The sequence below is a fragment of the Teleopsis dalmanni genome, chromosome 1, assembly GCF_002237135.1.
Source record: "Teleopsis dalmanni isolate 2A chromosome 1, ASM223713v2, whole genome shotgun sequence".
Taxonomy (NCBI): domain Eukaryota; kingdom Metazoa; phylum Arthropoda; class Insecta; order Diptera; family Diopsidae; genus Teleopsis; species Teleopsis dalmanni.
This window is the reverse complement of record NC_051846.1, coordinates 147,429,906-147,538,012: the sequence shown is the minus strand read 5'-3', so window position 1 is coordinate 147,538,012 and position 108,107 is coordinate 147,429,906. Positions and strand designations below refer to the sequence as shown.

The 108,107-nt window shown below is 29.4% G+C and overlaps 13 protein-coding genes and 1 long non-coding RNA gene across 16 annotated transcripts; 6 read left to right on the top strand and 8 right to left on the bottom strand.

Moving 5' to 3' along the window:
* The first annotated feature begins 6,616 nt into the window (after nucleotides 1-6,616).
* Nucleotides 6,617-7,574, top strand: LOC119667593 (farnesol dehydrogenase-like). The gene is made up of 2 exons (XM_038076900.1): nucleotides 6,617-7,263; nucleotides 7,334-7,574. Exons 1-2 carry the CDS (start codon nucleotides 6,688-6,690, stop codon nucleotides 7,508-7,510), a joined length of 753 nt encoding a protein of 250 aa, XP_037932828.1. The 5' UTR covers nucleotides 6,617-6,687; the 3' UTR covers nucleotides 7,511-7,574.
* Nucleotides 7,575-18,341: 10,767 nt separating this feature from the next.
* LOC119669270 lies at nucleotides 18,342-26,172 on the top strand. 3 transcript variants are annotated; one of them, XR_005251589.1, is made up of 6 exons: nucleotides 18,342-18,621; nucleotides 24,229-24,482; nucleotides 24,630-24,874; nucleotides 24,971-25,174; nucleotides 25,232-25,706; nucleotides 25,789-26,172. It is a non-coding gene; the product is annotated as an uncharacterized LOC119669270 (long non-coding RNA). The 3 variants fall into 3 exon arrangements; XR_005251588.1 differs by having other exon boundaries at nucleotides 24,630-24,899; nucleotides 25,232-25,711; XR_005251587.1 differs by having other exon boundaries at nucleotides 25,232-25,711; nucleotides 25,789-26,171.
* Nucleotides 26,173-33,226: 7,054 nt separating this feature from the next.
* LOC119669269 (farnesol dehydrogenase-like) lies at nucleotides 33,227-34,092 on the bottom strand. Its single transcript, XM_038079097.1, has 2 exons — nucleotides 33,482-34,092; nucleotides 33,227-33,421 (listed from the first exon to the last, which is right to left on the bottom strand). The coding sequence occupies exons 1-2, from the start codon at nucleotides 34,055-34,057 to the stop codon at nucleotides 33,245-33,247; spliced, it is 753 nt and encodes a 250-aa protein (XP_037935025.1). The 5' UTR covers nucleotides 34,058-34,092; the 3' UTR covers nucleotides 33,227-33,244.
* A 3,100-nt stretch (nucleotides 34,093-37,192) lies between these two features.
* LOC119669267 (farnesol dehydrogenase-like) lies at nucleotides 37,193-38,244 on the top strand. The gene is made up of 2 exons (XM_038079094.1): nucleotides 37,193-37,829; nucleotides 37,894-38,244. Exons 1-2 carry the CDS (start codon nucleotides 37,254-37,256, stop codon nucleotides 38,068-38,070), a joined length of 753 nt encoding a protein of 250 aa, XP_037935022.1. The 5' UTR covers nucleotides 37,193-37,253; the 3' UTR covers nucleotides 38,071-38,244.
* Nucleotides 38,245-43,408: 5,164 nt separating this feature from the next.
* Nucleotides 43,409-44,343, bottom strand: LOC119669266 (farnesol dehydrogenase-like). The gene is made up of 2 exons (XM_038079093.1): nucleotides 43,712-44,343; nucleotides 43,409-43,651 (listed from the first exon to the last, which is right to left on the bottom strand). Exons 1-2 carry the CDS (start codon nucleotides 44,285-44,287, stop codon nucleotides 43,475-43,477), a joined length of 753 nt encoding a protein of 250 aa, XP_037935021.1. The 5' UTR covers nucleotides 44,288-44,343; the 3' UTR covers nucleotides 43,409-43,474.
* Nucleotides 44,344-47,136: 2,793 nt separating this feature from the next.
* On the bottom strand, nucleotides 47,137-48,029 carry LOC119669268 (farnesol dehydrogenase-like). Its single transcript, XM_038079096.1, has 2 exons — nucleotides 47,415-48,029; nucleotides 47,137-47,353 (listed from the first exon to the last, which is right to left on the bottom strand). The coding sequence occupies exons 1-2, from the start codon at nucleotides 47,988-47,990 to the stop codon at nucleotides 47,177-47,179; spliced, it is 753 nt and encodes a 250-aa protein (XP_037935024.1). The 5' UTR covers nucleotides 47,991-48,029; the 3' UTR covers nucleotides 47,137-47,176.
* Nucleotides 48,030-54,455: 6,426 nt separating this feature from the next.
* Nucleotides 54,456-55,459, bottom strand: LOC119669265 (farnesol dehydrogenase-like). The gene is made up of 2 exons (XM_038079092.1): nucleotides 54,795-55,459; nucleotides 54,456-54,734 (listed from the first exon to the last, which is right to left on the bottom strand). The coding sequence occupies exons 1-2, from the start codon at nucleotides 55,368-55,370 to the stop codon at nucleotides 54,558-54,560; spliced, it is 753 nt and encodes a 250-aa protein (XP_037935020.1). The 5' UTR covers nucleotides 55,371-55,459; the 3' UTR covers nucleotides 54,456-54,557.
* Nucleotides 55,460-57,525: 2,066 nt separating this feature from the next.
* Nucleotides 57,526-58,441, bottom strand: LOC119669263 (farnesol dehydrogenase-like). Its single transcript, XM_038079091.1, has 2 exons — nucleotides 57,816-58,441; nucleotides 57,526-57,756 (listed from the first exon to the last, which is right to left on the bottom strand). Exons 1-2 carry the CDS (start codon nucleotides 58,389-58,391, stop codon nucleotides 57,580-57,582), a joined length of 753 nt encoding a protein of 250 aa, XP_037935019.1. The 5' UTR covers nucleotides 58,392-58,441; the 3' UTR covers nucleotides 57,526-57,579.
* Nucleotides 58,442-59,336: 895 nt separating this feature from the next.
* On the bottom strand, nucleotides 59,337-60,272 carry LOC119669262 (farnesol dehydrogenase-like). The gene is made up of 2 exons (XM_038079090.1): nucleotides 59,645-60,272; nucleotides 59,337-59,584 (listed from the first exon to the last, which is right to left on the bottom strand). Exons 1-2 carry the CDS (start codon nucleotides 60,218-60,220, stop codon nucleotides 59,408-59,410), a joined length of 753 nt encoding a protein of 250 aa, XP_037935018.1. The 5' UTR covers nucleotides 60,221-60,272; the 3' UTR covers nucleotides 59,337-59,407.
* Nucleotides 60,273-61,853: 1,581 nt separating this feature from the next.
* On the bottom strand, nucleotides 61,854-62,693 carry LOC119666410 (farnesol dehydrogenase-like). Its single transcript, XM_038075689.1, has 2 exons — nucleotides 62,082-62,693; nucleotides 61,854-62,030 (listed from the first exon to the last, which is right to left on the bottom strand). The coding sequence occupies exons 1-2, from the start codon at nucleotides 62,655-62,657 to the stop codon at nucleotides 61,854-61,856; spliced, it is 753 nt and encodes a 250-aa protein (XP_037931617.1). The 5' UTR covers nucleotides 62,658-62,693.
* A 4,350-nt stretch (nucleotides 62,694-67,043) lies between these two features.
* LOC119666409 (odorant receptor 74a-like) lies at nucleotides 67,044-69,566 on the top strand. The gene is made up of 6 exons (XM_038075688.1): nucleotides 67,044-67,393; nucleotides 67,499-67,954; nucleotides 68,056-68,155; nucleotides 68,220-68,321; nucleotides 68,432-68,611; nucleotides 69,498-69,566. Exons 1-6 carry the CDS (start codon nucleotides 67,044-67,046, stop codon nucleotides 69,564-69,566), a joined length of 1,257 nt encoding a protein of 418 aa, XP_037931616.1.
* Nucleotides 69,567-86,942: 17,376 nt separating this feature from the next.
* LOC119666408 (uncharacterized protein K02A2.6-like) lies at nucleotides 86,943-88,259 on the top strand. Its single transcript, XM_038075687.1, has one exon. It carries the CDS (start codon nucleotides 86,943-86,945, stop codon nucleotides 88,257-88,259), a length of 1,317 nt encoding a protein of 438 aa, XP_037931615.1.
* Nucleotides 88,260-88,298: 39 nt separating this feature from the next.
* Nucleotides 88,299-89,042, top strand: LOC119666407 (uncharacterized protein K02A2.6-like). The gene has a single exon (XM_038075686.1). It carries the CDS (start codon nucleotides 88,299-88,301, stop codon nucleotides 89,040-89,042), a length of 744 nt encoding a protein of 247 aa, XP_037931614.1.
* Nucleotides 89,043-90,653: 1,611 nt separating this feature from the next.
* LOC119669260 (BTB/POZ domain-containing protein 9) lies at nucleotides 90,654-96,258 on the bottom strand. The gene is made up of 7 exons (XM_038079088.1): nucleotides 96,063-96,258; nucleotides 95,492-95,976; nucleotides 95,096-95,203; nucleotides 94,504-95,034; nucleotides 94,146-94,377; nucleotides 93,866-94,080; nucleotides 90,654-91,179 (listed from the first exon to the last, which is right to left on the bottom strand). Exons 1-7 carry the CDS (start codon nucleotides 96,214-96,216, stop codon nucleotides 90,985-90,987), a joined length of 1,920 nt encoding a protein of 639 aa, XP_037935016.1. The 5' UTR covers nucleotides 96,217-96,258; the 3' UTR covers nucleotides 90,654-90,984.
* Nucleotides 96,259-108,107: the final 11,849 nt, after the last annotated feature.

Here is a 108,107-nt window from a genome sequence, read left to right as displayed (position 1 = left end):
AATCTGTATTTAGATTCTTTCTATCACGTCTAGATTCTTCAAAACAGTTGAATGTATATTTTTGCTATAAAGTCGTAATTTACCTACTGCTCAAAAAGTATCCGGATTTTGTTGTTTGTTAACTACTTTTTAAGTAATAGACCTTTTTCAAAAATTTTTTTTTTTGTTATGTTAGTACACCCTTTCTTGACATATGATACAAATTTCAGCGCCATCTGACAATTAGTTTGTTTACAGCAGCTGTTAATGTGAGACTACCTCAAGTGCATTTAGCGATTTTTACTATGGAAAATTCTTGTTGTACGCGATTTTTTGACCAAACACGGCACCACTGTCATCGCTCAGGCACCATATTCGCCAGATCTGGATCCGTGCGAGTTTTTTCTGTTCCCGAAACTCAAATTGCCCCTTCGTGGTAAGCGTTTTAAGTCGATTGAATCGATAAAATTCGCCGAAGGAACTAAAAGCCATACCTTCACGGGCCTTTGAAAAGTGTATGAAAGATTGGGTTAAGCGTTGGGTATTTCATTTATATATGATATATATAGTATACATTATTTTCGTGATGTAAATATATGTATATAAATAACGTGGTTAATAAATATGTATAAATAATAATATTACGAATTAATAAATCTGATGGACCTCATCTTATAACGCAAGACGATTTAAACGATCTAGTGCGCGATTTAAAGTTGTGCAAAAAGAAGAGTGAAATCTTAGGTTCACGATTAAAGGGTTGGAAATTGTTGGATCCAAAAACTAAAATTTCTATGTATCGATCTCGCCATGACGAATTTATATTATTCTTTTCTCAAGAAAACAACCTTATTTTTTGCAATGATGTTCTATCTGTTATGGATACTCTTAATTTTGAATACAACGATGATGATTGGCGTTTGTTCATTGATTCTTCTAAGGTCAGTTTAAAGGCTGTTCTCTTACATAATGGAAATGAAATTCCCTCAATACCGTTAGCCCATGGAACTGATATGAAAGAAACTTACGAGAATATGTAGTTTCTCTTAAAAAAAATTCAATACGAAAGATATAAGTGGAAAATTTGTGGTGACCTAAAAGTTATTGCAATTTTACTAGGCTTACAACTTGGTTACACGAAATATTGTTGCTTCATCTGCGAGTGGGATAGCAGAGACAGAAAATTACATTACTTGAAAAAAGATTGGCCACAACGTAAAGCACTCGTTCCTGGAATCAAAAATGTCCTCTTCCAGCCTTTGGTCGATCCTAAAAATATTCTTTTACCACCTCTGCACATTAAATTAGGACTTTTTAAACATTTTGTTAAGGCCATGGATAAAAATGGTGGTGGTTTTACTTATTTGAAGCAAAAATTTCCTAAAATAAGTGAGGCAAAAATTAAGGAAGGTATTTTTATTGGGCCACAGATTAGAGAACTGCTGAAGGACTCGGAATTTCAACAGCAATTGAGTTCAACAGAAATTAACGCGTGGAACTCATTCAAAAATGTAGTTGAGCATTTTTTAGAAAATATGTTAGCTGAAAATTATCGCGATCTGGTGGCTAATCTAATTGATTCATACCAAAAAATGGGCTGCAATATGTCTTTAAAACTTCACTTCCTACACTCTCACCTGGACTTTTTTCCACCAAATCTTGGCGCCGTTAGTGATGAACATGGTGAGCGTTTTCACCAGGATATTTTACACATGGAAAAATGCCACAAAGGAAATTTCACTAACATGTTAGCAGATTACTGCTGGACACTAAAAAGGGACTTACCAGATGCTCAATATGCCAGAAAAACATAAGTAAGTACCATTTTTTAAATTCACGATTTATTTGCTGAAACCCCTTGAATCACCCGTTAATCTGGTTGTCTAAAGAAAACTAGACGTGATAGAAAAAATCTAAGTCCAGATTTGGAATCAGCACGCAAAATACCTCTAGGATCACTCAATAACATATCTAGGATAAAAAAAAAATTTTTTTTTGTTGACCTGTGTAATTTATTGAAATTTGGCTGACGCTGTTTCGAGTATTGTCAAGTACTCATCATGTGTGCACTTAGGAAATAATCCATTTTTTTTACTTAATTAGTTTATAATCCTTATAAATTATATATAACATATGTTAATATATATATAATTTAAGTTCTTATAGATAAGTGGTTATTTATAAATTATTTTATAATCATTATTATAATCGCTTATTACATTTATAGGTAATATTTTAGTAATATTAAATTCTCTAATTCTTATTCTCTGATTCAAAAATGTAATTCGATATTAAACTAACTCGAGCGGCTGCTACCAATCAAGGACTTCAATTTGTTGATCAAGATTTCTTTATAAATATAAAGTACATTTAAAGTCAAGTAAATAATAAATACTCTGAAAATTCACATTAAAGAAATATAAAAAAAATTATTTGATATATTTTATTGATTGCAAAATTCTATATATACTTAATGCATTTTTTTTATCAGCTTTCAATAAGTTATGAACTCACTTTTAATATTGAAACTTTTTGCGAAATGCATAAATCATTGAAATTACTTACTTTAGATACTTTGTAGTATAAATTTTGCTTTTTAAATGATTTATGTATAATATTGCAACTTAAAGGGAATAAACATTTTTCATAAATTAGGCAATAATTTATATATTAGGATTTGACTGCATTTAACAGAAAAAGGATATGCTGACTTTTAAATGGTCAAAAGGACATTTTAAGTGATAAATTTCGATTTTTCCGCATATGCAAAAATTTGAAAAATTTTCCATATAAATGATTTATGATTCGAAATATTATACTTTTGTATAATATACAAAATAGATAATAAATATGTAACAAATTTTTCATTTATTTGAAAATGGAATAAATTTATTTTTAACGACAAAGTGTTCAGAAATCAAATGTTAAAATTAATTTTAAATATTAAATAGCAAAGAACTAATTATTAATAAATAATAAAAAAAATTATTTTAAAACTATATTGAAAACACTATTATTATGTTAAATCTTATTCATTAATAATATATAATATATTGTATTATACGGTTGCAGGGCTTAAAAAATAAAGTTACTTTATGAAATCGTTTTCTGAAAAATAGTTCATCACATTTTTGTATTTAAAATGAAAATTTGAAAGAAGGTACTTTCAAGTGTGTTTATTATTATGTTGAAGCAGTTTTGATCTAGTGCACTTAAGCACTTATACTCTTTTTTAACTCGAGGTATTTTCAAAACCCCTCTTTACACCTTGACTAGATTATTGTTTATCACTTCATCAGACTAAGCAATAATTGACCTCAGATCTGCATACCTCCCCGAGAAGCCTGTAACCATTTTAAAATTTGATAACGCGGTGTTGGTAAGTCTGTTAGTTTTCGCAAATAATTTCAAGGCTCTATCCTTTATGTATTTGTTGATGGGATCAATCTTGATGTCTCTGAGGATGTCATTCGTCCTAATGTACCATGGAACTTTGAAAAGTCTTCTCAGAGTCTGGCTTTGTGCAATCTAGCTGGTGAATAGTAGTGTTTGAAGCTTTGCTGAACACTACACAACCATATAGAAGTGACGGACAAATTATTTGGTTATATATCAGTTTTCTGTTCTTAGCATTGAAATTTTTATTTCTGAATAGCGGTTGGAGGTATTTATTTTGAAAGGAAATAAAAAGTAATTTATGTTATATTTACAAAGCAGAAAAATGAATAATTATATTATTTTTTATGCGATTATCAAAATATAAAACAGTAAATCGCAAATCCGATAGGATTTATTCATAAAAAATCCTTAATCATCTATAAATTATTGATAGTAGATGAGTAATATACACTGTTTATTACATACGGATAATTAAACCAATAGATATTTCCAAAGACCAATAACGATGGGTACCTGGCATTATCCGAAACAGCTGCATGATCCGATCATAAATTCACATTATCAAGAAATTAGTCCATTTCATTTAGAAGTATAACACTAATTTATATGTTATTTAATGCTATGTTTAGACGACCGTACTTAACTCTATACATCTGCAGCAATATATGACATTTTTTATACAAAATCCATATAAAAGTTGTGCTAAATAGTCTAAGTGTAAACATAATATAAAGCTGTTGTTTATTCTCTTTTGCGTGCATTTATTCCGCATAACTTTGAACTTTGTACTACTAGTTTATATTCAAAATAATTACCTTTTAAATAATTGAGATTTTATTAGGACCCAAAGCAGGTCAATTTTATTTAAGCCAAAAAAAGTTATATAAACTGCAGATGTAGAAAAAAAATATTAAGAATAATATTAAGAAATCAAAGGTCAATAACATTTGTAGCTTTTGATCCAGACATTACTCTCAACTCCAGCTATCATGTCCGCATTAGTGATGATAATAGTTATGACTTTATATTAAATTTTTTAAATAAAGTAATATTAAATTGGTTTTTAAGTATATAAATATATATCATATATCAAGTAAATTATCTTGTACTTTAAACTGCACATGTCATTTGTTAACCAATATATTGGTTAGATGGCTCCGTGTTTTGCTTGAAAGTCAAATTGATGTCGTTGTGAATAAACAGAAAATTCAGACTACAAATTTGATCTGGATGCAAATCGAAATATATATTTTAATCGTTTTTAAAAACTAGTTCCGATCGCGTACCATGTGAGAAACTACATATCTTGCTTGATTAGGTTCTGATTAGCAAACTATAGATGCTTTTGATCAAGATCTTAATAGTAGGAAGTCATAATATTTACTTTATGGTTAAATTAAAGGCACATCTGTACTTTCAATACGGATTTTCATATTAATCCGATACAGAATTTCAATTTCGATAAAGGATTCCATTGAGTACTGAAAAGACTACCATATATACACTATATTATAGCTTTCTTAAACAAAACTTCCAGTTGGATAATATGCTTAGCAAAATCCTTGTTAATTTTTGAATTTTTAAGTCTTTTTACATGTTCACGTTCGAATTGAGTCTTTTTCGAGTTGGTGCATCTGAGCACTTTTACTCTTTGATATCTATGGATTTCTGACAAGTCCCACCCTTCTCACAGACTTATTTATGTATTCCTCAAAAGCTTCGTTATTATTCCATGACTGATCTAAGATCTGCTTACCACCTCATGCGGCTAGAGATTATTCTGAGATTAGACAGTGTTAAGTAGGGCAGCCTGTCGGTTTTCGCGAATAACTTCAGGGCTTTGTCCCTTATGTATTTTTTGACTAGGTCTATTCTAAGGTCTCTTAGCATGTCATTTGTGCGGATGTACCAAGGCACTTTGAAGAATTTTCGGAGAGCCTGACTTTGAGCAACTTGCATCTTCTTGTGACACCTCTCAATTGGAAAAAACTTATTCATAATATAGCATCGAGAGTATATTATATTACAGTTATAGAGTCTATTTTAATGACATGCTAAATTTTCTTGGCTTTAAATTTATTAAGCTTGTGTTCTGTAGTTAGTAGTAAATAGTGTTGTTTTTAGCTTTCAATCATATAATTTTTTCTGACCTATTACTGTACTATTTTCCGACAAGTAATCCAAAACAAAATGCGTGTAATAATTGTATTAGTGTTTCTAATATTAGCTTTAATTTTACTATTTTTTATTAAATTGAGTAAATTGCTAGCAATAATAAATATATAATTAATATTAATTTAAACAAACAGCTAATAAATAACATTCTTCAACTACAAAAACTGTTTATGTTGTATATTTAAAGTTACTATATAAGAAGTATATACATAATCGTATACATTATTTTTTATTAATTGTATGTATTGTTATTATGCTTATTGTTGTTTAAATTTTAAGTCATTATTCTCCAAATTCCCAAAAATAAACAATACATACATAACTTTTTTTGGCTTTAAATGTTAGATAAGCTAGTATTCCGGCTGAGAACTTAAACTTTAGTGTTTAAGTTTTTATCCCAATTAATAAAACTATTAGAATATGAGTACGTAAATATGAGTATTAGATTTTTTTGAACCATAACACAACACAACGATTTCAAAATATTTTGAAATTGTACGCCCGTATATTTTCTGGTATCACAAGCAATAATATTTCGCTCGAGATATTCTAAAGAGTTCTAGAAGAATAATTCTTTTAAAAAATTTAAAGCTGAAAGTGCACATTTGTTCACTACTTAACTTATTTTATGAAATTTTTGCCAAGTCATTCTAATGAGCAACAAACACTAAATTTATTACTAAAAAACCATTTGTTGACCATTTGTTTTTTCATAGTGTCATCTTCCACCTAAAGTTTGTTTTTATTATGAGTCTCTGAACACACAATCTCATTATGTATTGAATAATATAAAGCAGAGAATATTTTCTCTTCGTACTCTTCACCCAAAAGAGTCTATGGTAATACGCGCTCGGTGAGATCTATTTTGCCTCACACTTTTAACATATCTATTTTATAAAAAAAAATTTTATGGTGAATTGAAAATAATTCTCTGCGTTGACATATCAAAGAGCTATGGAGTAGAAGAACTACCAGGAGAGAAAGTTTATTGAAATTTTGTCAAATTTTCTCCGACAATTTAGCTTTTCAAAGTTTGCAATCGAATTTAGTGTTTTCGGTGGTATTAAGCAAGCAGGTTGGTTTGTGAATACGTTTCAACACAACAAAAAAAATTTAAATAAAACAAAAATAAACATGGACCGTTGGCAAAATAAAGTAGCTGTGGTAACCGGTGCCAGTTCCGGTATTGGTGCTGCTATAGTCAAAGACTTAGTCAATGCTGGATTAATTGTTGTTGGTTTGGCACGTCGTGTGGAACGCGTTGAAGAACTGAAAGAACACGTGCCCAAAGAAAAACAACAAAATTTACATGCACGTCAATGTGATGTATCGAAAGAGGATTCGGTTAATGAAGCATTTGATTGGATCGAAAAGAATCTAGGTGGTATTGATATATTAGTGAACAATGCTGGTACTTCTAAACTAGGAAATTTATGTGAACTTGAATCAAGTTTTGTGCAAAATGTTCTACAGACCAATGTTATGGGCGTGGTATATTGTACTAAACGTGCATTCAAATCAATGAAGGAACGTAACTTTAATGGACATGTTTTAATAATCAACAGTGTTTGTGGACATTCAGTTTTAAATACTACGATTGCTAAGTCGCCATCAATTAATATATACTCTGCATCTAAATATGCTGTGACTGCTATGACAGAAGTTTATCGGCAAGAATTTAACAACTTGGAAACCAAAGTGAAGATCACAGTATGTTGTATTAGATAAAAAATTTTTGTTTGTTTTATTTTAATATTCTTATTATAAACTCTTCTTACAGAGCATTAGTCCTGGTTTGGTTTCAACTGAACTTGTTTCAGATGGCTTAAAGCAGAGAATGGCTGATCGTATATTACAGCCCGAAGATATTTCTAATGCAGTTTTATTTGCTATATCAACACCGCCACATGTACAAATTCATGAGCTGACCATAAAGCCTGTCGGAGAAATTTTTTAACCTTAGAAAAACCAAATTTTTAATAATTTTGTGAATAAAACTTTGAAAAGATTTTGCGTATTTATAAAAAATTAAATAAAAAATATTTATAAAAATTTTTTTTTTATTATTTTGAAAGCGATGACTTCAACTTTATCTTTTAGTAAAGATAACAGCAATTAAAAGTTATACATATTATTAAATTTGATAATAAAACGATAATTTATTTTTATGCACTTTTTGTATTGAACATAAAACAGAGAAGTTCTTAAATTACATTTAACCACGCGACCCTAATCTAATCTTTGACCATTTTTTTGGCTAAAGCTTTGTTGTAGTTTTTATATAAAAAGCTTATATAATAGAGAACATATAATTATCAATGCTTAAATGTATTTTGAGATACCGAACGGTGTATTCATTATGAAATAAATTTGGCATTCTGATAACCAAGTCTATTTTAAAATTTCGTTTTCGATAAATGTTGATTTTATTATAATTCTGCCGGTTACAGTCTTGCTCTGTTAATTTATTATTTTTTTTCAAATTAATTTATAATTAATATATGTGTATGCCCACTATAGTCAGTATTAATGTTTGAATTATTTATTTAAAATGCAGTGCTTATCTTTAATTAAATGAAATGGAATGGAGTTGATAATTCAGAAATATTTATATATAAAATTTTTCTTTAATATACATATTGTTCTGTGACTACATGTACTTGTTTAAAGATAAATAATTTTGTTTTTATTAATATAAAAAAAATTGGTGAAATAAAAGAGAAATCACTTATAAAAAGTTTATTATAATCTGGTTATTTCAAAAATTTCGTATTAATATTAATGCACTCTTATATTGGCTGAGTTAAATTTTAATTATTGCATATAAATATTTTCTACAAAAACCTTATTATACTTTTCAAATTATTGCATGGCTTCGGGCTTTAAATTTTAACCCGAGCATTGTTTAAGATGTAGTAATAGATAATAAATATGGTATCTAAATGTTTTAGAAAAGTTTTTTCTTTAAGCTTTAGTTCTTATTTTACTACCTAAAATTCAGGAAAAATTTAAATGCGGTTTCAGTTTAATTTCTAATAATCTTTAGTTTCTAACATCCACAGTCAGATCATATTTAATAAAATTATTCATATGTGTTAGACGACAGTGAACTTATAATTAAATGTGTATATATAAGCAGTTAAAAGATTATGTACGATAATATGAACTGTATAAGTTAACTCTATTCATTTAGTAACTAGATACTGTCTGCAATTTTTAATGTAATGTATAATGAGATTAGACTTAGATTAAAATATTGCTTATTTTCATTTGTATAGTTCCATCCAAAAGTGATTTCTACTACAAAGTTTGAGTATGATACTACACTCATATCTACACTAAAGAAAGTTATAGAACATGGTCACATCAAAAGGTTGAATTTAATATATCATTTAATCCAGATTAACATAAGTTAATTTTGTAAAAATATATACCTTGCAATTCATTAAGTACTAGAGATCTACTACTAATACTCTGGAGATTATTTGAATAACGCAGTGATGATATAAAAAAATTCCTATTATACGTTCTATTTTTATAAGGCAATAAAAGGTTTAACAAGCATTATTTTAAAGTTGCATTCATCACTCTGACTTTTTCGTTATGAAGTCTAAGCTATTCTTGTTAAATGTTTCTATCTACAAAATTGGTGTGACTGCTATTCGACCCAAACATTATATCATTAGATCATATGTTTCAATCATATCAATTCATTTGCTTTAATAATTCACTATACCAATAATATTATTGTTTAGCAGCAATAAAGTTTAAAAAACAAACAAGCCATTGTTGCTAATTTATATAGCTGTAGTTTACGCGTTTATTTTAATTATTTCTTACTTATGAAAAACCAACATAAATTGTTTATTATTAAATTTTATTATTAAACTTAATACATCTTAAGTTTATGTTGAGTTTGTGTGTTACACATCAGTCCATCGCTCAAATTTGACAAGGTTCAATTTTCGAGACTTGCAATTATAATCGGACAATTCAAATAATAGATGTTTTCAAAGACAACTGATAGTGAATATTTAGTGATATTGGAAATTGCTGCATGGCTAGCCCAAAAATTAACTTAATTCGAAAGGTTTTTGAACAGCAGTGAATTGCAACAACAAATATTTAGTATTTTTAATTAATTGAATTTTTGGTTTTGACTATTACGACTAATGAACTTTTAGGGTAATATTTCTTATATTAAACTATATTTCATTATTATTTGAGACTACAAGTACCTAGGCTTGAATTTAAACTCTGCCAAATTTAAACTCAAAGCCAACTAACCCACAACCTTACTTGACGTATATGTTCTTACTTCAAGTTATGTTAGTTTAGCCTGAGAGATCTCTGACAAATTCACTTCATGTGCTATATTAGAACTATACCATAAACCAGTTTTAGAATAATTGAATTAATTAATTATAGTTATTTTTAATTGTTAAATTTCAGTACTACTCATTTTGTAGAAGTATAATTTTTTGTGTGTTTTTCTATTAAGAAACTAAACCTGAAGAATAGTTTCATTCTTCAGATTTGACTTTAAAATAAAATTTCATATTAAATAACAAATAACACTATTATTAATAAGTTGGCTAACGGACACTGACTCGGAGCTTCAATTTTGGCAGGGCACGAGTTCAACACGTGGTACTTGCAGTCTTAAATTATTACTTACAAATAATTAAATATAAGATATAATTCTAAAACCACTGATGGTGAGTATTTGGTAATATTAATTAATAAATATAAAAATTTCATTGCTGTAGTTAACTACTATTCAAAATATCTCTCTGTAGAAAACAATAGTTTATATTAGGAATTTCTTTCATCAAAACGGATGATAAAAGTCAATTTATTATTTATTATTTGTTATTATTATTTACAAATTTTATTTATTATTATTATTTATTTTATTATTAATGATATTTCGAATATAGTTTATAGTTATCTTTAGAGTATTGACTATCAACTATAGGCTTAAGTCGATGTATCAGTAATGATAAAATATTTTTAAAACTAATTTAAAGCTTTAAGTGTTATTTAACATCATTAGGCCGTACAAGAGTACATAAATTTGGTTATTAAAACAATATATTATGAACAAAATTTAATAAATGTTTTATATAATCAAATCACACATAATTCTAATTAATTCTTTTAATGTTATTAATTATTTAATTAATAATTAATTTTATTTTCAAGAAATTATTGATTGATTTAATATTAATTATCATTTGAAGCGGATAATAAATCGAAATTAGGCTAAAATAAATCAAAGTTTTAGTAAAAATATAATAAATGTTTACTTTAATTTATATCGATGCTTATATCAATTAAAATTTATAATAATATACAAATTTTTAATTTCTCTTAATATTTTTCGTCCTTGTCGAATGATTTTTGAACAAATACAATCCCCAAAGAATTATTCAGGGTATTATACCAATGCTCTAAAGATGACTGCAGACTATAGTTGAAATATATATTACTGTCACAAATACTTCAACTAAAGTCTGCAGTCTTCTTTACGGTACTAGTATAACACCCTGAATAATACTTCAGGGTATTATTATTGTATTTGTTAAAAAATCATTTAACAAGGACGAAAAATATTAAGAGAAATATTGTATCTTAATTTATTTCTATATTTTTCTAATTTTTACAAATCAATTCATATTAATGAAATTAATTAATTTCAACTACTTAAGTAAATTTTTTATTAAGGTTTATTTATAGTTTCTACATAGCATTGTTTCTATGTAAATGTTTTTATAAGAATTTGAACACAGAAATTTCTATATGGCCACACAAATTTCTTGCATGCGATTTTCTTCGCAGTCCTATGACAAAAAATATATCTCAAATAAATGCAACTCTGAGAGTCCTATCGTAAACTTATTCAAAGGACATTTCTCTCTTGAATTGAAAAGCTTCGGAAGTTTGCAGTTCTCGCAAAAAGTCCTTACTCTCAACATACAAAAACTAAACTGCTGTGCGTAGAGACCGCAATTACACACCGGCATTTTTTTCTGTCTAATTAAATATGCCAAGTCTTTGCGACACTTTAAGATGAGATTTCAAATAATTACAGGATTGAAACGTGAAGAAATTCAAGCGAGTCCGTCATAAATTGAAAACAAGGCGCCGTTACGAGGCTTTAAAAGTAAAAGGCGCGGAACTAATTGAACATAATGACCCTTTAAATTAACAATTGCAACAATATGGATGCTTAAGGAACTGCGGAAGAAACTTTCCATTTATGGCGAAGAAGTAGCGAGGAAAAAGTTTAACTGCTTGAAGATTTGTGTAAGTAATAATTTAAATTTTACACAAACCAAAAGTGAATCGGAAAAGGTATTCTTGCCTTACTCGTCTTATGCTCATGCAAGATGAAGTAGAAAAGCTTCTTCTTCTACATTTTTAGCATGGAATGTGTTGGTTGAATAAATCATTGAAAAATATACGTGAGTCCTTACTATACGAATAAGAAAAGAAATATGGAGCTTTCCGCTTACTTTACTTTATTTTTTTTTCACTTTTTTTCACTGTGTCTTAATTTTATTACATTTCTGCTCGCATTATTTGTGTCTTCTACAGTGTAATTTTCCATTGGGAATGAGAGAAACAAATTTAATATTATACATTTCTTTGCATTATTTCATTTCCATTTAAACAATAGCCAACGAGCTTCGACGCTCCTTGGCTTTAAGTAGACATTGGTACCATATGGTAACATATTTTATGCAAATTAGCTATTTCTTTCCTTGCCTAATTGGTAATAATTTACGCAGTCATTAAGACAAACAAGGATTTTATAATTGCAAGCAAACTGCTTGCAAGGAACCCATTTCAATTATTTCCACGGCTTCCAAATTCAGAACAAACTTTAATATATTTAAAAATGTATAATTAAATACTTAAAATTTTAGTCATATGAATATATTAAAATTTATTTATATAAATTATTTATTTTTTTTTTTGTATCTTTATACAAATGTTTTTAGTTTTTTTGATTCATTATGAATTTCTACAATTTACTGCAAAGTGATTGTATCCCTCGGCACTTGAATGACATTATGTTTTGCTGCCAAAATGTCCTTTTTATTCCCACAAAAGTAACCTAATTCCCAAAACATAACTTTTAAACATAAAAATAATAAAATGAAAATAAAAGTTAGAAATGTGTTTAAACAAAGTGAAAAGTCATGCTAACATATTTGCAAATCCACTTGAAGACGAAAGAAAAAATGCAAATACTAAAGGTTTCGGCACTCGAATTATACAAACGCACACCACAACCGACTTTTGTACACATAATAAATGCGAAAATACACAATGAAATATACTCAAACCAAACGTTTCGGGAACAAGTAAAAAAATGTATCTAACCGGGCGCAGACCTAAAAATGCCACTAAACACAGGCGTCAATTCAGCATCTCAAATTGCCGCTACAAAAATACAGAAATGTTAATCAATTGCTTAGTAGGACTCTAGCACACACACACACAGACACACGCAAGGAACATGCAGGACGAACGGCAAATAGATGAGAACAAAAATTGCTTTCAGTCGTAAAAAGGTTAAATATGCTGCTATGTGTACTAAATTTCCACTAATGAAATACTATGACTTCTCTGAAAGGGTACACATTGAAATTCAAAACATATACGCCTCAAAACCAGAGGCAATTTCAACCTTCACTGCCAATAGATTTTGGATTTTGGCCCTTTTCACACACAAATGGCCAATAAAATTTCACTGTTACGAGGCGCTGCAAAATTCGATCGAAATCAAAGGAAATTTGTGGACTAGTGGACTAGTGACAGCGACTGGGAAAGAATTACGATTTTTAAAGTGAGTCGCAGCATGAAGTGGAGAAGCGTGAGTATACCTACCTATTGACAACACTTGGCATTACTAACAATTGCGAAAATAGAATTCTATAAAGCACTCTATTAGCAGTTAGTTTGTTAAGGAGTAGATTTAAAACTATCAATTATTGACCAAACTGAATTTATAAAATCAAGTACAACTGATTTTTAATCGATTTCAGAGCGCATTTTTATTTATGACCAAAAACATTTAATATAAGCATAAATATAATTTGGTAATTACACTTAATTGTTTATTAATTCAAGATTAAAATTAATCATAATTTTATATATCTACGATTTTAATACAAACAAAAATTATGTAGCATATAACCATTTATAAAAAAAAAACCGATAAATTAAAACTGATTTAATGAAAGCTTAATCAAGTATTTACAAACATTTCTGACTATCTATCTATCTATCTATCTATCTAATTAAACTATGTATCAAAATGGCTAAAAATATGAAATATAAAAACAAACTAGAATAAGTCTACATAGACGAGGAAGCATATACTTTCTCTTAGAGGGAGCACTCACAAGGTTGAGCTTCAAGGCTAGATAATGAAGCTAATAATTATGAATAATGAACTTATAAGGAGAATACTGCCGATTGTGATCAAATACAGCTAAGAAAATTGAAGCTCTATAACACTTAAATTGTGTTATAACTTTTAAAAACTTTATTTATTCTTCAAAATCTTAATCATCACCTTCAAAGTAATCCCTTCATAAAACAATACAATTATACCAACGCTTTTGCTAATTCTTATAATAATTAGTCTACACTGTGTACAGAAATAAGGTTTTTATTACCCCAATTGTGTGGAAACGGGGACTCGGGGCTGGTACCTTGACTAGCCTGGACTACTTAGTAGCCTGAAAACAATTGATGAATTAATTTGTCGGAAAGACCTTAAAACCGTGTAGCTCATGGGTTTTTATTTCTTTTATTGTGTTAAAACAATGTCTTAGGAAGGGTCTCCTGAATGTAGAGATTAGCCAGAAGTCATCCAATGCTATATCAGGTGAATACGATAATTGTGGAATGATATGATTTAAATTTTTGATTAAATGCTCTCGAAAAAGCAATACAGTATAAGATATTGCGTTATCGTAGTGCAATTGTCGCACTATAACTTTGACCTCTTTTTCTTCAAGCAGCTTTACGTAAATAATGTTCAAATATTATCCCTTCTTATCAGTTTAGCCGAGTAGAAGGAAAAACACCATACTATAATTAATAACACTTGAATTTGATTGACTTTGGGGCTATCTTTTCTTGGCAGATTTTGGTTTATTTGAATAGATCCAAGTCTCATCTCCAGTTAATATACACTTCATTTTAACCAGATAGTAAGAAAAAATTGTTTGAAAGACTTCAACATGACGCTATTTTTCTAAAAAATTAAGTGTTTTTGGCTCTCTTTAAGTGTAAATCATCTTTCAAAATGGTTTGGGCTCATCCAAATGGCATATTCATAGTATCACCACACTCTATGGTGATTTTTGTATTCTACAACTTCTCTGATATATTTAATATAACAACAACCTTAGCATAATAATTAAGTCATCTAATTACTAATTTCAGATAATTAGACAAATTTGTAGCATGTGACCTTAGCACATTTCCTAAAATTTGTCTTACTCAAGATAATTCACAAACTAACTTTAAAGTAGAATATATATATATATATACTATATATGTTACATATATATATCTTGTTTATTTTAATGATATTTCTTCTTGTTAAAACGAATTTTTGTCATTTCTTCTAATTGCGACACAAATTTAGTATTCAATCCAATTTATAGAGGACTTTATGAATCGATTATGCTAAATAAATAATTGTATGAAAACCACCATTCATAATATTTTTTTTATCTCGATATCTATTGTTATTATAACTTTTCAAATACAATATATTCTATATGCCAAAGAGTATTCAATATGTGTTAATTGACATACCAAAGGTTATTCCCTAAGTCTAAAATTTAACTTATCCCGAAAGTTAAGTTACACTAGAGACCTCAAGAGTGGCAATATGTTACACCCTTTAACTATAATTTTTAGTTAGTTTCTTGCTCTTTTATAAAATCGTAGTAATCAAAATATTGTAATCAAATATGTAAAAACTGTTTTATTCTTGTTTGTACAAATTATAAGAATCGAACCGTAACCAATTGCGATATCTTTACTTCCTTGCAGCATCTTGCATTCTGTCCTTTCCATGAACTCGTCTCAAATTTTCTGATAAAAGACTTTATACATTTCATGCAATCCCTTATCATACAAATTCTAAACTCTTTTTCGGTTCTTAAAACCAACATCGTACCGCATCACATCGCAATGGTAATTTATTTAATATTCCGCACGTGAGTTTTTCTCTTCGTTTTCAAATTTGTCGCTTGAGTAAGTTTTCATTTGATTCGTAAGAACCCTTTTCTTTGTAGCTAACATAAAGCAAATCTTGTGCTTTAAGTTTGACTTTTCTGCAATTCCGATAAAAATTATTTTATTTCCGTAGTCGCCCTGACCCTCACGGTTACACACAACAAAGCAGAGCGCAATGTCCTTTCTTTAATATTCACTTTCAGTCAAAGCAAAGCAACTCTGCGACATCGAAGTTTAATGGGAGTTGCTTAAGCGATGGGGTGGAGTACGATCCAAAAATTTAAAAAATTTACTCAAGGATACAAGAATAATGCAGCGAAACACAATATGTGCCATAGTGTATATGGAAAAGCTATTTGTGTGTGCGCGTCATGGAACAAAACGACTTTTGCGTCACAAATGGATAATGTGCGCAACGATGTGGTTGACTTACTGCATCTGTCGCTGCTCAGCCAGTTGCCACCGTTGCTGGAGTGGTAAATGAGGTTGATGATACTCGTAGAGCCCACCTCTTTTGTTGCTCCTTTTAGCAGCTAGTTTTGCTCAAAGCAAACCCCAATTGACCTCGTTAGGTGAACGTTTAAAATTAGTGCACAATGCCAAATGCTCTTTGCACCATTAAAACCAAAAATGCTCAAATTTATCAAAAATAGTAAAGAAAAATATTTATAAAAATGGATTAAGTTCCTCAGTGGATTCTGTGCATTAATTTATGTTATGCATGATTTATGTAAAAACCTTCTTCCAGTTTAAGCTCAAATATCTATTGACTTTATCAACGATTACATATTAATCTAAAAACTTTTATGCGGTATCATAAATATGTTTTACTATAACTAAATATTTTATTTTTATTACTTTCTTAAATGTTTTTGAAATGAGCTTTATGATCCATAAATCAAAAGTGGTACTGTTCAATAAGCATTCTAAATTTTTATAGTAAAAGCGTATTAATTTTTATATTTAATATTTTAAGAATGCTAAGTAATAACTTTCCGTTTAATATTTTCTTGAGGTAGCAATAAAAATAAATCAACATAAAGTTTTATATAAAAATTTTAATAAAAATTAGTTTCCATTAATTTTATTCTTATATAGTTTTCATGGTTATTAACGTCGACTGTTTTCTAGTTAAAGCATATTTAATGCCTTCAGAATAAAAATTCACAGATGACATTATTCATAATGCATTTTATCTCTTACAATAAAGTTCTATTAAACACAAAAATTAATACTGGCAGTGGCCGCTGATAAAGAGATAAGGAGTTCTTTATTTCATAGTCCTTACTTGGCAACACTACTTCAATGGCAAACGCAAATAGAACTGTTATCGAAGATATTACTTGTTTACCTTAAGATTGCTATTAACCACTGATGGATGCTCGAACAAGAGCGTTTGAGTTACTCTGAGTATTAACACTCATTTCGTTGGCCATATTTAGTATCACTGGTTTAGTGGCATATACAGCGGAACTGACATCCAAGGCAGAACTGTCTTTAGAACATAGATTGCCATTCCATGGAACAACTAATGTGACCAGTTCTGAACAACAGAGTTTAGATGGCATTATTTTGCATTAAAATTTTTTCAATAATGAGTCTCTATTTGTTACTTGGTTCTTTATGTTCTATATCTCAAACAAATAAACTTCAGTGCTACACATCTGAAGACATTGAAAATTTACAAGTAGTTATTAAAAATTCATTGCATCCATAAAAATTTAATCTACGATGTGATATTTGTACTAGTGCTTATTATAGATCTATACTGATTTGAAAACGACTAAGATATGACACAAACTATAAATCTTGACAATTTGTTCGCTATTATTGAAATGATCTAGAGTGAATTAAGTACTGTGATATATTCTGTGAAGAATATTGGCATGAAGTGGGATACTGCACCTAATGCCAAAATCCAAACAATATATAAAATTAAAAATATAGTCAAAAGTTCAATTAGAAGTCGATTTTTTTTTTACGTTTACTTTCGCAGCCACAAAATGCAGAATGCTGATCATGAAGTAATCATTTTTCGAAAGAATAGTTCGCCAAATCTACGGGCCAATCCAAATTGATGCAGAAACTTTTGAAAGACGAACAAATAATGAACTTGAAGAACTACTAAGAAACGAAAATATAGTGAAATACATATATATAGTTAAATACCTTAAGTCGCAAAAGCTGTAATGTAGTAAGAATGAGACCGGAGAGACAGGCGATGATAACCAGGCACAGAGGTTGGTCAAGAACAAGATGGGATGAGAACGTGTATGGCGATGAAAAAATGATTGGAATACTAAACTAGAAGAGTAACAAAAGATGAGGACCATTGGAGGCAAATCGTTAGGGAGGTCAAGGTTCACTCTGGACTTGGGATCCAAATAGGAAGAAGAAGTAATCATAATATCATTGACTTTTTAGTTTTATATTATATAAAAAGTTAATTAAATTATTTTATTTTAAATTTAATTTAATTTTATTTATAGAATTGTTGCCTTTCGGACAAAATTAATTTAAACGATTTAGATTACTTTTCAAAATTATTTGTGACAATTGTAGCTTTATACCACTAAAATGCTTCGTAATATTGGGAGGGTTGGGTTGGGTCTTTCCTATAATTCCATAGAAAGTGCTAAAAGAAAATGGCTTTGGAACATGCCAGAAAAGAATATTGATGAAAAGACCTTAAAGCAAATGTCACCAGACGTTAAGGATAAGCAAAATTTTAATATTAGTAGTCTTAAGATTGTATCTCAAGACTCTAACTAATATTTAAGAAAATATTATAAAATTGTAAGTAAAATTCAAACTTATTTTTCCACAGCTGATATATATTATTAAAAACTCAATAACAGTTTTGCCCTGTGCGAAAAATTTATCAAATTTTATTTTTATTTATTATCATAAATTTACTAGTTATTACAATTTAATCAATTTAACAAATTTGGTTTAAATTTGATTAATTATCAATTTATAAAATTTATCAGTTGGAAGATGACTAAATTAAGCATATAGATTTCTTTATTAACATGATCATAAATAAGAAATGAAGATGATAGTCAACCTCCTTAAAATCACACTCGATTATAGTTAAAAAGATAGTGTCAGAGAGGACAATTAATATGTTTTTATCTTAATTCCATGGAACATAGTCACGAGTTGAAACTGAATAGGATCCTAATTTGAGCAGCTTGATCGCATATATGATAAGTTCCTGTAACATTAGTGGGAAAAAACAATTGATATCAATCAGTTGACAAGTTAAATAGCCCATGTTTGGAAGAAGACCTGATATGTATTAACCAGATATATCAATTACAAAATGTCATCGATTCAGAGAGCTTAAATGGAGAGTAATTTGGAGGTGTTAAACTAAAAAAAATTAAATTTTTGCATCGAAATATGCAATAACTCATATATGGATTCATTACATGACTTCGGAATGAAAACAGGAGTCAACTGAGTGGATAAAGTCATCGAAGGAGATCAAATGCGCAATAATCTGCTGTTAAAATTATGGCATTCATGTTTTGACATGCGCATAATGTTATATGTGTCGGCTACCTTAAAAAAAGGAAAACTCCTCAACTAATATTTACTTAGTTTGTAGGACAGAAATCGGCAAATAGTGGCCTGAAATGTCAAAGAAAATATGCTGTTTCATCAGGAGAATGCTTTCGCATTCACTATTTTCACTAGATGTGGCCCCAAAGACTACTATCTGTTCGCAGGTCATAAAAAATGCTCCAAGGAAAAGTTTTATTTTCTAAATCTTCAATACAAGAGAGGTATCAAAATATTTGAGAAGCACGAAATGTTCTTAATAGCAATTGTTCTTAATAGGCATCTGTCAAAAAAGTATTCTTTTATAACTAAACCTCGCAAGTTTTTAACTGATTTTAAAACTAATAGGCAAATAATATGTTATTTACTATTATTGAATTTAATTATTTTACTGTAGTATCTTATATGTTAGTGCCCTTCTTTAGCTAGGTGAAGATCAAAAATCTTTTTCTTAGCGACCTGGACCCTTTTTCTTAGCGACCTGAACGAGCTGTTATCCTGCAATATTAGGTACTTAGCAAAATGCATATGTTAGAACTGTCAGGTTGGTTTACCTTTACTTATTGAGCGCGTCATCTTTTTCGACGTTGGTAGTACCTTCTGCTCAAAGAATATCCGGATTTTCTTATTTGTTAACTACTCTTAAGTAATAGACCTTTTTCAAAAAATTTTGTTATGTTGGTACACCCTTTCTTGACATATGGTACAAATTTGAGCGCCATCTGTCAATTAGTTTGTTTACAGCTGTTAATGTGAGACTATCTCAAGTGCATTTAGCGATTTTTACTATGGAAAATTCTTGTTGTACGCGATTTTTTGACCAAACACGGTGCCACTGTCATCGCTCAGGCACCATATTCGCCAGATCTGTACTCAAATTGCCCCTTCGCGGTAAGCGTTTTGAGTTGATTGCATCGGTAAAAGAGAATTCGCCGAAGGCACTAAAAGCCATACCTGCACGGGCCTACGAAAAGTGTATGGAAGATTGGGTTAAGCGTTGACATATGTGTATCGCTTCAGAAGGAGCATATTTTGAAGGAGATAAAATAAATTTGGAATAAAATTTAAATTTGTGTGTTTTATTTACAAAATCCGGTAGTTTTTAAGCAGAAGTTATATTAACCTTTTAGTTTAGGTACGAACTTACGCTATTCCTGTGGTACCATAATGGGTCATTATTTCAGTTCAAGTAGGCTATCTTGGATACAAAAGTGGCAGCTCCAACCTACCCTACCTACCAATTGTAGTATCTGAGATAAATTATAATAATCAATTATATCTGCAATAAGTTTTACGTTTTAATTATTTAACATAATTTAAATAAAACAATTTTTAACTTCAAGAATATCAATCAATATCAGAATTGACAGTTGAATTGTGACATTGCAGTATAATTGAAATATTTTAATTGATTTACGGCTTTCAACTTGAGCTCATGTATGAACTTTAAGGATTTCTGCACGATGTATATTTTTGTTAAAGAAAATCATAAATTTTTATCATTAAATTGTGAAAGGAAACTTTATTATGACACATGTGAGTTTTCTGAGTATATTTTCTTTTAATGTAATAAAAATATAGCAGAAGTGAATTTTTTACTTAATAAGAATTTGGCAAATTTACTGAATCTGCGCTTAATTTTGTGCACATAAATTATTCGAAAAGTAACAAAAAGCCGAGCCGCATGAACAAAGAAAAGTTAAAAAACAGGAAAACAGAAAGTGAAGTGAAATTATTAATAATAGGGATATGGAAATGAGGATAGGGAAGAAGTAGGGAATACAGATTATAAGGACAAAAGGCAAATTTAATGGCATTGAGCACATCATTTTTATTTGGGTCATTCCAAGTTATTTGACATAAAATTTTAATGCGCACATAATACGGTGATTAACGACATTTTGTTATCCTGACTGCGTGAATTTCTTTTCCTTTTGCCTTTCTCAAAAGATGCTGTCGCTCTAATAAGTGCCAAAGTAGCACAATTGAAAGTCCCAATGAGAATACCGAATACAAGAAAAAAACGGAAACTAAGTAAAGATGTCAAAATCTCCTTTTGTTTGTAAAGAAAAGATACACTTTTTTTCCACTAAGTTGATTATATAGCTAAGACATTTCAAGGATCACAAAAAAAGTATCCAAATTTTTAGAGCAAAAAAATTATAAAAAAATTATAAAAAAATCCTTAAAAATAGCTAAAATATTTTAAAGATATATAAGCCAAAAATTATGCTTTACTGCGTTTGCGGAAATATTCATTTAAATAATGGAAAACATTTATTTGTTGCAGATTTTGTATTATTTTCAGTTCCATTTTTTTATAAAATTAAAATGCATCATTTTTCATGGTCTCATTAAAGCACTTCATTAACTTTTAAAGTATTAAGAGAATTCGAGGATTCGAGGATTCGAGAATACGAGAATTCGAGAATTCCGCGCTTTGTTTGTGCGAATCCTGTTTGACTAACATCCTTGAACTTTATTTAATGCCACATAAAAAGTTGCCACAACATCGCAACAATGTAAACAAATAAAATTGTATAAAAATGCAAAATGTGAGGCAAAAAATTAAGATCGCATCCTTCACCAGAAGGATAACAAGAGCGTAACAAGTTGGTTTGTTATTTTTATGCTTCTTCTTTCTATTCTTATATTTTTAAAATTTCACGTTTTTAGTTCCTCAGTTCTGAACTATTTTGTTGCTTTGTTTCACAATAATTTTGCTTTCCCAGCTCCAATCTTGTCCCTTTCGGATTGGCTTCTGTTTTTCCATTAACATTGCAACAGTTTTTTGTACTTAAGTTGCTTGCGTTGCATGGAGATTGTTGCACGAAAGCTGGAAAAGCAAAACAAGCAGCGCGAACAAATGATGTGGGCGTGTACTTCTGGTGGAATAAAGTTAATTGTCGCCTGGTTAAGATGTTGAGAGATTCAACAATTGTGGAGGACCGCTTTGTCAGGCGGCAAAATAATTTGTGCTCATTAATTTTAGAATTTAATTGCAACTTTAGCTTTATTAATACATTTTCTTCCACTTAACATTATTTTAGTAATAAATCATTAGTAAATATAAAAATCTAATAGAGAATTTTTACACTCATTAACAAAATAGAAAAATAATTTAACCCATTTCCCGCCACATTTGGTTTCATTAAGAAAATTGTAAATTTTCACATTTTTCTGATATTCAGATTCTTAGAAAATTCTGGTCGATTTTTCGAACAACGACTACTAACATAGACTTTTATTATTTAAGTTAAAGCAAAAATTATTGAAGAAAACTACGATAATTAGTCAATATATATACAAAGAAATGCTACAAGTGCAGGAATAATTAGTTAAGATAATAACATTATAAATGTGCAAATCATAGATTTACATAACCAAGCCTACAGAGAGCCTACCAATAACGACCTCAGGAACCAGTGCTATCTGTTAATGGATTATATACCCCGTTTCATACAAATCCCAAAACTTGTACACTAGAAATATGGACCTATTCTATATCTGTGTAAAGGCATTGAGTGTTCTATATCTATACCTATTCTATATCTGTGTAAAGGTGATAAGGTGATAATTGTTATAATATAATCATACACCATCCAAAATTACATAACCTATATAATAAATATATAATAATTATCATATCATATGATAATAAACTAATAATAGTAATAATATAGTGGTTATAATATCATATTGACAGTACATGATATAATTGTTAAATAAGATATAAACTAGGATAACTATATCAGCTATATCAACCACTGGTCGAAAATTCGACCGCTTGGCGGGAAATGGATTCATTAGAATCTATTCATTAGAAAAACATTAAAAATGACTTACGAAAGAACAACACGACTTCAAAACTATATAAGCTGATTAATACTGGATTCACACGAGAGTTTTAAGCCAATTCGGAACCACCGTGTCGTACACCACATAAGTAGCTTTGAATATTTCTTAATATTCAAAGAATATTAAAAAAAAATTTTTGGTTAACCAGAACTTCAATTAATTAAAATAATATAAAAAATAAAGTTTTTGTTGTTGTAGTTCATTACTGTTTGAAAAAACCTCTTTAAGAATGTTTTATATTATTTAAGTAAAGATAAAATGAGAGTAATCTTTTAAATAAATATTAAACTTTTCTCAAACTCTTTTATCTAAAGTTGTTTTATTCTACTATTTACTATGAGAATTTCACCGTAAAATTATAAGTCTGAAATTACCTGGTACTTAATGGGTTAATTGTACTTTTAGTTGTCAAAAATATTAAAATGATATCAGAAAATATAAAAGCAAAAATATAGATTCACACGACAAATTATTGTAATTTGATTAACAGATTTATCATACCATATGTCCGCACTTTTTAACTACTTTCACAAAATATATCCTTTGCATATATGATATATATCAGTTTTGTTTCATTTTATTTGGAAATTTTATTAATTCCTCAAAACTATTCATAATAGCATAAGTTCGTATTGCACAGTACTGTACTCCAGTGAACTAATCAAGTTAAAATCAATTTGATTTTGTGGAAATTATGATTCAATTCAACTATCAAAAATCTTTTTGATATGAACTTGTTTTACTATCAAAATAAAGTATAATTTACAATAACAGCTAAAATTATAATCCAGACCCTCGTGTGAATCCAGTATAAGATAAATTTTAAAAAGAAACGACATACAGTGATTAATAGGTATAACATCACACAGATTATTTATTTTAAATTTTATAATTTTATAATATAATTATAATTAATTTTAATTTTTATAATTCTTTTAATTTTAGAAGAATTTACTACACTAAATATTCTTATTTCAGATAGCAGAGAATAGAGACGTCAAACTACTAAACTACAGAATATTTTATATTCTCTGCTTTCACGGACAAAACTTTGACGTCTAAAACACATATAGAAGTATATGAAATGTTGACGAAAGTTTCAATACCTGGAGATCAAAGTATGAATTGTCGCGAGAAATTCCCTGTTTTCAGGAAGAATTCTTTGAGGACCGGACTGATGACTCTATCATTCAGTGAGCTGAAGCGGCAATAATACACTTACAAGTAAATAGGTAAGAAATTTAATACTAAGAAAATTCTAAACTAAGAAAAATAATTCCACAGTAAAACTATTTTATGATTGATTGAACAAGACATTGAACAAAAATAAAAGGTTCGAACAAAAGAATACAACTTTGAAATATTATTTTTACTTTTAGTCCATATCTGGCTGAACATGGCAGATCGAAAGGTCCGAGCTAAAAACTGCGACTTTATTGTATATCTCCTAATTTAATAGACTACACTTTGGTGGTTTCTATGTAATCTGTTATGTGCATCTTGAGTACATTGATAAGAAATATTGATAAACATTCTTAAAATTGCAGAACATAACAGAAAAGGTCTTCGCTAAAACCTGTATATCACTGCAGACGTTTAAATTTGGTAATAATACATGCACAAGGTAAAAAACATGCACATAGACTCCGGTATAGTTGATACGATTAAAAATTTTTACTTAAAAAATACATCCCTGGGTAAAATATTGCTCTCCTTTTAGGAATCAAATTCTGATAACTGAGCTGATGACTAAATTATTGCCTCTAGCACACGAACAACTATATTGGTCAAAAATATTCATGAACACTATTCATCCACAACAGCAGATGAGAGGATGTAAGATGTGTGCTATGAACTATAAATTATGGCAAAAGCTTTAATTGACGAGACTTTAGACAATTATAAAACATATGTAAATATATAGGTAAGAAATGTATACATACAAACTCGAGTAACTATAGATGACAATTCAAATTCTTAGCTTTCAGGGACAAAGCTTCGACAACGAATCTGTCGAATAACTGGCCAACTAAAATACATGTATAAATCTAGCGGTAAAAAATGTTGACATGAACTGCATTGTGAACTGAGCATAATAGGCTAAAACCCACATACCAAACAGTACACACCATTGGAGAAATTGGAAAAGAAAACTTAATGCTTTCTGCTTTCACAAACTTAAGGAAATTAATTGAGGACCCAGGCTCCGATGACTATAGGTGGCACGATGAAAGATCTACGCCGAAACTAATATATTTAGAGAACTTCAATACTACAGCTAGTATAATGAATAGTAGTAATCGTTTACGAAAACGATCCTTAGCAAATACAAACACGTTAGGGCACAACCTTGTTGGTAACACCCTCAAAAAATGTAGCTTAAATTTCGTAAGTGAATTGTAGACAATCAGCGGAAGACAAATGACGTAACTTATTTTTTTTATGAAATAAATTAAGTAAGGTATTAGTAATATATTTAAGAAATTACTAATAAGAAATTTAAAAGCAAAATAATTACTACTAATATTTTATTTTTAGACGTGACAAGCGAGATATAAAGCCAGAAATCAAACTTCAACGCCTGTATGGGACCTCATAGGATAATTGGACAGTATGTGTTGTGTAGCGAGTGTTTATATGGTATATTCAAAAACAAGGCAACACTTTTAATATATTTAGGAAGAAAAACGAGGAAGATGACGAGTACTTCACACATCTACAGTTATATGCAGATCGGTAGACATCTAAGCCAATAGTTACCACATACACCTAACTAATAAACCCATTAAAATAATGCAAATCTATAACAGATGAGTTACAAAAACACAACTCAACCTCAAACTAATAATTTCGCAAGTTGGTGATGAAAATAATGAAAACAAAATTGCATTAACAAAATTATAAATATATTTGAGAAAAAAAAAACAATTATTTAAATAAATTATGCATGTTTTAACAAATAATATCTAAGTGAACAAAATTTGTATGATTTTTTACCACACTCTCTAAGATAAAGTTGGAACGGTTTAAGTAAGCACTTGTAATCAATTTTATATCGTAAAGCCAATTTTATGAGCCTATTTCTCAGCATATGAGATCTTAGATCAATCACTGAATAACCACGAAGATTATGATGAATACTCAAATTAGTCAATGAGATAGGTGGAATTTTTTGCCACTATCTCTAAGAAAAAGTTGGAACGACTTAAGTTTGCACTTCTAATCAATTTTATGTCGTAAAGCCTATGAGATCTTAGATCAATTATTGAATAATCACGAAACTTAAGAGGAATACACAAATTAGTCAGTTAGATGGGTGGGACTCTGCAGAAACCACCCAGCCATCGTAGAGTAAAAGTGCCCAGATGCACTAACTCGGAAAACGCGCAATAACGACGACGACATTATTGTATTTTTCAAGATATTCTCTTAGTTTTATCAGATAATAGTGGCCCCTGTTGGATGTATGATCACAAGACACTGCTGTAACAAGGGTTATCATTATTATATTAAAATATTATCATTATATTTTAATAATAAATGTAAATTTAATTAGTTTTATATTTCAAAAAACTACTATGTTAACCTCATAAAATTAATAATAAAACAAATTTGAAACTTATAGAAAATAGTGTAAATTGCATATAAGACCGCATATGGAGATACATTTCTATGTAAATAAAGGAACTCTGAGATGATTGATATTTTGGTTATATGTCATATGCAATAGCTGTGGGGTTAGTTTACAAGTTGTATTCCACAAAACACAGTAAAGCAATTTCGTCTTGAATAAATTTCATCAACAAACAATTTATTTCGTTTTAGTGAAATTCTTCAGAATTTATTATTCATATCATTGTCGTTGGTTACTTCTCCCTACGTGTTCAAATATTTGTATTTGGAAATGCTTTTTGTTTGCTTGATGCTTGTAAATACGAGTACAAAATTGCATTTAGATGAAGTGCATTTAAATGCAAAACCTCTTTGTACCTAGCAACCGCCCCATGCAACCACTTTCCCTAGTGAAGTTCATTAAATACTGCCAAAGCGTATGCAAATGCGTAGAATATTCGAAATTAATTGGCAAATAATTCGTGGAAGTACTTCAAAACCATACATAAATACATTGAAAGTAAATTTAATATTTTTCAACAATAAGAAATATTACTTGCAATTGATTATTGCGGTTTCGTAAATTAATTTTAAGCAAAAATATCTCGAAACTATATTGAGATATATTGAAATTAAGGGAAGTATTTTCCTTTTATTTGCATAAATAAATTCAAGACAAGGCAATTTCATTATCAAAAACTTGCGTGTGGATATGACGGATCTTTTCAATTACATGAAAATTAAATTACAAAATACATATATGTACTTTCAATAAAAATCTCTCTTATATGATTCCGTGGACTTAGTCATCTATAAGTCGTGTTACCTTTGCAACTCTACGTAAATATTTCTAACAGAAACTGTTAATATTCTGAAAGCGTCTTCTGTTAAGACGGATATGGAGTTCCAAGAAAAGGAAGTCTTTATTCACTATGACAGTCAGACAACTATCAAAACTATTTCAGCATTTTGCATCTCGTCAGAGATAGTTGACGAATGCAAGCGCCGTATTAACTTATAAGGTATTAAGTGACAGTCACCCTAAAAGCTCTGTTGTAAATCGGGGTGGTAGATATTATATATAAAGATATATATAAAACATCTATTACAAAATATACCAAAACAAGGTATGAAATCTAAATGAATGAACTGTAAGATACAATACTCTCCAGAATTAAAGAGCAGTACAAACCTTTTTAATAGATGGGAAAATATGCTGATATCTGCTCGCTTACATACCAAATCATTTCCTCTAACATTAAAAAGTGGACTTCCACTATTTTCAAAATAAAATTAAATTATAAGGATCAAACTTTTTTTTCTAATCAAATAAAATTTTTGATTGTCTTTGAAAATATTTATTACTTTAATAAGTCCATATATAATTGTTAGAATATAACAATTAACCTAAGCCAAGTCTTAAGCTTAAAGTTTTAAACCTGCCAAATTAGAAGCAGTAACTTTAAGTTTTTTAACAGAATGAACCAAAGTTGCAAGAACCTATCGTTGTACACATTTTTAGTTTTTTATTACATACATATTTCTAGGTTCTCGAAAGATAGCAATGAAAGCATTTGTTGTTTTTGTTATTTAGAACAAATTTAGAAGCCACAACTTTTAGAAATTGTTAATAACTAAAAATGATAAAACAAGACAGAAACCATGTTGGAATGAAATTTTTTTTATTAGAATCTGATAAACAATTTCATGGCATTAATTTTGCTATTGAATACGATTTCCGGTATATTTCCGCCGGGGATACGAGTTATGTAGTCTATTCGAGAAATCCAATTTTTGTCTACGTTTTGCAATAAATGCGGCTGTATGGCATCAATGGTGACATGAATATTAGCTTCAAATGCTTCAAGAGTTGCTGGTTTGTCAACATAAACCAATGGCTTAACATAGCCACATAAAAAGTAACCGAAAGGCGTTAAATCGCACGAACCCAGGTGTCAATTAAGAGGACCACTTCTGGAAATAAAGCTGTTACTAAATTGATTTCGGAATAAATCAATTTCGGAATAACCAAATGTCTAATTAACAAATTAATTTTGAATAATTAATATGCATTATTTTCCACACATTTTTCTTTCAATATTATTCTTTCAATATAGACTTATAAGCCCAACAAAAATTTCCAGATGATGATTAAATATTTGACAAAAATCTAACCCGCTGTCATTACAGGTCACTACGGTCTGAAATATCACCTTCATAAACTACAATTATCTGCTAACTCGGAATGCAGATTATGCCTCGAAATTGAGGAAGCGACCATGCACATTCTTTGTGACTGTCCACCTTTAATAACGCACAGAAGAAACCTGTTTCATAAAGAATTTCTGTCATCAGAACAGATTAAGAACTCTTCTCTAGATTTAGTTCTAGACTTTATTCACAAAGCTCTAAGGGGCTTTGTTTAATCAATAGTGAAACTGGTACAATAGGTCTCTTCTGGCCGCAGTACGCAGTAATTTTCACGTCTACTCTTTTATTATTATTATTATTAACCCGCTGTAGAATTACCCAATTAATAAATAAAATTTTGTTGTAATTCACTATGGTTCAATAAATCTCTCTATTACTAAAGTAGTTTTCCTTCGTCATAATTGAATTTAAAAAGTATGTTAAATTAAACGATTTTTATTCATATGTACAAAAGTTATAAACTACTTGAATGAATTAATGAACATTTACGTCGACACATGATTTTTATGGTACTAGTGAATGCTGTACAACATTAAAAAATATCTTGTTTAAGTATTATATATATTCAAAAATTATAATGTTTAGTTTAGATTCTGATTTAAAACTTTAAAAAACTTCCTTATAAAATTACAACTAAAAGACAACACAATTTTAAGAAGCATAAAATTCCTAGCGTGTAACGTAATTTCAATTATGCTTTAGGACAATAATTTTTCATCCAAATGTGTAATTACAATTACGTCAGATTTCAATTCGATAGTACTTTGTACATTTTTTTCGTTTTCTCAATACTTCAACGACAACTGTCACTCATGTCAGATTTCCTACATATTCAAAAGAGTTCATTACTGCTCACAAATTGTTGACCAAAATAGGACGTCAATCGATTTAAATGTCATCTGCCGTACGGATGAAAGCTCTTCCTAGACCAGCTGCTTACATCCTACACACTCCTCTTTTACCGAAGGCATTTTTATTCGATTCAAAGGAAACAATTTTGATAGTTGAATACTGCCAATTGTTGCCAAATATGTGTGATCAGTGTTCATTGCTCAGTGTAGGCGTTTGGTTATGAGGTTTTGTGCCTTAAGTAAATAATAAAGCACACGTACGCATGAATGCTCAACCAAAAGAGCTCATAAAATCCCAAAAAAAATATATATATATATTTTCACCAAACTCCTACGATTAGACAATGACGTTGAAAATGAAAATGACAATGTCGACAGCTTTACAGTGCGACCAATACAACAATTGCCGCAAAAGTGGAGTGAATTCTAAGCAGAAATAGCAATAATGACGCGACGAGTTGGGAAATAAATCTAGGACAGTCACCACTGCGAAGTTCATTGTTTATTGTTCTGTAAAAACAAAAGAAATACGTTTGCCAGGCAATGAAATGCTGCTGCTTTATTGCCATTTCACTATTCGAGAGCAGCTGATGCAGCTGTCGCGCTGTGCCAATATTTACTAGATTGACATATTAGCAGTGTTCCGATTGTGTGTCCACACAGCATTTATATAAATAAAGTGAACTCCAACCCGAAATGCACAATTCTGCAGTATTGTCTGGTTTTTTAGAGGCGATTAATCATTACTAAGATTTTTTTTAAATGGTGTACTTCCTTCATAGTCCCTGATGCAGGTTTTTCTTGTCATCGAAAAAAGTTGATAAATTAATTAATCATTTCTATATGTCATATGAATATTATTATTTATGAACACATAGAGTTGTCTATTCTGTTTCTAAAAATAAACGTAATGAAGACGTACTTTTAGTAAGTCTTTCGGATACATTTTTTTAAGCACTAAATTGCTTTAAATGTGATGGACACCATAATTTAAATATTCTTCATGGAACATCGTACAGTACTAGAGGCTTTTAAGATATTTTTCTATGACTTCTCGACATAAAACTAGCAATAGCTGGACTTTGTTCTTAAAAAGTCGAGTGTTTGGCGATAGTCCACACACATATAATCTCTTTTGAGTAAACCCATTAAAAAAAGAGCAGAATTCCAACAGTGATAATTAGCCTGATCTTGGTGGAGGATTTACTTCACAAAAATTTGAATTGCATATCCAGAAAATGGCTTACGGTACAAAGCCATAATAGGATGTATTGTATAACTTCTAGTACTGTACTATAGAACCACATCTTGCACAGCCATATCTTAGTCTGTAAGAATAGCAATCAAATTAAATGATATGCATCATATCTTCATCATAATGTAAGAAATGCGGAGCTATTATACCTTCAGACCAAATGGCACACAAAGGAACAAGTTTTTATATATGAAATACTTTTTCGTCTCCCAGATGAGACTTTTTTTTTTTGTTGACATAAACACCAAGCAAAAAATAATTTACATCACTTAAGAAAATTCGATCCAAAAAATTATAAACATTTTTGTTTAATGCCCCACATTGTGAAATGACAAACCTTAAACTGAACATATGCTGCCTTTAATGATGGTCCGTTTTCTTTATGTCACTAAAATAGTGTCAAATTAATACATATAAATGAATAACCAATTATTATAATACAAACAATAATGTATAGTACATATGTATACAAGAAGGTAAATGAAATGAGTAAAAGTTGTCGAAAAAAACTGCTATTAAGGATGTCAAAATATACACACTATCAAATATCAAGCTGCTTTAAAACTCTCAAGTTAAGTCTAATTTACATTCAAGATGATTTCTTTTTGCTGCACATCATGCCTATATACCAGTCAAACATTTCCCTACTTTGAGTTTTCGGTCACAGAGATATTTTCGTCAAATCCAAGGCATATGTGCTGGCCAGAGATATGATTCAGGCAATCATTTGGAATATTTGAAGAAAGAGAGTATACCGCTGGCATCAATACAAAAAGTTGTAGTAATCCATTTAATACAAGCTGGGAAAACTCAAGAATATACAAGCACATGTAAGTCAACCGTTCTATTAAGAAAAAAACTGAGCAATCTCCTATAGATGACCCATAAAGATACCAGTCTTGTGGTATGTTCGTTGACCAGTCACAGCCATTTAGAAAACCATGCTAGAAGATTGAATCTGCCGTTTAATTAATCCTTTTGCAGCAATTGAGGGCGGTTGCGATGAATATGCATCACATCTAGATTGCTAATATCCATATAATTTGATTATTTATTATAATAAAATTATTCAATTATTTAATTATTTATTATTAGTGAAATGATAATTACAACTTTTTAATACACTCTAATAAATATTTGTTGAAATCTACTATCAAAATGATAGGCAGTTTTAGATACAGAAGTTTGTACAATGATATCACTTGCGTAATTTTAAACATCCAGTTGATAATTATTGTCAAAATGATATTACAATTATTTACACATATTTTTAAATAAAATATATTTTAAAATAGGTTGATTTTATATAATTTAGAAGATAACTAAATGAGAAGTTAAGAATAAAATCAAATGTTAAAGCTATGACTGTGGGTTTAAGTAATCAATCTGAGTCATATAAGTAATCAGGAAGACGATCAGGAAGATACAACACTAAATGGAAAAGACCAGTGATATGTGAATTACAACGCAGTTCCGAGAACTTGCTTTGGTCCTATTCTGTATATAGGAACGATCAAAATATTTATTATTTAAAATCATAGCTTTGTCCAAGTGGTAGTAATAATAATAATAACAAAATATTACCTGAAAATGGTTGTTGATAGACCACAAAAACACTTGAAATAGTTTGCTGCATTTAAAAATTAATTTTTCTTTACGAAACCACTCACGCAAAAAAAAAGTTTGATAAATACTAATAATATATTGATATCAAAATAAAACCATTGAACAACAAAAACGTTATAAACAGATTTTAAAATAGATCTAACTATCAGCATGACTAGACAAACTTATTTCATAATAAATGCACCGTCAGATACACAAAAAATATTGTAAGTTAAAATATGTACATGCGTTTTCATCTCTTTTTCAGTAGACTTAGATACAATACCATTGCTTTAAAGACTAATTAAACGTCACATAGCATAATTAACAAAAACACAATTATTACTTTTGATGACGAAATTTATTCAATACTTATTTATTTACTTCAATATCAACAATACTTGAAATTAATATTTCAATGCATTATTTTTTGCTTATTATCATCAATGTCCATCCAAACTTAAAAAATTTCTCCTACAGGTTTAATAGTCAATTCATGAATTTGCACATGTGGAGGTGTAGATATTGCAAATAAAACTGCATTAGAAATATCTTCAGATTGCAATATATGATTAGACATCATTTCCTTATATTGTTCAGGAACAATCTCCGTTGCAACTAATCCAGGACTAATACTCTATAAGAAAATTATAAATTAATAAAACTTCATCAAATTCAATCTTCTCATAAAACGTACAGTGATCTTCACTTTAGTTTCCAAATTATTAAATTCTTGTCGATAAATTTCTGTCATTGCAGTCACAGCAAATTTGGATGGAGAATAAATATTAGTTGATGGCATTTTTAAAATACCAGTATTAAATACTCTATGACCAGCAACACTGTTCACTATTAAAACATGACCACTGAAACTGCGTGCTTTCATGGATTTCAATGCTCGTTTTGTACAATATACCACACCCATGACATTAGTCTGTAAAACTTCTTGCACTAAATTTGTTTCCTGCTCACATAGATTACCTGCCCTGTAGATACCAGCATTATTTACTAATATATCTATTCCACCCAGATTCTTTTCAATCCAATCAAATGCTTCATTCACTGAATCCTCATTGGAAACATCACATTGACGTGCATGTAGATTTTGTTGCTTTCCCGCAGCAACTTGTTCTTTAAGTTCCTCAACGCGTTGTACACGACGTGCCAATCCAACGACAATTAGTCCAGCATTGACTAAGTCTTTGACTACCGCAGCACCAATACCTGAACTGGCACCGGTCACCACAGCTACTTTATTTTGCCAACGTTCCATTATTATTTTTCTAAGTTTCCTTTTAGTTATTTACTTTACACCGACGAAAGTAAAATTGATTTAAATTTAACAAAACCCAAACTATTTATAGTTTATTTAATGATCATACATAATGAATGCTATCACTGATTGCATTATTAGCTTCTAAGTGGATATTATATTGAGCAGTACTCTTAGAGTAAATTCTCTTATTATTTTGAAATCGTTTTAAGAGCCCGCTAAAGATTAGCTTGGTTCTGCTTATAACAGTGTAATTTATTTTTCTCAGGCTTCTGTTTATTTAAGAGAAAAAATTGAGTAAATAAAAATCTAGTAAATAGTTTATAGCAGCTAATCTTAGGCGATACAACTAAATTAAATCACGGAGTACAAATTGTTCTACTAATAAAGTGTTATGAAGAGTGCAAAGCATCTTAATTCTATCATTTAAAAACACTGTCAATACAATAGATACCGTCCTTGAGAACCGGTTGTTATTATCTTGTGTAAAATTATATAAATTATATATGTTTATATATTCCCCATGCAAAATGTATCCGTAATTTATCAAAAAAAAAAAAATAAATAAATCTTTCCCACCAATCATCATACTCAATTGAAATTTATTTAACAATTTCAGATGTTTTTAAATAAAATATGCAGACATATGGACGAATATAGCCACGGTCTTCAATGGTTTTGTTATTACATTACAAATATTTTAATGAATTCCATACGCTATAATAAAAAGTATAGAATCAGATTTTCTGTATTGTATTTTCTTCTCAACGATCTTTAAGCCTTTTCTAGTTTGAAACCAAAAAAATTAGCTTTCGCTTTGCTGAAGAAAATATAAAATGGGTATTACTTAGAGGTAATCGAATTTTATGCTTAATAATAGAATTTGATGTAAAATTTAATTTTATAATTAAAACTTATTTAAAATTCCTCATTAGATGATAAAAACTCACTCTTATTAAAAAATATTTGAGACAAGTATGAAAAGTCATATAAATATATTAGAATTTATTAATTCGTACTGAAGTTTTCATACAAAAAATTGTATCTGAGTACTTAATTTACATACCAATATTCTAATTAATCTATCTAGCTTTCAGTAGTAATACATAATATATAACGTTGATTATATAGCAAGTTTCTTAAAAGCTTGTGTTTACCAATGAAAACATATTTGCGCCAACGTCGTGTATCTGAACCATAATTTATACAGCGACTATATTTATACACTTATTATATATCTTAAGTATATAATATAGTATAAAATATAACCATCTAACTTGAAGTCATATAGTCAAATTCATACAATGTTATAGTATACTTATAATACTTTTTGTCAGAGATGTTATTTGTAAAGGCTTGATAACAGTGTTATAAAGCTTTATTCGTAAACCTTTATTGAAGTTTAAATAGTGTTATAAAGCTGTTAGTAAACATCAACACTTATAATGACTTTATAGCTTCTACAATGACAATTTAATATGAATTTTTATTTGTTAAATAATTTTTAATCGCTACTTATAATTAAATAATACATAAGGATGCTATAAGTGTAATTAATGAAATTGTTAAGTGCTTCATTTAATTTTTTTATATAAATAAATGCGACTAGTGGAGTAACATTAGCATGACTTTCTCAGCATTACGTACCTAGATTAGGTTCTATACATAAGAAAGAACAAATCCTGTAACAAATAATACCACAATAGTATTGAAATTTAACAATTAAAAATAAAAATATAATTAATTAATTAATTTAATTATTCTACAATTGATTTATGATTTCGTTCTTATATAAACACAGCAAGTAAAATTGTTAATAAAAAAAAACTTTCATAGTAATAGTAACAAAACTCCAGAAAAATGTGCGAACATAAAAAAGTTGAGTACGGCTTCGGATCAGTTGGTTAAGGTGCGCTGATTCTGAGCTTCACATTTGGCAGAACCCGAGATCGATTCCTGGTACTTGCAGTCTCAAAAATAATTATTTACGAATAATTAAATATAAGAATTATTTCCAAGACCACTGATGAAGGGTATATGGCAATACTCGAAACAGCTGTATGATCAGCCAAAAATTCAGTTAATTAAAATAATATAAATTGAATTTCTGTTGTTGCAGTTCACTTGTAGTTCACTGCACTAAAGTGCACACACTTTTTGAATGGTACGTCGAAAAAAAATTACCGCTATTTTAAAATTTATAAACAACGTATAGATCCTTTTGTGTTACGCTTCGAAGAGATTGAACTGATATAATGGTTTCCAAAAAGAAAATTAATCAACTTGGTTGATAATGATTAATCCCTTGTTAAAACACGCTGAAAGTTTTGCAATAGTACAACAAAATCGATTTAAGTAACCAAGTAGATTAGGAAGTTAAATGTTTAATAGAGCCTTCTGACTATTGAATTATGCGCCCTGGGTTTGAAAAACAAAATCAGTTAATTATCAACACAATTCTATTTTGTACAGTCGAATTTCCAATCTTTGTGTGTTGGAAAATATATTATAATCAACATAATACCAAGATAAGGCATTATTAAAAACGATTTTATATTATTTTAATGTCAATCAAAAAATTGAAGATGGAATAATTATGAAAAAATTAGAGCATGTAATAATAATATTAAATATATTCAACAAGTTTTCTTCACCTGTCAGACTGTGTTGTTGCTTGGCTTGTGTAGTTTAAGGTCATGATGTGTCTATTGCAAGATAACCTTTTCAGAGTAACATTTTAGAAAGGTAAAAAAAAATATAAATAAGATCTGCAAATTTTAAATCTCACATAAAATAATAATATATTACAACAAGTAATCAATAGATTTCGAAACTTAAAGAAGCTAAAGAAATCATTGAATTCCAAGATAGTCTACATAAATCATATAAGCTAAAGTGCTAGACGGCACTATCTCCATACAATAATATATTAAAATAAAATGAAATAAAAAATTTATACGAATGTAGTACAAAATTTATAACTCTTAAGTTGCTAATTTAAGATTTGCTCCACTGTAAAAAAGAGTACATACCTAAAAATGCATTATATGAATAACTACAAAAACATTATAATTTGTGAATTTTGAACTCTACACTCAGACAAAAATTTGTATATATAATGAAGCTCCGATGCAACTACATTTAGTTTGAATTTTACCGGTATAAAGTGAACTAGTTTTTTGTGCGAAAAGCAATAATGGAACGTTGGCAAAATAAAGTGGCTGTGGTGACCGGTGCCAGTTCTGGAATTGGTGCTGCTTTAAGCATAGACTTAGTCAATGCTGGATTAATTGTCGTTGGATTGGCACGTCGTGTACAACGGGTTGAAGACCTCAAACGGCAAGTGACTAAGGAAAAACAAAGAAATCTACACGCACTGCAATGTGACGTTTCAAAAGAGGAATATGTCAATAAAGCATTCGATTGGATTGAAAAAAATCTTGGAGGAATAGATATATTGGTAAATAATGCTGGGATTTTTAGAATAGGCACTCTGTCTGAAATGGACACGAATTTAGCACAAGAAATTTTGCAAACGAATGTTATGGGTGTGATTTATTGTACTAAGAGAGCAATCAAATCGATGAAAACACGTAATTTTAACGGTCACATTATATTGATAAATAGCATTGGTGGACACACTGTTCCAAATAGTAAGACCTCAAATGTTCCATCATATAATATGTATTCACCGTCAAAATTCGCTTTAACTGCTATTACTGAAGTATACAGACAGGAGTTCAATAATATGGGTACTAAAATAAAGATTACAGTAAGTCTATAATCATTATAAATACACATATAAACGGAAATATATATTATTACGTTTCTCATAGAGTATTAGCCCCGGATTAGTTGAAACAGAAATTGTTCCAGAACAAATGAAACAGGCAATAGGCGATCATATATTGAAATCAGAGGATGTTTCCAGTGCTATTTTGTTTGCTATATCAACTCCACCACACGTTCAAATACATGAAATGATTATTAAACCCATAGGGGAAATAATATGAGCACGTCTTTATATATATACATCTGTCAACTATACTTATCAATATTAAATGTAATTTTATAGTTATATATCTATGTTATCAGCTAATTACATGTGTAATAATAAATTAAAACACATGTTTAAAAAACAAACCTGAGAAACACAAAAAAAAACATTGAAATTATGGTTAATTATATCAGATAAAGGCTTGTATAATTATAGTTATAGATAATAGCTTTTACTTTTACTATTTTAAATCAATAAATAAAAACTGTTTTAGTTTAATAATATATGATGTATGTGAAATATCTGTTATCGACGTAGCGATGTAGTGATGAAGAGGTTGCATTGCAGAAGCAATATTTTGTAGTGTTTTCTCATATTCATATAAAAGTACGTATTCATAATAATATGTATAAAAATTACTGTAATATTAAAATTTTGCGAATTCTCTGAACATTAAATAAAATGTATTTATTAAATTGACCTTGACAATGAAATTTTAAAAGATTGAGATACCTCCACTGTACAATATTTAATTTTAGTTTATTTGGCGGTATTTCTATTAAGAGACTGTACTCTCTTCAGTTTCTTTTTACAAACTACAAAGAAACCACTATCTCAAAAATGATTTAATGTATCTCAGTTTTAAATTAATTTGTAATATCTTTGAGGAATTTTTAAATAGATAACACATGTTCATTTCAACAATGAAATTTGTTTATTTTAATTTGTAGTGCTTTATATTTATTGCATATTTTATTAAAGTTTGAACAATTTTTTAATTAATTAATTAATATTAAATATATTTAAAAAAAAAAACTAAAGTCATGCTCTTGTAGAAAATAGTACTGAACTGATAATAATTCCTTTATAAACTGTCAGTGCAAATCTACCTAAAGAAGAGTTAGCTTCTTATTTTATACATTTAAAAGAAATTTTAATAGAAAATTTAGAAAACATTCAATTTTTTTAATTTGATTATATATACTTCTCATATATACTTCTGATAAGATTTTTGTATAAGGTTTTTTGTAAAATTTTCCTCTTCCTTATTATAATACTACTTGGGTACATTTATATTAGATTTCGATCATGAAAAGATGTACTATAAATCGTTATTTTACTTTAAATAAATAAATTACTATGTACCTTACATTAAGACCGAAAAGTTTTCGGAAATTCTCATTTAAAATTCGCGCGCTGTATATTTTTCGATATTTTAAGTTTATGTAGTTTGGCAGCACTGTCCTTAATTACTATGCCAAAAATGAGCGCGATCTGTCAGACAGTTCGTTTACGGCAGCTGTTGAAACCAGTTCACCTCAGTAGGGCGTTGCGAAAAAAACAATGGAAAAAAATATTGAACAAAGAGTTTGCATCAAATTTTGTGTTTCGAACGAAATTTCGTGTGCAGAATCGTTGCGAATGCTACAAAAGGCTTATGGGGAATCAGTTTTATCGAAAACTCAAGTTTATGAGTGGTACAAAGCCTTCCAGGACGGTCGTACGACCGTCGAAGACATTTCGCAACGCACTACTGAGGTGAACTGGTTTCAACAGCTGCCGTAAACGAACTGTCTGACAGATCGAGCTCATTTTTGGCATAGTAATTAAGGACAGTGCTGCCAAACTACATAAACTTAAAATATCGAAAAATATACAGCGCGCGAATTTTAAATGAGAATTTCCGAAAACTTTTCAGTCTTAATGTATATCACAGGTGTACCGGTATAAAATGAGCATTTTTTGGTGAAAATAAAACACTAATTATTAATAGGAAAATAAAAAACATTTTATTCAAAGTATTGGCCATTGCTTTCTACACATTTTGACCACCTTTGTGGATACCACGCCAAAAAAATTGTTCGTCTTTTAAAGTAAACCAACCAGACACCCAATTTTCGACCTCCTCGTAGGAATCAAAGTGCTTTGTCTTCTTGCCGAATCGATCTGGTTTTGCAGTCGATGTTGATGGTTGTCCCGGTTAACCCATGATTTTTTCCGTTTAGGATTCTTAAAATAAATCCATTTTTCATCGCCAGTAACAATCCGATGCAAAACCGATTTTCTTTCGTGTCTTTGAATCAAAATTTCACAAGTGTTTTTTCGGTTTTCCATCTGTCTTTCATTCAATTCATGTGACACCCATTTTCCACACTTTTGGATCTTTCCCATAGCTTTTAAACGGTCAGAAATTGTTTGTTGTGCAACATTTCACATTTCTGCCATTTGCTTTTGACCCAAAGTGTCATCTCCATCCAATATCGTTTGCAATTTGGCGTCTTCAAACTTTTTTGGCGGTCTTCCACGTTCTTCATTTCTCACACCAAAATCATTATATCTGAACCGTTGAAACCATCTTGTTGCTTCTGATAGAGCATGATCACCATATTCCTCGGCAAGCATTCGATGCGACTCTGCACCACTATTCTTCAAATGAAAACAAAAATTAATGCTTACCGCAAATCATCACTTTCTGGTACAAAATTCGACATTTTTAACACGATGAAAAAATATGATCTTGTCTGTTCAATGACTTGATGTACACTAAATATATTTCACACATGTCATAGCAAACAAACAAAAAAAAATAAAGGCTCGTTCACAACAAATGTTCCCTGTCGGAACATTTGTTTCTTTACGCTCACTTCATACCGGTACACCTAATATACGACTTGTAGTTTATGGTCTTATAAAATAACATATCCCCCACATCTGTATCTTCAATATCACACTAAAGAATCAAAAATCAAACACCTGCTATGATCAAAATTGCTAATTTATATCCTCCAAGCGAAAAATGAGTTGAATATTCAAAATATTTTGACGAAAAAAAAATATATATACCATAGAATTACCATATTTAGCGGTTATTTAGCGATTCATATGGTAAAATGAAAATTTGATTTAAAATAAATTTAAAAATATTTTAATACTGTAGTAGTATATATTATTTAGAGTAAGTATTTAGTATAAGTGTTTAGTTCATAAGTTTAGTAATTAGTTTATCATTGTAATATTACACATAAGAAAATGTACATGGCAACTCTAGTTTGTCAAGTTCAATTGATGTGTACCATGAAAATAAAGGAGTCAGTATATGACTGACAACCGAAGAGGTGATGCGTTTTGTATTTAGAATTGCTTGACTACAATACTAATTGCAAATCACATATAATACTCATAATACTAATAGTAGTATTCTATTTCATTAAGTTCAGGTTGTTAATAGGGTTTATATCAACTAATTTACACTTAACCTAATACTGCACTAGTTGACAATACATAGATTACTTTTTATATAAGTCCAGTAGTTGTTTTAATTATCTGTCGCGTCTAAATTTTATTATTTTATACTGCACAAATGTTGAATTTAAAACAATTTTTTTTTTTCAGAATTACTTTAAAATTTAACAAATATAAACAATTTCTTCCACAGTATTAATTATTAGTTTAAATATTTACATTATGTGATAAGGTTGATATTGCAATATAAGATCCGATATCATTTCCAGTAATTGCTTTGAAGTGAGTTCAGTTGAAGATTGCCTCTTTAATGAGTGGATTGCACGGCAGGCAATTTTACAAAGTTCAATTAATTAATAAAGATAAAAATAGTTCTATTACTAGTGTTGGTCTTGAAATTATTTGACTTATAACATCAAAATATGGAATCTTACATCTCAATTTTTTGATGAGAATCAAATATTTTTATAGTACGCTTTTAGACTTCAAAATGTTAAATATTTTAAAATAAAATTGTAAATCGTATAAAAATAATATGAAAATGTAATGTATTGTACTGGGAGTTTTCTAGAGAGAATATAAATCTGCTTTTATATGGTGAAGAGAGCCCTCTCAAAAAATAATACTCAAACATATTGCAAAACTTTTTAAATTATACACCAGCATGACATTGCTAAAATAATATTAGAGAATTATTTTTTTTTGCAAGTCATTATAAAATAGAATTAATTTTTAAGTACCCATAAATTAAAATATTTGATTTTGCTTTTAGATATAAATAATATATTAAAATTAATTTGGTGAACACTATAAGAGATATTTTTTTGAAATAAACTTTTAAGGCAATGAAATCCATTCAATGGAAAAAAAATATGCTGAATCATATAAATTAGACATCACAACATATGTATATAGTCATAGGCAATGATTAGGGAAGATTTCTATAAACACAACACATTTGATATTTTAAAATAAATATTTTTTAAATATATTAAAATTTGAACTTATATCAAATTTTAATTGTGTAAATTGTATTAGAAATATTAATATATCAAAAGGGATTTTTATTGAATTTAAAATATATTATGATTGAATGTTCATTTTAGCGGTTTCAGTTATTGAAGAGGTTTTGTCATCATTGGCGGAGTCTTTCTTTATAATTTGTTTATAATCCCAGAACATCTTTTAAAACATGGAAAAAAATTAAGATTTTTTTGAGCAATGGTTTGATGTGTGATACACGTAATGACATCTTTAACCTCTTCAAAAAATATTTCCATTTTAACCTTACTAATCTACTGCTAATAAGCTTCAAGTACACAGGATTTCTTAAATGGAGAAAAGCTAATTTAACTACAGAAAATATTGAGAATTTCAATCACTTTGAGTGTATCATAGAGAAGGACAGCGGAACTTTAACGAATATGTTATATATTTAAATATGATAAGCCCGCAATACATCATGGCTTAAACAATTTCATTGAATAACTTCAGCATACGAAACATTCAAGTCTATTATTGCTTGAAAAGAATGTGGGGTCTATTTTGAAATACTCCATACATTAACAGTGAGTAAACTGATTTTATATAGAAATAAAGAATGTATATATATTGGATATATTATATATATCCTATTTTGAAATACTCCATACATTAACAGGGAGTAAACTGATTTTATATAGAAATAAAGAATATATATATATTGGATATATTATATAAAAGAAATAAAGATGTAAAAGAAAATAATAAGACCGCAAAAATTTCTAGGCGATCAGATATATACTACATTACATGGACCGTACATGGACGGTATAAATTACAAAGCAACTCCGCTGACAATCGACGCAGATGGAGAAAATTTATTTCGTGTTATTCTGTATATAAGAGCAATCAAGATTTTTATTATTTATAATAATACTTATTTAATAATAATAACAAAATGTTAGAAAAATAAAAAATTAAACTGGAAAATGGTTGTTAATAAACTACAAAAACACTTGATATAATTTGTTGCAATTAAAAATTAATTACTATTTACAAAACCAGTCACGCAAACAAAAAATTTTGATAAATAATAATAATATATTGATATCAAAATAAAACCATTAGAAAACCATTAATGATAAAATTTATTAAACACAATAATTAATTTTTTTTTCATCAAAGTCTATCCAAACTTAGAAAATTTCTCCTACAGGTTTAATAGTCAATTCATGAATTTGCACATGGGGAGGTGTAGAAATAGCGAATAAAACTGCATTGGAAATATCCTCCGCTTGTAATATACGATTGTTCATAATTTTCTTAAATTGATCGTTAACAATCTCCGTTTCAACTAATCCAGGACTAATGCTCTATAAAAAAATTACAAATTAATAAAATTTCATTAAATTCAATCCTCTTATAAAACGTACAGTGATCTTCACTTTAGTTTCCAAATTATTAAATTCTTGACGATAAATTTCTGTCATTGCAGTCACAGCAAATTTTGATGGAGGATACATATTATTTGATGGCCTTTTCAAAATACCAATATTAAATACTGTATGCCCTAGAACACTGTTTATTATTATAACATGTCCATTAAAATTACGTTCTTTCATTGATTTAAATGCACGTTTGGTACAATATACCACACCCATAACATTGGTCTGTAGAACTTCTTGCACTAAATTTGCATCAATTTCACATAAATTGCCTGACTTAGAGATGCCCGCATTATTCACCAATATATCTATACCACCTAAATTTTTTTCAATACAATCAAATGCTTCATTCACTGAATCCTCATTGGAAACATCACATTGTCGTGCATGCAGATTTTTTTGCTTTTCCTTGGTCACATGTTGCTTAATTTCTTCCACGCGTTGTACACGACGTGCCAATCCAACAACAATTAATCCAGCATTGACCAAGTCTTTGACAATAGCAGACCCAATTCCAGAACTAGCCCCGGTCACTACAGCTACTTTATTTTGCCAACGTTCCATTATTATTTTTCTAAGTTTTGTTTTAGTTAACACTTAAATTGTTCACTTTACACTGACGAAACTGAAACTGCATCAAATTCAACTGCAGCTAAAATATTTATAGTTTATTTAATGATCATACAATATTAATGCATTATTAGCTGCTAAGTAGATATTACACAGAGTAGAACATACTCTTAGACTGAATTCTCTTATTTTGAATAAGTTTTAAGAGCTAGCTAAACGATAAGCTTGATTCTACTTATGACAGTCTGAGACATTTTTCTCACTCTTCTGCTTAATTAAAGTAACGAAATGAATGAATCGATAAGAAACTGAATTATGGGCCGGTTAGAAAGAACCAATACTAAACTATATGGACAATTTTAAAGGATTAATTTATAAAAGCTTCCTAGACTATACATATGCATATGTAACATATTGCAATGGATTTTAAATCGAAAATACCTAATATCTAATGTCTCATATCGTTTGCTTGATATTTGGTATGAATATATGTCCAATTAACTAAAATAAAGTTTATTTGAACCATTAGAGTATACAGAAGCTAAATGTAAATATTATGCCATTTTTTTTCCGTGCCATTTTTAATAGCAAATTGTAATTAGTAAATAAAGTAGAAGATCAACTATGCTTTTGTTTTCTTTTCTGTATGCTAAACCTCCGTTAGGAACTTCCTAAACGACTTGAAAGGTGACATTGTTATACACTCTTCCATGCCCAAAAAAACGTGCACCATAGCTCCATTTTTTAGATTTGTTTTAGAGACAGCACTGAGGTGGTAATAGAAAAGCTATTCGACCAGTATTTTGAGAGTTTCAAGCTGCAATGAAGTGAGTCTAACTACTCGAAAACCAGGAACCAAGTTATGAACTTTTCTTGCTGAATTTGGAATGAAATCCTTGTTATTGGATATATTTCAATAAGAAACATTTACTGTAAATCGCAACATAAAATCATTAAAAAATCATTATTCGGAATATGAAATTTTTTAAAAATGGTCATAAATAAATAAATAAAATGAATATTTATAAAATTATAAAAAGTTTTATATGTCATATTCCTTTGAGATGTTTCACTAGGGACGAAGATTTATGCAAAATTATTGCTAGGACAAAATATGGATATTTAGGTATACATATTTAAAAAGGAAGAACTACAATGATAACTTCAGATAAGAAAAAATTAAATCTTGATCCAGGGTTACAGTTTACATGATTACATACAGTTTAAAATTTCTCTATAAAATTAACTAATTAAATACTTAATTTATATCAGACCCACATGTAAGTTCAAATCAAACTGCAAGAATATTATGTCAGTCAATAAATATTAATTGCTGTACATATATAGTATGTTGTGTGGTAATTTTTAAGAATATAATAAAAATAATTTCGAAAAGAAATCTTAATATCAAAATGACTATACAAATTTTTCCATAATTATCGCGTCATCAGCTATCAGTCAATTTCGTTAAGTATTTTAATGTGCGTTCTCGAATTTTCTCGACTGAAATATGTTTATCAAACTCACAATACTTGAATTTTAAATAGATTAATTTAGGGTCATAATATAGTAAGTATTGTAGTTTATTTAGTTTCAATATGGAATCGACATACATTGTCTATTTATAGACTTTAAGCAAGCTTTTGATAATGCCAATAGAAAACAGATAAAAAACTAAGTACTCATGCAAGGCATACCGAGAAAAATCGTAAATCTCATACTTATGACTTTAGAAAATATAGCGGCAAAGGTTGCAGTCTAAAAATCTTACTCCGAACACTTTGAATTAAACACCGGCACGCAACAGGGTGATGCTTTGTCAGCAATGATCCTCAATTTAGCCATCAACAAAGCATTATTGAACATTGAAGAAATAAATCATAATAGCACAGGAATAAATAGAACAAAATAACCTTATTAATATGCGATGGTCTAACATTGATTACTTAAGATAATTAAAGAGGAAGTCAAAAAAACAGGAATAAAAATTAGCTACATAAAAACTATATACATGTTAATATCAACCACACAAACGACTTCTAGTACCCTAAGTATTAACACCTATACAATAGATGGTGTCAGTAGCTATAAATAGCTAGGCGTCGTATTCAATGAAAAAAATATTGCAATAAACACTCTTCAGGACAGAACTCAAGCTGGTAGAATTGAATAGATCTGGTAATACTATGGGTTGAAGAGATTGATAACAAGCAAAAATATATCACGAAAAACAAAACTTGAAATGTACAAAACATTAATCCAGCCGGTGGATTGCCGGCGTATGGTTGCGAAGCATGGAGATTTACTAAAGCTGAAGCGAATAAAATAACAGTATTTGAGAGAAGAATTCTAAAAACAATTTTTTCACCTATGGGAGAAAACGGAGTATAGATCATAAGATACAACCAAGAACTAGAATGACTTGTAGAACATGACACAATCAGCAAGTTTATAAAAATGCAGCGTTTAAGGCGGCTCGGTCACGTTTACGAATGCCGGAAGCAAGAGGGCAATACAAGATATTCTGGAATGACATAAAACCAACAGAAAAAGTAGAAGGTCAAGAAAACGACGGAAAGTGTCGATAATGATAGAGTGGAGATAAATATAGGGAACTGGAAAGGGAAAGCAGAATGTTGTAAGACAGGCATAGGACCTATACGAAATCTATACCAGAGATGATGATTGTAGTTTGTTGTATTGTTATTCATATATTTATCTCAATAGAAGCAAGAACCTTAAATAACTTAACTGCTATTAGCAAATAAAAAATTATAGAAATAAAATCATTTCGTAATAAGAAAAATATATACTTTTTTGATTTAAAGTTTTATTTAAATGTACTTCAAAATTACACAAACTTTACTTTTTGTTCATGCTTTATTAAAACATTTCGCCTACAGGCTTTATAGTTAACTCATGAATTTGCACATGTGGAGGTGTAGAAATTGCGAATAAAACTGCATTAGAAATATCTTCAGATTGCAATATACGATCGGCCATCATTTCCTTGTACATATCAGGAACTATTTCCGTCGAAACTAATCCAGGACTAATGCTCTGTGAAATAAAAACAAAACTATTATTTATTATTTAAATTTAATTAGCTATTAGAACCTACAGTAATCTTCACTTTAGTTTCCAAACTATTAAATTCCTGTCGATAAATTTCTGTCATTGCAGTCAGAGCATATTTTGACGGTGGATACATATTACTTGATGGTGCTTTTAAAATCGAAGTATTTGGAACACTATGACCAACAATACTGTTTATAATTAAAACATGTCCATTGAAATTACGTTCTTTCATTGATTTAAATGCACGTTTGGTACAATATACCACACCCATGACATTAGTCTGTAAGACTTCTTGCACTAAGTTGGTATCCAGTTCAGTTAAATTGCCTTGTCTGAAAATGCCTGCATTGTTGACTAAAATATCAATTCCACCTAGATTCTTTTCAATCCAATCAAATGCTTCATTCACTGAATCCTCATTGGAAACATCACATTGACGTGCATGTAGATTTTCTTTCTTTCCCTTAGCAACTTGCTCTTTAAGTTCTTCAACACGTTGTACGCGACGTGCCAATCCAACAACAATTAATCCAGCATTGACTAAGTCTTTGACTACCGCAGCTCCAATTCCAGAACTGGCACCGGTCACTACAGCTACTTTATTTTGCCAACGTTCCATTATTATTTTTCTAATTTTTATTTTAGTTATTTACTTCACTCCGACGAAAGTGAAACTGATTTAAATTGAACAAAAACCAAACTATTTATAGTTCATTTAATGATCATACGTAATGAATGCTATCACTAATAGCATTATTAGCTTCTTAGTAGGTATTATATAGAGTAGTACATACTCTTAGACTGTATTTTCTTAGACTAAATTCTCTTATTTTTAACTGGTTTTAAGAGTCAGGTAAAGAATTAGCTTGATATCACTAAAGACAGTCTTGTATAATTTTCCTACTCTTTTGCTTAATTAAGAGTACGAAATGAATAAATGGATAAGAAACTAGGAACTGAGCAAACCAATGCTAAACTATATGGACAATTAATTTTCAAAGGATACGTAGATTAAAACCAGTCTGTAAATGAAATGTTTGACATCTCATATCGTTGATAAAAATATATACCATTTCAGTAAAACAATAAATTTTATTTGAATCATTAGAGTATTTAACAACTAAGTGGGCATGTAAGATATATCCGTACCATTTTTTGTAGCAAATTGTAATTCGTAAATGAAGTGGAGGAAGATCAACTATAATGAATTATCAAGAAAACATTTTTTATTCTGCATTTTTTCTGTATGCTAAAATCCCATTCGGAACTTCCTGATCGGTCTGTATACTGACGTTGTCTTTGCCTCTATTATGTCTAAAGCAAGTTGCATCGTAGATCCAATTTTTAAATTTATTTGAAAAATGGAACTGATGTGTTAAAAATTATATCCATCTTCAAAGAGCTACTCTACTAGTATTTCGAGAGTTTTCAGTGGCCATAAAGTGAGTCTGACTAATCGAAAACGAGAAACGAAGTAATTTGGAATGAAATCCTGATTATTGGATAGAAAAATTATTACGAAGACGTAATAACACATATACTTTTAAATGACACATTTCTTTGAGTTTTTTTTGTCATGGAAGAGCAAGAAATTTAAATGCTTTAATTTTTTTTTCAACTTTTTACTGGGCACGGATATTTATGCGAAAAAAATGCTAGGAAAAAAATCAAAAGATATACTCCATATTCAAAAGAGGAAAAGCATGATGATAACTTAGAACACAAAAAAGTTCAGTTTGGGTTTATAGTTTCCATTTTTCGAAACGAACTTTAAAATAGCATTTAGTATAGAAACAGTAACCTACATAGCGACTAGAGAACATATAAACCTTTAAGTTTCCATATAAATTTATATAGGTTCTTAATTTTTATCTGATTTATGCACATTTAGAACATATAATAAATATATGTCAATCAATAATATTAGTTGCTAACCTTAACCCCTGTGTGACTATTTTTAAAAAGGAAATAATAAAAAATACTTAAGTTTTAAAACAGATTAATTTTGAATCATGTTATACTAAGTGTTGTAGTTTATTATATTGCTAATCACATAATTATCTCAATAAGAGCAAAAACCATAATTAAGTTAATAGCTATCAGTATATAATATCTATGGTTATAGCTTAAAAATAACAGAAATGTAGTCTTTTCGTAATAGCAAAAAAAGTAACTTTTTTGATTTAAAATTTTATTTAAATGTTCTTCAAAATTAAACAAAGAAACAGACATATTACAATATTTATTATTTGTATTGAAAACAAATACTTTTTGCCAATCCAACAACAATTAATCCAGCATTGACTAAGTCTTTGACTACCGCAGCCCCAATTCCAGAACTAGCCCCGATCACCACAGCTACTTTATTTTGCTAACGATCCATTATTATTTTTATAGTATTTAAGTGAATAAGCTCTTAAATTTTGACTTTAAACTCTCATATTTGAAACTGAATCAAATTAAACTAATTTTGCAATCTCAATTTAAGAGGTTTCTCTTATTTTTCAGTAGTTTTTGGCTCTTAGATACTTTTCACGGTGACTGTGCTATTTTCGAATTATCCCACGTTAATACACTACAAAATATTAGTCACTCAACTTTTTAAGTGCTTATAAACTCGGTAAAATTATTATTGTATATGGCTTATCAGTGAAATTGATAAAATTCAGTATGTTTAAATCTACTGAATTAGTTAAGAAAATAGTAAATTTTAATAAATGCAATTTCGTCCTATGATTAGAAATGGTTACGATTTCAAAATTTAAACTAACTCTAAAAAACACTACTTTAAAGTAGTCTTCTTAATATATTGTTAATATCAAGTCCATGGCTTATATTTTTATGGGCAATCGGTTTGCAGCTTAATCCAATCTCTAAAAGCCTATTCCATATCATTGCCAAAATTCACAGCAAAGTGACTCTTTGACATTGAGTTTAACGTTTGCGTTGTTTGTAAGTTGTCTTCTGCGGTCCTCTTAAGGATTCACCTGATCTGCTTATAATCAACACTAATTTTTGGTAACACAACGGCCCAATATTTGAGCTCAAGTGGTCTCTAGTGTATAAGTCTGCTACTCTAACCTTACCTAATCGATGTCTAATGAATGGTATTGTACATTATTTGTATATAAAATAAAAATTTAAAAAGTTTAGTACAGTATAGTTGCAAACAAATAAATTTCTTGGAAGCCTAAATAAATTCGCTTTCTAGCAGTATGCAGATAGATCAACTCAAGCTCATAAAATAATTATTCAAATGATATCAAAGACAAACAATCTTAACAATCTTAAAAACAAGAAGCACAATAGCTCCTACTTCTTTATCAGCTTAATTATCCTAGATTTTTTTATTGAATTTTATTGAAGCATACATTGGAATAAAAAACAACGGACTGCTAGCTTTTGAGAGAACAGAAGTCTACAACAATAATTGATCGTTTCTACGAGTATTATTCACCGGACCTAACAGATCACGGATAATCTGTGACAGAGAGTCAGAGACGGAAAAAAGCCAAAATGTAAGCTGCTGAAGACATTTAAATTTCTGACGACGACACGAATTTTCGATATAGCACTCTCTTCTTGACCTCAGATCTGTTCTACTGAGATACACTTTACTGTAATTTAACGGTTACATCAGCCATTTAGCCTGGCTATAATTTAGATTGCTACACCAATAGTGAGTTCTTCCAGCTAATGTACTAAGGCATATGTCAAGGTTATCAAACCTTTAGCTGATTTTTTATAACTAATCGGTAATTGCATGCAAATCAATAACTATTATACCATATATGATCACTATATTATTTATATGATGCAGAAGCCCTATAACAGCTTATGCAAAAATCTTCAATACTGAAGTACTTAGATATAGCTACATATATTTAGATATATATATATAATATATATTTTTTCAAAAAGCCGTGCCAATCGAATCAAAAGTTATTGATATATCAAACTCATAACTTTGTAGCATGGAAGAAAAGTTTTAATTTTCTTTTAAGACCCAATTATTAATAAGAAAAACTGTCTTATTTATATATTTAAAAATATTATAAACAGCGGAACCTTAACGTACAATTATTCAGTTATTCACAAACTTTAGATTACAAATAATTTTAATATATTAAGCATATATGCAAAAATGTAAATAAAGGGCATTTAAATCTATATATAATCTGTATTTATTCATTGGTGAATGACTTCAGTTACTAGAGCAATAGAATCAACTTATTCAACTCATTAAGTTGTATATGAGATATATATAAGTTATATTAGTTATATATGTGAAATATATATGTATAAGTTATATACACATAATATTTGAACTGATAATTTTCAATTTTTATAAGTTCACTATTGCTGATCACATCCAAATCACTTTAACAAATTTTTTTTCTTGTGAATTATTAAAACTAAATTATTTATTTTGCAAAAATATATATAGCAAAAAATACTATATAAATTAAAATAAGATTCATTATATTATTAATTAATATATTATTCATTATATTCAAATATTTTTAAATAATGCATATTATTATCAACTACATCTTATTTCCTGTAATCAGAGATAAGTACTGCATTTCCAATTAAAAATTGAAACAGTAATGCATATTCATATCTTATTAATAAATTTATTTAAATAAAAACAATTAATTACAACAGCAAATATATAACCGGTATCATTATATTAAAATCAACAATTGTTGAAAATGAAATTTTAAAATGGACTTGATTATCACAACGTCAAATTAATTCCATAATAAATGCACGGTTCGCTATCTCGAAATAGACTTAAGTATTGATAATTATGCGTTCTCCAGTAAATAATTGTTTATTTATACTATACAAAAAAAATTATGGTTTTATTATAAAATTTAATAATATACATTACTTGTAATTGATGTTATCGTTAGATACCAGCATTATTCACTAGTATATCAAAGTAAGCCAGATTTATTTCAATTCAATCAAATGAATAATTAACCTAATCTTCACTCGAAACTGACGTGTATATAATGTTGTTTTTTCACCTTAACCACTTATTCCTAACCACTTATTAGATCTTCAACACATTGACACGATGTCCCAAAGTCTTTGACTATTGTAGCACCAAAACCCGAACTGGCTCCGGTCACTACATTTACTTTATTTTGCTAATGTTTCATTATTTTTTTTTTTGATTACTATCTAGGTTGATACATATCATATGTATCATATGTACATATCATCATATGTATCATATGTAACATATGTTTCATAACGTTTTCAAGACGGTCACCTAGATTCTCGAAGCACTTCTTAATTTGTTCTCAATGCGTGTTAATTCGATCACAGTACTTTAGTAAGGTAGGTTTCAATAAAGAATAGATTAAACAACATATTTAAATCTATACGCGAATCCTGTAAATCATTCAATCAGAGCAATATAACTAAAATCAAGCTTGTGATTTTACATGAATCTCTAATCACTTTGCAAATTTCTATAGTCTATAGCCAACATAAGATTGAATATTTGTAATCAGACATACAATATGTGTATAAAACTTTCCAGTTCTTAAACAATAAATCCAGGAATGCTGACCACAAGTAACCTAGACAACGTCCATAGTAACGTTTAGTATGAATTTCAATTTTAAATATCTATATATCCTAAATATATATCCTAAATATATATATATAAGTATGTATACATATATATATATATATATATGATTAACTAAAAATTGCTTTTTATACAATTTTGACTTTTCAAAGTATATATTGCTTGACTATATCTGATTAATTTGAATAATAGTTGTGTGTGAATTTGGATATTTCTCTTTCTAACAATAACTTATTGAAAAGCATAGTCAAGATTCTTATACTTCGACTTCAGTACCAACAGTTATAAATTAAATTCGATTTATTTAAAAATTGTTAAACTATTTAGCGAATCAATATATAAAGACAGATAGAAACAGATATTCATGAATCATGTATCTTGCCTATTAATTAATAAAATATATATTTTTATGAAGTGTCCAATATCTTAACAAGTACATATTTTATAGCCTGCACAAAAAACAATAAAATAGTTAGACTGTAAGACTATTCCTCGTATAAACGATGAATATAAAACATTTGTGTTTATTTTGAATTTGATATGTAGATGCAGAATTGCATGGACATAAAAACAGAAGATATTTTTAAAGTTAATAAAAAATGTTTATTTACACAAAAACACATGTAACCATATGTTTTTATATTTTACATTTCTCATTATTTTTTTTATAATGAATTAAATAATAACCAGAATTTATTGAAAATTTGATTAAAGAAACACAAAGTCTTCTTTGCCGCTTTTGTCAACCCATCACTGGGTTCGGAGATCTATGTGAATTTGTGCTAAAAAACAAAGCTTAAGCATATTCAGCTATTCAGCACATATAAAAAAGTAAAATATAATAATTCTGGAAAGGAGAGGGCTTAACCTTAATCATTAGCCTCCTTTTTAAGAAATCACATTTAAAAATAACATTTTTAATATCAAAACAGTAACCTACATAGCGACTAGAGCACATATAAACCTTCAAGTTTTCATATAAATTCATATAGTTAGGTTCTTAATTTTCATCCGATTTATGCACATTTAGATTAAATAAATAAATATGTGTCAAACAATATAAATATTAGTTGCTGTAGTTAATCACTGTGTGATCATTTTTGGAATATTCATTAAAAAAGTTGTAGGAACAGATATGAAAATCACAATGACTACACAAATTTTTCCATAAACATGGCGTCATCAGCTATCAGTCATTTAAGTTAAGTATTTCAAGCATTCGTTCTCGAATTTTCTCAACTGGAATATGTTTATCAAACTCACAACACTTAAGTTTTAAATAGATTAATTTAGTAGCATATTATAGTAAGTATTGAAATTTATTATATTGCTAATGACGTATGGTATGACGTATAATTAAGCTAATAGCTTTCAGTATACAATATCTTTGTCTTCAACTATAGCTGAAAAATGACAGAAATGAAATCTTTTTGTAACAACAAATAAAACTATTTTTTTTATTTAAAATTTTATTCAAATTTATTTAAAAATCATACAAACGAACACTTTACGAACACTACAAACTATTAGAATATTTTTTATTTAAATTGAAATTAGTTACTTCTTGTTTTTGCTTTATTAAAACATTTCGCCTACAGGCTTTATGGTTAACTCATGAATTTGCACATGGGGAGGTGTAGAGATTGCGAATAAAACTGCATTAGAAATATCTTCAGATTGCAATATACGATCGGACATCATTTCCTTAAATTGATCAGGAACAATCTCCGTTGCAACTAATCCAGGGCTAATACTCTAAAAAAAAATTAAAAATTAATAATATTTCATTAAATTCAATCTTCTCATAAAACGTACAGTGATCTTGACTTTAGTTTCCAGATTATTAAATTCTTGTCGATAAATTTCTGTCATTGCAGTCACGGCAAATTTCGATGGTGCGTAAATATTGCCAGACGGTGCCTTAAGTATGGTACTATTTAAAACTTGATGACCAACAATACTGTTTATAATTAAAACATGTCCATTGAAATTACGTTCTTTCATTGATTTAAATGCACGTTTGGTACAATATACCACACCCATGACATTGGTCTGTAGAACTTCTTGCACTAAATTTGTATCAATTTCAGATAAATTTCCTTGTTTGTAAATGCCAGCATTGTTGACTAAAATATCAATTCCACCCAGATTCTTTTCAATCCAATCAAATGCTTCATTCACTGAATCCTCATTGGAAACATCACATTGACGTGCATGTAGATTTTCTTTCTTTCCCTTAGCAACTTGTTCTTTAAGTTCTTCAACACGTTGTACGCGACGTGCCAATCCAACAACAATTAATCCAGCATTGACTAAGTCTTTGACTACCGCAGCACCAATACCTGAACTGGCACCGGTTACTACAGCTACTTTATTTTGCCAACGGTCCATTTTTATTTTATTTTTTTTTTTTTGTGTTGAAATTTGCTTGAGATATAACTTTATTCACTTTACAACGGCGAAACTGAAACTGATTCGATGTAAATTATTTCCGAAATATTTATACCTTGTTTTTGTGTATATCTAGAGAGATTTTCATTTATCTCATATTGCTGTGATTTGTTGTAAATACATACTACTTTTATACTCATTTTATACTCATTGTCAAATAGCAGCTGGAACAAAACGTTACTCTTACAATGTCTTAAGCGCTTATAAAGTCTATGTAAATTCTTTCATCATTGACCTGAAACTCTTTAGTCACCGAAGAACTAACCTCTTTAATGGTGGAAGTGAAATCTTGAAACTTATAGCAGTCTCACGTATTTTTCCTACTCTTTGCTATCAAGCTATTAAAATTCTCTCTTAATTGATCGAAATTTATGGATCTGTAATAGAGCTTTACTGGGATTTCCTTTCCCATGATTTTTCAAATGGAGAAAAATTTTGTTTAATAAATGTATATGGCAAAAGATTTAAATTTCAATCATAGCAATCAAAAGAGCAGACTTTTTTGAAACAGCATTGTAAACGATTTATATATTTCGTGTCATTTCATATATGATCCCATGTAAATAAAATTAATCAGATATGCGTATATGGTATTTACTAAATACACTACTTACCTGCCTTTGTCCAAAAATATTGTTACAGAAAAACTTGAAACAGACATGAATTTTTAGAACATCGTTAGTGATTTAAGAGAGCATTTAAGAGAGTACTTTACAATTTCTCTGATATACTCTTCAGTACTATATTTGTAATATCTTGAGCGATTGCTGAATATGGTTTACGTCAGACAAAAGATAACAATGTGCATAGGTATTATGAAATGCGTGCACCGCAATGTGGTTATAGATATTTTAATCAATTTTTTTTATGTTTAAAATATGTCTATTTTGTGAAAAATTTAAGAAAATTTTTAGACTCTAGACAGCATTATGTTATAACTACTACATATAACAATGTGAAGTGTGGCTAAAAATTAGGAAAGCTATGTGAAATTTAATGTATTTTATTTCATATAGTTTCTTGCATATATATGTATATGTATTTCTAAAAATAGGTTTTCTACAGAAACTAGTATATAAACTTCAGACATATATAAGCCATACTCAAATCTGGAATAAACTATATGAAATTTTGTCTATCAAAAAACAAATAGAAACAAATTAATAATCTAAATGTGTAGCGTTTTCAAAATAATCAGAATCTAATACATAGCAAAATATTTAATCAGTCATAAAAAATATATGTTTTAATAAAAACGCATTTTATTTTATAAAACTAAATTCTTCAGCCAAAAATATTTATACCGAAATAAATTATTTTCAGTGAGATCAGCGAGTAAACAGTACGCAATATCATTGAACTGGGTTAGATACAACTAAGCAATACATTGAACAAAGAACAGAATTATTCTCAGCAAATTAACAAACTGATATCATTAAAAAGAATTCAAAAACATGTCCACCATAATTTTCTAGGAGCAGTACAGTACAAATAGTAATCTACAAGGTGCTACGAAAAATCCAAACTAACCGGGCCTAGCGACACTTTATCATGGACGTAAATTCTGGACGTAGCTAAAATCGAAATGGCAAAATTCGTTTCGGTGCTGAGAGATCACTAACCATGGAACAGCTATGTTGGAGAGTGTGTATCTCTTTCAACTATAGGTGAGGAGTTGCGAAGAGCAAAATGAAAATGAAACAACTGAAATCATTTTTAGAAACACCTAAGTCTGGCAAAAGTAAAACACTTCGCCGTAGACGTCTAAGAAATCAGAAGCCTGGCAGACAGCCTAAATATAGATTCTCAAAATATAATCCCATTTTTTAACTGCATATTTGGATTGTAAAGCTACGACTTTTACACCAAAACGCTGTCTATGCATTGGAAGGGCAGAAGAGTTAGCTAATCGATACTAAAAACAGCCAACTTTTAAGAAGATAATCCTAAACAACCTATTTCATACAAATTAGACATTGTAAATATGGCGCATAAAACAAATATTTTTATTTCATATAATTTCAGTTTTATTTAAGTATATTTATAATTTTTTGAAATTAGTATTTCACTATAAATATTACTATATATCTTTTGTTATATCATTCTCAACAAATAATTATTTCATTTATCACATATGATTATTTTAAACTTAAAGGACTTCTCCTACCGGCTTAATAGTTAACTCATGAATTTGCACATGCGGTGGTGTGGATATTGCGAATAGAACTGCATTAGAAATATCCTCGGGTAGCAATGTACGACCCAACATAGTTTTTTTTAACTGTTCCGGAAGCATCTCCGTTGAAACTAATCCAGGGCTAATACTCTGTAGAACGAACACAATTTTTATCAATTTTTTAAAATTTGCAACTTATTAGGACCTACAGTTATTTTAATCTTAGTTTCCAAATTATTGAATTCTTGCCGATAAACTTCTGTCATAGCAGTCACAGCGAATTTCGATGGCGAGCATATATTACTGGATGGTGATTTGAGAATTGCAGTATTTAACACGTTATGACCAGAAATACTGTTTATTATTAAAACATGACCATCAAAATTACGTTCCTTCATTGATTTGAATGCACGTTTTGTGCAATATACCACGCCCATAACATTGGTCTGTAGTATTCCCTGTAATATATTTGTGTCTAATTCACATAAATTTCCTTCCTTATAAAGACCAGCATTATTCAACAGTATATCTATGCCACCTAGATTCTTTTCAATCCAATCAAATCCTTCATTCACTGAATCCTCATTGGAAACATCACATTGACGTGCATATAGATTTTGTTGCTTTCCCGCAGCAACTTGTTCTTTAAGTTCTTCAACGCGCCCTACACGACGTGCTAAACCTACGACAATCAAGCCAGCATTGACTAAGTCTTTGACTACCGCAGCGCCAATACCCGAACTAGCACCGGTCACTACAGCTACTTTATTTTGCCAACGTTCCATTATTGTTTTTCTGATTTTTGTTTGAGATAAGATTTCACTTGTTCACTATACACCGACGCAATCGAAACTAAGTCGAAAGTATTCAACTACAAAATATTAATAGATTATTTTGTGATTTTAATTAAAGAGATTTTCTCTTATATTTTTGCCATGCTTTTTAGACTTTTTAGTTGATTTTTTACACATATTTCTAGGGTCTCATGTGGACTTCAAATCATAAACCAAATATTCTACCATTAGAGAATATTATATTTCGATTTCTTGAATGAAATGTAAATTTAATGAAAATTCTTCTTTTATTTGAACGAATCCATCTCAAAACCCAAGTAAAGAACAAGTTTTTTTAACGTGTCACAGTGTAACGGATTCTTTCTGCTCTTCAGTTTAGTTAAGAGAACGAAATAAATAATCAGATAAGAAAGTGACTAGGAATAATTGGAGACAATATTTAACTGTGTGAATTGTTATCAATTATGAATTTTTTGAAGTTTGCCAGATTAAAATTAGCCTTGGCCTTTCAAGGCAAATGCAAATAACTTATTTTAAGCCTGACAGTGCATCAAGCTTATTTGATACAAATAAGTGCTTAATTGATTAATATATTCTTATAAAAATTTTTAAAACCATCTACGCGTATAATAGTTAAATAAAAAAAATTATTTTATATACTGACAAGACTCTATTTTAACTCTGTGATTATATCTGAAGAGCATTCTTTGCAACACTATTGTGATGTGCGAGAGTTCAGACGTCAGTTTTTTATAATAACTACAATGACGTTTGGAATTGTTTAATCAACGTTTAAATTATTGTCAAATTTTTTAAAGACAAACAAGATATACTTATCACTAATGAAGCAGTAATTTTTTTAATCTTTTTAATTTTCAATTTTATTTGATACTATTTTTAATTTATTACAGTAAATGCTTTTCACTATATATAAACATAATAACCATTTGTTCTCATATTAAGAACAAATAATTTAGTAAATATTACTTTAAATTTATTTTTTAAACTTAAATGATTTCTCCTAGAGGTTTGATTGTTAACTCATGAATCTGCACATGCGGAGGTGTAGAGATTGCGAATAAAACTGCATTAGAAATATCCTCCGCCTGTAAAATACGATCAAACATCATTTCCTTAAGCTGTTTAGGAACTATATCCGTCGATACTAGTCCAGGACTAATACTCTGTAAATTCAAAACAACACATATATCTATTATATACATTTAGTTATTTGTAAAACTTACAGTAATCTTCACTTTTGTTTCCAAGTTGTTAAATTCTTGTCGATAAATTTCTGTCATTGCAGTCAGAGCATATTTTGACGGTGGATACATATTACTTGATGGTCCTTTTGAAAAAGCACCACTTGCAACCTTATGACCCAGAATACTGTTTATTATTAAAACATGTCCATTGAAATTACGTTCTTTCATTGATTTAAATGCACGTTTGGTACAATATACCACACCCATGACATTGGTCTGTAGTATATCTTGCACTATATTTGTATCAATTTCAGTTAAATTGCCTTGTTTGTAAGCGCCAGCATTGTTGACCAGTATATCTATTCCACCAAGATTCTTTTCAATCCAATCAAATGCTTCATTAACCGAATCCTCATTGGAAACATCACATTGACGTGCATGTAGTTTTTGTTGGTTCTCCTTGGTGACTTGTTCTTTAAGCTCTTCAACGAGTTGTACACGACGTGCCAATCCAACGACAATTAATCCAGCATTAAGTAAGTCTTTGACTACCGCAGCACCAATACCCGAACTGGCACCGGTTACCACAGCTACTTTATTTTGCCAACGATCCATTATTATTTTTATTATATTTTTATGAATAAACTCTTAAATTGTTCACTTTAGACTTTCAAACCTGAAACTGAATAAATTCAACGAACTCCAATGTTTTTATAGCTAATTTTGTAATTTTATTTAAAGAGCTTTTCTCTTATTTCTCAGTGCTTTTTGTGCTCTTAGATAATTTTTGTGATGACTTTGCTATTTTCGAAGTAAATCTTATTGAAAATATTACTCACTTGATTTTTTATTTAGTTTTAATAAAAACTGTTATAAGAATAAAAATTTTAAAATTTATTTTAATCTAATTATGAGTTTAAAATTATTAACAGAAATTATAACTTCAAATAAATACAATATTTAAAATATATCACATATAAGAAGACTTTTCAAAGTTCCATGGTACATTAAGACGAACGAATTCCTCAGGAACATCAAGATTGATCCCATCAAAAAATACATAAAAGATAGACCCCTGAAATTATTTGCGAAAACTTACAGACTTACTAACACCGCGTTATCAAATCTCAAAATAGTTTCGGACTCCTCGGGGAGACATGCCGATCTGTGGTCAATTATTGCTTAGTCTGATGAAGTGATAAACAATAATCCAGACAAGGCATAAAGAGAGATTTTGAAAATACCTCGAGTTTATAAAGAGTAAAAGTACTCAAGTGCACCGGCTCAAAACAGCTTCAACATAATAATTTTCACATAATATATTATAATTAAGGAAGTTTAATATGTAGAGAAGCACACGTCTGTAGTTCCTACAGTAATATGTGTTGTATTTGATCCGATGATCTAGCTGGCTTATGATTTAGTTCTAATATTGCACCGTATCTAAATTTCATTTCATTAAACTTTCATAGCAAATTACCAAAACTCCAAAGTGCGAACATACAAGTCAAGTATAGCTTTCGGTCAGTTGGCTAATGAACACTGTCTCTGAGCTTCATACTTTGAAGAGACGAGTTCAGCCCTTTATACTTGCAATCTCAAAAAAGTATTTAATAATAATTAAATATAAGAAATAATTCAAAAGACCACTAATGATAGGTATTTAGAAATACTCGAAACAGCTGTATCAAAAACAGCTGGTCAGCCAAAAATTCATAAAAACTTTTGTTGTTGCAATTCAGTACTTTTCGAAATCTCTCTATTAAGTACATTAGATTCTATTAAGTAAAATAGTCACTTTCTTCATAACTGAAGTTAAAATTCAAATTTAATAACTTTTAAATTTATGTTATTAAGAATAATTAATTCATACTACATAAATAAAACCGGTATCATTATAATAAAATCAACAATTATCGAAAATAAAATTTTAAAATAGACTTGATTATCACAACGTCACATTTATTCCATAATAAATACATGGTTCGCTATCTCAAAACATTTTTAAACATAGATAATTATTAGTTCTCCAGTAAATAAGTTTTATTTATGAAAACAACAAAAATAATCTTTAAGCTTTTGCTCAAAATTATAGTCAAAGACTAAATTAGGGTCGCGTGGTAGAATATAATCTAAAATCGTCTCTGTATTTATAATAAATATTTTTTATTATTTTTTATAAAAAACATTGTAAACTGCTATAAAACAGAACTTTTAGAGTTTGTACATAATTTTACATATTTTTAATCTAAGATATTTCTCCAACAGGCTTTATGGTCAGCTCATGAATTTGTACATGAGGCGGTGTTGATATAGCAAATAAAACTGCATTAGAAATATCTTCGGGCTGTAATATACGATCAGCCATTCTCTGCTTTAAGCCATCTGAAACAAGTTCAGTTGAAACCAAACCAGGACTAATGCTCTGTAAGAAGAGTTTATAATAAGAACAATTTTTTTATCTAATACAACATACTGTGATCTTGACTTTTGTTCCCAAGTTGTTAAATTCCTGTCGATAAATTTCTGTCATAGCAGTCACAGCAAATTTTGATGGTGCATACATATTAATTGATGAGGATTTAAGAGCTGTAGTATTTTTCACTCTATGACCAGCAACACTGTTTATTATTAAAACATGTCCATTAAAGTTATGTTCCTTCATTGATTTGAATGCACGTTTAGTACAATATACCACGCCCATAACATTGGTCTGTAGAACATTTTGCACAAAACTTGATTCAAGTTCACATAAATTTCCTAGTTTAGAAGTACCAGCATTGTTCACTAATATATCAATTCCACCTAGATTCTTTTCAATCCAATCAAATGCTTCATTAACCGAATCCTCTTTCGATACATCACATTGACGTGCATGTAGATTTTGTTGTTTTTCCTTGGACACGTGTTCTTTCAGTTCTTCAACGCGTTCCACACGACGTGCCAAACCAACAACAATTAATCCAGCATTGACTAAGTCTTTGACTATAGCAGCACCAATACCGGAACTGGCACCGGTTACCACAGCTACTTTATTTTGCCAACGGTCCATGTTTATTTTTGTTTCTTGTTTTTTGTTTTTTTGGTTTGAAACGTATATATGGACTTATGTGTTTACTTAACACCACCGAAAACATTACTAATGAATTTGTATCAAAACTCAAACTTTTAAAAGCTAAATTGTGGGAGAAGATTTGCAAGTTTTTATTAAATATATGCTTCTGGAAACTTTGATAAGTCTTAATGTCTGTATAAAAATATTTTTATTCACTTTATTAATGAATTCAAAAAATTTAAATATGTTTATTGCCGAGCTTTTGGACCTTTTTTAGTTGTAAGTTATTTAAAACGATGTAAAAAATATTTAAATGAAAACACTCATTTTATTTGTTAATATCAAATAAGAACTTTAGTTCATTAATTTAAAACAGATGTTTCAGTCTACTTCGTAAGCCAGCATCAGTATCGTATTTTTTTTTTGTTATTTTTTTTATTAATTAATATATTATTATTTTATGATTATTTTTTTATTATTTATTATATTATTCTATTAACAAAAGTAAAAACATTAAAAATCATATCAGATAAAATTATAAAAACCAAAATGTTAAATGACAACCATTGTTCTTCTTTGTCAAATTTTGGACCGGTGAGTAGTAAATTTGTCCCAACCTTCTGTGCCAGTCTTGTAAGTTAGTTGTTGATCATCTGGAACGTTGTCAGTTGATTATTTTTACATTATCGAAATAAGTGGAAATTAAATAACATTTAATGCACTGTTTTGTTAGAACGGTTTCTTGATCAGTATCCTATCTACTATCTATGACTTTCCAAATCATTTTAGTGTACAACGATTCTCGTTCGAAGTTTATTTTCAGGTTTGCTAACATATACCAACAGGTATCCAAGTTTTTATACCAAATAATGTTCATTAATCTAATTTATTAGAATTTTTGTTTTGGAAAAAAGTTAGTTTGTAGCCAGCTCCGAAGCTTCATACATTAGATATAATGTATGAATGTATGATATGGAGGTAATATCTGACAATATCGTTCAAAAAATTCAATATCGTTCATTAATAATATTCGTCCATTTGAAAGAAAGGAACAGTGATGCAATCAAATCGGAAATAAATTCTGTTTACGACAACCTAGCCATTGTTGTATCTCGCTAACAACAATTACATATTAGAAAGCTGAATTTAAACATGGTCACTCGAGTGTGTTTGATGAGGAACGTTCTAGTCATTCAAAAGAGGTCACAACTGAAAAAACTCTGAAAAAATCCAGGATATTATGTTGAATGATCCAAAAATAAAATTGCGTAAGATAGCAGAAATGACAAACATATTATATGAACGTGTATCGTATATCTTATATGTGTACTTGGGCATGAAAAAGATTTCGGCAAGATGGGTGCCGTGTTTGCTTACAATTGACCAAAAACGACAACGACTTCGTCAATCAAAACATTGTTTTAAAATGTTTATGCACAAACTAACTGTGAGCGTCGAGTAGTAACATTGATAAAACATGGATCCATTACTTCACTCTTGAAGAAAAACAACAAACCGGAGAATGGGTAGAGCCCGGAAGTAGTGCTCCCAAACGACCATGAGCTTAACGATCAGCTGGAAAATTTTTGGTGTCCCTATTTTGGGATTTAAGTAAAAAAATATTCATAGACTATTTGGAAAAATACAAAAACAATAACATTAGACTACTATCGCATATTATTGTATTGATTAAAATGAGGAAATGAAGTAAAGAAGTGACCATATTTGTCGAAGAAAAAAATTTTGTTTTTGCAGGATAACGCACCCGCTCACACATCAATGGAAAGCATGACAAAATTTAATGAATTACGATACGAATTGCTTCCTCATCCAATGCATTCTTCAGATTTGGCTCATAATGAATATAATATGTTTCCAAACTTTAAAAGAGGGCCCCAGGGCAAGAGAAAAGTGATAAAGTGGAATAGGAAACTGAGGTATATTTTGGAGGACTTGATAAATAGCATTATTTAAAAGATATCCAAATGTTGAAAGATGGTTGATTTAAATGTGTCGAGCTGAAAGGGACTATATTGAAGCATAAAATATAATTTTCCAAGCAAAAAATGTCTTTTTATTACTTAGGCCGGGAACTTATCAATCCACCTAGTATATAATGAGCCCAAAAATGCACTTAATTAAAAACGTAAATTTATAAATTTTATTTTAATTTAATTTAAATTAACAAAAACAAACGTTTAACAGAATTTTTGAACTTTTGATAGTTTAAATATTAAATTAAAATATTAGTCCTTAATTATTATTAGATTTTTCTTTTCATTTTTCTTCAACAATTTTATATAAATTAGAAGAAGTATTCTCTTCTCTTATTTGCCAAACTTTTACCACTTCACATTGCCTGCCCAGAACTATAAAATTTCTTGTACGAGTACTACTCTATGGAGGGAAAGTTTTTAACTCAATGGTCAAAATTATCTTACAAATTGTATTTCCGTTAAAGGCTACCACTGCGTTTCCGCAAGACGAGCTACCGAACTGAAACACACTGGCTTGCCTTTGAAACACTTGAATTCAAGGATGAAAAGAGTCCAGATACTTTTCACTGAACGCACATTTGAATAAGTTTAAGTGATTTGACTTAAATTTTAAATACTTTACAGTAAGTTGAATGCAGATGCGATTTTACTGGCGAAGTTTTGTGTTATATGCAAATGTTATTAGAGTATTCCAAATGGAGTTCCCTTGTAAGAAGATTAAGTAAAGCTTATGTATGTTATGTATGCAAATATTTGATATAATTTGTGATTTACGTCAGAGTATTAATTTAAATAATAAAATCAAACTTTTCTATTTATGGTAAACATTAACAGTGCTTGAAGAAAATTTAAGTTATTGCAGAAGATAAGAATTTGTCAGAAGATTTCGAGCGGCTGTGGTACCAGAAAATATCAATGCAGTGCGAGAAATCATTGAGATTGAATCTATCTTCATTACCAGAAGATAGAGGCGTCCTTGGGCATTAATGGGACCTGCATACATGCAATTTTAAATACACATTTGACTGTCAGAAGTATATGTTCCCGTTGAATATCCCATAATTTGACAATCGCTTAATAAAGAAAACGTGTTTATTGGTACGAGAAAATGCTGAAAAAATACAGCCGAGATAACTCAAAACACGCTTCTGACATAACTATAGGTGACAAATCATGGATCTATACCTATGAGCCCGAAATAAAACAGCAATCGACTGTTTGGGTCTTCCAAAGTAAGCAGAGCCCGATTTGCTGCGGGCGAAGCAAATCCAACAAAATGAACGCATGTTTTATCAGATAAACCGATCATGTCGAAACTGTACCACTTGAACAACATAGAACGTAATGTTCTCGGGAAATTAAAGAAAACAAGCCGTCGAAGAAAGATCAACCTCTACCACGTCCATGCGAGCTGCCACACATCAGCTCAAACAAAGGAATTTTTGAGCATTCAAAACGTCCAATTAATAGGTCAACCGACTTACTGTCTCGTCTACAATGACTTCTTATTCCTAAAAATTTTAAAAAAAAATACGGTCAGACAGGCCACTGACTATTTGAAACCCTGATTTTGGAGATACCAACTTTCGAGTAGCAAAACTGTTTCGAAGATTGATTCAATCGAATGTAAAAACATATTGATCACTGATTAATCACTGTATTTTTATTGTTAGGAAGACAAGCAGACAAGAAACGTACTAAACAACAGAAGAAACACGCGGATATGAATATGCGGAGTTTAGGAACATTATTCTATAAAAACTTGCGTCAAATGCAGTAGGGTCGTTGAGAAAACCCAAGCCTTTATTTTTAGACTTCAAACGTTTGCTAATTATCTAGAACTAAGGACGGTTTGCACGTTATGAGTTTGAGTTGAGAGACGTTGAAAGACAATTTCAATGAGCTCGAGAGGCAAAAAGGAAACGATTTCATATATCATGTACCAAAGCGAAATATCTAAACATTTTTATCCCTGATAAAAGTATTAAGATATGAAAAATAGCATTTTATTATTAGTGCTATTGGTACCTTAATCTAAAACCTTAACTATTTCTGAAACATATTACTTTTTCCCATCGTCTTTAGTTGAACTAAGTACAAATTATCATATTCTACTCATTCCCAAATAAACTAATCAAAACAAAATATGCATGTCAAAGGTATTCATTCAACTAATTAAATATTTAAGTATATTTATTAATTAAAATAAAAGCATTCTTAATTGCTTTGAATTACTAATTCATTTATAATTCAAATTCCCTCATTTAATTTAATAGTCAAATTAATTATTTAAATCGTGTGCGTTGGAACTATTTTGAAAATTTCATATAAATATTTGTGCATAAATGCTGAAACTATTAAAAGTGTCCAGTATTTCTATCAAAATATGGGTTACTTCGTGCCTATATTAAAAAATAATAAGCATTTGGTATATCCACTTCAGTTCAACGGCTACAAGTACAATTTCATTTGGCCACTGACTGAAAACTCGCCTTGGTGGCAGAGATGCCTCAAAGGCATTCTCATCTTAATTTCACTCTGCTTTTACGTATTAACGATTGCAGGAGAATATACTTTCGTTCTGGAAAACGGCAACAATATACCAGATTTGGCGGATTGCCTCAGCACAACGTTCATGGGTACACAATACATTTTCCGCATCTCAGTGTGGGTTAAGAGGCAAAATGAGATGCGTGCCTTGTATCGCCGTTTTTATAAGCAAATTTACTTCATCGAGTGAGTTACTAAAAGTATCTGCACCTTGTGACGTACACATAAATGTATATGAGTAAATATAAAACAAAGTTAATTTGCATTCTTTTAACTTTATTTGGCAAGTAGCACAGAAGATGCAGATTTTAATAAGGAAATTAAAAATTACACACGTTTCGTTGATTTCTTTACCAAACTCTACTACGTGCCAATGATGCTGCTCTATATGATGTTCGGCTATGAGTTTTACACCCAGGGTATGGCTTCACGAGATAAACCCCACATATATCGCATGTCCATACATTGGTACGATGCACAAGCGCCGATGCCTTACATCTTCACTGCCGTATATTCGGGCTGGCTGTGCTGGTCATGCGTCGGAGTATGGGCCGCAGATGATTTTTCACTCTGCGTGATGCTATGCCACGCCAGCTACCGTTACAAAGCACTGCAGAAGAATTTGGGCAATCTGCTAAAGGAAGTACGTGAAGAAGCTGCTAAGTGTTTGCAGCCAGCAGATCAATTGCATACAATATTTCGCAGAAAACTATATCAGGTGCTTAGCAGGGAGCAGAAGTTGAAAAGGTAGCGTACAAAATGTTTTCCAATAATTGAAAATTATTACTCAAGATTAAATGAAAATGTTGAAATAAACGCTGAAACGTGCTTGCCATATCAAATTTCAGTTTCATTGATGAAGCCAAACAACATTTCACATACGCAATTTTCTGCTGCCTCTTCTTCGGTGTGCTGTTGCAGTGCGTTGTACTCTTCCAGCTCCAAAGCGTAATATGCAAATAATTTATCTTATTTAATAATTTTTTATTGTTTTATTTTAATCAATTTTAAGTCCACGTTCGGTGTTGGTTGGCTCAAATACATCGCTTGGTTGATATCGCAAGTCTCTGAGCTAATTATGATTGGACATTTTGGGCAAATGCTCATGGATGAGGTATAATTGCATTATTTTCAGAAAACATTACTTCATAATTAATTAGATTAATTAATTTTTGTGTTTAATTAATTTATTCATATATGAGTTTTTTATCTCAAATCACATAGGCATCAGCCATGCAAAACAGTTACTATATGTGTCAGTGGGAGAAATTGCTACCGTATGGCAATCAACTAATGAATAAGTCTCTTATGCTGGATATTAGAAGTGCAATACAGAACGCAGAAACGCCTGTCGTTTTTGATGGCCTACGAATGTTCGCACTATCCCACAGCACTGTGGGTACCGTAAGTTCTACAATTTTTTAATATATAGTTAAAGTCTCCTTTGTTTTTGCGAAAAAAATGAAGTTTATTAGTGAGCAGAGCACCATTATCTGTTATTGACATATTGGCTGGTACGTTTTTTACTATTGGAGAGAACAAAGCAAATAGTAGTAACCAAGTCATATGGTTACTCTATGGATATGGATATTCTATTTTATTAGAATCACTGAATTAATTAACATGAATTGTCATGTTATAGCTTCAAATAATGAATACTGAATTATTGTTCAATTTTTATTCAGCTTCTGTTGCTAAAACATTTATGTAAACATATAAAAAACATTTCCTGGATTATTAACCTGAATCACGCAGTAATCCACATTAATCCTTATTTTAATTGAACTGGATAAGCCAAGTGCATATATTTTGCCAGATATTCACATATCAGACTAATTCAATACTTAAAAACAACAAGAAAAATTACAGATTTCTGAGTCTAAATAAATCTGAGGTCACAGATTATTCATTGATTCCTAACTATATGTGCTTCTGTAAACTACCACTTTTCGAAGATAAAATTCCCCGACACCTGCAGATTCTGTGAGGTGCAGAGTGAAATTATATGCTGGCGCCCTGCGATTGCCAGGAAATAAGTCCAGTACCTTTATTCAACTTTCGTTAATGCAATTGAGGAATAAGTTCTAGAATTGAGAGATATTATTAGGTCTGTCAACTGACTTAATTTTGTAGACGAGTTAACTTAGCATACTCTAGGGATAGCTTAGCACACTCTAGGGAAAATAGCTTTTATAACCAACAGTATCCCATAATCACTTCTAGGAATAATAAAGAATATTATATATATTACACATATTACATTATTAAATAAGTTTATTTATTTTTACAGGCTTTACGTTCGGCTATGTCATACTTTATGTTTCTAAATACCATGAATGATGCTGAGAAACCCAAATAAAAAAATTAACAAAAATAACCACAAATAAACAAAATAATTATAAACATTAATGTGAACAGAAATACGAGTATATATGTATATAAATACATATTTGTTAAACTTAATGTTAAATTAGTTGTAATTATTAATTTTAAGCATGAATAAATTCATGACGTATGAATGTTTATTATTATGCTATAGTGTTTCATTATAATGTAATATATTTATGTAATTTGTAGAAGAATACGCTAAATTACCTTGAACTTTTATAATATACCCAAGTTTAAAAAGAACTTATCAGAGCGTAAGATAAAACTTATCGTCAAGATAATTAAAGCAAATTAGTTTATACAAAAATTCATTTACTCGAGACAACGAAGATATAATAATATTATTATTTTGTACATTATTTTCACATTATTTTGGTTGTTATTAATTTTACATATTAGAATAATATAAAACATTCAATTAGAATTTATTTTGCCATCTTTAAAATAGACCCCATCGTAGAAAATATAATAATGTCATAATAAAAATTGTCATAAAAATGGGTAATCTGTTTAATAGTTCTGCTCTGGTAACACTGTTTCAGTGATATTTCTATAATTATATATTAATATTACAAAAATGTAACACAAACTATAACGTATTTCCCCTACTCCTGAGTTTTGTCCTTTCCACAAGCAAATAGCATACAAGACCAGCAAAACAATTTATTTAAATGTTCGCAGCCTGTGATCCACTGGTTTTTATGGTAAATAGCTGTAGAAAAACGGCGACTTACCACAGATTTCGACATTTTTACATCAGGTACGAAATTCTTCATATCTGGAGTTGGTCTATTCATTTTATGAATTAAACCCTTTTTTTCAGAAGATCGTTTAAAAAAAGATATTTGAATCAAATCTTTAATCACACATGAATCCATTTCTAAATATTACTTTTAACTTCAAATTTCTTTAATTTTATTCTTTACTTTTATCATTTGCTAGTATAAAATTGCAATAATGACTTTGTTTTTGGTTTATTTCCAACCTCTACACAAAAGCAAGAAACTCTCATGCATTCATTTACCCTTTTACTTTGTATTTACTAAGCGCGGTTCAGTTTTTTTACTGAACCATTTGCTCATATAAAACGGCAACCGTGACTTTGATTGTATTTGCATGCTTTGTATGAACTTGCCGTTCAGTTTAGTTGACTGAACCTTTAGTCAAATGTAAAGCGATTTTCGCTCAGTCATTTTTTTCTCTTTTGTATTTACTTTGCATAACATTGGAGGTTCATTTTTTACTGAACCATTTGCTCATATAAAACGGCAACCGTGACTTTGATTGTATTTGCACACTTTGTATGAACTTGGGGTTCAATTTAGTCGATTGAACTTCTAGTCAAATGTAAAGCGATTTTCGCTCAGTCTTTTTTTATCTTATGATTATTTTACGTACATATTTTGTGGGGCTTGTCTTCTCTTTTATTTTTATATTTGTTTGTATATTTTGTGTTTATTCAATATTGAACATAGTCCCAATGTGAATGGTATTTGATTTGCATGCTTTGTAAGCAGCGCGGTGCAGTTTTTATTCTGAACCTTAGTATATTTTAAGAGGAATGTATTTTCTCTTTTATTAATTATAATTAATGTTGGGTGTAACTAACATATGTATATGTGGTTTTGTTTGTATTATACGTTTTGTGTTTATGTTAATATGTTTGGAAAAGTTACTATAAAAAATGATAAGTACCAAAATAGCGAAATTATTTACCTAATAAAAAAAAGATCTAAAAAGGAAGCTTTGTTAAGGTGTTCAGTGAACACTCTGAACCATTCGACGCCTCGCCTCTGCTTATCACTACAGCCAAATGATTACTAAATTTTTTTTAGACTCAAATTCAAGATTACGATATGAAAGATATGTAGTTTCAATAGAACAATGTCATAACCTACAAAATGTCATAACCAGTGATGTACAAAATTTTAGAAACATTTCCAATTCGATATTAGATATTAGATACTTTTCAATTTTAATTTTCAAATGGGCAATTTATTCAAAAAATTATTTTTTGATGAATTTAGTAAAATTCTTTTTAAAAAACGCTTACAATTATTCCAAATATTTAAATTAAATAATAATATTTAATAAAATTTATTAAGTTTTTATTTATTTAAAATTAAATTTTATAAAGAGGTTTTCGAAAAGTAGTAAACTACAACAGCACAAATTCTTTTTTATATTTAATTAATTAAATTTTTGGCTGACCATACAGCTGTTTTGAGTATTGTCAAAATACCCATCATCAGTGGTCTTGGATATAATTCTTGTATTTAATTATTCGTATGTAAATTTTTTTTGAGACTGAAAGTACCAGGAATCGTACTTGTGCCCTACCAAATTTGAAGCTCAGAGTCAGCGCTCTTTAATCAAATAACCCAAAGCCGTACTTGATTAAATTTTATATAATATTATATATAACTATTATAATATATAGAATAGCATGGCGGGGGTATAAAGTATATTTTGACATATTGTTGTGGAGGAAACTTTTTTAGATTTTTATGAATCAAATCAAATCTGGGATATAACTATATATATAACGTACGTATTAATGCAAAAGACTGAAAAATTATTTAAATGATTATTTTACTTATTATGCACAATTTTTTTTATTCTTAAATAAACAATCACTTTCTAAGCAATAATTTCTTTTGATTTCTGATAAATATATTTTTTATACAAAATATTTACTTATTTTACTAAACAAAATATAAATCAATGAATACAAGCATAATTTTTATATAATTTTCACATATTTTGAGTTAACGTCAAAATATAGTCGCGGTATTCAAATAAAAGGATGCATAAAAGCTGTGAGGAAGTCAACTTCCTCTATTTAATATTCCGTTATGGTATCAGTGGAATATTTCAGTTTTATATTTTGTGCAATTTTATTGATTCAAAGTTAAAATTTCTAAGGATATTTGAAATGTTTACTATTATATAGAGAAGGAAGTGCACACAACTGAACGGAGTTTCCTCAAATGATAAATTCAAGTAATATTGTAATATTATACCTGATCAGCAAATTGTTGTATAGATTTTCCAAAAATTTTATATTGAAAAATAATACTTATAGCTGCATATGTATTGAATTAATTGCAATAGTGTATGCATATGTAATTATCATAATTGTAATTGAAATTAAATTAAATAATTAGTAATAAAGACAATAATTATAAAAATATATATGTGCTAGTGTTGTTATCACAAACAAAATCGCTTATAGAGATTCTTGATCCAAAATGATTTAAGAATTACATGTAAATATAAAAAAAATAACTTAAGAATCACGACTGGAGTCCCGACAAGGACCTGTACGCAACTAGAAATTTACGTAAGAACTGGGAACGTACGTTTTATAGATGATAAAACATGACCGACAAGCACATGTTTGTAGTTTACACAGCTATAATGCGTATATGATATATACGCAGACATGTATCTTATAACAGACGAAAAAATAAAACTTGGTAAAGTGTATCCAATACTACCATTTATCAAAAAACCTGACTTAGAGAAACGCTCCAAATCCATGACAGGACGCAATAGATCTCTTAGTTAAATAGATCTGAGTGTTAAATTCCCTACTTTTATATCAACATATATAGAGTGAATATCCTCGCTCTAAATTTGAAACAAATTTAATGCTCGAAAATTTCATATGCTTTATTGATTTCTTGATACAGATACTGATATTTATACTGAATTCTGGAAGCTCAAAAATCAATATAAATATTGGCATAAAATTGGGTCTCCTTCTAGAAAATTTAGGTATTTATATTTGTGGTTATTATTCAGATATATTCGGTAACTCGATAAAGTCGTAATTATAGACATATCAGGACATAATTTTTTTTGGCAAAAACACTAGGAGACTCTAATTACTGAAAAGTGTTAAGTTCAATCTGAAATTTAAAGCTTTTGAAAAATAATAAATTAAGAAATATTAATGAAAGTAAGGAAATAAATAAAAAAAGAATGTTCTAACTTAAAACTTATTTATTCCATAATTATTTGTTCAGCTGCTTTGGCAGTTTTATTTTACAACTTTACCGAGAAAGAATTAAAAAGCGGTCTGCACGTCTAAATGTTTATCACTTTGATTACCTTACCGAATATCGAGTTACCGAATAACGAGTTACCAAATTACCAAGCAACGTCTCAATATCCTTTATGCTTTAATGTGTATCAATGTTAGACACTAAAGCATCTTAAAAACAAATAGAAATTGCTTCTATGTTAAAAGAATTAAAAACAATTTTAATAACATAATAAAATTTAATTTAATTTTTATTAACATTTCACACAATTTTAAGGAAAACATAAAATTTAATTAAAGTACTCCACACTCATCAGAACACTTTTCTTGTTAATAACGATACATGAAATCTAAATTGAATTACTCTTCATGGTTTTGTGAAATATTGAAATACTTTGCGAAAGTTCGAAATAAAAATATTAATAATAAACTATTTTTATTTATTTTTTATATAGCTTTTAAAAAAAACATACGTGTTACTGAAGTTTATGCATTTGAGTAAATTTTTATAGAACATATCTACATGTTTGCAATATTTAATTTCAAAGTTCGTGTGCAATTAACTCACCGTTTACACTTGCAAGACTTTAGCAAGACTTGTGTTGATAAAAAGAACAAATGTGTGAGGAGTGTATGTAAAAATCTTGCTGACGTCTAGCAAGTATAGACGTTATCTAACTAAGCGTTTTTGTTCGAACATAAAAGTTTTGCCAAAGTTCAGTCAATGTAAACACTTAATCTAGGTGCTTATGTTGATATAATTAAAAGATTATAATAATTTCTACTATTATAATTGTATTACTAATATATTAAACGTTTAAAATATATTAGAGCTATTAATAATAGAATATAGAATAATAGAATAATAAAGCAAATATGTATACTTTTTTCTTGATTAAAGCAAAATTCCATTCACTGCACAAAGTCTTACTACTTTACTTTCAGTCTGCAGGCATTTTATCTATTGTTAAGCATGTGTCATAGAAGTAATAATCATAAAGAAGTCCTTTAACATTTTCACAAGTTTTCTTTCTTCATCAATTTTATTTTATTTTTTTTTGTTTTTTGTTTTCTGTTTTCATTGAACCGCAACTGCTCAAAACAAGTGCAAAACAAATTAAAAACTCTGAATAAAACAAAAGATTTAAGCAAACATGAAAGTCGCCGCTTTGTGTTTTCTTTATATTATTTTTTTTTTGTTGTTGTTGCTTTTGCCTTTATACTCGTACGAGTCAGAGCCAAGCAATTCCCAGCTCATACGCCGCAACCTTTTCACAAACCGCCACTGCATTGCATTTCAGCGCATCTCATGCAGTACGCAATCGAATACCAAATAAAGGCTCTGCTGTGACTTGAAGAGAAGCAAAAGAAGCAGTACAAGTCATTTATGTGTGCACTTCTTTTCTATTTTTCTGACTCTTTTTATATTGTTTCACTTTCTCTTTTTTTCTTTGCAATTTATGATGGCCAAAGGAATAATAAAATGGCAAATGTTCGTTGTTCTTTTGTGGACGCGGCAAAGTTAAGCAATCTGAACTAAGGTTAAAAGAAATTACATAAAATAAATGACAGATAAGGCAGCGATCCTTTCGCATATAAATATTATGAATCATTTTGTTCCGTTAATATCCTTTCTTATCTTTGTAGTCTATATTGCGTATATTGCTTGGAGGGAACTTTGTAATTATCACTGATTATATGAAATACACATTAATCAAAACTTAATGTTACTCTCATAATTATTTCTTAGCAGTGTCTATTTAAACCTTTTGTTTGTATAAAAATTCATGAGTTTAAAATTAAAGCTTATTTCTAATATATGCAAAAAATTTATATATGATATAGGTTGGTCAAATAAAATATAGGAAGTGCAATTGACTTCTTCAGCATAAATGCGGGAAATAATTCTTTGGTCTAAGAAACAATCATAACAATTCAACGGCTTGGTCATGTCGTGCGAATGGAAGAATGTACTTCAGCTTATACTCCGGCTATGAAACATCTACACGACCTGAAAAATCAAAGGGTGGACAATATTTTATTATTTCACCTACTACAGTTTCGAGAAAATCAAAGTTAACAAAAAGTAGACTATATTTAGAACCAAATATGAGAATGATTGTCCTATTTCATTATTTCACCTATTATAATTTTTAGACATAGTGACCCAAAATCTTTAGTATTTCTTTCTAACTAAGTTATATTTCACCTTCTATAGGTTTAGAGTTATTCAAAGTTATCAAAAAGTGGACTAAATCCAAATTTGAGAATTATTGGTCCTATTTCATTATTCCATCTATTATAATTTTTCAGATATACCGACCCAATATATATCTTCAGTATATCTTTCTGACTAAAGTCGAGCACTAAAACACGTAAGGACAATTAAAACGATTGACTGGCAGCAATGCAGGCAGTACGGCAAGCAGTAATGTAGGCTCATTAGCTTTGTTTTTGTAATTTTCATGCATGACATTTCCACCTTTCACACTTAATACCATTCACACAAAGGTGCCTTCAAAAAAACTGCGGTTATTAGGAGCTAAAGAAACGACAAACTAGAGAACAAGTAAATGACATTGTGGTTGTTGTTGTAATCATTGCCAATATGAGTTGTCGGTAATTTTACTTTGTGTATGTTTGTGTATACATCACTTGGACAAAAAGGAAAAAATTTATTCAAAAATAGAAAAAAAATAACTTATTTTCTTTTTGAATGAATAATAAATTATTCCATTTCGATATAATTAATATAGTTTATAATATTTAACATTTATATAATTTATTTATATTTATTTTGAATTATAACGCCTGGTTGCTTTGTGTGTCATGTAAATTAATAATTAAGAACAATAATTGTTGTTAAACAATTGTTTAATAATTTATGTTAAATATATGCAGATTGTATATAAAAATCATTTTATTTTAATAACCTAAAATAATTTATTCAGAAAACATATAACATAATTATTTTAAATTGAACTCACCATTAACACTGCAAATTGTCAAAATGTCAAGCGCTCATAATGCACTGTGTGTAGTTATATATGTATGTGTGTGAGAACGAAGCACAAAAAAAATAGCAATAAAAAAAATTATTTTAAAGCCACCATTTCATTTCATTCCAATCCATTCCACAATTTTTATTAATGCAATTAAAAATTGAAAATCATAATATTTAATTATTCTGCAATTATTCATTTTATCACAATTTAATTCAAACAAAAATGAAATATTAATTTTTATAATTTGAACACAAATAATTAGCACATTTATAAAAAACAAAATATATGAAGTTTTTTTTTTAATAAAGTAACGGAACACAACTGTAGCACGGGCATTTGATGCACGATGATCGAAATTGAACTAAAATTGATTGCCTTTGAACATCTTCTTTTCGACGACTTTTTTAAATAATCGTATGAGTAACGGTTTTTCAACTTGTTTACGCTTATTTCGTCTATATAGTACAATACACAGAGTTGCATTTTTATATAAACAAATTATTATTTTAATTTTTAAGATAAAAAAATACAATAATATATATAATTATTTACGAAATTATAATGATTTTAAAATTATTTATTATTTATTTATTTATTATTTATAATGAGATTAAATTTATTTTTTAACTGGCTATAGATCATTTTTTTTCAATATAAAAATTAAAAATCCTTTGATGTTTTTTAATTAATTGTATATTTCGACTCTCTTTGAGAGCCATCATCAGGATCATGTTCTATAAAGATAATTATGATAACATTAATTTTGTTTACCTAACAAACAACATATACACAGCAAACATACATTATAAATATATTTATATATATTTAAATTTAAAAATTTTTTAATTTATGTTCTAGAAATATATATATTGAAATATTAACTAAATATTAATTAATATTAATTAAATATTAACTAAGAATTTAATATAATTGTTACCTAATGAAAATAAAAATTAATATTACGAAATTATATTAAATTATTATTAAAATTATAAAATTTATATTATAAAATTATTCTTACGGTAATAATAGTTAATAAATATTAACTAAGAATTTAATATAATTGTTACCTAATGAAAATAAAAATTAATATCACGAAATTATATTAAATTATTATTAAAATTTTAAAATTTATATTATAAAATTATTATTATTATTAAATTATAATAATATTTACGAAATTATTTACGAATAATTAAATAAATAAATAATTAAAATAGAAATTTTCCAAGAGTGCACTGATGGCAATTCTCAAAACAACTGTATGGACAGCCAAAAATTAAATTAATTAATAAATAAAAAATGTTTGTTGTTGTAATTTAATAATGTATTAACTTTTAAAAGTAAATTGCTTAATGAACTTTTAATAGCTCTATTTTTAAAAAAATAAATAAATAAGATTTTTAATCCTTAAAAAAATTGTTTTATAAGCCCTACTATTAATATTATTTTAACTGCCGTTATTATTATTATTATCAATATTATTATTATCAATATTATTATTGTCAATATTATTATTTACAATATTATTATTACTGTATTATTATCGATATCATTGCTATTATCAATATTTTTACTATATTTTTATTACAATTGTTATTGCCGTTATAACCATTAAAAATGGTTTTTACGGGGCCAGGACGGTGACAAAGCTCCAGTTAGTTGACTGGTGGTTTGGACACCAAAAAAAGAGAGATTAAATTGATTGATGTAAAAATATAAACAGCCAGTGTTGTACAACAATTAAATTCAATAAAATGATATTTTTTGTTTAATTTAATTTGGGTTATTAATAGATACTGCTCAAATTAAGTTAGTGAAATGCCGTGATTTAGATCACAGTCAGGTACAAAAATTATTCTCAAGTTTTAACCTAATAATAGAACAGATGTTACTGTACAAATCATACATATGTATTACATATATTTCTTATAGTGCTTAAAAAATGCACTATAAAGCTGCATTAACAGGAATATTAAAAAATCAGAGGTGGAAGAGTCCATATAATGAAATCCGCCGATATAGGTTTATGTATCTCAAACGTTAATATTAAAAATTATTAAATATTGTTTCGGACATTTTTTTTTAACCAAACATCTTTTTATAAACAATATTTAAAAACAAAAATTTGTGTTTTAATTAATTAGACAATTAGCACATTATGTAACCAATATTAAAGAAAATAATCCTATAAAAGTTATTCTGAATGGCTCGATACATAAATCATGTTCCCAGTCCAAAAGAAGGAATGAAGTGTTTATTAATACAATATAAATATGATTGGTGAATTTGTTCCAATCATTCTCCAGTTCTACTTGATATAACTTAACTGTTAAACCTTAAACTTAATATTTGAGTTCCGAACGTTTCGGCAAGCTCAAACTTTCGGGTTCCATAACTAAGGTATTGTACTAAAACTAGAAAGAACGTTTATTTTGACTTTACTCATGGTTTAGAGTTATTGAAGCAGGTTAGATTAGACTAGGTTAGACCGGCGATCCCAGGAAGATTCACTTAGGCCTATAAGTCCATTGTGCTACCATATTATTAAAAACCCAAGGGTTAAAACCATCTAGAACCATTGGCAAAATTTATGAGGCTATTTAAAGGGAGGTCCTGAAGTTCGCCAAAATCTTCAAAAAAGAAAGCCTCAAATATGTTGCGGAGGCGCCGTGTATCTGCCGGACAGAAGCAAAGCATGTGGGAGATACTTTCATCATCCTCACCACAACTGTGACAGATAAAAGGAGTTGAAAAGGAGTTTTTTTAGCGTGGTTACCTAGAATACAATGCCCTGTAAGTAAACCTACTGCAAGAATTATATTTCTACGGAGTATGTCTATGAGAGAGTTCGATTTTCTTCTATTGGTGTGTGGCAAAACTGAAGCATTTAACTATCAATTATTTATTTCTGAATTCCCACAACTATATAGTACAATTTTCAAACCTATATAAAATTAAATGTATGAACATAATAAAAATTGTGAGTTCAGTTTCAACATCTATTGTTTGGGAAGTTTTTGATATAGTCAATCGGTTTGTCGATCTTATCTGCCTGGATTAAGAAAATAATGAGAGATTAGTTTATCGATTTTCTGAAAAATAAATCGCTAAAACGTTTTTGAAATATCGTTATGATTAAGAATACTTATAACTCTATCTCATTGGTCGACAAGCACTGAGGTGGAATCCACAAGTTTCTAGGCGACCCCGTGCACCGACTATGACTTGAATGAGAAGAGTGATACGTGAATTAAGGAAACCAAAATAATTATTTTTTTATATTAAAAAAAATTGTTAAATTGATAACAGAGACTCTATGGTCCACATAGAAGGAAAGAATCACAAATAACTTGCTATTTAATCATATAAGTCATATAGTGAATTTGTGATAAAATTAGGAGTATGAAATTGATCAGATATAGGTAGAAAAAACTTAATATTTAATTAATATTCTTGAAATGCTATAACTTATTTTTTTTGTTTTTATAAACCAACACGTCATAAATATTGATCCTCTGCTTGACAGAGGTCATCCATTTTTCTCATTTAGAACTGTGTTATGTAAATTTCAAATGCCAACGGCTAGTGCTAATATTATTCCATATACTTTATATGGAATAATAATTATTAAAGATTGAAATTACATGCCATAGTGTTCCTAACGACCTTAACCATTCATAATTGCCGAGTACATTAATTACTCTTCCGCTCAATCGAAATGCAATCAATTTTTATCGTTCACGACGCAATCGAAGAAATTCTTTAGAAAAGTCCACAAATTTCAATAAGCAATTTTATTTTATTATCCTTGTCTTAATGATTTCTAAATAAAACCTCAGAAATAAATTATTGTGCAAATTCAGCACTGCGGAAACGGATGTGCCAAATTAGTCAACTGCAGAATAAAAGAAAACTATGAACATCGATGACGGCTGAGAGGATATGTGTCAAATTTTCCTTCATGTCCTACAGACGAGAATATGCAGCAATTTTGCTTAAACAAGGTGAAAAATTGAACTTCCTTGTTGGTCATATTATTTCCACATGCATTCCTTTTAAATTTTCCTTGATGATTTCAGAAAGGAAACTCCTTTAGATGACTGCAGCAATTTTTAGTCTTCAGCCAAATAGTTTTAGTTCTAGAATGTGTTCTTAATGTTTAACATATCTTATAAAAGTGACTTACAGTCAAAATGACAAATCAAATGCCTATGATTAATGCAATGATTAATCGCTTATAAGCACTAGTGGATGCATCAATAATTTACACTATATTTCGAAGCAAACAACCTAAAAGTCATGTATCAGAAGAAGGAATGAGCAAGAGCGTGCTAAGTAGTGAATCAGACCTTTTCTAAGCCAGGGGCCTTGAACCACACTAATATTTGACCACAAGCATTCAGATATTTCTATCACAGCACTCTAAAACCATAGCTTACGTTACCCTAGTAACAAAATCTACTATTCATTTAGCGCTAGATCTTGTGCAATAACCCCATCCTTTTCACCCACTATACTTCTCTCTATATACCCATATTTTTTAGCTTAGACAAATCTAGACTTTCTAGTACTAAAGCTTTTTATTTCTACTATCATCTCTAATTACTGGAATAAAGATTAAAACATTGTCCTACGAACAGTAGTGAAAATATCCTCCATTTATTCCTAGAGGTAGTTCTGATGGGTTTAATTCTCAAACTGTGACTGTCGATACTTTCCAACTACCCCAATACTATTGACTATCTGTTAGTCAAACGGATATTTAACTCGTCGCTCCATTTCTGCTCTTCAAATAATAACTCTCAATATACATTAAAATGTCAAGATTTTCAAATAAATATATATATTAACACTGATATTGTGAATAACCTTTTGCAATGAATGTCGCTTAGGGTTATATTATATTAACAGTCATACTATATAACGAGTTGTCATGGGTATTTTCCGCTCATTTTAGTCGCGATCAAAAGACACATTATACAGAGATTCATATCGTAATTATCAGTTTTATAGTTTTACTTCCATTTTAGTAGTATTACTTTGGCCCTAAGTTTAATACTATCAAAACACAAATATTATCTCATAAAAGACACAAATTCTGACCAATGTGCTAAGGCACAGGAAGCCTTTCCACCGTGAACAAATTTAATTTAAATCATTTTTCTTCTCTCATTGTTAATTTCAAATTTGTTGTGAGTATGACTGTCTGCATAACATAGCCCTAAATGAGTGTCAATAATAATGATGGACCCTAAGCCTTAATAAAACATAGCATGGAAATATAAGTGTATATGGTAATTGATCAAACTTTTAAATTTTAAGAGAATCTAAAATCTGAAACGACTCAGAGTGTCTCACAGTGTCGCAAAATTAAAATTAGACGCTCAAAATTCTGTGTATTCTTAACCAGTAGAGAAATTCAAAGAAATTTTCTTAAATACAGTTTTTGAGATGGAGATCCACAAAATTGTTCTTACTAATTTCCAAATGTTGAAGCTTTACAAAATAACTGAATAAAATTATGTAAAATATGAACTTCAATAAACCTTATATATAGTAATAGGAAAAACCAAGAAATAATAATATAACAACATTTATTACTTTATTAACATTTAATTTGTTTATATTTCAAATTTCAAGGAAATCGATTCATTAACAACGAAGTTATCACACATTATGTTCAGACGTATACCTTTGTGTATGCCTAGTATCGCAACTGATATTGCTATAGAAACGAATCTCTCCTTCAATAATCCCTTGTGAAGTTAGCGTATTTGGGAAATCGGAATAGACCGTAAATTACTATATGTTTATTTTTTTTTTTTGTAGAAAATGACTCATTTTATGACGAAGAGAAACTATTTAAAAGTTAGAAGGGTTCGAATAGAAATGAAGCGATAACAACAAAAGATTTAAGTTAAATGAAGTGCTTTTGGAAGCACTTTTATTAAACCATATTCAAAATGTATATAAGGCCATTAACACATGTTAAAAAATGTAAAGGCATTCAGTTTAATATAATATTATTGTATTTTGGTTAACATCACTGCTTGGTGAAGACGTGTTCCATTCCGTAATTCAAAGTACTCTTATAGTAAGGAAGCAAAAAGTTCATTTTAAGACAACTGGGAGATGCTACTTCCTCTGTTTAGTGTGTGAAAATCTACGAAAAAAAACTAAAGCAACTGCAAACGTTGAACAAATAAAGTGCTTATTACAAGCACTTTTATTAAATTATATATGAAATGTATATTTTATATAAAAAATATATATATTGTTCAAAACAAAAAAATCATATAAAATATAACCAACTTTGAAAATAGTCGCGAAATGCTACCCGCTGCGGTGCAGGTATAAAAGCCTGCAATAAAATAGAACTGTGCTTCTTAAAATCACTTTTTAAAATCATGTTCTTAAAGCCCTCAAGTCAGGAAGTGTAAAGATATTGAATTTAATATAATGTACGTTGGTTAATTTTTATATTTCATTATCAAAAAAGTAGACAAGTTCGTGACAATATCTACTATTATAGTTGGGAAAAAAAAAGTTGATATGACACATACAAAAGTGCATGGAAATGACAATTTATGCGTTTGAATTGCAAAAATTTATAATAAATCATAACTGCAAACGTTGAATAATGTTTTTTGAGAGCACAAATTTCATTATTGCGACATCCTTACAAAAGCATATCTGAACCATAAGTCTAAAATTGCTTATATCACAATGTCTTAAGATCATCGTGGGTGCATGCTGTGCTGGGTAATAAATCTGTGATCAACATACGATTAAACTGTTATATCTCGCTACAATACTTGACAAGTCCGACTATAATCTAATTATGTAGAAAAAGTTGTTTGCAAGAGTAGTTAACAAATATGGACATTTGGAGTTGCTACATCCAGGTACTGCTCTCTATTTTGTGATTACCTATAAACTTACTACTGAGCGCTTCCATACTTTTTTTATACGCGTTCTCAATCCCTGTTTGACTACTTCAATGAGATGTTTTTCCGTTTTCAGTTTTATACTTTAATCCTTAATATTAAAATCTACTCCTTCGAGTATACTCTTCAAGAGTACGAATACTTACTAAATACCCATCAACGTCTACAATTAACTTAAACTATATTTTCACTCCAAGCTTTAAAAAGTAATAAATTTCAAATACTTATGCTTCACTTCCTGCTTAATAAAATGTGATTTTAGCTGGAAGTCTTTTACAGTTCAATAGCTGGTATTTTTCACAACTCATTCCTAAGAGGTGGTTTTAGTGGACTTTTCTACCCTACAACAAGAAAAGATGCTACTGCCAGCATCGTTAAATTCCACTAGTGCAACTTCCTTCTTTCACTTTTTAGCATTTCTCTCAATTTTATCTGATAATGGTTTTCAGGTTTGTATACTTTTTACTGTTTGTAGTTCAGATATCTCTGTCCATACCTTCTATCGAAAACAAATTCATTGCGATGATGACTACTTAGTATACTCTAGGTCTATGTGTCCATATAGGGTTAGTAATTCTCAACAATTATTTAAGTTTTTTGTCATACTTGAAAACTTAAACTAAATCTTCTAAAATAGTCAGCTACTGTCAGCACGGAGAGTTCCCGCTATCATCTTAGGAGTTACAAGCCAACTGAGATTAACCTAAAACGTGTTACAAATATTTAACTAATGGCAAGCATTAATCCAATTATTCCATCTATAACTCTACTAATATTAAGCTGATGAATAAGTTCTTGTTATCTTTAGCTCATCGATACATTTACAGGCGTTATAATGTAGCAGACGATATACTCCGCACTTATCAACTGCCTTCTGATATGCTACTGACTATGAAGCACAACATCCTCAGTTTTTACCTGTGGATAATATTGCCCAATCTTACTTCCAATTTGATTGTATAATTTAGGTTACAAAAACCCTTCACTGATTAACTTTTTATTATATAAATCTTAATTTCCATTTTTCCCATTTTTCCATCCATTAATGCAACACAACCCCGTTTTTTTTCATTTGGACCTCTTTCTCCTCAAAATCGTGGTTTCGTCACAATATGTATTGTTTTGTATCTGCTAGAAATAGTTATTGGTCCCTTCAAAATTGTGCGATTCACTCCTCAAAACCGTGGTTTCATCACGATCCTTTAATATACACTGTTTTGTATCTTCTAGACATACTTGCAGATCCCTTCAAAATCGTAGGATGTAACCTCGAAAATTATATCAATTATGTGCTAAAATCGCAGAGAGTATACCAAATTCTCTATATACGTGTATATATAAGTATATATACTATACTATTTAACTTCCATTCCGATAATATACCGCATCGTACCAGTTACTCCCTTAACCTAATCTAGATAATGTGAGTCTTCATTATTTAATTTGAAGTTAAAATTTTATAAATTTTTTTTACACAAACAATTTCCTGCCATGAAACGCAAAAAAAAAAAACTCTAACCAGTGTTGCCAAATATTTTCACCTCGTCAAGGCGTTAATAAACGGTAAAAGTTCAACGTCTGTTAATAAACTTTGGCAGCAGCCTTTGGGCACAAAGTGGCTCGGTTATATACAAAATGGATGAACTTTGAATTGGAAATGCGAACGCGTTCAGATTGTGTGCCAGTGAAAGTTGTGCTTGGCGCCTTAAACTCCCTTAAGCGCAACGGATTTATCACGTTCTAACAACTCAGTTAGAAATCAAGCATCTGCAGTTCAGTAGCATTCCGAGCAGATAAACCAACAAAAAATCAAAGGAAAATAGTACAAAGGATGAAGATACATTTTGGCAGGTTAATAATGAAGGAAGATTTTAGTACTCGTAGCTGGCATATGTGTGTGCACTCATGTTTAAACAATGGCAGATAAACAAAGCGTTTAAGGTGTTCCTTCCTCCTTCCTCCACACTTCCATTTCATATCTATTTTGATGGTTAAGTATGGGCAGGTATATTAAATTATCTAGATTAACCTAAATCATGTCAAAAAGTTACATGTGAAATAGAATGTATGAAAAGAAGAAAATAAAAAAAATTATATTCACAATTTTGATGGCAGAGAAAGATACATTTAGTAGATTGGAGGAAAATTAATTTAGGAATAAAAAGAACTAAAATATTTTTATTACATTTCAAAGTAAAATTTAATAACTTTATTAATTAAAACTTATAATTAACAGTGGTATCAACCATACACACAAATTTTAAAGAGAAATAATGATAAACACACATAAAAAGTGCATAGTTTTGAACCTGCGATTATGGAACTAATATTCATCTCTAGTATATATAGGTTCCCTTCTTTAGACACACCTTTCTTTCTTCAGTACACATTTGTTGGCGATAACGTTGTGCATTAACTATTTCGCCGGCTTTCAGTAGATCATAATACACAATACCGCTCTAGTCCCTCCAAATACAAAGCGTGGTCTTTTGTCAAAGTTATTCAGCCTTAATTTTGAAAGACTAGCTTTACCAGGTGAAAAGCTCGTTTTTTTTCGCTTCGAGTTTTCAAAACAAATCAATTTTTCGTCACGATTTTTCACTCTCTTGTGGTCTACCAGAGAGCTTACTGTCTTTCACATATAAATCACCATTTTTAAATTGTCGAAACCATCTGTCATATGTTTTCATCGAACGATCGTATTCTCCATATGTTTCTACCACCAAACGATGATATTCAATTGCTTTTATTTCTTCGTTAAAAATAAAAGCAATGCATTCCGCAAATGTAGTTTTGCAGTCACAAAATCCGGTATGATCACTGAATGATTAAAGAAAATTGAGTCCACTTGTTGGATTCAACTCGACTCTAGTTTGATGTCAGCCAAATAAAGTAATTTTTCTGTTTCTTTTTTTAACGATGATCTGGATGGTCTTTGCTCAAACAAACGGATTGTTAATAAAAATAATAAGTAACACATCAGATATGTCAGAACCTTATTTGTTGCTTTATTTTTTATCTTCCGACTGCGACCTTCAGACACCTATTTTGATTTTCTACAATTTCTTCTGCTTAAACTACTCAAAAACCACTCACGGGTTTTAGCAGCAAGGATACCCCTAACATTTCAGTTATAACTTCTCTCTTTATTCCTTCACACAACAATGATAATACATAAACCAAAAAAACGTTAACGTAGTTGTCATTTATATCTGCTACCGGCTGTTTGTCTTTTGGCAACAGATGGCCATGCGAACGCAAAATATAGTTAGTATTATTCACAGCCACAAAACTTTACTTCTCGAGTTCGCCCAGATCCAAAAAACATTGAAGCAATCAAGACAATGCCTGCGCCAACCAATCAATCCGAACTTAGATCACTCTTAGGTGCTATCAATTTTTATGGAAAATTCATAAATCATATGCGCAAATACCGAGGACCATTAGACGAACTACTTCAAAACAACAAGCAGTGGCAATGGACGGAACTTCATCAACGCTGTTTGGATGGTTTCAAGCAAATTTTGTCATCAGAGTTATTATTAGTGCATTACGATCCACTGAAAAACATAGTAGTCGCTGCAGATGCATCTAACTATGGGCTCGGAGCTTGCATTTTTCATGAAGCTGACAACGGTTCAATGAAAGTAATATGTCATGCGTCCAGATCACTAACGCCCACAAAAAAACAATATAGCCAAATAGAAAAAGAAGCTCTTGCGGTTACGAAATTTCACAGAATGGTTTTTGGGAGAAGATTCAAACTTCAAACAGATCATAAGCCTCTTCTAGTTATATTTGGTGATAAAACTGGAATTAAGGTGCATCAAGCAAATAGACTTCAACGTTGGGCAATTAAACTGATTGCATACGACTTCGAATTAAAGTTTATTTCAACTAACAGTTTTGGGTATGCAGACGTTTTATCACGACTCATACATAACACAATCAATCCTTCAGAAAACTATGTCATCGCTGCAGTAGAGTTTGAAATTGAAAGTAAACAAATTTTACATAACTCACTTGATAAGCTGCTGCTTACCAGCAAGATGATTACTTACGAAACAGCTAAGGACAAGGTTTTAGCTAAAATTCTCGAATATGTAACTGAAGGATGGCCATCAAACTGCAACAACAGTGAGTTAAAAGCTTACTTTAACCGAAAAAACGACATATGTATAGTTGACGGATGTTTAATGTTCGGACAACGCATTATTATACCTCAAATTTTCCGAAAGCGCATTCTTAAAGAAATTCACCGAGGTCATCAAGGCATAGGTCGTACTAAAGCCATCGCGCGGAACTACGTTTATTGGTCAAATATCGATTACGATATTGAAGCAATGGTGAAAAGTTGTTCAAATTGTGCCGCAGCAGCTAAAATGCCCACAAAAACAACTTTACATCCTTGGCCAAAACCTTCTGATTCTTGGGAACGGCTCCATATTGATTATGCAGGACCAATAGATTCATACTACTATTTGGTCGTAATCGATGCGTTCTCAAAATGGCCAGAAATTATACAAACAAAATCTATAACAGCAACTCAAACAATTTCCAGCTTGAAAGAAATTTTCGCTAGATTTGGGTTACCGAAGACAATAGTTTCAGACAATGGTACTCAATTTGTGAGTCACCAATTTCAACAGTTTTTAGCGTAAAACGGCATTAGTCATATACGAAGCAGTCCGTACTATCCCATGTCAAATGGACAAGCTGAAAGGTTTGTGGATACTTTAAAGCGAGCACTCAAAAAGTTAAATGGGAAGGGGGTAACTGCTGAAAATCTTCAAACATTTCTACAAGTTTACCGATCAACTCCGAATAAGCAAAATGAGGACAGTAAATCGCCAGCTGAAGTTTTACTAAAAAGAAATATCCGTATTAAACTTGACTTAATTAAACCAACGCTGGTGTCTTTACCAGACCCAAATGCCAAGTTTAAAAATAAGTGCAATACACAACTCAAAATGAAAGCGCAGTTTGACAAAAGGCACGGTGCAAAGCCAAAGAATTACGAAAAACAAGAGCTCGTTTATGTCAATATATTTAAAAACAAACACTTTGAATGGACAAAAGGAAAAATAATCGAACGCATAGGTAACGTCATTTATAATGTTCGCTTACAAAATGGCAAACTTATTCGTGCACATGCCAACCAAATTCGTGACCGTAAAGATCAAGAAAATGAGTTATCTTTAAAAATATGTACTTCCGAAGATATCGCCAACGAAAAGTGTTTAGTTGATGCATTTGGCCTCTACGAAACAACACCTAAAGATGTGGTCGAAATAACTAACAACAACATGGTTTCGACTCCAGATCAATCTTTCAACGAGGTAACCGAGATTGCAATCCCTCAAACTGAGAAGCACAATGAGACAGTTGTTCCGTATACCCGACCAAGGCGTACTAGACATCCTATTGACCGTTATAGACCCTAGAATCACCGCATTGGAGATTTAATCTCAAAAGGGGAGGTGTTGGCAACTCTGCCAAGATGACAGATGACAGATAAAGAAGAATTAATATTTTAATTCTGTCAGTTATTTTGAACTTGTGAAATAATAATAACTTGGAGTTTTTTGAATAAATAAATATCTAAATTATACAGATATAACAGGGAGTTATTCAGCAAAATTTTAATTTCTACGGCCGCGTTTAAATTCAGCATATTAGTCAATAATAGTTCATTTTCTTGGTGATAAGTCTCCATAACGATTATGAAGTCACTGCTTGGTGTCAACATTATTTTTCAACAGCACTTCAACCTGTAAACCAATTATCAGGATGTGTTGGAATTCTTGACATAAATCGTATGGCTTTTAATTGTCAAAAGCATCGATTGGTTTCGTATGTCTCAGACCGAAGACTGATTCAGTGATGTCATATATGAATACAATACTGTTAATATACTAGTTTATGACATAAAGCATGTACTTAATACATGTATTTCATATCATTACTTTAAATTTATTGGAAATGTCTATTTTACACATATTGAGGATAGTTGAGTCAGTGCACCTGAGCACTTTTACTTTCTATTAACTGCGAGGTTTCTTCAAAACCCCTCTTTGCGCCTTGACTGCATTATTGTTTATCACTTCATCAGACTAAGCAATAACTGACCTCAGATCTGCATACCTCCCCGAGGAGCCTGTAACCATTCTGGGATTTGATGACGCGGTGTTGGTAAGTCTGTCAGTTTTTGCAAATAATTTCAGGGCTCTATCCTTTATATATAATAATAGACTTTTCTTCTCTTGGTGTACTTACCTAGTCCTAATATGAGATTTAATAACACGGTGTTGGTAAGTCTGTCAGTTTTCGCAAATAATTTCAGTGCTCTATCCTTTATGTATAATAATAGACTTGTTTTCTATTGGTGTACTTTCCTAGTCCTAATATCCATTTTGCACGAAAAATTGAATATAAAATTAATTATAAAAAATGTTTCTACAAAGTTTTGAAATCGACGGCCTATTTGGTGCGAAAGTGGTATATATCTTAGTGCTAGGCTTTATATGAAAATATCAGTATTTATATTCTAATCTATTTAATCGGATAGCGATTTTTAATTATTACTTCTTTATTTTTCGGTAATAAATATTGAGTTGGTATTATTGTTGCAACTCTTCTGGAAACTCTGGAAGCAGATCTAATTTTTAAGTATATGTTAAAGAGGATAACCGGCACTTGATCATAGAGAAAAGTGAGTAGGTTTCGGGACGTAAACTCGATCGCTCGTAAAATCAACGAGTTCGTTTGATGTCATTTTATGATTTTCCTATTATAAGAGTGCGACGATTTCTTAAGTTCGTTGAATGGAGTTGTGTGCCATATAGCAATTACTGCTAGTTAACTTTCCAACCTTATTACATTCGGTATAAATAAAGCACTAATATTATTTATTTAATTACAGTATTGGTTCGTCTTTTTTTTCGATGTTCATTGTAGCAACTTTAACACTTATTGATGTTTTATAATTATTTTGTTTTAAAATTAATTAAATTTAATAAATACAAAATAAAAGACATATCAATAAAAATTTCAATAGTTTAAAAAATATTTAATACATAATAGAACGACTTACTTTATAAAAATTTTATATTATAAATTTATTATATTATTACGTTTGACACTGAATAAAATTATCTTTCATTTTTTGGATATATTTTCATGGTTGTCAGTAAAAGTTACACATAAAATTTTCGAAATATTGCTTTTGGATTCAATCTTATGAATAAATTAATTACTGTTAGACACATAATTATAAAAACCATTAGGTACATAAAAAATATTTAAAATTTGATTTTTGGACATTTTTAAGATTTGGTATAGTTTGTTGTCTTAATTGTAAAATATTCGAAAATACAAAGTTTACACTCAAAGCGGGATTAGGATTTCCTCCGCAACCCGACTTGAATTTCCTTCATTTTGAGTACTGACTTGTTGTGAACTGGAATTATCCACCGATTTATTTCTGTCATCTTGGCTCAGACGAATCTTTTCTTTTTCTTTCTCAATTTGCAAAAAATTTTGATCTTGCGAAGGACATTCCAGATGAACGCAATGGAAAATCTTTAAAGATAGATAAAATTATGAATTAATATTTTTCCCTTTGAAATTTCAACAATAAGCTTTAATTATTTAAATTAATAAGTGAATGACAAATAATTATTTATTTAAAGTGAATATATTCTGAATATATAATGAATATTTCTGAATATATATTGAATATATAAATAATAAGTATTTATATAAATAATTTCTAAATAAATTTTTATTTATTTAACAATTAAAAATAACTTATTATTTTATTTGTTACTATAATTAATTATTTTAATTGTTCTACAGCTGGTTTATGATTTCATTATAACACATAATACAAGACAGCAAGTGAATTTGTTAATAAACTTTCACAGCAAATGAAAAAATGAAAAAGAAAAAAATTATAAAGAAATATTGGAGTTTATTATTGTTTAAATAGAGGAGCTAGGATATGTACTTTCTAAAGAAATTCTTTGAACATTGTCCATGTCGTCCAGCTAGTTATTGTTGTTGTCAACTGCTGGGACCTGCTTCTGAAGCCCTTTTGGGAGGTGTCGAATGGCACTTGGTCATCGCTGGCAACGAGTGGATTTGGGACGTAGACACGGCCGTTGTTAGAACATTCTCCATATCGTCCAATAGAAACACAGCTAGTTATTGTTGTTGTCAACTGCTGGGACCTACTTCTGAAGGCGTTTTGGTAGGTGTCAAATGATCTGGGACGTAGACACGGCCGTTGTTAGAAGCAAACGCAGCCAGTAGTTTTATGTAGTTGTCTCAATCTTCAAAGATATTTCAAAGTATCATAAAAAAAAACAGCTTTAAGCATTTTCAAGTTGTAATCGTTAGAGCATTTTTACATTATAAGGAACTAACACTGTTCCAAAGCTGTATTCCATACATCCAGACTAGTGCTATAATGTAATTATGTAAAATAATTTTATCACAAACACTAAATTTAGCTATTAAACATAACCCGTAAATTTTTTTATAATTCAGTTTAATTTCTATTTACTTTTATGTGTTCTTTTCACGTTAATCTTCTATCTCACTCCATGCCAAGTTATTTTAGTGTGGTTATACTATCGTTCCTGGCGATCCACTTAGACTTATTGTGCTAGCATAAAACAAACCAAGGGTTGACAAACCACTTTGTATCTCTAACGAAGCATTAAATGTTCGTAAAAGAAAGTTCTTAAAACTGCCTAAGATCTTCCTAAAAGGGAGACCCTAACCCCCAGTTAATCGTGGTTGGAAATGCACTAGGCAGCGTCAAAACATATGTGAGAAACAACTGCGACAGATAAAATTAAAGAGGATTCAATCTTTTAGCACGGTTCTCTAAACTTGGGATACCCGTTAATAAAACTACTATAAGAGTAATATCCTTATAACGCATCCCAATGATATCGTTAATTTTTTCTTAATCAAACGGGACCAGAATATTTACAGATGTCTACACATGGTTGAAAATTCCCAACTTGTATAAAATTGCTCAATGTAATAAGATTTCAACAACTGTTTGCATGATGCAACTGGCATGCCAGTACTATTCTTTGCAAGGATATTTCCGCCGTGACTTACTAGAGTAGTTTCCTCGTTCAATAGTAAATATAACCTTTTGGTATTCTCCTTCATTTTCCAGCATTTTAAACAAGTTTCTTTAAATCTTGAATTAATTTTTATGAATCGAAACTCTCCGCATTTTCAAATGATTGAATTGAATGAATGAGGTATCGTCTGTGTGTGTGTGTGTGTGTGTGTGTGCACATATAACAATACGTATACGTCGGGGCGTACCTAATCGCTTAGTTGGTTATAAAAGAGAAAGTAGCTAATAAGCTTTTAATTTCATAACTACATCAATCCGTATGAATTCTCTTTCTTTTAAATGATTTTTATTAATTTCTTTTCATTCTTAAAACCGATAATTCCAGTATCTGAAATAGTTTCCAACCTCGGAGGTGTTAGTTTCACAGCTTTGTGACTATTTATCTGTTCCAAATTGCCCATTTTTCTCAATTTTTTTATTTTTGGAAATAACCAGCAAACAGGAACTACTAGATCCGCGAATTTCTTCAGGTTCGGGAATATCTTTAAGTCCATAAATTTATTCAATCCCGCAGAGTCCCGTAGAATACGTTTTTACAACAGTAACACTGGGAAATTTTAATGATACGGAAAATATTTACACAGTTACTATTTATCTTCATTTCCCACAATTAAGCTATTATCATCAGTGCATTAGCATTTTATGGACACATTTTGGATTCCGTCGACCGTACTTGTTTCTGGGCCGCACTTGCTTAATCTCTCCTGTCAATCATATTAAAGGTGCTGGACCTTATTTCCAAATTTTTGAAGAAAATATTCACTAAACTCAAAGTGCTATTACTTTGTATATTCAAGATGATCACGCTACGGCCGTCGCAATTAAATCCAGAAAACGGGACGATACTGTGTTCTTTCAGAAGACACAGCGACTGATAAGTTTAGAAAGAGAAACTTCATTCAAAAATTATATGGCAATTATATTATTATATGGAATTATAGTCTCTCATATAAAACACATACAAATATATATAATGTAAAATATGTATTGTATACATTATACTATAATTGAAATTTATGGAGTCAAATCCTTAAATTCTTCACCTCAAATAATTTAAGTCCTTATATATTTATTGCAACAAAATAATATAATTCTTATATTTACCTCATTTGCAGTGTTGTGAGTGCCAACAATTTTGATGAAAGCCACAGGTCTTGGTCTAAAAGAAAAATTCTGCCAAGACTTCGCTAATTCACTGCGCTTGTCAACTACCATTTCCCAATCTTTTTGATTCACAGACGTTTCAATATAGAAACTATAAAATCTATCATCACAGTCCCACAGCAAGAGACGCATGGTTCCAATATGATATGGTTGGCCTAAATTATTTATAATTCTTTTATTTTTTCTTTTGTAAAAAAAAAAATTAAATAAATAAATTTACCGAGTCTAACAAGTATATCTCCGCTACCTAACTGATGGCAAGTATAGCCGGAATCCCAATCATAATTTGTGTAATCACCATTGATCAGTGCATTACGAGCGCGACTGACTCCATCGATGACAATAGCACTCATTTCAATAGTAGCCACATTTGCTGTAGGTGCAACAACATCTCCAACTATTTTAGGTATAAAAGCTGTGTAATAAGCCTCCAAAGTCACAAGATGGAACACCTAAAATAGAAACAAGTTTATTATATTTGCACAAAGCATAAATATTTTACATAGTAAATAACATATTTATATTATATTTAATTAAACAATGCATATACATTTAGTTGCATTAGCTTAAAATATTACCTTGTTTAAAGTATTTAAAGTGCCTACAATGCGTATGTAGCGTACTGGACGTTCTTTAAAATATAAAAATTGCCAAGATCGACAGAGATAGTGTGAGTAGTCAATGACACGTTCCCAGTGGTTTTGGTTAACGGAAACCTCTATATAATAGGAGTAGGCACGATTGTCACGATCCCAAAGCAACATCTTTACATGGTTAATAATGCATATTGTGCCTAACTCTACAGTAATATTATGTTCATTGTTTTCGGTGATACAATGACGCGTATAGCCTTTCTCCATATCGTAGCTAACGGAATCACCGTCTAATAAAGCCATTCGGCACTCTCCCTGTATAGTACGTGAATGAAATTTATCTGTAGCGACATTCTCTTCTGGCCATAACGCAGCACGATATGGCAAACATTTAGACGTTGCTTGCTCGTCAATGGCATCAAGCAATTTCTCGGCTGGAAGGATACCTGTCGGGCGCACAACATGTAATAACTGTTCCAAATTCATCAACGGTAAGCGTACCAATGAAACCACAGACTGAAAAATATTGCAAAATAATATATTTACATGTATATGTATATCAAAATTGTGTATTAACCTCGAAGTTAACGTTCGTGTTATGTTCGCACCACTTTGATACTGCTTGAAATATATTAACTTCAGGTACAAAAAATGAGTCGCGCACCAGCATCTCCTGCAGCGCTTCCTGCAAAATAAAATACATAATCAGTATATTAGGAAAGTAAAAGTAATATAATGTTGGATAGATATAATATAATAAATATGATATAGACATGTTCATTCGCTATTATAATTAATTAAAATGCACGCAAGAATAGACATGACTGCTATTTAAATTTACGACACTTTAATCCTTTCCAAAAGCAGTTGAGACTTGAGACTCACAAAAAACTAGATAGATTTCTCCATAAGACATTGGAATGGTTAAAGCCATAAGATCAATTAGTAAATATTATTATTAATTAACAATTACCTTTGATAAAGATTTGAAAGATTCACATTTTATAATTTCTTCTGCATTTCGGTCCATGAATTGCAAAACCACTTCTGTCAGTTTGTCTAAATTATACAATCGCGCCGCATCCAATATCGCACAAGCGTTAAAGAGCGACAAATGACGCCTTAAGAAATCTGAAATGGCATATTCCAACTCCGTAAATCCGTATTGATTTGCTAAGCCGAGTATGTCCAAAATGGTTTCTTCGTCCATCTGTGAGAGCGGCATGTGGCCAGAGTAAATATATTTTAGTAATACTTTAAAAGCGGCTAAAGGGATTTTTAGTTCTATTTCACTCTGACTGGACTCGCTCAATCCACCATAAAGCATCGCCCGAAAATATTCTGTCCTCGCGGCAAGTATAACTCTATGTGCGGGTATTTTTTCATTTTCAACAATAAAAGTTACATCCGAATAATCATCGTTCATGCAGAGTTGTGACATTTGTTCAGAGAAACGTTCTAAATGAAAAAAATATTGACAAATAACAAAGAGATATACATATATTTATCAATAAAAATTATGTGGGCGTGGTTTTAATATTTACCAGTTAGTTGAATTGTGTTTTCCTGTTGTTTCGTTGGTGTTAGACTTACGGCAGACATTCTACGATGACTTTCACTGCTCATCTTCCTTCTAGGAGGCTCATAAATATGATGTTGCTGTCTAAAGCTCCTGTAATATAACGACACCCCATCCATTTTAATTTGTGTTAAAAGATTTTTTACAAAATATAATTTGATCCTTACAATAGTAATTCAAAAAAAAAACAATTTTTATACCAATATCAATCATTTAAAAAACAAACAATTCTATATAAACATCAGCCAACTATATTAATATTATTCCGGTAGTAACGCAATAATTTCCATTGATATTTTTTGTTGGAAATTCAAATGACACTGGAAGTGTGTTCATTACAGGGTTGCATTTCAGTATTTAAAATATTTAAAAATATTTCAAGCGTTAAAATGATAGCTGCTCACAAATTAAGTTTATACAAATTTTTCTATAAGTTATTATTTTTGTTAAATAATTTGTATACATTGTAATATTAATTAAACAGCTTTTATATATAACTTTTTATTTACAAAAAAAGTTTATTACTGCATAGCACTTCCAAAAAATTTGCACTACATTAGTCATTTCATATATTTTAATCTTATAATACAATGATATTATAAAAAGCTTAATAAATAAAGTTATAACATAAAATGAAACAAACTTGCTCGTATATCACTAATATAATGTGGGCAATTAAAATATATTAAAATTAAAAGGAAGTTTGACAGGTGCTTTTAAGATAACTGAAAGCATTTTGTCGTTCATTTTAGAAATTTGATTTTCAAAAACATTTATAATGTTAAAATAGAGACAGTAGTCACAATTAAATAGAATATTAAAATAATTCCACTAGATTAATTTTAAAATGTAACTGGCAACATACAAAACAGAATAATGTAAACTTAAAACTGTTCTACGACCTCGAACAGAAACTTTATGTAATTATGACAAATAAAATAAAAGCGTGTCAGTGAAGTAGTGCAACTTCAAAATATGCACTATTTAAATTTTGTATTAAATATATCTTAATATTTTTTAATCATTTTCGTTTAAGTGAATCTATAGAGATATTCACAGTTTCTTGCAATTGCTTGCAATCTCAATTTTACTAAACCCAGGCAATATTATAGTTGAGGCTGGTTGAGTGACTGCATTTGAGCACTTTTATTCTCTGTTACCTGCGAGGTTTCTTCATAATCCCTACCATGTCTATACGCTTGCAATGAAACAAAAAAGAAAAAAAAACAGAAACAGCGGTTTTGACATCTTTTGCTTTTCATGTGAATGTGGTATGTTATAAAAACAACAGTTTCATTTTGATTTTGCAATTCAACAGAAGTGTTCTAGCCTCCAAAGTGGTCTAATAATATTTCTTCTGTTTTACACTTTAAGTACAAAGTCACTCAAAAGTTGCATCCACACCAAAGCGAACGCTTGCGAACGAACAAACTTTTGCAGGTACCATTACCTGCGAACATTCGCTTTGGTGTGAATGCACCTTTAAATATAATACAAATATATAGATAAACATAAACCAATATGAATAACTTTTTATTTTTGTATACGAAGTCGCTTTTAATTCAGTTACCAATTAAATTTATTTGAATAATAATGCCATGTTTATATAAAGAACTTTAGCTATCGAACTTACATTGTCGTTTCGGTTTTGCTTTGTACTCATCTACATACTCCGATAAAATTTAAATCGTATAAAACTTTCTCCTCAACTTGCAAGGTACTTTAGTTTTTTACTAATTTCAAGAAAATAAAAAATTCACATAATTTATAAAAGTTTTATATGGCCCATGTCAAACTTAAGTAAAATTGAGAATTAAAATTAATTTTAATAACAGTTTTCACACAGCTTACTGCATTTAGTGAATTGAAATCTTACTCATGTCATTTTTTAATATTTTCTATTTTACTTTTTCAATAGTAACTAATTATTTATATCAGAACGGAACAGTAAACACCTAAAGTAATGGTGTTTTTGATTGATAAATCTGGATTCAATCTAAATTTATTTAAACTTTGTCAGATTTTATTGCCGAATCGAATATTTTTAGAGTAATCTAATATTTTTGTAGTAGTGTAGTAGTAGTGTATATCGAATTAAATCAGACATTATTTGTCAAGTCATATAAAATAATTGTTAGTTTCAGGGTAATTTTGCTACTCTAGCAAAGTATCTAGAGTGATATAAATTAATCTCGAGTGTTACACATTTCGTTCGAGTTTTATCTATTGAAAATGAAAAATGGATGGCATAAAAAATTTATACGTAATTTGTAAACATGAAAATAAATAAAATTACTTTTCAAAATTTCTTTTCTTTTGTTTATTTACACACTTCCAAGTGGAGTTCATGTATTTGAATTTTTTATCTGCAGAATTCATCAAATTCAGTCATCGCCAAAATTAATCCCGTAATGTAATTCACGTATAGCATGGCCTATGGAACTACATAAATTTATATATTCTTTTTATTCATATTTATATATTCCAAATATCCAAATATTATGCATAGTTTTTATTATGAAAACACCATACAATTATATATTATATATATAAAAGTAAATTATTATGATATACCATACAAAAATCTGTCATATAAATGAGCTCATTATCAATGTATCAGTTCATGTAAGGCAAAAATGTTGAATGCAACCCTTAAAAATAAATTTCCCACAATGCAAATTACCAAAATTTGAAATATGTGTCGTATATTTTATATGTTAAATTCAAACAAACAGCTAAGTGGTAAATAAAGGCTCTGAGGAAATAAGTATTTAATAAAATCTTTGTTTTTATTAATTGAATATGTAATTGATATATAAAACGTATATAAATTTCCGTGTTAAAATTTGTACTTTACTCGTACATATTTTAAATAAAATTTGTGTGACGTGTAAATCAGCTATTTTGGTTTAAATATTGGTGTTCTTAACAGATTTTACACAAAGCTGTTCCATGAAAATCTGTGAAAAACTCATAAATTGGCACTTTTTTTTGATTTACGCTTTCAGTTTAAACTTTACTTGTTTTTTAATTGAGTTTTACTACGAGTAGCTCGTGGAACATACCTAATGTAACCGTTCACTTATTAATATAACAGAGAAAGTGCCTATATGAGACATTGTGATTTTACTATAAGACTTATTAAAAAGTGCTCTAAGTTATAAAAGATTAATTATTGGTGAATTTATATGAATAATAAAGTTAATAATATGCACAACATTTTGTTTACCAATTTAACACACAACAAATAAGTTATTGCCAATTTAGATATCAAGTAAAATTCTACAATTTTTATAAGTGTTGTATGAATTTTCTGTATGAATAATATAATAACAATAATAATATTCCAAATTTCTTAAAAATACAACCCTGCAAAAGCATATGTTATCATTTTCGGTCATCTGTCATTGTTTTTGTTATTTTATCAGACACTCTCTTCTTGTTAAGGGTACAAATTGAAACGAAAGAAAAAAGAACAGAAGAGTGCAGAAATTGAACGATATTGTTGTTCGATTTGATGGACGGACGTCTTGTGTATTTTGTATCAACTAGTTTTTACTAATTTCTGCAGTTTTGCGTTAAAATGTTTTAAAATATATAAATATATTGTTTCCCGTGGGAATAAAATTATGTTTCTTAAATTTTTCAAAAGCGGAATGTTGGTTTAGTGAAAACAAAGCAAACTGCGTCACAATTAAAGGATAGAAAAAAATCTTGTTTATATAAAAATTTAAAAATATTCTTAATGAACTAAACAGAATTGCATTTGTGAAAAGTTAAAGTGTTTAGAAAACAATAAAACTTTGAAGAAAATTGCTAAATAGAATAAAATTTATTTTAGAAAATTTATGTTTTTATGCAATTGGACCAATTTCTAAGAGATTCACTTGCGAGATTTGAAATTTGCAAAATTATTAAAATTCAAATAAACGTGGTAAGTAAGATTTAATTTTCTATTCGGGCTTTGTTTGATTATTTAATATGAGCCATGTTTGTAAAGAAACGTAAAGAAAAAAAGAAAACATTTGAAGAAATAGAGAAACCTTAAGTTCGAACACGAAAAAGGAAAATAAATACTTGAAAATTATTCTGTTGACTTTTGTTTGTTTATTTTCGTCGTTTCGTTTGTTGAGTTGTTGTTATTTTTGGATCAATTTTGTTGTGTTATTTAAATGCATTCTTTTAAATAGGCAAGAAAAAAAATTTGTGCTTAGTATTCCTAGTGGGGTACAAGGTCATGTCGTTATAATAGCAACGAGTAACGTGAATACGTTTTAATGCATAAATATGAGGAGCAAAGTTTCTGTTAATTGTGGTTATTGTAATTACTACTTTCCGAATTATATAGTATATGTATATATAAAAATTTAACAAATTATGCACTGTACAAATATTTTATTTTATTAAGACATTAAAACTTTAAAATAACTTACTTTATCTCAGTGCTTTAAATTAGTACTAAATAGAAAGATTAATAGCAATTCTGCTTAATTTGTGCTATATTTTATTCGCATTTTATTACTGCTTTAATTTCAAGTAGTTGCTAAGTAATCTGCTGATCATTACAAGTCAAGAAACTAAATACTCTATGCAAAAAAAAAACAGAGAAAAAATACGTTGATTAACAAATAAAAATTAGCATGCCTTTAGTTAAATAAATTAGTTTAACTGTTTAACAAGAATGTGTTAATTTTTTTCTTTTATTAAAAATACAAAAACAAAAACATTTTCCAAAAAAAAGTGGTTGTACCACAAAAGGAACTGGTCGCATATATTCTCATATGCATATGCAGTATACATACACATTCATTCACAGCAGTGACAGCGACAGCGATAGCCACAGTAACAATCTGCACAAAACAACAACAAGAACAACAACAAAATCAAAATAAACATACAAATCCAAACAAAAAAGTATAAATTTCTTTGTTTTTCTTATATTTCGCTCTCAATTTTTATTTGCTCTCTCTCAAAACAGTGAAATTTTTATAATTTCTCTGTTTTGGTTTTATTGCTTCTAATTAATTTATGCTTTTGGGAAATGTTAAAATGCAAAATGTACACAAAAAATTATAAAAAACTAATAAAACGCAATTCCCGAAAAGAGATAAGAAAAAATATACAAAAATATATACAAATTTTGTTTTTGTACTCAAATGCTTTTGTTGTTATTTGTTTTTATTTACAGTTACAAACAGCTGTGTAGAGATAAAACAGAAACGGAACAAAAAGTAAATAGAGACCGCTGTTAAGCAAGCCTTCTCTCGCTTCTTTCTAGCAGGTGAGTGACATTTACTTTTTTATATATAGGTTGGCTTTATTATTATTATTGTTGTTGTTGTTGTTGGTGTTTAGAAATTGTTGCGCTGGTCTTGGTCAACAAAAAGAAGTAAAAAGAAAAATAAAAAAAAATATACTAACTAACTTTTTAATATGTATATTTGTTTTTGTTTTTTTTTGCTATACTTAAGTGCTAATGTACTTCATATAAATACACATGTGTATGGTATATAGTGTTATTTATGTGTTAAAAGATTATTCATTAAAAATTATAGGAAAATTTATTACTTGAAACAGAGAAAACCCAACAGCTAAGAAGAAAATTTTATACGCAATTAGTTACTAAAAGTGTAATGACTTTGTTTATTTGTTTATAAAGAAACAAATCAGAATGTAATCAGTGTATGTGGTAAACGGGGGGTTGAGAGATAAGGCTATAAAAATACGCATTTCAAATAATTCTTGGTAAATTGTTGGCTTTGTTCTCAACTTCAAAGCAGGAGCGGAATTCAAAGTTAACATTTGTCGTTAAATGGCGCGTATATATTTCTACATTTTAAGAAAAGTTAAATTAAATTTATAAAAATGTATATTTTTTTTGAATTCAACTTTTAAATAATAAATAGTTTTAATTTATATTATACATATATTTGAAAGTTTTAGCATTCATTTAATGTTTATAATAATTAAAAAATATTAAAATAAAGTTTTTTTAAATTCCCATTTCCATTTTCGTTTATATATAATAATAACATATGTGTCTACTGTGAGAGATACTGTAGGACGTAGACGGGACATATATTATATATAAAAATTATATTTAATTGATTTTTAAAGTCCGTTCTAACGAAAGAAATTAAATTTTTAATTTAAACTATTGTTTTCAAAAGATATAGAGAGAGAGAGAGGGGTTATGAAGAATCCTCGCAGTTAATAGAGAGTAAAAGTATTTAAGTGCACTAACTCAACTAGCTTCAACATAATTATACGATATATATATTTTATATATACATCGGATATAATGGAAAAAAAATTTCTTTATTATTGAATGTACAAACTTATGTAATAATATAAAGGAATTACAATATTTATACAAAATTGTATTCCCATAGAAAACATATTTGAAGCAACAATTGCTTTACTGAAATATGTATATAAAAGATTTTAAAGTCATACCCACGGTTGCCACTTATGGTACTTTAGTACCAAAATTGGTACTTTTTTTTCCGTTTGGTACTCTGGTACTCATGTTCAAAAAATGGTACATTTTCGGCGACCCAACTTTATTGTGGATATTGTATTGCTTTATACTTTTTGTACATTTTATATAAATTGTATTTTCTTATAAAAAGACAATAGAAAAATTTTGGACCTTTTTTTACAGAAATGGTACCTTTTTAAACCAATTTTGGTACAGAAAAAAATTTTCAAGTGGCAACCGTGGTCATACCATAAAATAAATGAAGAAGAAAAGCATATGGTATAAGAAGAGCGAGTAGAACTATTATTTTATGATTTGAAATCATTACATTACATTACTTCACAACTTCATATTTTGGTCAGAAAAAATATACAAATAAGTAAACTAATTCAAACTAAAGAATACTAAGAAAAAATATATATCTGCTCTTTGAATTTCCAATGCTAGTGTTGAGCGTTATTTGTTCGTCAACGCTGATGGCTGCAGGAAATCGATTCTGCCGCTTATAAAATCTAGTTTTAATACTGCCCTCCAAATCTCTATGGTATATACATTCCACAAACCTCTCGATTATACCCATATCATCCTGTTTGGCAAAACATTCATGTTTCTGTCTATATGGGTTAGACAACAAAAATAAGATATCCAGCTTTTTATATCGCGTTGTATAAATTTTGGTGGAATATATTTATGATGATAGATTAGGTAAACATAAAGCTGATTTATTTAAAGTTGCTTTGAGAGAATTTTCATAAAATGTTAACATTAGGTTGACATGGACTATTAAAAAAATTATAGTAAGAGTATACAGGTCAATATTTGTTTACCAATTATAAAAACCTAAAAGCGTTTTTAATCATATGTACAATCGTTTAATATGGGAAAGCTATGTTCAATGTTTAATATGTTTAACTCTGTTTAAGATTAAACTACTTACGTTGTTTTTGCACTTCAAAAAAGAAATTTAGCAAAAAAATCAAAAAGAAATTAGATATCAAATCAACATTTTTCAAGCTTTGTACAGCTATCGATAACCTCAGCATTAGGTACTCTACATTAGTATAGAGACTGTGAACTCAAAAGTTTTAATTAGTCATTAAATTAAGGGATATTCTAACTGATGAAGTGAATTTAGTTTTCTGATTGAATTGTTGGGGAATATTACGAAAATTTCTTTAGTGTAGTCTTTTCTTTGATATATTGGCACATTCTTTGCTTCCACTGAACGTTTTACATATATAGATAATATAATACCAACTTTCTCATAATATTTTTTTCATTACTTAGACAAAAGAATCCCCTCGCATGCCATTTTGCTAGAAAACACATTAAATATGAATAATTAATAACTTAGTAGTTTAAAATTTCATAAAAAATTTTAATCTTTATATAAATACTATTACTATAAATACTAATATAAATAAATAAATAAATAAATTTCTGCAATATTTTTTTCTATATGAACATAATTTTAGCATTCTCTGCTTCAAATAAGATTATTAGCAATAGAATAAGTATTAAAACATCGATTTTTTTCTCCTTGTTGACATCGTTCAGGCTTTGCGCCATAAACCTTCCCAATTCATCTCATTTAATCTCGATGAGTTGATCTCCGATCCCTCCATCACCTTTCTATATAACCGTGGCTCTCGTAACTCTGGTCATGGAGTCTACCTTTAGTACCCTCGCGCTTACGCTAGAACCCCATTCCTTTCACTACCCAATCTCCCAATTTTATGCCCATGCTTTCTGACTTAGGTGAACCTAGCTTGCTAGGTATTAAGTCTATTCACTCTCTTCTCTCTCCCTCGTCTACTGGAATGAAGTTTCCTCATTGCTGTGGAAATTTTCTCCTTTCATTTCTTAGAGTTGGTTTAGTCGGTTCAAGTCTCACACGGTAGCTTTCGATGCTTCCACCTACTGCAAAAAAAACATTAATTATTTAATTACAATAAAAAATTACAATAAAATTTGATTTTTTTTAATTTTTTTGCTCTAATATGTTATCTCTAATGTATATCTAATATAAATACAGAAACAAAATCTTACAACGCCTTGAAAATAAATATCAAGTCCGCTCTTGTATAAAAAAAACATTGCCTTGCCTTTTGCGTTGGTAAGCTGTCAATGTGATTTAATTTCTTACTACTGTTTTAATTAGTTCTTTGCACTGCTGTTCATTAATTGTGTGTTACACAAACTTCTCTGCATTTATTATGGTATTGTGTTGTGTTGTTGTTGCGTATTTGTTGTGTATTTGTTGTGTATTTGTTGTTGTTTCTGCTTAACAAACTCTGTTAGGAATAGTTTTCAGCCAGTTTGTTCTGTTTTTGCATTGCGTGTTTACTTATTGCCATTTTCTTCCTTGCTGATTCGTATTAACTGTTATTCAGTGGGTTTTTTTACTCGAATTCATGAGCATTTGCTTGTGTGGTTGTGTGTGTAGGAACTGCTGTTGCTGATTTGCCAGTATATATCGTTTCACCGTCATCGTCACTGTCATTCCCAGCACAGCTGAGCAAGATGAAAACAGTTGTCGTTGAGTTGTTCTTGAGTGTGGTTGTGTAAAATCAGTTAAGCTTAATATTTGCAAATAAGTTGGTAAGTTCTTGTGTAAAATGTTGTCTATATTACTATCGCATAATATTACATATTAATTAGAAAATATTTGTGTTCATTGCGTTTTGTATTTAATGTTGTTGTTGTACTTTTTTTTTATTTCTGCAAATGTTTTGTTTCAAAACTATAATAATTTTGTTGCAAAAATTATTTGTGCGTCTTTGTTGTCGCCGCCGCTGCCACCGCTGCGACCGCTGCCACCGCCCACCGCAATACACGGTCAAAGACTTATCATGATATTGTCTTTGGTGCTTTCTTTACTCACCATTGTTTTGCTTTTCTTTTATTTTGACTGTTGATTCTGACTTTTTCCAGCTATTTTATTAGTTCAACGAACTTATTTGATAATTGGCGGTGTTCTTGTTTGTGTGTATATGTGTGTGTGTGGTGATGCTGCTGCTGCTGCTTTAATCTTTTGCGCTTTCCTGTATAAAAAAATTGTTATTGCATTTTTATTCGTTTTGTGTGGCGGCGTTTGTTCTCTTTTTAGTACTTCAGCGCACAGCTGTTATTTTGCATAATTTCTGTTTGTTGTTGTTTATTTGTTTTTGTTTATTTTCGTGTAAGTTGCATTTATTTTTGGCTTATTTAATTTGGCAATAATTTAATTTGTTTATTGCTGCACACATATTTTTATTTTTTTTTTCGTTATGTGCAGCTAATTTTGCATAAATTTTTTTTCTGTTTTTAACGTTTTGTTAGTATGAAAATATTCTCTTATATGTCTGTCATATGACAAAATCAAAATGAAAATTATTTTCTGCCATATCCATCAAGAATATTAAATGTGCTGTATATATAAATTATATATTCATTTTATTTTATCATATATTATTCATACCAATTGTGTTTTCATTATCTCTTCATTTGTTTACGTACATAAATTATCCTCTTGCAAAATGTAACGCTTTTGCACTCAAAGTTGCCTTTGTTGTCTTCAACAACAAAAAAAAAAAAAAAAAACTGCATTTCCCTTTCCTTCTGTAATGTTAATTTTATGTACACAATTTTCGTATGTTACACACCTATACATATATATAATATATATGCACATGTGTATACATATTTTAGTATATTATTTCTTTGTTATAAATTATCATATCTATCCGTCCTTCACTTTATAAGTCTGTCCGTCGTGGTGTAACTGCTCTTAATGTTGCTGTTGTTGTTGCTGCTGCTGCTGCTTTTGTTGTTGTTTTTGTTTTTGCTGTTGCAATTTTACAATCCCCAATTTTTTCTTTTTTGTTTTGTTTTGTTTCGTTTGCAGTTTGTTTTTTGTTTGCTGTGCTGTTGCGCTTCTTTGTTTACACTTTTTCTAGTGGTTCTCATATGTTTACACATTTGGTTTTCTTTTTATCTCTGCGTCTGCAGCTGTTTTTTTAGACACTCCAAAGTTGTTTCTTTTCTCGTCTCGTCACGTTTCTTCTATGAAATGCATTGGATTTATCTCTTTTTTTTTGCTGATTAAGCAAACAAGTTTTGTTTTTGTTTTTATTTTTTTTTTTTTTTGAGTTTATTCATTTTTCTCTGAAAATTCTGAAAGACGAAACGATCTCAAAATATAAATATAAAATCATTTACCTTCATGTACGTACATAAGTGCATGTATAATTTATTAAAAAAAGGTTTTCTATTTAAATTGATATATAAAACTTAAATTAGTAAAATTTATATTGAAAATAATATCAATGAAATAAAAGACAATAATGAGGTTTTTCGAACAGTAGTGAACTACAACAACAAAAATTCAGTTCATATTATTTTAATTGATTTAATTAATTTTTTTAACCATACAGCTGTTTCAAGTATTGCCAAATATCCATCAGTGGTCTTGGAAATAATTCTTGTATTTATTTATTCGTATGTAATTTTTTTTTGAGACTGCAAGTACCAGAAATCGAACTCGTGCCCTGCCAATTTTGAAGCACAGAGTCAGCGCTTCTTAACCAACTGACCGAAAGCCGTACTTGGCTTTTATGTTTGCATATTTTTCTGGAGTTTTGTTTCTTTGCTGTGAAAGTTTTATTAACAAATTTACTTGCTGTGTTTATATTAGAACGAAAGACATTAATAAAAAACAAACTCCCTCTAATGATCATTAGGGAAATTTAAAGGATAAAATAAAATGATAAAATAATAGGCAAATTTGTTTTTGTGGAATTACAATGTTAACAAATTAACGAATACTCGATAAATCTCATAACTGTTTCGGTTGTCAAAAATATAATCAATTGCTTTGACAGTTTTATTTAACTCCTAAAAAGAACAACGTCTTCCATGTGCAGCATGAACTTTCCGAGCTCAATTGAGATCAGGATATTTAGATCATGTGCTAAACATTTGCTTGTTACGCATAAATGTAACAATTACGAATATGTGCCCTAACTGTACCTCTATCCCCCATGTTGTCGTCTATCTGTTTTCCTGCTCCAACATAAACACAAACTTAGGCCTAAACTTAAATGCAATACAACTTCTTTTGCTTTCGATTCTTATTAAGGCTTATAGGTCTATTACACATTTCCACTGCAGCTAAAACTACTTAGGTTAATCAAATTAAGATTGGGTCGTTTCCATTGGCATAATCTGATTTATGCATGCGAAATAGCTTGTTTGTTTACATTTTACAAATGTACATATAAAACATATGGCATTTTCCAATTTCCAATTGAATTTGACATTTTTCGCCTTAAAACCGTTATTTATTTATAACGAGCTAATTTATATGAAAACTTTTTGTATAATAAATTATATTCATTAGCGGTCTTAATGAGCAAAACTGTTATTACTTTATTTTTAAGTAGGCTAAGTTGATGCTAAACCAAATGGGAGTTTTTTTGGGATTTTTTGCACTGCACACATTTAGCCATTGATCAACACGTATCGACACATCACTACATTATCGGCTCA

Coding starts and splice junctions, on each gene's coding strand:
- LOC119667593 (XM_038076900.1), top strand. CDS start 6,688: ATGGACCGTTGGCAAAATAAAGTAGCTGTGGTAACCGGTGCCAGTTCC. Junction 7,264..7,333: donor AAACCAAAGTGAAGATCACA/GTATGTTGTATT, acceptor CTCTTCTTACAG/AGCATTAGTCCTGGTTTGGT.
- LOC119669269 (XM_038079097.1), bottom strand. CDS start 34,057: ATGGAACGTTGGCAAAATAAAGTAGCTGTGGTGACCGGTGCCAGTTCA. Junction 33,422..33,481: donor AAACTAAAGTGAAGATCACT/GTACGTTTTATG, acceptor ATTTTCTTATAG/AGTATTAGTCCTGGATTAGT.
- LOC119669267 (XM_038079094.1), top strand. CDS start 37,254: ATGGAACGTTGGCAAAATAAAGTGGCTGTGGTGACCGGTGCCAGTTCT. Junction 37,830..37,893: donor GTACTAAAATAAAGATTACA/GTAAGTCTATAA, acceptor CGTTTCTCATAG/AGTATTAGCCCCGGATTAGT.
- LOC119669266 (XM_038079093.1), bottom strand. CDS start 44,287: ATGGAACGTTGGCAAAATAAAGTAGCTGTAGTGACCGGGGCTAGTTCT. Junction 43,652..43,711: donor AAACTAAAGTGAAGATCACT/GTACGTTTTATA, acceptor ATTTTTTTATAG/AGCATTAGTCCTGGATTAGT.
- LOC119669268 (XM_038079096.1), bottom strand. CDS start 47,990: ATGGAACGTTGGCAAAATAAAGTAGCTGTAGTGACCGGTGCCAGTTCT. Junction 47,354..47,414: donor AAACTAAAGTGAAGATTACT/GTAGGTTCTAAT, acceptor TTTATTTCACAG/AGCATTAGTCCTGGATTAGT.
- LOC119669265 (XM_038079092.1), bottom strand. CDS start 55,370: ATGGACCGTTGGCAAAATAAAGTAGCTGTAGTAACCGGTGCCAGTTCA. Junction 54,735..54,794: donor AAACTAAAGTCAAGATCACT/GTACGTTTTATG, acceptor ATTTTTTTTTAG/AGTATTAGCCCTGGATTAGT.
- LOC119669263 (XM_038079091.1), bottom strand. CDS start 58,391: ATGGAACGTTGGCAAAATAAAGTAGCTGTAGTGACCGGTGCTAGTTCG. Junction 57,757..57,815: donor AAACTAAGATTAAAATAACT/GTAGGTCCTAAT, acceptor TTCGTTCTACAG/AGTATTAGCCCTGGATTAGT.
- LOC119669262 (XM_038079090.1), bottom strand. CDS start 60,220: ATGGATCGTTGGCAAAATAAAGTAGCTGTGGTAACCGGTGCCAGTTCG. Junction 59,585..59,644: donor AAACAAAAGTGAAGATTACT/GTAAGTTTTACA, acceptor TTGAATTTACAG/AGTATTAGTCCTGGACTAGT.
- LOC119666410 (XM_038075689.1), bottom strand. CDS start 62,657: ATGGACCGTTGGCAAAATAAAGTAGCTGTGGTAACCGGTGCCAGTTCC. Junction 62,031..62,081: donor GAACAAAAGTCAAGATCACA/GTATGTTGTATT, acceptor CTCTTCTTACAG/AGCATTAGTCCTGGTTTGGT.
- LOC119666409 (XM_038075688.1), top strand. CDS start 67,044: ATGGGTTACTTCGTGCCTATATTAAAAAATAATAAGCATTTGGTATAT. Junction 67,394..67,498: donor AAGCAAATTTACTTCATCGA/GTGAGTTACTAA, acceptor TTTGGCAAGTAG/CACAGAAGATGCAGATTTTA. Junction 68,612..69,497: donor CCCACAGCACTGTGGGTACC/GTAAGTTCTACA, acceptor TTATTTTTACAG/GCTTTACGTTCGGCTATGTC.
- LOC119666408 (XM_038075687.1), top strand. CDS start 86,943: ATGCCTGCGCCAACCAATCAATCCGAACTTAGATCACTCTTAGGTGCT.
- LOC119666407 (XM_038075686.1), top strand. CDS start 88,299: ATGTCAAATGGACAAGCTGAAAGGTTTGTGGATACTTTAAAGCGAGCA.
- LOC119669260 (XM_038079088.1), bottom strand. CDS start 96,216: ATGGATGGGGTGTCGTTATATTACAGGAGCTTTAGACAGCAACATCAT. Junction 95,035..95,095: donor ACACGAACGTTAACTTCGAG/GTTAATACACAA, acceptor AATATTTTTCAG/TCTGTGGTTTCATTGGTACG. Junction 94,081..94,145: donor AGATATACTTGTTAGACTCG/GTAAATTTATTT, acceptor TAAATAATTTAG/GCCAACCATATCATATTGGA.